The sequence below is a fragment of the Pleurodeles waltl genome, chromosome 1_1 (assembly GCF_031143425.1).
Source record: "Pleurodeles waltl isolate 20211129_DDA chromosome 1_1, aPleWal1.hap1.20221129, whole genome shotgun sequence".
NCBI classification, from domain to species: Eukaryota; Metazoa; Chordata; class Amphibia; order Caudata; family Salamandridae; genus Pleurodeles; species Pleurodeles waltl.
Window position 1 is genome coordinate 5,907,807 of NC_090436.1, and position 121,660 is coordinate 6,029,466.

General features: G+C 49.0%; 1 long non-coding RNA gene across 1 annotated transcript; it reads left to right on the plus strand.

Moving 5' to 3' along the window:
• The first annotated feature begins 51,222 nt into the window (after window positions 1-51,222).
• LOC138296320 (uncharacterized) lies at window positions 51,223-121,366 on the plus strand. Its single transcript, XR_011204769.1, has 2 exons — window positions 51,223-51,277; window positions 121,128-121,366. It is a non-coding gene; the product is annotated as an uncharacterized lncRNA (long non-coding RNA).
• Window positions 121,367-121,660: the final 294 nt, after the last annotated feature.

A 121,660-nucleotide genomic window follows, 5' to 3' on the forward strand; every position in this document is an offset into this window, starting at 1 on the left:
GGTGAGGGGGAACGTGAGGGGGTGGAGGAGGGAGGTGAGGGGGAACGTGAGGGGGTGGAGGAGGGAGGTGAGGGGGTACATGAGGGGGTGGAGGAGGGAGATGAGGGGGAACGTGAGGGGGTGGAGGAGGGAGGTGAGGGGGTGGAGGAGGGAGGTGAGGGGGTACGTGAGGGGGTGGAGGAGGGAGGTGAGGGGGAACGTGAGGGGGTGGAGGAGGGAGGTGAGGGGGTACGTGAGGGGGTGGAGGAGGGAGGTGAGGGGTAGGTAAGGGGGTGAGGGGTAGGTAAGGGGGGTGGAGGAGGGAGGTGAGGGGTAGGTAAGGGGGTGAGGGGTAGGTAAGGGGGGTGGAGGAGGGAGGTAAGGGGGGGACGTGAGGGGTGGAGGAGGGAGGTGAGGGGCAGGTAAGGGGGGTGGAGGAGGGAGGTAAGGGGGGGACGTGAGGGGTGGAGGAGGGAGGTGAGGGGCAGGTAAGGGGGGTGGAGGAGGGAGGCAAGAGGGTACGTGAGGGGTGGAGGAGGGAGGTGAGGGGTAGGTAAGGGGGTGGAGGAGGGAGGCAAGGGGGTACGTGAGGGGGTGGAGGAGGGAAGTGAGGGGTAGGTAAGGGGGGTGGAGGAGTGTAGTGTCGCGACCAGTGATGTAAATTGACAATCCGACTGCAAACATGCCAGAGAGGGGTTTTTGCCCCCCTGGCTCAGTCTCCCCTCGTCCCGTTGCGGGTAATGGTTTTGCCCCGATGTGACGCAATACAAAACTCCACAGCGTGTCTGAGTATTCTTGCCGCACCACACGCATATTCAGGCGTCTCACCTCTGACTCCACACTGGCGGCGAGGGCTCTTGGACGCGCTGCCGGGCACATCGTCTGCCCACTCCCCAGCAAGAGTGCTGCCTGCCGCTTTCTACCCGGCAACAGCTGACGTGGCCTCCCCTCCACTGCCCTGAGGGCACTTACTGCTGGTAAGCGGCCAAACGCACGCTCCCTCTGCCCACAATTTCTACATGGATCCCTTGAGGATGACTTGAGCCCTGTCAGGCCCCTGCTGCCAGTGAGGGGACCCACAGTTTTGCTGCGTGCTACCTACTTGTCCATAGCATCACCACAGGCTGGCCAACAGACTGCGTTGACACCATTAGTACAGCGCCTGTATACCGAGGTCCAATCCACACCCCTGGACCAGTAATCTCAGAGGACCCTACAAATTAAGCCCTCCAGGAAATGCTGTGTGGACCCACATATCGACCCACCGGTTTTTGATCTTTCACGTCAGCACTGCGCCTCTTGCATGGCCTCCCAGCCACCCCTCCTAGAACTCGCCTCACGCACCCACACTCTACAACATGGCCACCATATCTGCCATCAAGCTATTCATCATAGAAGGCGCACCTTCTGCCCAGGCTTCCAGGTGGAAAGATTGGGTAGAGAGAGTCCTCCTCTTCTTTGAAGCAACCAAAGTAGACAATGCCCAGAAAAAGAGCAATGCTACTCCATCTCAGTGGGAAAGCCATTCACAGAATTTAAAAAACCATCGAAGAAGCCACCCCGAAGACCCACCTCACGCTAATAAATGCACTAAACGCCCATTTTGAGCCGATGCTCAACACAGACTATGAGCGTTTCATATTTCAACAGGCCCATCAACTAGCGGATGAATCAATAGACTCATTCCACATGGGTCTGAAGGAATTAGCCAGCACCTTCCAATTCGCGAATGAGAGAGAGGAAATCAGAGGGCAAATAATACAAGGGTGCGTGTCCACAAAGCTAAGAGAACAAATTCTTGAGGAGTCAGGACGATCGCTAGCAAACATACTCACATTGGGGAGAACAAAAGACCTCTCCAAGTCTAGAGCATCGCATATGGAAGCAGCGCTACAGGGCCATGTGAAAGAAGAACCAGTGAATGCCATCACGACAACGCCCAACAAGCCTAAACCCAAACAGCGCTACGCACCAAACAAGACATGCGGCTACTGCGGAGGACCCTCTCACTGCCCCTCAGACTGCCTGGCCAGAGGGAAGACATGCGCAGGATGCGGGAAACTCCGTCACTTCCTGAAGGTGTGCAGGTCACGGAAAGGAAAGACCTCAAACCCCACGACCAACGCCATCTTTCATCTGCAAAGTCAAACTAGTGACATGGACGATTATGACAATGAGGAACATGCAGTTCATTCCATTTTCACAATAGGCTCAGCGTCTGGCATGACACGACAACTACCCAGGTGCAGCATACAAGTTGGAGGACACACGACCCAAGCAGTGGTGGACACAGCGCCTCAATTAATATCATGTCGTCTGAGACATACGAGGAGATGAATCCGCTCCCGAGTCTGACCCCAACAACCATCAAAGTATTTACCTACGGACAGTCCTCCCCACTTGTCATAAGGGGAAAATTAAAAACAACACTGGCTTATGGACCCCACTCAATTGAACGACAAGTGTATGTTGCAAAAGACGGCCACGGCATTCTGCTAGGATGTGGCACCGCTGAAGCTCTAGGCATAGTGCCTTTCACTTTCGGGGTGTACAAAGAATCTATTGATGACATGCTGAAAAACTTCCCCATCATTTTCGAGGGCATTGGATGTTTAAAGAGAAAGGAGATCAAGCTCCTTTATTCAAAACCAAACAACCAGTAGCCCTTCGCCATTGCTGCATCGCTTTTCACCTACGACCACTAGTTGAAAAAGAACTAGACAAACCTGAGGCAGCCGGCATAATTGAAAGAGTCACCGGTCCATCGCCATGGGTATCCCCGATCGTGGTGGCCAGGAAGCCCAAGCAGCCAGGGGAGGTGAAGATCTGTGTTGACATGACCCAATGTAGCCATCAAGAGAGAACAACACTTCACCCCGAACATAGATGAATTGATTGGCGAAATCAGCGGAGCCTGTTGGTTCTCCAAGCTAGACTTGAGATCTGGATACCACCAACTAATTCTCGCAGAGGTATCCCGCTACATAACAATGTTTTCGACACGTGGGGCTCCGTCACTATCACCGGCTCAATTTTGGAATCTCTAGCACTGCTGAGATATTCCAAAACGCCATCCACGAATTGCTGGCTGACCTCCCTGGATTTCTCAATGTCAACGACGACATACTCGTGCACGCTGGCACCTTGCCCGAACACCAGAGTCGCCTGAAGAATGTGCCCAAGAGAATCCAGGACTCAGGTTTGACACTCCATCGCAACAAATGCGAGTTCCTGAAGAGAAAGCTGCAATTTTTTGGTTATGTTTTCTCATCCGAAGGCGTTGCTTCAGATCTGGCCAAGGTCCAAGATGTCAAAGATGCATCTCCCCCTACAACAGTAACAGAAATTCGCAGTTTCCTAGGCATGGTAAATAACTGTGGCCGGTTCATAAAAGGTCTCACCCTCCTAACACACCCGGTTCGAGACCTCACCAAATCAGCAACACCATGGAAGTGGGGACCCGTCCAAGATGCAGCATTTCAAAACACCAATGACGCACTGTCTGCAGACACCATATTAAGGTACTGCAACCCGTCCAAAGACACCTCTATAGTCGTAGATGCAGGTCCAAAGGGACTAGGTGCGGTGCTGCTACAAAAGGAAAATCAAGAGGACTGGTCTCCAGTGGCCTACGCCAGTCAGTCCCTCACCCCGATTGAGCAGAGGTACTCACAAATAGAAAAGGAAGCCATCGCAATACACTGGGGGTGTAGGCACTTCCACCTGTATGTGTATGGGCATCCATTTACGGTGTTGACAGATCATAAACCCTTTGTGACAGGCCAACACTTCGGTCGGACCCTTGGGGCACTGGCGACGTAGGGATTCCCGACCCGGATGTCCTCCGGGCGGGAACCAATCAGCAACAGCTTCCGGGGAACGGACGGCAGCAACAGCAACTTTGCGCCTTCCCCAGGATTAAAAGGGGTGACGGAGATGACGGGAGGAAGGCGTCGGCGGACGGCGAAAGCGACAAAGAAGAACAGGACGGCAAGGAACAACCACCAGAGGACGACGTTTGCAGAGGAGGAGACGGCGGCAACCGGATCGACTGGAGCAGTCCGGGATAGGTTCTAACCAGCGGGACGCCAGGTACCTCCCCAGACCACCAGCACCGAGAAGCCGGCAGGGACGCAGGAGGCAGTGTGCCCATACGCTGGCCACGCTCTGGGGAGAGCGTGGCCTTTTCAGGTGTGTGCCAGGGCTCCCTGGATGAAGGGAGGTGGAGAGGAATACAGAATTGAGGATAACTTCATTTAGAAATGCGGAAGTACTCTGTTGTTATTATTATTATTATTATTTTTTTTTTTGTTCTACCTGTGTTTTCTTTTTTTTTATGTGTTCCTTTCTTGAAACGTTTATTTTGACTGCTAGAAAAAAACAACAGTGGTAAAAAGTGCTTTTCTAGTTTTAGTATTCCATGGTGCAGTCAGAGATAAAAGAGTTAAGAAAAGAGGCAGGTAAAAATGGAACACCATGAAGGAGACTAAAGAAGTCTATTGCAAAGCTTCACCCAGTAGGAAGGGTCTTTTTTTTTTCCCCTCTTATGGTCAGAAAAGGGAAAGTAAAGGAAGGTAAAGAAGAAGAGTAAGCCAAAGGAAACAACCAGGAGGAACAAGCCAGAGACGATAGGGGACAACGAGAAAGACAACAGATGAGAGAGAGAGAGAGTGAAAAGAAAAGGAGATAATAAAAGAAAGAAAATAGAGAGGGAACCCTTACTTCCCCTTTTTCATGGGACAGTCTCTAACCCACCTCCTTGAATTGAGAAGTGGTTGCTCCAACTCCAGGAGTATAACTGTTGAATAGAATATCGGCCAGGATCCAACAATCCAGCAGACTACCTCTCGCGCCACCCCGATCAGCCACTGAAGAAGAAGAGAGAGACGCAGGAAACAGACAAGTACGTTAGGTATGTGGCTGAACGATCTCGCCCTCGACCTATATCGAATGAGGAGCTCTGTCAAGCCACAGAACAAGACGAGTGTCTCCAGAAAGTGCTTGCAGCAGTCCATGGTGGACAGTGGCACGTTCTAAAATGACAGTGGCCCCAATTCACAATGCAATCCAGGCGCATCCTGGAGAGCCTACACCATGTTCGAGAAGAACTTGCCGCGGGCCCGGATGGATGCCTACTCCGTGGACACCACCTTGTTGTCCCTTCCAGCCTAGCAGATCAGACTGTTCAGTTAGCCCATGCAGGTCACCAAGGCATGGTGAAGACAAAAAACAGAGCTAAAGTGTGGTTTGCTATGAAGGATGAGAGGGTGGAAACCATGATCCGGTCATGTGAGTTGTGTCAAGCAGCAGGGAGTCCCAATCCTCCGGCCCCCCATCACCACAGAACGAGGGCCAAGTCAACCGTGGGAGGTTGAGGTTATTGACTTTGGAAGTTTGCCAGATGGCCGGCACAATAGATGACTAGAAATATCCAGAGGTGGAGATCCTCCAGTCCTTGACAGCCACCGAGGTACTCCCCAAAATAGAAAAGATTCTAGCCACCCATGGCCTCATCAAGGAAGTGCGAACTGACAATGGGCCACCGTTGCAAGGTCGAGAGGTGGCAGCATATCTAATGTCCATGGGAATTGTCCACAATAAGATAACACCTTGCTGGCTACAATCCAACGGTGAAGTGGAAAGGTTCATGAGAACCCTCATCAAGGTTGTCAGGATTGCCAGCGCGTCTCATCATTCACCTGAACTAGCTATCTACTCGTTCATACGAAACTATCGCCTGACACCCCATGCCACAACAAAATGCGCTCCCGCTCATTTGTCTATGGGGCGAGTAGTGCAAGACTCGATTCCACACCACCACCGGACTGGGCACCCAAGTGCATAAATGATGAGCAGACCTATGAAAGACAAAAAACTACAAATGATCGAGCGAGCAGTCACAGAGTTGCCAAAGTATCAGATCTCCCAGTAGGGGACAAGGTGCTCCTGAAGGACAGGAATCCAGGCAGCAAGTTCAGGCTGCCATTTGACCCTCATTCTTGGACGATCGTAAGATGCTAAAGCACCCTAGTGGTCGCTCGCCGAGGATCGGAGGAACTCACCCGGAATGTGTCAGTGTTCAAACGATTTAATTCCTCAGCTCTGTCGTCTGGGCCAACGCAAACAATCATCTCGCCAGAGGACAGAGTCCCTGATCCCTCCACTGATGACAGTGTCCCCCAACGTGACTGAGGGTGTCAGGGACCAAGTACTTACTCCTCCGTCACCCCACTGTAGGAAGGTAGCCTGTTTCTAGCCTCATTACCCCCACTTTTGGCCTGTTTGTGAGTATATGTCAGGGTGTTTTTACTGTCTCACTGGGATCCTGCTAGCCAGGGCCCAGTGCTCATTGTGAAAACCCTATGTTGTCAGCGTGTTTGATATGTGTCACTGGGATCCTGCTAGTCATGACCCCAGTGCTCATAAAGTGTGCCCTGTATGTGTTTCCTGTGTGGTGCCTAACTGTATCACTGAGGCTCTGCTAACCAGAATCTCAGTGTTTATGCTCTCTCTGCTTTTAAAATTGTCACTGCAGGCTAGTGACTAATTTTACCAATTCTCATTGGCACACTGGAACACCCTTATAATTCCGTAGTGTATGGTACCTAGGTACCCAGGGTATTGGGGTTCCAGGAGATCCCTATGGGCTTCAGCATTTCTTTAGCCACCCACAGGGAGATCAGACAATTCTTACACAGGACTGCCACTGCAGCCTGAGTGAAATAACGTCCACGTTATTTCACAGCCATTTTACACTGCACTTAAGTAACTTATAAGTCACCTATATGTCTAACCCTCACTTAGTGAAGGTTAGGTGCAAAGTTACTAAGTGTGAGGGCACCCTTGCACTAGCCAAGGTGCCCCCACATTGTTCAGGATAATTTCCCCGGACTTTGTGAGTGCGGGGACACCATTAAACACGTGAACTACATATAGGTCAATACCTATGTGTAGCGTCACAATGGTAACTCCGAACATGGCCATGTAACATGTCTAGGATCATGGAATTGTGACCTCCGAGTCGCCAGTGCCAGCAGGTGACGTCAGAGACCCCTTCTGATAGGCTCTTACCTGGTTAGGTAGCCAATCCTCCTCTGAGGGCTATTTAGGGTCTCTCTTTTGGGTAGCATGCACAGAGTCCAAGGGTTCCCCTTAGAGGTAAGATAGTGGCAAAAAGAGATAATTCTAATGCTCTATTTTGTGGTAGTGTGGTCGAGCAGTAGGCTTATCAGAGGGTAGTTTTAAGCATTTGTTGTACACACACAGGCAATAAACGGGAAACACACACTCAAAGACAATTCCAGGCCAATAGGTTTTTATATACAAAAATATATTTTCTTAGTTTATTTTAAGAACCACAGGTTCAACATTTACAAACAATACTTTAAATGAAAGGTATTTCACTTAGGAACTTTAGGAACTTTGAATTAGCAAAATAGCATATACAGTTTTCACACACATGGCAATAAGCTATTTTAAAACTGGACACTGCAATTTTCAACAGTTCCTGGGGGAGGTAAGTGTTTGTTAGTTTTGCAGGGTTCAAAGTTGGGTCCAAGGTAGCCCACCATTGGGGGTTCAGAGCAACCCTAAAGTTACTACACCAGCAGCTCAGGGCCGGTCAGGTGCAGAGGTCAAAGTGGTGCCCAAAACTCATAGGCTTCAATGGAGAAGGGGGTGCCCCGGTTCCAGCCTCCGAGCAGGTAAGTACCCGCGTCTTCGGAGGGCAGACCAGGGGGGTTTCGAGTGAGGGGTCTCCAGGGTGGCATAAGACATGCTGCAGTCCTTAGAGACCTTCCCTGGCATCAGGGCCCTTGGTATCAGGGGTACCAGTTACAAGGGACTTACCTGGATGCCAGGGTGTGCCAATTGTGGAAACAAAGGTACAGGTTAGGGAAAGAACACTGGTGCTGGGGCCTGGTTAGCAGGACTCAGCACACTTTCAAATCATAACTTGGCATCAGCAAAGGCAAAAAGTCAGGGGGTAACCATGCCAAGGAGGCATTTCCTTACACAACCCCCCACCAAACGAAAGAGGATGAGACTAACCTTTCCCAAGAGAGTCTTCATTTTCTAAGTGGAAGAACCTGGAAAGGCCATCTTCATTGGCATGGGCAGTCCCAGGTCTGTGTTCCACTATAAAGTCCATTCCCTGTAGGGAGATGGACCACCTCAACAGTTTTGGATTTTCACCTTTCATTTGCATTAGCCATCTGAGAGGTCTGTGGTCAGTCTGAACTACAAAGTGAGTACCAAAGAGGTATGGTCTCAGCTTCTTCAGGGACCAAACCACAGCAAAGGCCTCCCTCTCAATGGCACTCCATCGCTGCTCCCTCCTGCTAATGAAAGCAACAGGCTGGTCAAGGCCATCATCATTTGTGTGGGACAAAACCGCCCCTATCCCATGTTCAGAGGCATCAGTCTGCACAATGAACTGCTTGGAGTAATCTGGAGCTTTGAGAACTGGTGCTGTGCACATTGCTTGTTTCAGGGTGTCAAAGGCCTGTTGGCATTCTACACTCCAGTTTACCTTCTTGGGCATTTTCTTGGAGGTAAGTTCTGTGAGGGGTGTCACTATGGATCCATATCCCTTCACAAACCTCCTGTAGTACCCAGTCAAGCCAAGGAATGCCCTGACTTGAGTCTGGGTTTTTGGAGCTGCCCAGTCCAGAATAGTCTGGATCTTGGGCTGAAGTGGCTGAACCTGGCCTCCACCTACAAAGTGTCCCAAGTAAACCACAGTTCCCTGCCCTATCTGGCATTTGGATGCCTTGATAGAGAGGCCTGCTGCTTGCAGGACCTTCAAAACCTTCTTCAGGTGGACCAGGTGATCCTGCCAGCTGGAGCTAAAGACAGCAATATCGTCAAGATAAGCTGCACTAAAGGACTCCAAGCCAGCAAGGACTTGATTCACCAACCTTTGGTAGGTGGCAGGGGCATTCTTTAAACCAAAGGGCATCACAGTGAACTGATAGTGCCCATCAGGTACGGAGAATGCGTTCTTTTCTTTTGCTCCTGGTGCCATTTTGATTTGCCAGTACCCTGCTGTCAAGTCAAAGGTACTTAAGTATCTGGCAGCACCTAGCTTATCAATCAATTCATCTGCTCTTGGAATGGGATGGGCATCTGTCTTGGTGACAGAATTAAGCCCTTTGTAGTCCAAACAAAACCTCATCCCTCTCTTTCCGTCTTTGGTGTGAGGTTTGGGGACTAAGACCACTGGGCTAGCCCAGGGGCTGTCAGAGAGTGCTCAATGACTCCCAATTCCAGCATCTTGTGGACTTCCACCTTGATGCTTTCCTTAACTTGGTCAGACTGTCTGAAAATTTTGTTTTTGACAGGCATGCTGTCTCCTGTGTCCACATCATGCATACACAGGTGTGTCTGACCAGGGGTTAGGGAAAAGAGCTCAGCAAACTGTTGCAGGACCTTCCTACAGTTAGATTGCTGTTGGCCAGAGAGGGTGTCTGAGTAGATCACCCCATCAACTGAGCCATCTTTTGGGTCTGTGGAGAGGAGATCAGGGAGAGGTTCACTCTCAGCTTCCTGGTCCTCATCTGTTACCATCAACAGATTCACATCTACCCTGTCATGAAAGAGTTTGAGGCGGTTCACATGGATCACCCTTTTGGGGGTCCTGCTAGTGCTTAGGTCTACCAGGTAGGTGACCTGACTCTTCCTCTCTAGCACTGGGCAAGGGCCACTCCATCTGTCCTGAAGTGCACTGGGAGCCACAGGCTCCAGAACCCAGACTTTCTGCCCTGGCTGAAACTCAACCATAGCAGCCTTTTGGTCATACCACTTCTTCTGGACTTGTTGGCTGGCCTCAAGGTTTTTACTTGCCTTTTCCATGTACTCTGCCATCCTTGAACGTAGGCCTAGTACATAGTCCACTATATCTTGTTTAGGCTCATGAAGAGGTCTCTCCCAGCCTTCTTTTACAAGAGCTAGTGGTCCCCTTACAGGATGGCCAAACAGAAGTTCAAAGGGGGAAAACCCTACTCCCTTCTGAGGCACCTCTCTGTAGGCGAAAAGCAGACATGGCAAGAGGACATCCCATCTCCTTTTGAGTTTTTCAGGGAGCCCCATGATCATGCCTTTCAATGTCTTGTTAAATCTTTCTACAAGACCATTGGTTTGTGGATGGTATGGTGTGGTGAATTTGTAAGTCACCCCACACTCATTCCACATATGCTTCAGGTATGCTGACATGAAGATGGTACCTCTGTCAGACACCACCTCCTTAGGAAATCCCACTCTGGTAAAAATACCAATGAGTGCTTTGGCTACTGCATGGGGAGTAGTCGACTTCTTCCTGGGAAAAGAGGTTCTCTTTCTCTTGTTGTGTTGATGCTGGTTCCCCAGTCTTCATTCATTTTCTCTTGTAGGGTTGGGCCCCTTTTCCAGGCTCCAACACCACTTTTTCACCCTGAGCCTTGCACTGTGCCCTTGTCTTGACACACACCAGTTGAGGGATACCCAGCATGGCTGCATGGGTATTGAGTTCTACCTCAGCCCATGCTGAGGACTCCAGGTCATTTCCAAGCAAACAGTCTACAAGGATATTTGAGGAGACCACCACCTGTTTCAGGCCATTGACTGTAGGAGGCTGGACTGGCTTGTAGTGAGTACCAAGGGGTACTTGCACCTTGCACCAGGCCCAGTTATCCCTTATTAGTGTATAGGGTGTCTAGCAGCATAGGCTGATAGATAATGGTAGCTTAGCAGAGCAGCTTAGGCTGAACTAGGAGACGAGTGAAGCTCCTACAGTACCACTTAGTCTCATATGCACAATATCATAAGAAAACACAATACACAGATATACTAAAAATAAAGGTACTTTATTTTTATGAAAATATGCCAAAAGTATCTCAGTGAGTACCCTCAGTATGAGGATAGCAAATATACACAAGATATATGTACACAATACCAAAATATGCAGTAATAGTATTAGAAAACAGTGCAAACAATGTATAGTTACAATAGGATGCAATGGAGACACATAGGGATAGGGGCAACACAAACCATATACTCCAAAAGTGGAATGCGAACCACGAATGGACCCCAAACCTATGTGACCTTGTAGAGGGTCGCTGGGACTATTAGAAAATAGTAAGGGTTCGAAAAATAGCCCACCCCAAGACCCTGAAAAGTGAGTGCAAAGTGCACTAAAGTTCCCCAAAGGACATAGAAGTCGTGATAGGGGAATTCTGCAGGAAAGACACAAACCAACAATGCAACAACAATGGATTTCCAGTCGAGGGTACCTATGGAACAAGGGGACCAAGTCCAAAAGTCACAAGCAAGTCGGAGATGGGCAGATGCCCAGGAAATGCCAGCTGTGGGTGCAAAGATGCTGCTACTGGACAGTAGAAGCGTAGGTTTCTGCAAGAACGACAAGGGCTAGAGACTTCCCCTTTGGAGGACGGATCCCTCACGCCGTGGAGAGTCGTGCAGAAGTGTTTTCCCGCCGAAAGACCGCCAACAAGCCTTGCTAGCTGCAAATCGTGCGGTAAGGGTTTTTGGATGCTGCTGTGGCCCAGGAGGGACCAGGATGTCGCAAATTGTGTCAGGGGACAGAGGGGACGTCGAGCAAGACAAGGAGCCCTCTCAGCAGCAGGCAGCACCCGGAGAAGTGCCAGAAACAGGCACTACGAGGATACGTGAAACGGTGCTCACCCGAAGTCGCACAAAGGAGTCCCACGTCGCCGGAGAACAACTTAGGAGGTCGTGCAATGCAGGTTAAAGTGCCGTGGACCCAGACTAGACTGTGCACAAGGATTTCCGCCGGAAGTGCACGGAGGCCGGAGTAGCTGCAAAAGTTGCGGTTTCCAACAATGCAGTCTGGCGTGGGGAGGCAAGGACTTACCTCCACCAAACTTGGACTGAAGAGTCACTGGACTGTGGGAGTCACTTGGACAGAGTTGCTGGATTCAAGGGACCTCGCTCGTCGTGCTGAGAGGAGACCCAAGGTACCGGTGATGCAGTTCTTTGGTGCCTGCGGTTGCAGGGGGACGATTCCGTCGACCCACGGGAGATTTCTTCGGAGCTTCTAGTGCAGAGAGGAGGCAGACTACCCCCACAGCATGCACCACCAGGAAAACAGTCGAGAAGGCGGCAGGATCAGCGTTACAGAGTTGCAGTAGTCGTCTTAGCTACTATGTTGCAGTTTTGCAGGCTTCCAGCGCGGTCAGCAGTCGATTCCTTGGCAGAAGGTGAAGAGAGAGATGCATAGGAACTCGGATGAGCTCTTGCATTCGTTATCTAAGGAATCCCAAGAGACAGAGACCCTAAATAGCCAGAAAAGAGGGTTTGGCTACCTAGGAGAGAGGATAGGCTAGCAACACCTGAAGGAGCCTATCACAAGGAGTCTCTGACGTCACCTGGTGGCACTGGCCACTCAGAGCAGTTCAGTGTGCCAGCAGCACCTCTGTTTCCAAGATGGCAGAGGTCTGGAGCACACTGGAGGAGCTCTGGGCACCTCCCAGGGGAGGTACAGGTCAGGGGAGTGGTCACTCCCCTTTCCTTTGTCCAGTTTCGCGCCAGAGCAGGGCTAAGGGGTCCCTGAACCGGTGTAGACTGGCTTATGCAGAAATGGGCACCAAATGTGCCCATGAAAGCATTTCCAGAGGCTGGGGGAGGCTACTCCTCCCCTGCCTTCACACCATTTTCCAAAGGGAGAGGGTGTAACACCCTCTTTCAGAGGAAGTCCTTTGTTCTGCCATCCTGGGCCAGGCCTGGCTGGACCCCAGGAGGGCAGAAGCCTATCTGAGGGGTTGGCAGCAGCAGCAGCTGCAGTGAAACCCTGGGAAAGGCAGTTTGGCAGTACCAGGGTCTGTGCTACAGACCACTGGGATCATGGGATTGTGCCAACCATGCCAGGATGGTATAGAGGGGGCAATTCCATGATCATCGACATGTTACATGGCCATATTCGGAGTTACCATTGTGAAGCTACATATAGGTAGTGACCTATATGTAGTGCATGCGTGTAATGGTGTCCCGCACTCACAAAGTCCGGGGAATTGGCCCTGAACAATGTGGGGGCACCTTGGCTAGTGCCAGGGTGCCCTCACACTAAGTAACTTAGCACCCAACCTTTACCAGGTAAAGGTTAGACATATAGGTGACTTATAAGTTACTTAAGTGCAGTGTAAAATGGCTGTGAAATAACGTGGACGTTATTTCACTCAGGCTGCAGTGGCAGGCCTGTGTAAGAATTGTCAGAGCTCCCTATGGGTGGCAAAAGAAATGCTGCAGCCCATAGGGATCTCCTGGAACCCCAATACCCTGGGTACCTCAGTACCATATACTAGGGAATTATAAGGGTGTTCCAGTAAGTCAATGTAAATTGGTAAAATTTGTCACTAGCCTGTTAGTGACAATTTGAAAGAAATGAGAGAGCATAACCACTGAGGTTCTGATTAGCAGAGCCTCAGTGAGACAGTTAGTCATAACACAGGTAACACATTCAGGCACACTTATGAGCACTGGGGCCCTGACTAGCAGGGTCCCAGTGACACATACAACTAAAACAACATATATACAGTGAAAAATGGGGGTAACATGCCAGGCAAGATGGTACTTTCCTACACAACCCCCCCCCCCAAACGAAGGACAATAAGACTAGCCATGACCTGATGAGTCTTCATTGTCTAAGTGGAAATATCTGGAGAGTCCATCTGCATTGGAGTGGCTACTCCCAGGTCTATGTTCCACTATATAGTCCATTCCCTGTAGGGATATGGACCACCTCAATAATTTAGGATTTTCACCTTTCATTTGTTTTAGCCAAAGTAGAGGTTTGTGGTCTGTCTGAACAATGAAGTGAGTGCCAAACAAGTATGGCCTCAACTTCTTCAGTGCCCAGACCACAGCAAAGGCCTCCCTCTCAATGGCAGACCAACGTTTTTCTCTAGGGGTCAACCTCCTACTAATAAAAGCAACAGATTGATCCTGGCCCTCAGAATTAAGTTGTGATAGGACTGCCCCTACTCCTAATTCAGATGCATCAGTTTGGACATAGAATTTTTTAGAGTAACAAGGGCTTTTCAGGACAGGTGCAGAGCACATGGCCTGCTTCAGCTCCTCAAAAGCTTTCTGACAGCTTGCTGTCCACAATACCTTTTTAGGCATCTTTTTGGATGTGAGGTCATTAAGAGGGGCTGCAATGGAGCCATAGTTCTTAATGAACCTCCTGTAATACCCAGTGAGGCCTAGGAAGGCTCTCACCTGAGTCTGAGTAGTAGGGGGAACCCAATCTACAATAGTTTGGATTTTCCCCTGAAGTGGTGCAATCTGTTCCCCACCAACAAGGTGTCCCAGATAAACCACCTTCCCCTGCCCTATCTGGCACTTTGAAGCCTTGATAGTGAGGCCTGCCTTTTGCAGGGCCTCTAAAACTTTCCATAGGTGGACCAGGTGATCATCCCAACTGGAGCTAAAGACAGCTATATCGTCCAAATATGCTGCACTAAAAGCTTCCAACCCTTGCAGGACTGTGTTCACCAACCTTTGAAAAGTGGCAGGTGCATTTTTCAATCCGAAAGGCATTACTGTGAATTGGTAATGGCCTCCAATGGTTGAAAATGCAGTTTTAGGTTTAGCTTCTTCTGATAATTTGATCTGCCAATACCCTGCAGTCAAATCAAAAGTGCTTAGATACTTGGCAGATGCCAGTGTATCTATGAGCTCATCTGCCCTGGGTATAGGGTGAGCATCAGTTTTGGTTACCTGGTTGAGACCTCTATAATCTACACAAAACTGCATTTCCTTCTTTCCATCCTTGGAATGAGGTTTTGGTACAAGTACCACAGGAGAGGCCCATGGACTTTCAGAGTGCTCAACCACTCCCAGTTCTAACATTTTCTGCACCTCTTGCTTTATGCAGTCTCTGACATGGTCAGGCTGCCTATAGATCTTACTTTTGACAGGCAAGCTGTCTCCAGTATCTATAGTGTGCTCACACCAAGAAGTGGTACCTGGCACAGTAGAGAAGAGTTCAGAAAACTGACCCAGGAGATTTATGCAATGGTCTTTCTGCTCAGCAGTAAAACAATCAGCCAAAACTACACCTTCCACAAGAGCATCTTGTTCTGTGGAAGAGAAGAGATCAGGTAGAGGATCACTGTCTTCTTCCTGTCCCTCATCAGTTGCCATGAGCAGGGTGAGATCAGCCCTGTCATAGTAGGGTTTCAGGCGATTGACATGGAGCACCCTAAGGGGACTCCTGGCAGTGCCTAAGTCAACTAAGTAGGTGACTTCACCCTTTTTTTCAACAATTATGTGGGGTCCACTCCATTTATCTTGGAGTGCTCTTGGGGCCACAGGCTCCAAGACCCACACTTTCTGCCCTGGTTGGTACTGAACCAAAACAGCCTTCTGATCATGCCATTGCTTCTGGAGCTCTTGGCTGGCCTGAAGGTTTTTACTGGCCTTTTTCATATACTCAGCCATCCTTGATCTGAGGCCAAGTACATAATCCACTATATCTTGCTTTGGAGCTTTTAAAGGTTGTTCCCAACCCTCCTTGACAAGTGTTAGTGGACCCCTAACAGGGTGTCCAAAGAGGAGTTCAAAGGGGCTGAAGCCCACTCCTTTCTGGGGTACCTCCCTGTAGGCAAAAAGGAGGCATGGTAAAAGGATATCCCATCTCCTGCGGAGTTTTTCAGGGAGTCCCATAATCATGCCTTTGAGAGTTTTGTTAAATCTCTCCACCAGTCCATTTGTTTGTGGATGATAGGGTGTAGTGAACTTGTAAGTTACACCACACTCCTTCCACATGGCCTTTAAGTAAGCAGACATGAAATTGCTTCCTCTGTCTGATACTACTTCCTTTGGGAAGCCCACCCTAGAAAATATTCCTAGGAGGGCCTTTGCCACTGCAGGTGCTGTAGTGGTCCTTAAAGGAATTGTTTCAGGATATCTTGTGGCATGGTCCACTACCACCAAGATAAACCTATTGCCTGAAGCAGTAGGAGGGTCAAGGGGGCCAACTATGTCAACCCCTACCCTTTCAAAGGGAACCCCAACCACAGGCAGTGGAATAAGGGGTGCCTTTGGGGTGCCACCTGTCTTGCCACTGGCTTGACAGGTTTCACAGGACTTACAAAACTCTTTTGTGTCCTCAGACATTCTAGGCCAATGAAACAAGGGAACAAGCCTGTCCCAAGTTTTCATTTGTCCCAGATGTCCAGCTAGGGGAATGTCGTGGGCTAGAGTTAGGAGGAACTTTCTGTACTCCTGAGGAATCACTAACCTCCTGGCAGTTCCAGGTTTAGGATCCCTTGCTTCAGTGTACAAGAGGTTGTCCTCCCAGTAAACTCTGTGAGAGTCACTGACATCCCCATTAGCCTGTTTGACAGCTTGCTGTCTTAGACCCTCTAGTGTGGGACAGGTATGCTGTGCCACACTCAGCTCCTCCCTGGCAGGCCCCCCTTCACCCAAAAGCTCAGCAGTGTCTTCTTCCAGCTCCTCTGGTGTAGGTTCTGCACAGGGAGGGAATTCTTCTTCCTCAGAAGTAGAATCCACTGTAGAGGGAGGGATAGTAGGAAGTGGTTTACTTCTACTAGCCCTAGCTTTAGGGAGCACTTGGTCCATTGTTCCAGGATCCAAGCTTCCCTGTCCTTTTTGCTTTTTGGCCTGAGCCCTGGTTAAAGAAAAAATATGCCCTGGGATGCCCAGCATTGCTGCATGGGCCTCCAACTCCACATCTGACCAAGCTGATGTCTCCAAATCATTCCCTAATAGACAGTCTACAGGTAAATCCGAAGCTACCACAACTTTCTTTGGACCAGTAACCCCCCCCCCCGCCAGTTGAGATTTACAACAGCCATGGGGTGGCTAAGTGTGTTGTTGTGAGCATCGGTTACTTGGTACTGGTGACCAAGTAGGTGTTGTTCAGGGTGGACCAGTTTCTCTATCACCATAGTTACACTGGCTCCAGTGTCCCTGTAGGCCTGAACCTCAACACCATTTATTAGGGGTAGTTGCTTGTACTTATCCATGTTAAGGGGACAAGCAACTAAGGTGGCTAAATCAATAGCCCCCTCAGAGACTAACACAGCCTCTGTGGTCTCCCTAATCAGACCAACCCCAACTAAGTTACCAATAGTGAGCCCAGCTACTCCCTTGGATTGGCTATTAGTAGGTTTGCTCCCACCACCACTGCTATTAGTAGGGACACTAGGTGTAGCAGTAGGGGTTGTAGTGGTAGGAGGCTTGGTGCTTTTCTTTGGACAACTGGGATCTGTTGTCCAATGGCCTTTTATTTTACATAAATAGCACCATGGTTTCTTTTCCTTGTTTTGATTAGAAGAGGATTTGGGCCCACCACCCCCACCAGAGTGTTTTTGTGGGCCTGATGAAGACTCATTTTTAGATTTGTCCCCACCCTTGTCAGAAGACTTACCATCCTTCTTCTTGTTGCCATCTTTGTCACCCCCTTTATGAACTTTTCTGTTCACCCTTGTTCTGACCCATTTGTCTGCCTTCTTTCCCAATTCTTGGGGAGAGGTCAGATCAGAGTCCACCAAGTACTGCAACAAATCAGACACACAATTATTAAGAATATGCTCTCTCAGGATCAAGTTATACAGGCTATCATAATCAGTAACTTTACTGCCATGTAACCACCCCTCCAAGGCCTTCACTGAATGGTCAATGAAATCAACCCAGTCTTGTGAAGACTCCTTTTTGGTCTCTCTGAACTTTATCCTGTATTGTTCAGTGGTTAAGCCATAACCATCCAGGAGTGCATTCTTAAGAACTTTGTAATCATTAGCTTCATTTTCTTTCACAGTAAGGAGCCTATCCCTACCTTTTCCACTAAATGATAGCCATAGGATAGCAGCCCACTGCCTTTGAGGGACATCCTGTACAACACAGGCCCTCTCAAGTGCAGCAAACCACTTGTTAATGTCATCCCCCTCCTTATAAGGGGGAACTATCTTGTGCAGATTCCTAGAATCATGCTCTTTTGCAGGATGACTATTGGGAATACTGATGCTGCCACCATGGGTTTCTAAACCCAGTTTCTGTCTCTCCTTCTCTACTTCTAAGGACTGTCTATCCAAATCCAGCTGTTGCTTCTTGAGCTTCAGTCTGGTTTGTTCCACTCTCAGTCTATTGAGCTCCCTTTCTAACAATCTGTCATCAGGGTGGGTGGGAGGGACATTCCTAGACACAGAAGTATGATGAGAATGAACAGAAGGAGACCTGTCCCTTACAGAGGGCACCCTAACAGCTTGGTTAACAGAAACATCAGTTCTACTGTGGTGAGAATGAATGCTCTTGCTATGATGTGAGACAACACTATCTGTATGGTGTGACTCAACATCAGTACCAACTATGCTAGACTGTCTAGTAATGGGCAGGCTAGGAAGTTTCTTTCCTGAATCTTTTTCTAGGGGAGTCCCTGGATCAGATTGGGAACCATTAGCTGCTTTTTCAACAGATGGGGCCCTTGTGGCCTTATCTTGTTCTCTAAGCATGTTAAGTAACAATTCCAAGGAAGGATTCTTCCCTACACTCAAACCTCTCTCTATGCAGAGACTCCTTGCTCCTTTCCAGCTAAGGTGATCATATGCAAGTTTGGACAGATCAACATTTTGGCCTGTGCCAGACATTTTTAGAGAGAGTTAAAGTGATAGAAAAAGAGAAAAAAGTTTGTCAGAGCTTTTTAGAAAGACAGAGAAAAAAACTTTTAAAACTTTTTAGAACTTTTTGAAAGTTTAGAAGTACTTTTCAGCACTTTAGAATAGAGTGAAAAGAGGAAATGCAAAACTTTTTAGTTATGTGTACACACACTGAACTTGTTTTGTATATTTTTCTCTTATGAAAAGTACAATGACAAGAGTGGTAAGTAGTCTCAAAGCACTTATCCCACCGCTGCACAACCAATGTAGGAGGCTGGACTGGCACCTTGCACCAGGCCCAGTTATCCCTTATTAGTGTATAGGGTGTCTAGCAGCATAGGCTGATAGATAATGGTAGCTTAGCAGAGCAGCTTAGGCTGAACTAGGAGACGAGTGAAGCTCCTACAGTACCAGTTAGGGCCAAATTCTGAGGCCGGCGGGCGGCGGTCGCCGCCCGCCTGGCGGGAACCGCCATCGACCGCGGAGGCCATTCTGGCTTTCCCGCTGGGCTGGCGGGCGACCGCCAGAAGGCCGCCCGCCAGCCCAGCGGGAAACCCCTTCCCACGAGGAAGCCGGCTCCGAATGGAGCCGGCGTAGTGGGAAGGTGCGACGGGTGCAGTTGCACTCGTCGCTAATTTCAGTGTCTGCTAAGCAGACACTGAAATTCTTTGAGGGGCCCTCTTACGGGGGCCCCTGCAGTGCCCATGCCATTGGCATGGGCACTGCAGGGGCCCCCAGGGGCCCCACGACACCACATACCGCCATCCTGTTCCTGGCGGGTGAACCACCTGGAACAGGATGGCGGTATGGGGTGTCGGAATCCCCATGAGGATTCCTGAGGGCAGCGGAAAACCGGCGGGAGACCGCCAGTTTTCCCTTTCTGACCGCTGCCAAACCGCCGCGGTCAGAATGCCCTTGAGAGCACCGCCAGCCTGTTGGCGGTGCTCTCGTGGTCGTTGACCCTGGCGGTCAATGACCGCCAGGGTCAGAATGACCCCCTTAGTGTCATATGCACAATATCATAAGAAAACACAATACACAGATATACTAAAAATAAAGGTACTTTATTTTTATGACAATATGCCAAAAGTATCTCAGTGAGTACCCTCAGTATGAGGATAGCAAATATACACAAGATATATGTACACAATACCAAAATATGCAGTAATAGTATTAGAAAACAGTGCAAACAATGTATAGTTACAATAGGATGCAATGGCGACACATAGGGATAGGGGCAACACAAACCATATACTCCAAAAGTGGAATGCGAACCACGAATGGACCCCAAACCTATGTGACCTTGTAGAGGGTCGCTGGGACTATTAGAAAATAGTAAGGGTTAGAAAAATAGCCCACCCCAAGACCCTGAAAAGTGAGTGCAAAGTGCACTAAAGTTCCCCAAAGGACATAGAAGTCGTGATAGGGGAATTCTGCAGGAAAGACACAAACCAACAATGCAACAACGATGGATTTCCAGTCGAGGGTACCTTTGGAACAAGGGGACCAAGTCCAAAAGTCACAAGCAAGTCGGAGATGGGCAGATGCCCAGGAAATGCCAGCTGTGGGTGCAAAGATGCTGCTACTGGACAGTAGAAGCGTAGGTTTCTGCAAGAACGACAAGGGCTAGAGACTTCCCCTTTGGAGGACGGATCCCTCACGCCGTGGAGAGTCGTGCAGAAGTGTTTTCCCGCCGAAAGACCGCCAACAAGCCTTGCTAGCTGCAAATCGTGCGGTAAGGGTTTTTGGATGCTGCTGTGGCCCAGGAGGGACCAGGATGTCGCAAATTGCGTCAGGGGACAGAGGGGACGTCGAGCAAGACAAGGAGCCCTCTCAACAGCAGGCAGCACCCGGAGAAGTGCCAGAAACAGGCACTTCGAGGATGCGTGAAACGGTGCTCACCCGAAGTCGCACAAAGGAGTCCCACGTCGCCGGAGAACAACTTAGGAGGTCGTGCAATGCAGGTTAGAGTGCCGTGGACCCAGACTAGACTGTGCACAAAGGATTTCCGCCGGAAGTGCACGGAGGCCGGAGTAGCTGCAAAAGTTGCGGTTTCCAACAATGCAGTCTGGCGTGGGAAGGCAAGGACTTACCTCCACCAAACTTGGACTGAAGAGTCACTGGACTGTGGGAGTCACTTGGACAGAGTTACTGGATTCAAGGGACCTCGCTCGTCGTGCTGAGAGGAGACCCAAGGTACCGGTGATGCAGTTCTTTGGTGCCTGCGGTTGCAGGGGGACGATTCCGTCGACCCACGGGAGATTTCTTCGGAGCTTCTAGTGCAGAGAGGAGGCAGACTACCCCCACAGCATGCACCACCAGGAAAACAGTCGAGAAGGCGGCAGGATCAGCGTTACAGAGTTGCAGTAGTCGTCTTAGCTACTATGTTGCAGTTTTGCAGGCTTCCAGCGCGGTCAGCAGTCGATTCCTCGGCAGAAGGTGAAGAGAGAGATGCAGAGGAACTCGGATGAGCTCTTGCATTCGTTATCTAAGGAATCCCAAGAGACAGAGACCCTAAATAGCCAGAAAAGAGGGTTTGGCTACCTAGGAGAGAGGATAGGCTAGCAACACCTGAAGGAGCCTATCACAAGGAGTCTCTGACGTCACCTGGTGGCACTGGCCACTCAGAGCAGTCCAGTGTGCCAGCAGCACCTCTGTTTCCAAGAAGGCAGAGGTCTGGAGCACACTGGAGGAGCTCTGGGCACCTCCCAGGGGAGGTACAGGTCAGGGGAGTGGTCACTCCCCTTTCCTTTGTCCAGTTTCGCGCCAGAGCAGGGCTAAGGGGTCCCTGAACCGGTGTAGACTGGCTTATGCAGAAATGGGCACCAAATGTTCCCATGAAAGCATTTCCAGAGGCTGGGGGAGGCTACTCCTCCCCTGCCTTCACACCATTTTCCAAAGGGAGAGGGTGTAACACCCTCTCTCAGAGGATGTCCTTTGTTCTGCCATCCTGGGCCAGGCCTGGCTGGACCCCAGGAGGGCAGATGCCTGTCTGAGGGGTTGGCAGCAGCTGCAGTGAAACCCCGGGAAAGGCAGTTTGGCAGTACCAGGGTCTGTGCTATAGACCACTGGGATCATGGGATTGTGCCAACTATGCCAGGATGGTATAGAGGGGGCAATTCCATGATCATAGACATATTACATGGCCATATTCAGAGTTACCATTGTGAAGCTACATATAGGTAGTGACCTATATGTAGTGCACGCGTGTAATGGTGTCCCCGCACTCACAAAGTCCGGGGAATTGGCCCTGAATAATGTGGGGGCACCTTGGCTAGTGCCAGGGTGCCCTCACACTAAGTAACTTAGCACCCAACCTTTACCAGGTAAAGGTTAGACATATAGGTGATTTATAAGTTACTTAAGTGCAGTGTAAAATGGCTGTGAAATAACGTGGACGTTATTTCCCTCAGGCTGCAGTGGCAGGCCTGTGTAAGAATTGTCAGAGCTCCCTATGGGTGGCAAAAGAAATGCTGCAGCCCATAGGGATCTCCTGGAACCCCAATACCCTGGATACCTCAGTACCATATACTAGGGAATTATAAGGGTGTTCCAGTAAGCCAATGTAAATTGGTAAAATTGGTCACTAGCCTGTTAGTGACAATTTGAAAGAAATGAGAGAGCATAACCACTGAGGTTCTGATTAGCAGAGCCTCAGTGAGACAGTTAGTCATAACACAGGTAACACATTCAGGCACACTTATGAGCACTGGGGCCCTGACTAGCAGGGTCCCAGTGACACATACAACTAAAACAACATATATACAGTGAAAAATGGGGGTAACATGCCAGGCAAGATGGTACTTTCCTACATTGACCCCTCCCCACTCTAAAGTTACCATAGCCATGGGATGTACTTTAGTCTGATTGTCAGCGTTGGTGACTGGATAAGTTTGTCCAGCCAGGTATTGACCAGGGGAAACCAGTTTCTCTGTCACCATGGTGACACTGGCACCTGTATCCCTCAGGCCTTCTACACTTGTCCCATTAATTAAGAGTGCTGCCTGTATTTTTGCATATTAGGGGGGCAGGCAGCCAGTGTGGCTAAATCCACCCACCCTCAGAGACTAATGTAGCTTCAGTGTGAACCCTGATTTGCTCTGGGCACACTGTTGATCCCACTTGTAGACTGGCCATTCCAGTGTTAGCTGGAGTAGAGTTAGAAGTGGAACCTTTCTTGGGACAGGCCTTGTCTCCAGTTTGGTGTCCTTGCTGATTACAGCTATGACACCAGGCCTTTTTGGGATCAAAGTTTTTACCCTTGTACCCAAAATTGGATTGTGAAGAGGCTCCGGACCCTCCCTCCTGAGCAGGTTTTTGGGGCCCTATAGAAGACTCTTTACCTTTTCCCTTGGATGTCTCAACACTCTTCCCCTGGGGGGTCTTTGTGACCCCTTTCTTTTGGTCACTCCCTGTGGAAGTCTTGGTCACCCTAGTCTTGACCCAATGGTCCGCCTTCTTTCCCAATTCTTGGGGAGAAATTGGTCCTAGGTCTACCAGATGCTGATGCAGTTTATCATTGAAACAATTAACAGGTTTTCTTTCACAAATAAATTGTACAGCCCATCATAATCATTTACACCACTGCCATGAATCCAACCATCCAGTGTTTTCACTGAGTAGTCTACAAAATCAACCCAGGTCTGGCTCGAGGATTTTTGAGCCCCCCTGAACCTAATTCTATACTCCTCAGTGGAGGATCCAAAGCCCTCAATCAGGGTAGCCTTCATGAGGTCATAGGATTCTGCATCTTTTCCAGAGAGTGTGAGGAGTCCATCCCTACACTTTCCAGTGAACATTTCCCAAAGGAGAGCACCCCAGTGAGATCTGTTTACTTTTCTGGTTGCACAAGCCCTCTCAAAAGCTGTGAACCATTTGGTGATGTCATCACCATCTTCATATTTAGTTACAATCCCTTTTGGGATTTTCAACATGTCAGGAGAATCTCTGACCCTATTTATGTTGCTGCCACCATTGATGGGACCTAGGCCCATCTCTTGTCTTTCCCTTTCTATGGCTAGGATCTGTCTTTCCAAAGCCAATCTTTTGACCATCGTGGCTAACTGGAGGTCATCTTCATTGAGGCTGCCCTCAATGCTTCTAGAGTTGCTGGACTCTTCTGTGAGAGAAGCAGCATCTCTGACTATCACTTGTGGAGACAGGGTTTGAGGGACCCTGTTCTCCCTAACTAGGAGTGGGGGTGGGAAATCCTCCACATCACTAGCTTCCCGCTCTGGGAAGGTATCCTCAGAGGGGTTGTTCTTAGCAAACTCTGCCAAAAGCTCCCAGAGCTGTATTTTGGTAGGGTTTGAACCAGTTTTAATCTTTTTGATTTTGCAGAGAGACCTTAACTCTGACATCCTAAGATGCAGGTAAGGGGTCAGGTTGAGCTCCATCACAATCTCTTCTGCAGCAGACATTATGGGCCTCATTATGACCCTGGCGGGCGGCGGAGGCCGCCCGCCAGGATGCCGCCCTCCAAAATACCGCGCCGCGGTCAAAAAACCGCAGCGGGTATTACAAGTTTTCCCCTGGGCTGGCGGGCGGTTGCTGAAAAACCGCCCGCCAGCCCAGGGGAAAACGACCTTCCCACGAGGATGCCGGCTCGTAATCGAGCCGGCGGGGTGGGAAGGTGCGACGGGTGCAGTGGCACCCGTCGCGTATTTCAGTGTCTGCAAGGCAGACACTGAAATACTTTGCGGGGCCCTCTTACGGGGGCCCCTGCCGTGCCCATGCCATTGGCATGGGCACGGCAGGGGCCCCCAGGGGCCCCGCGACCCCCCCTACCGCCATCCTGTTCATGGCGGCTTTCCCGCAGCCATGGAGGATTCACACGAGCAGCGGAAAGTCAGCGGGAGACCGCCGCGGTCAGAATGCTCGTTGGAGCACCGCCAGCCTGTTGGCGGTGCTCCCGTGGTCGGTGACCCTGGCGGCCACCGGCCGCCAGGGTCAGAATGACCCTCTATGTTTCTAAAAGTTGGAGTACTTTTTAAGAATCTAAAACTATCTCTAGAACTTAATTCAAACTTTTACAAAACTTTTAAACTCCAAAAGAAATAATAACAGGGACTAACACAAGGCCCTAGCAGGACTTTTAAAAATTTAGAAAAATAGCTCAAGTTTCAAAAATCAGTTTCTAATGACAATTTTTGGAATTTAGTTGTGTGATCAGGTATTGGCTGAGTAGTCCAGCAAATGCAAAGTCTTGTACCCCACCGCTGATCCACCAATGTAGGAAGTTGGCTCTGTATGCACTATTTCAAAGTAAGAAATAGCATGCACAGAGTCAAAGGGTTCCCCTTAGAGGTAAGATAGTGGCAAAAAGAGATCATTCTAATGCTCTATTTTGTGGTAGTGTGGTCGAGCAGTAGGCTTATCAGAGAGTAGTGTTAAGCATTTGTTGTACACACACAGGCAATAAATGGGGAACACACACTCAAAGACAATTCCAGGCCAATAGGTTTTTATATAGAAAAATATATTTTCTTAGTTTATTTTAAGAACCACAGGTTCAAGATTTACAAACAATACTTTAAATGAAAGGTATTTCACGTAGGAACTTTAGGAACTTTGAATTAGCAAAATAGCATATACAGTTTTCACACAAATGTCAATAAGCTATTTTAAAAACTGGATACACTGCAATTTTCAACAGTTCCTGGGGGAGGTAAGTGTTTGTTAGTTTTGCAGGTAAGTAAACCACCTACAGGGTTCAAAGTTGGTTCCAAGGTAGCACACCAGCATCTCAGGGCCGGTCAGGTGCAGAGGTCAAAGTGGTGCCCAAAACGCATAGGCTTCAATGGAGAAGGGGGTGACCTGGTTCCAGCCTGCCAGCAGGTAAGTACCCGCGTCTTCGTAGGGCAGACCAGGGGGGTTTTGTAGGGCACCGGGGGGGACACAAGTCAGCACAAAAAGTACAGCGGCACGGGGGCGGCCGGGTGCAGAGTGCAAACAGGCGTCGGGTTTGCAATGTAGTTCAATGGGAGACCCAGGGGTCTCTTCAGCGATGCAGGCCGGCAAGGGGGGGGGGCTCCTCGGGGTAGCCACCACCTGGGCAAGGGAAAGGGCCACCTGGGGGTCGCTCCTGCACTGGAGGTCGGATCCTTCAAGTCCTGGGGGCTGCGGGTGCAGTGTCCTTACCAGGCGTCGGGTTCTTTGAAGCAGGCAGTCGCGGTCAGGGGGAACCTCTGGATTCCCTCTGCAGGTGTCGCTGTGGGGGCTCAGGGGGGTCAACTCTGGCTACTCACGGGCTCGCAGTCGCCGCGGAGTCCTCCCTGTAGTGTTGGTTCTCCACAAGTCGAGCCGGGGGCGTCGGGTGCAGAGTGCAAAGTCTCACGCTTCCGGCGGGAAACGTGTGTTCTTTCAAAGTTGCTTCTTTGTTGCAGAGATGTTCTTCTTTGGAGCAGAGCCGCTGTCCTCGGGAGTTCTTGGTCCTTTTAGATGCAGGGTAGTCCTCTGAGGCTTTAGAGGTCGCTGGACCCTGTGGAACGCGTCGCTGTAGCAGTTCGCTTGAAGTGGGGAGACAGGCCAGTAGAGCTTGGGCCAAAGCAGTTGGTGTCTCCGTCTTCTCTACAGGTTTTTCAGCTCAGCAGTCCTTCTTCGTATTAGGTTGCAGGAATCTAGTTACCTAGGTTCTGGAAGCCCCCAAATACTCGATTTAGGGGTGTGTTTAGGTGTGGGGGGGTTAGTAGCCAATGGCTACTAGCCCTAAGGGTGGCTACACCCTCTTTGTGCCTCCTCCCTGAGGGGAGGGGGGCACATCCCTAATCCTATTGGGGGAATCCTCCATCTGGAAGATGGAGGATTTCTAAAAGTCAGAGTCACCTCAGCTCAGGACACCTTAGGGGCTGTCCTGACTGGCCATTGACTCCTCCTTGTTTTTCTCATTATCTCCTCTGGCCTTGCCGCCAAAAGTGGGGCCGTGGCTGGAGGGGGGCGGGCAACTCCACTAGCTGGAGTGCCCTGGGGTGTTGTAACAAAGGGGGTGAGCCTTTGAGGCTCACCGCAAGGTGTTTCAGTTCCTGCAGGGGGAGGTGAGAAGCACCTCCACCCAGTACAGACTTTGTTACTAGCGACAGAGTGACAAAGGCACTCTCCCCATGTGGCCAGCAACATGTCTGGTGTGTGGCAGGCTGCTAAAACTAGTCAGCCCACACTGGTAGCCGGGTATGGTTTCAGGGCGCATCTCTAAGATGCCCTCTGGGGTGTATTTTACAATACAATGTACACTGGCATCAGTGTGCATTTATTGTGCTGAGAAGTTTGATACCAAACTTCCCAGTTTTCAGTGTAGCCATTATGGTGCTGTGGAGTTCGTGTTTGACAGACTCCCAGACCATATACTCTTATGGCTACCCTGCACTTACAATGTCTAAGGTTTTGCTTAGACACTGTAGGGACATAGTGCTCATGCATGTATGCCCTCACCTATGGTATAGTGCACCCTGCCTTAGAGCTGTAAGGCCTGCTAGAGGGGTGACCTATCTATGCCTATAGGCAGTGTGAGGTTGACATGGCACCCTGAGGGGAGTGCCATGTCGACTTAGTTATTTTATCCCCTCCAGCACACACAAGCTGGCAAGCAGTGTGTATGTGCTGAGTGAGGGGTCTCCAGGGTGGCATAAGACATGCTGTAGCCCTTAGACACCTTCCCTGGCATCAGGGCCCTTGGTACCAGGGGTACTAGTTACAAGGGACTTACCTGGATGCCAGGGTGTGCCAATTGTGAAAACAAAGGTACAGGTTAGGGAAAGAACGCTGGTGCCTGGGCCTGGTTAGGAGGCCTCAGCACTCTTTCAAATCATAACTTGGCATCAGCAAAGGCAAAAAGTCAGGGGGTAACCATGCCAAGGAGGCATTTCCTTACACAAGAGCTCACCAGAGGTCCTCTGCACTTCCCTCTTCGACTTCTGCCAAGGATCGACCGCTGACTGCTCCAGGACGCCTGCAAAACCGCAACAAAGTAGCAAGAAGACTACCAGCAACATTGTAGTGCCTCATCCTGTCGGCTTTCTCAACTGTTGGTGCATGCTTTGAGGGCTGTCTGCCTTCATCCTGCACTGGAACCCAAGAAGAAATCTCCCGTGGGTTGACGGAATCTTCCCCCTGCCAACGCAGGCACCAAACGTCTGCATCATCGGTCCTCTGGGTCCCCTCTCATCTTGACGAGCTTGGTCCCTGGAACACAGGAGCTGGATCCAAGTGTCACCGACAGTCCAGTGGCCCTTCTGTCCAAATTTGGTGGAGGTAAGTCCTTGCCTCCCTACGCCAGACAGTAATCCTGTGTATTGCGTGAACTGCAGCTGCTCGTGCTTCTGTGCACTTTTGCAAGACTTCCTTCGTGCACAGCCTAGCCCAGGTCCCCAGCACTGTCCTGCATTGCCCAACTCGCTGAGTTGGACTCTGACTTCATGGGACCCCCTTTTGTTGTGCTGAGTCGACCGTCGTGCTCAGATCTTCTGAACGCCTGTTCAGGTGCTTCTGCGGGTGCTGCCTGCTTCTGCATGGGCTCTCCGTGTTGCTGAGCGCCCCCTCTGTCTCGACCTCCAAGGGGCGACCTCCTTGTCCTTCCTGGGCCCTGGCAGCACCCAAAACCTTCAACCGCGACTCTTGCAGCTAGCAAGGCTTGTTTGTGGTCTTTCTGCATCAAAACAACTCTGCATCCTCCAGCACGCCATGGGAAATCTTCTGACCAGAGGAGAAGTTCCTGGCCCCTTCCGTTGTTGCAGAATCTTCGGCTTCTTCCACCTGGAGGCAGCCCTTTTGCACCTCTATCTGGGGTTTAGTGGGCTCCTGCCCCCCCGGACACTTGCGTGATTCTTGGACTTGGTGCCCTTCCTTTTCAGGTCCTCAGGTCCAGGAATCCGTCTTCAGTGCTTTGCAGTCAGTTGTTGTCTTTGCGGAATCCGCTATCTCAACTTTACTGTCTTTCTGGGGTAGGAGGGTAACTTTACTCCTACTTTTCAGGGTTTTGGGGTGGGGTATCTTGGACACCCTTAGTGTTTTCTTACACTCCCAGCAACCCTCTACACACTACACTAGGCCTGGGGTCCATTTGTGGTTCGCATTCCACTTTTGGAGTATATGGTTTGTGTTGCCCCTAGGCCTATTTTCTCCTATTGCATTCTATTGTGTTCGCATTACTTTTCTATCTGTTTACTTACCTGATTTTGGTTTGTGTGTATATTTTGTGTATTTTACTTACATCCTAAGGGAGTATATCCTCTATGATACTTTTGGCATATTGTCTCTAAAATAAAGTACCTTTATTTTTAGTAACTGAGTATTGTGTTTTCTTATGATATAGTGCTAAGTGATATAAATGGTACAGTAGGAGCTTTGCATGTCTCCTAGTTCAGCCTAAGCTGCTCTGCTATAGCTGCCTCTATCAGCCTGAGCTGCTAGAAACACCTCTTCTACACTAATAAGGGATAACTGGACCTGGCACAAGGTGTAAGTATCACAAGGTACACACTATAAGCCAGCCCAGCCTCCTACAACAACCAGGTCAATAATTTGCCGGTCAGTGAATATCCTTGGGTGAGTAAACTACTCAAAGGAGTTAGATTGTCGAGACCTCCAGAACCCAGATACTCAGGCTTATGGGACGTCAATAAGGTACTCAACCTCATCTCTTCATGGCAGGATAATCAGTTTCTGTCCAGAAGACAAATCTCGACTAAATTGGCGATGCTGTTGTGCCTGATTTCCTGCAAATGGGCTTCAGATGTATGGTAATTGTAATAGTATTTATATAGCGCTTACTACCACTGACGAGATCGTATGCTTTTTGGCGAGTAGCACCCTACTCCGGAACCCAAGAGGAATTAGTGGTGGATTACTATTGGGAAATATAAGTTCCGTTTTAGTATTTTTATGATTTAATTTGAGCAGAGGCTATGTGAGTTTATTAGTTGGATTGACTAGAGTAATGGAGGGAAGAATCCAGAAGTGTTAATTGGGAGTTTATAGTAATAATAGGATGGGCTTGGGATGAGTAAAGGAGAGATGGATGAGGGAAGAGTCTGTGGAAAGGGTTAGGGAGATCATAGTAGCAGGAGGGGTTTTGGGTGAGTCAAGGTGAGATAAATGAGGGAGAATATATTAGGGTTGTTTAGGAGATCATGGTAGCAAAGTGAGATTTGGGGTGAGCTAAATGTGGAAGAGGAGGAAAGAGCTTACGCAGGGTTATTTTGGAGACGAAAGTAGTAGAATGGGCTTGGGATGAGTCAGAGTGGGGATGGAGGATAGATTGATAGAGACATGACATATGGTGATGGGTAGACAGAGTAAAGCTTACAAGAGAATGCATTTATATTATGTTTATTTATAATTGTATTTATATACATATGTCTATAATTGTTTAATCATTTTATTTTTATTTTATTCATAATTTTTTTTAATGTTTTTAACTTTAATTTACTTATGTATAATTTGAGTTTTATTTATAGATTTTATTTTATTTTTATTTATACACACACACACATATATATATATATATATATATATATATATTCACATACATATACATATTTGATTGTGAGTAAATATACATTTGTTAAATAGGTTTAAATAGTATGTGTGTAATTTATTGTTATGACATAGTAGCAATTCATATTTCCTAAAGAACTATACATATCTAGAATATACACATAAGCAGTCCATTGCTTTTTGAATATGGTGGTTATGAAGGAAAGAGCCAACTCTTGAGTAGTCTTCTGGAGACAAGATAGTTATCCGTGGATCTCATATTTGTGGGTAATGAATTCCATAGTTTGGCTGCTTGAATGTAGGAGGATGTACCACCTTTAGTCTTTTTCTTGTATGATGGTGTTCTAAGGCGGGGTGCCAATCTTGAGCGGAGGTTTCTTTGTTGGGTGTATTTGGTTATTTTGTTTCTGATAAAAAGCGGTCCTGTTCCATGTATAGCTTTGTGGGTGATACAAAGCAGGTTGAAGGTGCATCTTCTGGCAACGGGTAACCAGTGTAGTGCACTCAAGGCAGGGGAGAAGTGGGCTTGTGGCTTTACATGCAGCAGCGGAGTTTTGAATACGTTGTACTTTTTTAATAATAGATAGCAATAATCCATGGTAGAGGCCGTTGGCATAATCAAGTTTGGATAGTACAAGAGAGATAGTAGCCTGCACCTTGTGTGGAAATCTGAGGTGGGGGAAGATGCATCACAGAGTCTTTTCAAGGTGATGAAGCTTGTTCATGCTAATTTGTCCACTTGGGCATTCACAGTTAACTTGGAGTTTATGGTAATTCCAAGGTTTTTAACTTCCTTGGATAATTGAGGAGGTGGTCTGAGATCATCAGGCCAGGCGCACAGTGGGTTATAATTTTTCCAGTCACCACATATGAGTATATCCGTTTTGGAGGCATTTAGTTTGAGATGGCTCCATGTCATCCACTGATCGATAGCTCTAAGCAACTGAAGATTTGTGAGTTTTCAGTGTCTTTGGGGCATTCCAATGTAAGTAGTATTTGTGTGTCATCTGCATACTTGTAGCATGTGAGTTGAAAATCATTGATCAGTTCTTGTAATGATATCATGTAGCTGTTGAAAAGCAAAGGTGAGATGATTGATCCTTGGGGGACCCCTGCTTTAGTGAGATAGGGTTTGGGTGAGAAGAGGGGAGAATACATAATATTTGTTTGAAGGACTGTCGAGGCTGGATTGGTTTATTCTTAGGGCGGGGTTTAGGAGAGCGGTTTAAATAGGAGTCCAATGTGTCTGCCTTGGTTGTGTAGTGAGTTGCCAGTTTGTTTGTGAAATCTTGAGTAGTGGGATGACCTTCCATGCATTTAGTTTTTTGAAATTCATTGAGAATTTTATAACATTCCTTGGTTGCATATTTAGCATTTTGTATCCTGTCTGAGTAGTAGCTTTTTAATTTAGCTTTTTTGATTGGCGATTTGTATATTCTGTTAAGTTTGTGTAGCTGCAGTTTGTCTTGAAATTTGTTTGTTTTGAGCCGGTTCTGCTGCAATCTTCTGATTAGTTGCTTTATCTTTTTAGGTCAACCAAGGTGTTGGTTTTCTTTTGTCTTGTTTAGTTTTTCTGAGTGGTATCAGGATATCAAAATCTTCCTGTAGCCACTGATAAAGTTTTGGAACAGAAGTAGTTGTACCTAGATTCGGGGTGGCTGTTAGTTATGTTTCTAGCTCATCAAAATTGAGTCTGCTCATTTGAGTAGCCTCCCCACACAGCTCCGAACCATCACCTTACGTCCTGAATTCTGAAGGGCCCTCAAGACCTGGCTGTTTGAATAAGCCTCCAGGACCTGCAAGCGCCTGGATACCCTATTAGGTGATTAGCCGCACTTTATAAATCCTGATTGATGGATATGTGTTTTTGCAACATCAGTATTTTTGGTTTAGTTTTGTTCGGCTTGTTAATTGAAAAGTGCTGTGACACCTCATAGGTAAATGTTAGTGCTACATAAAGAGAAACGTGGTGGCCCTTATCAAGTCACGAAGGAAGAGGTACAGATAATGACAACATCTGGGTCCATCGCCTTCAGACAACGAGAATGGTGATTTCAAAAGAAGGGGGAGACAAGGAGTATGCCAGAGGGGCCCGTCCTCAAATATCTCAAGAAAAAAGAGCCTGTCTTGGTAGTGCGTGCTAAACGTCTTGCGAGGCCCTAGTGTAGTCCTCAGAGGTTAATTGGCCAAGGGGATACCTTGACGCAAGTGTGACTACAGGCTCGCCTTGCCATCGGAGGAGCAATGGAGCTAAACCTTTGTGGTCCTATTATCACCATCTAGAGCATACCACCTACTATCACCATCTAGAGCATACCACTCCGTGCTCCTACTATCACCATCTAGAGCATACCACCTACTATCACCATCTACAGCATACCACTCCGTGCTCCTACTATCAGCATCTAGAGCATACCACCTACTATCACCATCTACAGCATACCACTCCGTGCTCCTATCAGCATCTAGAGCATACCACTCCGTGCTCCTACTATCACCATCTACAGCATACCACTCCGTGTTCCTACTATCACCATCTAGAGCATACCACCTACTATCACCATCTACAGCATACCACTCCGTGCTCCTACTATCACCATCTAGAGCATACCACCTACTATCACCATCTACAGCATACCACTCCGTGCTCCTACTATCACCATCTACAGCATACCACTCCGTGTTCCTACTATCACCATCTAGAGCATACCACTCCGTGCTCCTACTATCACCATCTAGAGCATACCACCTACTATCACCATCTACAGCATACCACTCCGTGCTCCTACTATCAGCATCTAGAGCATACCACTCCGTGCTCCTACTATCACCATCTACAGCATACCACTCCGTGTTCCTACTATCACCATCTAGAGCATACCACCTACTATCACCATCTACAGCATACCACTCCGTGCTCCTACTATCACCATCTAGAGCATACCACCTACTATCAGCATCTAGAGCATACCACTCCGTGCTCCTACTATCAGCATCTAGAGCATACCACTCCGTGCTCCTACTATCACCATCTACAGCATACCACTCCGTATTCCTACTATCACCATCTATAGCATACCACTCCGTGCTCCTATCACCATCTAGAGCATACCACTCGGTGCTCCTATCACCATCTAGAGCATACCACTCCGTGCTCCTACTATCACCATCTACAGCATACCAATCCGTGCTCCTACTATCACCATCTAGAGCATACCACTCTGTGCTCCTACTATCACCATCTAGAGCATACCACCTACTATCACCATCTAGAGCATACCACTCCGTGCTCCTACTATCAGCATCTAGGGCATACCACTCTGTGCTCCTACTATAACCATCTAGAGCATACCACTCCGTGCTCCTACTGTGAGCATCTAGAGCATACCACTTCGTGCTCCTACTATCACATCTAGAGCATACCACTCCGTGTTCCTACTATCACCATCTAGAGCATACCACTCCGTGCTCCTGTCACCATCTAGAGCATACCACTCGGTGCTCCTATCACCATCTAGAGCATACCACTCCGTGCTCCTACTATCAGCATCTAGAGCATACCACTCCGTGCTCCTACTATCACCATCTACAGCATACCACTCCGTGTTCCTACTATCACCATCTAGAGCATACCACCTACTATCACCATCTACAGCATACCACTCCGTGCTCCTACTATCACCATCTAGAGCATACCACCTACTATCACCATCTACAGCATACCACTCCGTGCTCCTACTATCAGCATCTAGAGCATACCACTCCGTGTGCCTACTATCACCATCTACAGCATACCACTCTGTGTTCCTACTATCACCATCTATAGCATACCACTCCGTGCTCCTATCACCATCTAGAGCATACCACTCAGTGCTCCTATCACCATCTAGAGCATACCACTCCGTGCTCCTACTATCACCATCTACAGCATACCAATCCGTGCTCCTACTATCACCATCTAGAGCATACCACTCCGTGCTCCTATCACCATCTAGAGCACACCACTCCGTGCTCCTACTATCACCATCTAGAGCATACCACCTGCTATCACCATCTACAGCATACCACTCCGTGCTCCTACTATCAGCATCTAGAGCATACCACCTACTATCACCATCTACAGCATACCACTCCGTGCTCCTACTATCAGCATCTAGAGCATACCACTCCGTGCTCCTACTATCACCATCTACAGCATACCACTCTGTGTTCCTACTATCACCATCTAGAGCATACCACCTACTATCACCATCTACAGCATACCACTCCGTGCTCCTACTATCACCATCTAGAGCATACCACCTACTATCACCATCTACAGCATACCACTCCGTGCTCCTACTATCAGCATCTAGAGCATATCACTCCGTGCGCCTACTATCACCATCTACAGCATACCACTCTGTGTTCCTACTATCACCATCTATAGCATACCACTCCGTGCTCCTATCACCATCTAGAGCATACCACTCGGTGCTCCTATCACCATCTAGAGCATACCACTCCGTGCTCCTACTATCACCATCTACAGCATACCAATCCGTGCTCCTACTATCACCATCTAGAGCATACCCCTCCGTGCTCCTACTATCACCATCTAGAGCATACCACTCTGTGCTCCTACTATCACCATCTAGAGCATACCACCTACTATCACCATCTAGAGCATACCACTCTGTGCTCCTACTATCAGCATCTAGGGCATACCACTCTGTGCTCCTACTATAACCATCTAGAGCATACCACTGCGTGCTCCTACTATGAGCATCTAGAGCATACCACTCCGTGCTCCTACTATCACATCTAGAGCATACCACTCCGTGTTCCTACTATCACCATCTAGAGCATACCACTCCGTGCTCCCTACACCATCTAGAGCATACCACTCGGTGCTCCTATCACCATCTAGAGCATACCACTCCGTGCTCCTACTATCACCATCTACAGCATACCAATCCGTGCTCCTACTATCACCATCTAGATCATACCCCTCCGTGCTCCTACTATCACCATCTAGAGCATATCACCATCTAGAGCATACCAGCTACTATCACCATCTAGAGCATACCACTCTGTGCTCCTACTATCAGCATCTAGAGCATACCACTCTGTGCTCCTACTATAACCATCTAGAGCATACCACTCCGTGCTCCTACTATCAACATCTAGAGCATACCACTCCGTGCTCCTACTATCACCATCTAGAGCATACCACTCCGTGCTCCTACTATCACCATCTAGAGCATACCACTCGCTACTCCTACTATCACCATCTACAGCATACCACTCCGTGCTCCTATCACCATCTAGAGCATACCACTCCATGCTCCCATCACCATCTAGAGCATACCACCCGTGCTCCTACTATCACCATCTAGAGCATACCCCTCCGTGCTCCTACTACCACCATCTAGAGCATACCACTCCATGCTCCTATCACCATCTAGAGCATACCACTCCGTGGTCCTATCACCATCTAGAGCATTATACTCCGTGGTCCTATCACCATCTACAGCATACCACTCTGTGCTCCTACTATCACCATCTAAAGCATACCCCTCCGTGCTCCTACTATCACCATCTAGAGCATACCACTCCGTGCTCCTATCACCATCTACAGCATACCACTCTGTGCTCCTATCACCATCTAGAGCATACCACTCCGTGCTCCTATCACCATCTACTGCATACCACTCCGTGCTCCTATCACCATCTACAGCATACCACTCCGTGCTCCTATCACCATCTACAGCATACCACTCCGTGGTCCTATCACCATCTACAGCATACCACTCCGTGGTCCTATCACCATCTACAGCATACCACTCCGTGCTCCTATCACCATCTAGAGCGTACCACTCTGTGCTCCTACTATCACCATCTAGATCATACCGCTCCGTGCTCCTACTAACACCATCTAGAGCATACCGCTCCGTGCTCCTACTAACACCATCTAGAGCATACCGCTCCGTGTTCCTCCTATCACCATCTAGAGCATACCACTCCGTGGTCCTATCACCATCTAGAGCATACCACTCCGTGGTCCTATCACCATCTACAGCATACCACTCTGTGCTCCTACTATCACCATCTAGAGCATACCACTCCGTGCTCCTATCACCATCTAGAGCATACCACTCCCTGCTCCTACTATCACCATCTAGAGCATACCACTCCGTGCTCCTACTAACACCATCTACAGCATACCACTCCGTGCTCCTACCACCATCTAGAGCATACCACTCTGTGCTCCTACTATCACCATCTACAGCATACCACTCCGTGCTCCTACTATCACCATCTAGAGCATACCCCTGTGCTCCTACTATCACCATCTAGAGCATACCAGTCCGTGCTCCTACTATCACCATCTACAGCATACCACTCCGTGCTCCTATCACCATCTAGAGCATACCACTCTGTGCTACTATCACCATCTAGAGCATACCACTCAGTGCTCCTATTATCACCATCTAGAACATACCACTCTGTGCTCCTATCACCATCTAGAGCATACCACTCCGTGCTCCTACTATCACCATCTAGAGCATACCACTCTGTGCTCCTAATATCACCATCTAGAACATACCGCTCCGTGCTCCTATCACCATCTAGAGCATACCGCTCCGTGCTACTACCAACACCATCTAGAGCATACCGCTCTGTGCTCCTAATATCACCATCTATAGCATACCGCTCCGTGTTCCTACTATCACCATCTAGAGCATACCACTCCGAGCTCCTATCACCATCTAGAGCGTACCACTCTGTGCTCCTATCACCATCAAGAGCGTACCACTCCGTGCTCCTACTATCACCATCTACAGCGTACCACTCTGTGCTCCTACTATCACCATCTACAGCATACCCCTCCGTGCTCCTACTATCACCATCTAGAGCATACCACACTGTGCTCCTACTATCACCATCTAGAGCATACCACCTACAATCACCATCTAGAGCATACCACTCCGTGCTCCTACTATCATCATCTAGAGCATACCACCTGCTATCACCATCTAGAGCATACCACTCCGTGCTCCTACTATCAGCATCTAGAGCATACCACTCCGTGTTCCTACTATCAACATCTAGAGCATACCACTCCGTGCTCCTACTATCACCATCTAGAACATAACACTCTGTGCTCCTATCACCATCTAGAGCATACCACTCTGTGCTCCTACTATCACCATCTAGAGCATACCAGTCCGTGCTCCTACTATCACCATCTACAGCATACCACTTTGTGCTCCTATCCCCATCTAGAGCATACCACTCTGTGCTCCTATCACCATCTAGAGCATACCACTCCGAGCTCCTATCACCATCTAGAGCGTACCACTCTGTGCTCCTATCACCATCAAGAGCGTACCACTCCGTGCTCCTACTATCACCATCTACAGCGTACCACTCTGTGCTCCTACTATCACCATCTACAGCATACCCCTCCGTGCTCCTACTATCACCATCTAGAGCATACCACACTGTGCTCCTACTATCACCATCTAGAGCATACCACCTACTATCACCATCTAGAGCATACCACTCCGTGCTCCTACTATCATCATCTAGAGCATACCACCTGCTATCACCATCTAGAGCATACCACTCCGTGCTCCTACTATCAGCATCTAGAGCATACCACTCCGTGTTCCTACTATCAACATCTAGAGCATACCACTCCGTGCTCCTACTATCACCATCTAGAACATAACACTCTGTGCTCCTATCACCATCTAGAGCATACCACTCTGTGCTCCTACTATCACCATCTAGAGCATACCAGTCCGTGCTCCTACTATCACCATCTACAGCATACCACTTCGTGCTCCTATCCCCATCTAGAGCATACCACTCTGTGCTCCTATCACCATCTAGAGCATACCACTCCGTGCTCCTACTATCACCATCTACAGCTTACCACTCCGTGCTCCTATCACCATCTAGAGCATACCACTCCATGCTCCTATCACCATCTAGAGCATACCATTCCGTGCTCCTACTATCACCATCTAGAGCATCCCTCTCCGCGCTCCTACTATCACCATCTAGAACATACCACTCCGTGCTCCCATCACCATCTAGAGCATACCACCCGTGCTCCTACTATCACCATCTAGAGCAAACCCCTTCGTGCTCCTACTATCACCATCTAGAGCATACCACTCCATGCTCCTATCACCATCTAGAGCATACCACTCGGTGCTCCTATCATCATCTAGAGCATACCACTCCATGCTCCTACTATCACCATCTACAGCATACCAATCCGTGCTCCTACTATCACCATCTAGAGCATACCCCTCCGTGCTCCTACTATCACCATCTAGAGCATACCACTCTGTGCTCCTACTATCACCATCTAGAGCATACCAGCTACTATCACCATCTAGAGCATACCACTCTGTGCTCCTACTATCACCATCTAGAGCATACCACTCTGTGCTCCTATTACCATCTAGAGCATACCACTCTGTGCTCCTACTATCACCATCTAGAGCATACCACTCTGTGCATACCACTCCGTGCTCCTACTATCACCATCTAGAGCATACCACTATGTGCTCCTACTATCACCATCTAGAGCATACCACTCCGTACTCCTACTATCACCATCTAGAACATACCACTCCGTGCTCCTACTAACACCATCTAGAGCATACCACTCCGTGCTCCTACTAACACCATCAAGAGCATAGCACTCCGTGTTCCTACTATCACCATCTAGAGCATACCACTCCGTGCTCCTATCACCATCTAAAGCATACCACTCTTGCTCCTACCACCATCTAGAGCATACCACTCTGTGCTCCTACTATCACCATCTACAGCATACCACTCCGTGCTCCTACTATCACCAACCAGAGCATACCAGTCCGTGCTCCTACTATCACCATCTAGAGCATACCACACCGTGCTCCTATCACCATCTAGAGCATACCACTCTGTGCTACTATCACCATCTATAGCATACCACTCAGTGCTCCTACTATCACCATCTAGAGCATACCACTCCGTGCTCCTATTATCACCATCTAGAACATACCACTCAGTGCTCCTATCACCATCTAGAGCATACCACTCCGTGCTCCTACTATCACCATCTAGAGCATACCACTCCGTGCTCCTAATATCACCATCTAGAACATACCGCTCCGTGCTCCTATCACCATCTAGAGCATACCGCTCCGTGCTCCTACTAACACCATCTAGAGCATACCGCTCTGTGCTCCTAATATCACCATCTACAGCATACCGCTCCGTGTTCCTACTATCACCATCTAGAGCATACCACTCCGAGCTCCTATCACCATCTAGAGCGTACCACTCTGTGCTCCTATCACCATCAAGAGCGTACCACTCCGTGCTCCTACTATCACCATCTACAGCGTACCACTCTGTGCTCCTACTATCACCATCTACAGCATACCCCTCCGTGCTCCTACTATCACCATCTAGAGCATACCACACTGTGCTCCTACTATCACCATCTAGAGCATACCACCGACTATCCCCATCTAGAGCATACCACTCCGTGCTCCTACTATCATCATCTAGAGCATACCACCTGCTATCACCATCTAGAGCATACCACTCCGTGCTCCTACTATCAGCATCTAGAGCATACCACTCCGTGTTCCTACTATCAACATCTAGAGCATACCACTCCGTGCTCCTACTATCCCCATCTAGAACATAACACTCTGTGCTCCTATCACCATCTAGAGCATACCACTCTGTGCTCCTACTATCACCATCTAGAGCATACCAGTCCGTGCTCCTACTATCACCATCTACAGCATACCACTTCGTGCTCCTATCCCCATCTAGAGCATACCACTCTGTGCTCCTATCACCATCTAGAGCATACCACTCCGTGCTCCTACTATCACCATCTACAGCATACCACTCCGTGCTCCTATCACCATCTAGAGCATACCACTCCGTGCTCCTATCACCATCTAGAGCATGGGTACTCGCAAACATTTTCCCAGGGGCCAAAAAGTTTGGTCTGTGATGTGCCTGGGGGCCGCATTGATGCCAGGGCTGTGGCGGTCAAGTGGGGAGGCTGGGGGAATTGGGGGCAAGGTAGGTGTAGGAGAAGCAAATGATATACATCTAGTGGCTGAAATAAACAATGGAAAACCAGAAAACCTGGAATGAATTCTGGCTTACCCACTTTTCCAAACTGTGTGATCCTAGGCAATTGTTTAGTCTCACTTCACTCCTTTTTCTGCATTATCACATTTAAGATGACCTCGAAATACATGATTCATGGTGTGCGCTGCACAAAACCTGCTTCTGTGTTTGATTTAATAAACTATAATGTTGTTAATGTATGATAGGAACCCATAAAGTGCACATACCAAGTGACTGGCCTCTTCAGTTTACTATTGGTTGTGTTCTCAGGATAAGGGAAATAATTAATGTTTCAAAATAAATTGTACCAAGGCAAAAAGGTTCTTCATGTGAACTTAATACACTTTAATTTTGAAGAGACTGTCTTAGTTTTACACTTGTGCTGCAAGATGTCTTTAAAAATGAAGACGTTTCTAAAGTTAAGCGCAGGAGTCCCTAGTTACTTCCTTTCTTTAACACTAATTAAGTTTGAAATAAATGATTGTGTGTGTATTTATTATTTTTGTTGTTAGTGCAGAATCGAGCAAACAGCTGCCCAGTGCTCTTGTTGCCAAATGGGCCCCATGTAAAGGTCAGAGGGGCCACATGAGGCCCGCGGGCCGTACTTTGAGTATCCATGATCTAGAGCATACCATTCCGTGCTCCTACTATCACCATCTAGAGCATCCCTCTCCGCGCTCCTACTATCACCATCTAGAACATACCACTCCGTGCTCCCATCACCATCTAGAGCATACCACCCGTGCTCCTACTATCACCATCTAGAGCATACCCCTTCGTGCTCCTACTATCACCATCTAGAGCATACCACTCCGTGCTCCTATCACCATCTAGAGCATACCACTCGGTGCTCCTATCACCATCTAGAGCATACCACTCCATGCTCCTACTATCACCATCTACAGCATACCAATCCGTGCTCCTACTATCACCATCTAGAGCATACCCCTCCGTGCTCCTACTATCACTATCTAGAGCATACCACTCTGTGCTCCTACTATCACCATCTAGAGCATACCAGCTACTATCACCATCTAGAGCATACCACTCTGTGCTCCTACTATAACCATCTAGAGCCTAACACTCCGTGCTCCTACTATCACCATCTAGAGCATACCGCTCCGTGCTCCTATCACCATCTAGAGCATACCGCTCCGTGCTCCTACTAACACCATCTAGAGCATACCGCTCCGTGCTCCTACTAACACCATCTAGAGCATACCGCTCCGTGTTCCTACTATCACCATCTAGAGCATACCGCTCCGTGCTCCTATCACCATCTAGAGCATACCGCTCCGTGCTCCTACCACCATCTAGAGCATACCACTCTGTGCTCCTACTATCACCATCTACAGCATACCACTCCGTGCTCCTACTATCACCATCTAGAACATACCCCCGTGCTCCTACTATCTCCATCTAGAGCATACCAGTCCGTGCTCCTACTATCACCATCTAGAGCATACCACTCCGTGCTCCTATCACCATCTAGAGCATACCACTCTGTGCTACTATCACCATCTAGAGCATACCACTCAGTGTTCCTACTATCACCATCTAGAGCATACGACTCCGTGCTCCTACTATCACCATCTAGAACATACCACTCAGTGCTCCTATCACCATCTAGAGAATACCACTCTGTGCTCCTACTATCACCATCTAGAGCATACCACTCCGTGCTCCTAATATCACCATCTAGAACATACTGCTCCGTGCTCCTATAACCATCTAGAGCATACCGCTCCGTGCTCCTACTAACACCATCTAGAGCATACCGCTCTGTGCTCCTAATATCACCATCTACAGCATACCACTCCGTGTTCCTACTATCACCATCTAGAGCATACCACTCCGTGCTCCTATCACCATCTAGAGCGTACGACTCCGTGGTCCTATCACCATCTAGAGCGTACCACTCTGTGCTCCTACTATCACCATCTACAGCATACCCCTCCGTGCTCCTACTATCACCATCTAGAGCATACCACACTGTGCTCCTACTATCACCATCTAGAGCATACCACCGACTATCCCCATCTAGAGCATACCACTCCGTGCTCCTACTATCATCATCTAGAGCATACCACCTGCTATCACCATCTAGAGCATACCACTCCGTGCTCCTACTATCAGCATCTAGAGCATACCACTCCGTGTTCCTACTATCAACATCTAGAGCATACCACTCCGTGCTCCTACTATCCCCATCTAGAACATAACACTCTGTGCTCCTATCACCATCTAGAGCATACCACTCTGTGCTCCTACTATCACCATCTAGAGCATACCAGTCCGTGCTCCTACTATCACCATCTACAGCATACCACTTCGTGCTCCTATCCCCATCTAGAGCATACCACTCTGTGCTCCTATCACCATCTAGAGCATACCACTCCGTGCTCCTACTATCACCATCTACAGCATACCACTCCGTGCTCCTATCACCATCTAGAGCATACCACTCCGTGCTCCTATCACCATCTAGAGCATACCATTCCGTGCTCCTACTATCACCATCTAGAGCATCCCTCTCCGCGCTCCTACTATCACCATCTAGAACATACCACTCCGTGCTCCCATCACCATCTAGAGCATACCACCCGTGCTCCTACTATCACCATCTAGAGCATACCCCTTCGTGCTCCTACTATCACCATCTAGAGCATACCACTCCGTGCTCCTATCACCATCTAGAGCATACCACTCGGTGCTCCTATCACCATCTAGAGCATACCACTCCATGCTCCTACTATCACCATCTACAGCATACCAATCCGTGCTCCTACTATCACCATCTAGAGCATACCCCTCCGTGCTCCTACTATCACTATCTAGAGCATACCACTCTGTGCTCCTACTATCACCATCTAGAGCATACCAGCTACTATCACCATCTAGAGCATACCACTCTGTGCTCCTACTATCAGCAACTAGAGCATACCACTCTGTGCTCCTACTATAACCATCTAGAGCCTAACACTCCGTGCTCCTACTATCACCATCTAGAGCATACCGCTCCGTGCTCCTATCACCATCTAGAGCATACCGCTCCGTGCTCCTACTAACACCATCTAGAGCATACCGCTCCGTGCTCCTACTAACACCATCTAGAGTATACCGCTCCGTGTTCCTACTATCACCATCTAGAGCATACCGCTCCGTGCTCCTATCACCATCTAGAGCATACCGCTCCGTGCTCCTACCACCATCTAGAGCATACCACTCTGTGCTCCTACTATCACCATCTACAGCATACCACTCCGTGCTCCTACTATCACCATCTAGAACATACCCCCGTGCTCCTACTATCTCCATCTAGAGCATACCAGTCCGTGCTCCTACTATCACCATCTAGAGCATACCACTCCGTGCTCCTATCACCATCTAGAGCATACCACTCTGTGCTACTATCACCATCTAGAGCATACCACTCAGTGTTCCTACTATCACCATCTAGAGCATACGACTCCGTGCTCCTACTATCACCATCTAGAACATACCACTCAGTGCTCCTATCACCATCTAGAGAATACCACTCTGTGCTCCTACTATCACCATCTAGAGCATACCACTCCGTGCTCCTAATATCACCATCTAGAACATACTGCTCCGTGCTCCTATAACCATCTAGAGCATACCGCTCCGTGCTCCTACTAACACCATCTAGAGCATACCGCTCTGTGCTCCTAATATCACCATCTACAGCATACCACTCCGTGTTCCTACTATCACCATCTAGAGCATACCACTCCGTGCTCCTATCACCATCTAGAGCGTACGACTCCGTGGTCCTATCACCATCTAGAGCGTACCACTCCGTGCTCCTACTATCACCATCTACAGCATACCACTCTGTGCTTCTACTATCACCATCTACAGCATACCCCTCCGTGCTCCTACTATCACCATCTAGAGCATACCACTCTCTGCTCCTGCTATCACCATCCAGAGCATACCACCTACTATCACCATCTAGAGCATACCACTCTGTGCTCCTACTATCATCATCTAGAGCATACCACCTACCATCACCATCTAGAGCATACCACTCCGTGCTCCTATCAGAATCTAGAGCATACCACTCCATGCTCCTACTATCAACATCTAGAGCATACCACTCCGTGCTCCTACTATCACCATCTAGAACATACCACTCCATGCTCCTATCACCATCTAGAGCATACCAGTCCGTGCTCCTACTATCACCATCTACAGCATACCACTCCGTGCTCCTATCACCATCTAGAGCATACCAATCTGTGCTACTATCATCATCTAGAGCATACCACTCAGTGTTCCTACTATCACCATCTAGAGCATACCACTCCGTGCTCCTACTATCACCATCTAGAGCATACCGCTCCGTGCTCCTACTAACACCATCTAGAGCATACCGCTCTGTGCTCCTAATATCACCATCTACAGCATACCACTCCGTGTTCCTACTATCACCATCTAGAGCATACCACTCCGTGCTCCTATCACCATCTAGAGCGTACGACTCTGTGCTCCTATCACCATCTAGAGCGTACCACTCCGTGCTCCTACTATCACCATCTACAGCATACCACTCTGTGCTCCTGCTATCACCATCTACAGCATACCCCTCCGTGCTCCTACTATCACCATCTAGAGCATACCACTCTGTGCTCCTGCTATCACCATCTAGAGCATATCACCTACTATCACCATCTAGAGCATACCACTCTGTGCTCCTACTATCATCATCTAGAGCATACCGCCTACTATCACCATCTAGAGCATACCACTCCGTGCTCCTACTATCAGAATCTAGAGCATACCACTCCGTGCTCCTACTATCAACATCTAGAGCATACCACTCCGTGCTCCTACTATCACCATCTAGAACATACCACTCCGTGCTCCTATCACCATCTAGAGCATACCACTCTGTGCTCCTACTATCACCATCTAGAGCATACCAGTCCGTGCTCCTACTATCACCATCTACAGCATACCACTTCGTGCTCCTAACCCCATCTAGAGCATACCACTCTGTGCTCCTATCACCATCTAGAGCATACCACTCTGTGCTCCTACTATCACCATCTACAGCATACCACTCCGTGCTCCTATCACCATCTAGAGCATACCACTCCGTGCTCCTGTCACCAGCTAGAGCATGCCACTCTGTGCTCCTACTATCACCATCTAGAGTATACCGCTCCGTGCTCCTACTATCACCATCTAGAGCATACCACTCCGTGCTCCTATCACCATCGAGAGCATACCGCTCCATGCTCCTACTATCACCATCTATCGCATACCACTCTGTGCTCCTACAATCACCATCTAGAGCATACCACTCCGTGCTCCTACTATCACCATCTAGAGCATACCCCTGTGCTCCTACTATCACCATCTAGAGCATACCACTCCATGCTCCTACTATCACCATATACAGCATACCACTCCGTGCTCCTATCACCATCTAGATCATACCACTCTGTGCTCCTATCACCATCTAGAGCATACCACTCCGTGCTCATACTTTCACCATCTACAGCATTCCACTCCGTGCTCCTATCACCATTTAAGCATACCACTCCGTGCTCCTATCACCATCTAGAGCGTACCACTCCGTGCACCTACTATCACCATCTAAAACATACAGCTCTGTGCTCCTTCTACCACCATCTAGAGCATACCGCTCTGTGCTTCTACTACCACCATCTAGAGCATGCCACTCCGTGCTCCTACTATCAGCATCTAGAGCATACCACTCCGTGCTCCTACTATCACCATTGAGGAACCAGGAAAGATAGAATCCCCTCCCGGGGTCGCCTTCCCAGCGGTGGAGGGACACCCTAGTCCTCAGGGTCCGTTCAGCAGAGAGTACACAAATCAAGCGGAGTCACCAACTGGAGGAATAAAGAGAAGTTTATTACATGGATTAAAGCTCGAGCTAATACAGAGTCCCAGGACAGTCAAGTGACTATCCTACGGAGGCTGCCCCTTCACTCTGGGGCACCCAACCTTATATACACACAAAACTGCTTAGTCAGAGGACAACTCCACCCCTAGCGTATTCAAGGTCCTATGCGGCCTTCAGAATATTTCAGGGATACACGTGTGGTGGGAGAAGGTACAGATGCAGCTGGCAGGAGGTGGCAACAACCTGTACGAACTTGTTCTGGCAGTTACTGATTAAGCACAAACATTCTCGGAACTACGGTTAGAACAAGAAAATTACAGCGATAAGCAGATTGCAGCCCAAGGCTGTGAACACAAGGTCAGTCATCAAAGTTCAGGAGGTTTGTCGAGCACATGGCAACATAATAAAGATAAACAGATGCCTAGCAGCTATGGTGTATGATTAAGTTTTTGTACATTTTCTCAATCCCTCCTTTTGCCATTGTGAGGCAAGTTTGAACGTCATTCAGTGTCTATGTTAATGGACATAAGGTCTTTTATCTCCTGCTCAAGGGACAGCATAGCCGTGTGTTGAGGAGGGCAAACAGGCCAGGGGGCAAGGGATGCCATACAGCAACCGCACAAAGCAGGTAGGCACTGTACACAAAGACAACAGGTAAGGAATACAGCAGCGAGCACAAAAAGGAATATTAGTATCTTCCAGCCCCATTGGGAAATCAAGCCCCAAAACCAGTCGGTCAAGGACCATGTTCCTTCGTCTTGGTGTATTGTGGAAGCTATCATATGCAACCTTTGAATAGCTTTATACACTGAAGGGGCATTGTCTGGTATATGAACGCAGCAGCTCGATCCGATCAAAGTACAAACTCCACCACGGTCTGCCAAGATGATGTCAAGGACCATTCTGTTTTGAAGAGTAACAAGGCGGTCAGCAGCGAGCTCTGCAGTGATGTTACTCAGAGCTCCTGCTGTTTCATTTATTGTTGCTTCCACGACTCGTGTGAGATGTCTGATATCCCTACTGTTCATCATAGGGCCCCAAAATGGAAGGACTCCTTTAAAGTAGTCCAATGCTTCTTGTGCTGAGGTATCCTATGCAGATATTACCCCTCTCCGAGTCCTGTGGTGTTGAGGGCCAGCTGTGTAAGTTGGTGGTAGTAACCAAGCAACGTAACACGTGCCGGTCCAGGTGGGTACCAAGGAGGTGTAGGCATTATTACCACAAAGAAAATGCGAGTTTCGTGATGGTATCATGGTAGGCCAATTAGTTCCATTCAATATTACTGTAGCATTACAGTTACTGGCACCTACACTTCTATTACCACTTTTCTGAAAACAAAGTGGAGCCTTGACCTGTGTTACAAAAAATCTTCGGCCAATCCGGGGTGTGGTATTAAAGGATAAAAAATATATGTCAGTAGACCTATTTCGTCGGTCAGCATATTCTGACTTTTCTTCCTTTGTTCCATAAACTCTCGTTCCAGTGGGCCAGCATAACCGGTATAGGTGGGTGACCAATAGTCCGGAATTAGTAGCATCCATTGAGGTAGCCCAAATGGCTGATAGTTCATACCAGGCACTGCAGGAGCCATCAAAAGAAAAAGGGAATGAAATATATGGCAGCCTTCTTTGCACGGAACTCGGTAGCAAGCCACATATCCAACAATTTTGTGCTATTTACAGCCAGCTGATGTTGATGTAACATAGATATGAAGGTATTGTTTTCATATTCCTTACGTCGCCCTTCCTCATGGGGTGGTAAGGAAACATGGCTGTGTTCTGAAGGCAGTGGCGTTGTTGGTGAGACCTCTGAATCAGAATCATGTATTACCCACCCAATGCAGGACAGAAGTACCAAAAATAGTATTGTTATGGTGAGACAAGCGATACGTGGGCCTAATAATCTTTTTAAATTACTTATTTTCTTCTTTTTCCTCTTGTCTTCTTGTATAACACCCATTTCTCTTTATTGCTTGTCCCACTAGCAGTTCAGTCCGACCTAAGTGCTGCCCGTGACAGGTGGTTGCTTCACTGTGAGGTGATACCAGCAGTCCTATTGACACACTCTGGTCCGCCCCGACAGACAAAATCACGGCCCTGCAGCTATCGTCAGACTTAGTACAGGGGACAAGCAATCAGTTCATTGTTCATTTTCTTATTTTCGTGGGCGGAAATCGTATCCTGTGGTATGGTATGGTCAGGAAACAATTGTTCAGTGTGACCTAAATCTGAGGGAACCTTCTGCAGCACACTGTCGTTCTGTTTTTTATCACTCCGCGTAGTGTTGCTGAAATGGTCCTCAGTTGTCGGGTGGTCACCACTTTTTATTTCATCAGAGGGTACGAGTAGGGGTACTTTCTTACAGTGGGATGCATGTATCCAATTCTTAGCTCCCTTGACTTTAACTGCTTTTCGAGTAGCAAGAAGGACCTGTTGCGGACCTTTCCATCGAGGTTCGAGACTCTTTTTCTGCTGGAAATTCTTTGTGAGAACCCAGTCGCCAGGTAGTATCTTGTGACCTGGATCAGTGGATACAGATGGGAGTGTTTCACGCACCTGTTGGTGAATAGAACGCAAAGAATTAGTGAGTTCATTTAAATAGTCCATCAAAACAGGATGTTCTAGTTCTGAGTACTTGTGAGGTCGAGGGACCCCCCAGACATTTGCTGGCCTTCCCATCACTATCTCATGGGGTGACAACCCTGATCTATAGTGAGGCGTCATCCTGACAGACATTAAAGCCAGGGGCAACGCGTCCGGCCACCGTATACCGCGTTCTGCGCATATCTTTGACATCTTCAATTTAAGTGTGCCATTATATTTTTCAACTAGTCCTGCTGACTGGGGGTGGTTAGCTGCATGAAACTTCTGGCGGAGGCCCAACCCTTCACACACCCTTTTCATCACGTGCCCTACAAAATGACTCCCATTATCTGACCAGACACACCTTGGGACCCCAAACCGTGGGAAGAACTCCTTCAGAAGTACCTTTGCGGTAGTAAGGGCAGTATTATCTTTAGTAGGGTAAGCTTCTACCCACTTACTAAACATACAGACCACAACTAGGACATATTTCAAGTTGTTACACCTTTCCATCTCAATAGAATCCATTTGTAGTACTTCAAAGGGATACGTTGGTGGTGAAAAATGCCCAGCGGGGACTGAGGCACCCTTCCCTATGTTATGTTGTAAACAAGTCATGCAGGATTGAACCAGTTGGTCAGCTACTCTTCTGATATTTTTATTAGACCAAACCTGATCAAGCAAATTACAGATGCTTTTCGCACTAACGTGTGCAGGACCATGGGCCATAGTCACTAATGGCAGAACGAATGCATCGGGTAACATCCATTTTTCCCTCTGTGACAGATCTGTCCAGCACAGCGTATTTTCATCTAACTTGGCCTTCCCTTCTTCCCATTCCTTTCTCTCCTGTTCAGTTGCCTCATCCTGTATCATCCTGTATCTTCCTGACACTCTCTACCGTGTTCCCAAATATTTCATGGGGACAAACCTTCTCTGTACTATCTACCACATACATGTGTCCTGTCTTTGCATACGCTGTATCTTTTACTGTCTGATCGGCTAGGGCGTTGCCCCGTCCAGTTTCATCTGTCACCTTTTTGTGTGCACTACACTTCATGATAGCCATTGTTTTGGGCAATGCCAGGGCAGAAAGTAAGTTAGTTATAAGGGTCCCATGTTGAATACGTGTCCCATGTGAGGTGAGGAATCCTCGTTCTGCCCACAAGCGACCAAAGTTGTGTGCTACGCCAAATGCATACTGGCTGTCCGTGTAAATATTCACATTAAGTCCTTTACTTAACTCACAGGCTCGTGTTAGAGCTATTAATTCTGCGGCCTGAGCAGAGTTATGTGGTATTCTAGCTGTTTCAACTACAGTGGTAGCTGTTGTAACTGCATAGGCTGCAGAGGTAGTGCCATCGGGTAGCTTGATGCATGAGCCATCTACGTATAGTATGCCATCAGGGTCTTTCAGTGGAGTGTCCTGTAAGTCCACTCTCCCTTTTGTTTCATCCTCCGTCCGGAGAATGCAGTCATGTATGTCATCATAAGAATCTTCAGTTTTTTCAGTAATTGGCAATAAAGTGGCAGGATTGAGCGTGTTGCACCTTTTTAATGTTATATGACTAGCTAAAAGTGTCAGTTCATAAGTAGTTAATCGTGCATTAGTAAGATGCTGTGTTTTTGTTTTGTTTAATAGTGCGTCAACAGTGTGTGGGACCAACAGGGTGAGGGGTGAATCCATGACTATCCCGGCCGACTGGCGCACTGCGACCGCTGCAGCGGCTACTGCCCGTAGACAGCTCGGGAGTGCACGGGCCACTGGATCCAGTAGGGCCAAAAAATAAGCACAGGGGCGTTGTTTGCCGCCATGCTCTTGGGTTAACACTGATAGTGAACATCCATTTCTCTCGCTCACATATAACTGAAAATCTTTACGATAATCAGGCGTACCCAGTACAGGTGCTGTGCAGAGTGTATTTTTCAATTCATCAAAACCAAACTGAAAATCATCATTCCATTCAATTGTTTCAGGACAATCTTTGTGGGTGGGATGCAAAAACGGTTTTATCAAAAGAGAATAATTAGGAATCCATTGACGACAGAAGGAGGTAATACCTATTAAGGCCCTAACCTCTCTCTGTGTCCTTGGAACCGGTATGTCTCGTATAGCTTGTATTCTCTCAGCCGTCAACGTACGTCCCTCTTTAGACAGGAGGTGTCCTAGGTATATAACCTCCTGTCTACAATATTGCAATTTGGAGAGGGAGACCTTATGGTGATGGTGTGCAAGATGTTTCAATAAGGCTACAGTATCTGTTTTACAATTTTGTTCTGAAGTGGATGCTATTAAAAGGTCATTGTGACAGGCTGGACGGTATAAATCAGACGGAGATTAGATAATATGGTAAATAAGGGTTTTTTTTATTTTTATTCTTTCTTTGCCCAGGTGTATCAAAAGAATTCAGTTTGTGATGGCTTAACCCGATTAATTTCTCGTCTTCTAACTCAGCCGTTCTTCTTCCTCTTGTCTCCTAGGTCGGTGGATTCTGGGAACTCGGGGTGGCTCCGTGGAGGTACCGGCAAGAAAACAGAAGAACGCCACGGTAAGTATAGAGATTTTTCTGGGGTTTTCTCTTTAGATAGGAAGTAGGGAAAAGGTAAGAAGGGGGATAGAAAAAAGAGTGCATTCACCCGTGTGCTGTCTCCCAACAAAAAGGCCTGTGATTCAGGTGGGTGACCCACGGTGCTCCCAGGTAAGTTAGGATAGTCAGTCTCTCTTCTCTTTAAAGAGACTGTGCCCTTCCTTTACCCCCTTTACCCTCTCACCCCTCCCCAGTTCCCTTCCCCGGTAGAGTTTTAGTGTTTCTTTCCCTCGTCCCTAGGAGGGACCGTACCTTTGTGAGCCACGACCCTCCGGGGTTGTGGCTGGGCTCTTTGGTCCTTGCCTCCGGTGTTCTTTCTTCTTTAGCCTCGCTCTCCACGTCTCCGCTGCTGTCGGGCCCTTGCTCCGTCGTCCCCTGCTGCCCTGCTCCTGCTCCTTGGTTCGTCTTCGTTTCGCCGTGTACTCCTCCTTCTCCTTCCTCGACGCGTCCGGCGTCTTTTTGACCTCCCGCGGTCCGGAAAGGCTCGAGCGTTTCCCTGGAAACAGGGAAACGCGGAAGTGACACCGCGAGCGTTTCCGCGTTCCCATGGGAACGCGGATCTGACGTCTCGGTGAAACCCGCCATGGAGCCGATTGCCGCTGCCAGTGACGTGATCGGGGTTGCCCGATCACAGTCATCCACATATTGAACCAGCGTCGAGGAGCAAGGAAAAACAAGGGCATCTAATTGACCCTTGAGGGTCTGGCTAAAAATGCTAGGTGATTCAGTATAGCCTTGTGGAGCGCGACAGAACCGGAAACTGCGACCACCCAGTGAAAACCCAAAGATGTGTCTGCTATCTGGATGAATGGGAATGCTAAAGAATGCATTCTCAAGATCGATAACAGAGAACCAAGTAGCGGAGGCAGGTATCATTGTTAATAATGTCGTAATGTCAGGAACAACAGGGAACTGGGGTATTACAATCTTACTGACCGCCCGTAAATCAATAACAAATCGGAGTCCTGGAGGCGCGGTGCCATCAGATAATTTTTTATGAACAGGAAGGACAGGACTGTTACAATCATTACCACACGTTTCTTCAATGACACCCAAATCAATCAACTGGGTCACAATATTTTGGAGTTGTTGTTCAATGTGTTGGGATAATTTGTATTGGGGAAGACGAGGCAATTTGGCATTGGTTTTCAAGCGTATGACATACGGTGGTATGTCCAGACATCCAACATCGTCCTTATGTGTGGCCCATAAAATGTCTGGCAAATCTCGAAGTTCGGGTGGAAGTGGTTTTGACAAAAATTGTGACGGGGAAATATTTGGACCTAAAGTGACATGAACTCCATCCGGAGAGCAATAAATGGTGGCGTACAATTTCTTTAATAGGTCCAAACCCAATAAATTCTCACTACAGGCCGAAGTAAGAATGAGAGGGGAGCTAATGGTGTAAGGACCTATAGCAACATGCAGCGGCTGGGAGACGGGGTTAGCCACCGGAACACCAGAAAAACCCATTGAGACGTTAATATTGCCAGACAGAGGGACCCCTTGGACCTCTTCCTGTTTAACAGAACTTTTGGTGGCCCCAGTATTTACCAAAAAATCATATGAAGTACCGTCTAATTGTACCTTAACGTGAGGGCCATTCTGCCTAACAGGAATAGAAACTGGTCCCACCCCCCTCTGTCGAAGGCTGTCCTAGTCAAAGGAGGACCCCTGACCTTCATATGCATCATAGTCGTCATTAAAATATTGACGCTGGGATGAAGCATCAAAATAATTCGGGCGGGGGGTACTGTGGGACCGTGAAGGGGCCTGCTGGCGGGGTCTGTCTGCAGGACCAGACCTACCGCGTGGTCTGTTGTCCTGTTGCGGTGGGGGCATGGGGCGGCCTGTGGAGTTGTCCTTATTGGGGCAGTCATTCTTCCAGTGGCCCTCCTGCTTGCAATAGGCGCACTGACTGTAGGAGAGGGAAGAACGGGGAGGGCGTTGGGACTGCCTTCTGTCATTGGGAGGTCCTTGTGACCTTGATCTGGACTGCTGTTGACGGGGCTGAGGGTAGGCCTGCTGAAATAACACCTTCGTTTTCAACACCTTCGTTTTTTTCTCGTTCTTTTTTTGTTCTTCTATCTCCCTGTTCCCATAATATTGGGCCATTGTCAGTATTCCAGTGGCAGTAGAGACTGGCCACGTACTTTCACACAATTTCAATTTTCCCTTTATGTCTGGTAATAAATTGTCCACGAATTTGTCAACAAAGAGTCTTATCCCCCCTTCAGTAGTCATGTCTTGGCCGCTGTAATCAGAAAAAACACCCTCAAACCTTGTATAAAAGTCTGAAACACCCTCGTCCTTTTTTTTGTTTACAGGCGGCCAATTTATCCCAATTTATCCTGTGTGGTGCAAGTATGGTCTTCATTAAATCCAAAATACGCAGTGGGAGAGCCAATATAAGTGGGTCTGGTTTCGCTCCCCCAACCCTGTCCCTTTCTGCTGCTTGCAATTAGTCCCACGTGCCCCTTAGTTCAGCATGGTCGTGCCTCCGTACTTTTTACCATACTTCTTGCGGGACTACTGCTGCCATTAACATGTCAATATCGGACGTCATAGTACAGGATTCAAGAATTTGTTGCAGTTCTTTATAATATCCTGCAGGATTCTTACGGGGGTCAGGTAAGGCGGCTTTTAGGGTATATGTTTCAGATCTTTTCCATGGGGTGTGTACCCACATTTGTTGAAAATGCCCTGCGGTAATAACTTGGGCAGCGTTATCCATCACCGTCTCTCGCCAAACCGGCGGAACCTCTCTCATGGGAAACATGGATGCCCTTATAGAAGGGCTACATGTCCACAGGCGGTCCCTATATACGAGAAGAGTAACAACATAATCATGTAGACCAGAACCAAACGGCAGTCCAGTAGAGTCGCGTTTTCGGAGGTCCACCAGCCCGCGGGAGCTGAGGAACCACCATCCTCATATTCTTGTATTATAATGTTGCACATAAGGGTAGCTGCATGTAACTGAACTAAACGATCCCATTGTTTCATAGTGTGGACAATGTCCCTGACCCCATAGTCATTCCAATTAGTCATCCACCTCCGTGTCATTTCTTCAATGACATCTTCCTCTTGTGAATTAGAGAACATGTGTCCGCGGAGGGTGCGCTTTTGCGGGGTCATGGGACGGGGGTATGTGTGGTGTCTAAACAGGAGTCAGGGGTGGGCCAAACGGGGGCCAGTCGAGGGGTGCGTACAGTCGGGCGGGGTGTATCCTCTATAGGTCTGGTGACAGGAGGGGTGGTGGTGGGTGGCGGAGCACTAGCCTGAGATCCAACTGGAGGTGGCACAATAGGGTCACCTGGTGCAGGTTGAGAATGTAGTGTAGGATATATTGGTGGAGTATATAACGGGGGTTTATCTAACATATCGTTTAAAAGGGGGTCTTCCTCTTGTGACTTATCCACTACTGTCCTGGAAGGGTAACACTTATCAGTTTGTAAGTGAAGCCTTCGGTCATGTTCTAAACTTTTCTGTTGATGTTCAGCTACGTCAGAGTCATATACCTTTTCAGTCACCGTCCTGGTCTTATGTCTCTGTAATTCTTTCTCTGCCTTCCTATGTCTTTGGTCTGCTTCTTTCTGCCAAGTCCGTAGTGAATCAAATATCCCTGGTCTACTTTTTGTCACAAACAAACGTTCCTGTAAATAGTCTAATTTATCTTTATCAAATGTCCCGTGAATAGGCCATAGTAAATCAGAACTACCTTTGGTTCTTTTTCTCCATATATCAGACCAGATAATTCGACCTATGCCATATTTAACATATATATCATGATTTGGAGTCCCGACCGGAGGAGCGGGCATGTTTCCTCCAGAAGGGAGTCCGTACTGCGAAGACAACAACACAATTTCCTAAAACAACTGAACGCTGGCATTCTTCCAGTATTTAAAAAAAATAAAAATTCTTACACCAGTGGTTTGAATACACCAAATGAGTGGCAAATATGCCCTTTGCTTCCTATATACTTAAATGACAACTGAGGTCAGTCTTACCACTGACGTCGATCTTTGCAAAGAGCGATAGAAACGGTACAATACTCACAGACCTATTTTTAGACAGGAATCTTTCAACTCCCGTCCTTACCTGACACTTCTGTTATAGTCCGACAGTTGGGGACTCCAGTAGTTCAGGGAAAACAGAGACCCAAATTCAGACAGCGCCAGGAGAAGTTGAGCCGGCTGGAAGACACACAGTGGAGATCCGCAGGTCCACGTCAGAGAACGAAGCTCAGAATCCGGTGTGGGGCACCTCCCTTGGAAATCCAATCGTAAGTCCTCCGTCACCTGGTCGGTCCCCTGGATGCCTGACTCGGGTCCCTGTTCGGGCGCCAACTGAGGAACCAGGAAAGATAGAATCCCCACCCGGGGTCTCCTTCCCAACAGTGGAGGGACACCCTAGTCCTCAGGTTTAGCAGAGAGTACACAAATCAAGCGGAGTCACCAACTGGAGGAATAAAGAGAATTTTATTACATGGATTATAGCTCAAGCTAATACAGAGTCCCAGGACAGTCAAGTGACTATCCTACGGAGGCTGCCCCTTCACTCTGGTGCACCCAACCTTATATACACACAAAACTGCTTTGTCAGAGGACAACTCCACCCCTAGCGTATTCAAGGTCCTCTGCGGCCTTCAGAATATTTCAGGGATACACGTGTGGTGGGAGAAGGTACAGATGCAGCTGGCAGGAGGTGGCAACGACCTGTACGAACCTGTTCTGGCAGTTACTGATTAAGCACAAACATTCTCGGAACTATGGTTAGAACAAGTAAATTACAGCGATAAGAAGATTGCAGCCCAAGGCTGTGAACACAAGGTCAATCATAAAAGTTCAGGAGGTTTGTCGAGCACATGGCAACATAATAAAGATAAACAGAAGCCTAGCAGCTATGGTGTATGATTAAGTTTATGTACATTTTCTCACCATCTAGAGCGTAACACTCCGTGCTCCTACTAACACCATCTAGAGCATACCACTCCGTCCTCCTATCACCATCTAGAGCATACCACTCTGTGCTCCTACTAACACCATATAGAGCATACCACTCCGTGCTCCTATCACCATCTAGAGCATACCACTCCATGCTCCTACTAACACCATCTAGAGCATACCACTCAGTACTCCTACTAACACCATCTAGAGCATACCACTCCGTGCTCCTACTATCACCATCTAGAGCATACCACTCCGTGCTCCTATCACCATCTAGAGCACACCACTCCGTGCTCCTACTATCACCATCTAGAGCATACCACTCTGTGCTCCTATCACCATCTAGAGCATACCACTCCGTGATCCTACTATCACCATTTAAAGCATACCACTCCGTGCTCCTACTATCACCATCTAGAGCATACCCCTCCGTGCTCCTATCGCCATCTAGAGCATACCACTCCGTGCTCCTACTATCACCATCTAGAGCATACCACTCCGTGCTCCTACTATCACCATCTAGAACATACCCCTCTGTGCTCCTATCACCATCTAGAGCATACCACTCCGTGCTCCTATCACCATCTAGAGCATACCCCTCTGTGCTCCTATCACCATCTAGAGCATACCACTCCGTGCTCCTACTATCACCATCTAGAGCATACCACTCATGTTCCTGGCACCATCTAGAGCATACCACTCCGTGCTCCTACTATCACCATCTAGAGCATACCACTCCGTGCTCCTACTATCACCATCTAGAGCATACCGCTCCGTGCTCCTACTATCACCATCTAGAGCACACCACTCCGTGCTCCTATCAGCATTTAGAGCATACCAATCCGTGCTCCTACTATCACCATCTAGAGCATACCACTCCGTGCTTCTACTATCACCATCTAGAGCATACCACTCCGTGCTACTATCACCATCTAGAGCATACCACTCCGTGCTCCTACTAACACCATATAGAGCATACCACTCCGTGCTCCTATCACCATCTAGAGCATACCACTCCATGCTCGTACTAACACCATCTAGAGCATACCACTCAGTACTCCTACTAACACCATCTAGAGCATACCACTCCGTGCTCCTACTATCACCATCTAGAGCATACCACTCCGTGCTCCTATCACCATCTAGAGCACACCACTCCGTGCTCCTACTATCACCATCTAGAGCATACCACTCTGTGCTCCTATCACCATCTAGAGCATACCACTCTGTGATCCTACTATCACCATCTAAAGCATACCACTCCGTGCTCCTACTATCACCATCTAGAGCATACCACTCCGTGCTCCTATCACCATCTAGAGCACACCACTCCGTGCTCCTACTATCACCATCTAGAGCATACCACTCTGTGCTCCTATCACCATCTAGAGCATACCACTCCATGCTCCTACTAACACCATCTAGAGCATATCACTCAGTACTCCTACTAACACCATCTAGAGCATACCACTCCGTGCTCCTACTATCACCATCTAGAGCATACCACTCCGTGCTCCTATCACCATCTAGAGCACACCACTCCGTGCTCCTACTATCACCATCTAGAGCATACCACTCTGTGCTCCTATCACCATCTAGAGCATACCACTCCGTGATCCTACTATCACCATCTAAAGCATACCACTCCGTGCTCCTACTATCACCATCTAGAGCATACCCCTCCGTGCTCCTATCGCCATCTAGAGCATACCACTCCGTGCTCCTACTATCACCATCTAGAGCATACCACTCCGTGCTCCTACTATCACCATCTAGAACATACCCCTCTGTGCTCCTATCACCATCTAGAGCATACCACTCCGTGCTCCTATCACCATCTAGAGCATACCCCTCCGTGCTCCTATCACCATCTAGAGCATACCACTCCGTGCTCCTACTATCACCATCTAGAGCATACCACTCATGTTCCTGGCACCATCTAGAGCATACCACTCCGTGCTCCTACTATCACCATCTAGAGCATACCACTCCGTGCTCCTACTATCACCATCTAGAGCATACCGCTCCGTGCTCCTACTATCACCATCTAGAGCACACCACTCCGTGCTCCAATCAGCATTTAGAGCATACCAATCCGTGCTCCTACTATCACCATCTAGAGCATACCACTCCGTGCTTCTACTATCACCATCTAGAGCATACCACTCCGTGCTACTATCACCATCTAGAGCATACCACTCCGTGCTCCTACTAACACCATATAGAGCATACCACTCCGTGCTCCTATCACCATCTAGAGCATACCACTCCATGCTCGTACTAACACCATCTAGAGCATACCACTCAGTACTCCTACTAACACCATCTAGAGCATACCACTCCGTGCTCCTACTATCACCATCTAGAGCATACCACTCCGTGCTCCTATCACCATCTAGAGCACACCACTCCGTGCTCCTACTATCACCATCTAGAGCATACCACTCTGTGCTCCTATCACCATCTAGAGCATACCACTCTGTGATCCTACTATCACCATCTAAAGCATACCACTCCGTGCTCCTACTATCACCATCTAGAGCATACCACTCCGTGCTCCTATCACCATCTAGAGCACACCACTCCGTGCTCCTACTATCACCATCTAGAGCATACCACTCTGTGCTCCTATCACCATCTAGAGCATACCACTCCATGCTCCTACTAACACCATCTAGAGCATATCACTCAGTACTCCTACTAACACCATCTAGAGCATACCACTCTGTGCTCCTACTATCACCATCTAGAGCATACCACTCCGTGATCCTACTATCACCATCTAAAGCATACCACTCCGTGCTCCTACTATCACCATCTAGAGCATACCCCTCCGTGCTCCTATCGCCATCTAGAGCATACCACTCCGTGCTCCTACTATCACCATCTAGAGCATACCACTCCGTGCTCCTACTATCACCATCTAGAACATACCCCTCTGTGCTCCTATCACCATCTAGAGCATACCACTCCGTGCTCCTATCACCATCTAGAGCATACCCCTCCGTGCTCCTATCACCATCTAGAGCATACCACTCCGTGCTCCTACTATCACCATCTAGAGCATACCACTCATGTTCCTGGCACCATCTAGAGCATACCACTCCGTGCTCCTACTATCACCATCTAGAGCATACCACTCCGTGCTCCTACTATCACCATCTAGAGCATACCGCTCCGTGCTCCTACTATCACCATCTAGAGCACACCACTCCGTGCTCCTATCAGCATCTAGAGAATACCACTCCGTGCTCCTACTATCACCATCTAGAGCATACCACTCCGTGCTTCTACTATCACCATCTAGAGCATACCACTCCGTGCTCCTATCACCATCTAGAGCATACCACTCCGTGCTCCTACTAACACCATATAGAGCATACCACTCCGTGCTCCTATCACCATCTAGAGCATACCACTCCTGCTCGTACTAACACCATCTAGAGCATACCACTCAGTACTCCTACTAACACCATCTAGAGCATACAACTCCGTGCTCCTACTATCACCATCTAGAGCATACCACTCCGTGCTCCTATCACCATCTAGAGCACACCACTCCGTGCTCCTACTATCACCATCTAGAGCATACCACTCTGTGCTCCTATCACCATCTAGAGCATACCACTCCGTGATCCTACTATCACCATCTAAAGCATACCACTCCGTGCTCCTACTATCACCATCTAGAGCATACCCCTCCGTGCTCCTATCGCCATCTAGAGCATACCACTCCGTGCTCCTACTATCACCATCTAGAGCATACCACTCCGTACTCCTACTATCACCATCTAGAACATACCCCTCTGTGCTCCTATCACCATCTAGAGCATACCACTCCGTGCTCCTATCACCATCTAGAGCATACCCCTCCGTGCTCCTATCACCATCTCGAGCATACCACTCAGTGCTCCTACTATCACCATCTAGAGCATACCACTCATGTTCCTGGCACCATCTAGAGCATATCACTCCGTGCTCCTACTATCACCATTAGAGCATACCACTCCGTGCTCCTACTATCACCATCTAGAGCATACCGCTCCGTGCTCCTACTATCACCATCTAGAGCACACCACTCCGTGCTCCTATCAGCATCTAGAGCATACCACTCCGTGCTCCTACTATCACCATCTAGAGCATACCACTCCGTGCTTCTACTATCACCATCTAGAGCATACCACTCCGTGCTCCTATCACCATCTAGAGCATACCACTCCCTGCTCCTACTATCACCATCTAGGGCATACCACTCTGTGCTCCTGTCACCATCTAGAGCATACCACTCCGTGCTCCTATCACCATCTAGAGCATACTGCTCCGTGCTCCTACTATCACCATCTACAGCATACCGCTCCGTGCTCCTACTATCACCATCTAGCGCATACCCCTCCGTGCTCCTAGTATCACCATCTACAGCATACCCCCGTGCTCCTATCACCATTCAGACCATACCACTCCGTGCTCCTACTATCACCATCTAGAGCATACCACTCCGTGCTCCTATCACCATCTACAGCATACCACTCCGTGATCCTATCATCATTCAGAGCATACCACTCCGTGCTCCTATTATCACCATCTAGAGCATACCACTCCGTGCTCCTATCACCATCTACAGCATACCACTCCGTGATCCTACTATCAGCATCTAGAGCATACCACTCCGTGCTCCTATCACCATCTACAGCATTCCACTCCGTGCTCCTACTATCAGCATCTAGAGCATACCACTCTGTGTTCCTACTATCACCATCTAGAGCATACCACTCTGTGCTCCTATCACCATCTACAGCATACCACTCCGTGCTACTACTATCAGCATCTACAGCATAGCACTCCGTGCTCCTATCACCATCTAGAGCATATCACTCCGTGCTCCTACTATCACCATCTAGAGCATACCACTCCGTGCTCCTATCACCTTCTAGAGCACACCACTCCGTGCTCCTACTATCACCATCTGGAGCAAACCCCTCCGTGCTCCTATCACCAGCTAGAGCATACCACTCCATGCTCCGACTATCACCATCTAGAGCATACCACTCCGTGCTCCTACTATCACCATCTAGAGCATACCCCTCTGTGCTCCTATCACCATCTAGAGCATACCACTCCATGCTCCTACTATCACCATCTAGAGCATACCACTCTGTGCTCCTACTATCACCATCTACAGCATACCACTCCGTGCTCCTATCACCAGCTACAGTATACCACTCTGTGCTCCTATCACCATCTAGAGCATACCACTCTGTGCTCCTATTACCATCTAGAGCATACCACTCTGTGCTCCTACTATCACCATCTAGAGCATACCACTCTGTGCATACCACTCCGTGCTCCTACTATCACCATCTAGAGCATACCACTCTGTGCTCCTACTATCACCATCTAGAGCATACCACTCCATACTCCTACTATCACCATCTAGAACATACCACTCTGTGCTCCTACTATCACCATCTAGAGCATACCACTTCGTGCTCCTACTATCACCATCTAGAGCATACCACTCCGTGCTCCTACTATCACCATCTACAGCATACCACTCCGTGCTCCTACTACCACCATCTACAGCATACCACTCCGTGCTCCTACTATCACCATCTACAGCATACCACTCCGTGCTCCTACTATCACCATCTAGAGCATACCACTCTGTGCTCCTCCTATCAGCATCTAGGACATACCACTCCATGCTCCTACTATCACCATCTAGAGCATACCACTACGTGCTCCTACTATCACCATCTAGAGCATACCACTCAGTGCTCCTACTATCACAATCTAGTGCATACCACTCCGTGCTCCTACTATCACCATCTAAAGCATAGCACTCTGTGCTCCTACTATCACCATCTAGAGTAATTCCACTCTGTGCTCCTACTATCACCATCTAGAGCATGCCACTCCGTGATCCTACTATCACCATCTAGAGCATACCAATCTGTGCTCCTACTATCACCATCTAGAGCATACCACTCCGTGTTCCTACTATCACAGTCTAGAGCATACCACTCTGTGCTCCTACTATCACCATCTAGAGCTTACCACTCCGTGCTCCTATCACCATCTAGAGCATACCACTCCCTGCTCCTACTATCACCATCTAGGGCATACCACTCCGTGCTCCTGTCACCATCTAGAGCATACCACTCCGTGCTCCTATCACCATCTAGAGCATACCGCTCCATGCTCCTACTATCACCATCTACAGCATACCGCTCCGTGCTCCTACTATCACCATCTAGCGCATACCCCTCAGTGCTCCTAGTATCACCATCTACAGCATACCCCGTGCTCCTATCACCATTCAGAGCATACCACTCCGTGCTCCTACTATCACCATTTAGAGCATACCACTCCGTGCTTCTATCACCATCTACAGCATACCACTCCGTGATCCTATCACCATTCAGAGCATACCACTCCGTGCTCCTATTATCACCATCTAGAGCATACCACTCCGTGCTCCTATCACCATCTACAGCATACCACTCCGTGATCCTACTATCAGCATCTAGAGCATACCACTCCGTGCTCCTATCACCATCTACAGCATTCCACTCCGTGCTCCTGCTATCAGCATCTAGAGCATACCACTCCGTGTTCCTACTATCACCATCTAGAGCATACCACTCCGTGCTCCTATCACCATTTATAGCATACCACTCTGTGCTCCTACTATCACCATCTAGAGCTTACCACTCCGTGCTCCTATCACCATCTAGAGCATACCACTCCGTGCTCCTATCACCATCGAGAGCATACCACTCCCTGCTCCTACTATCACCATCTAGAGCTTACCACTCCGTGCTCCTATCACCATCTAGAGCATACCACTCCGTGCTCCTATCACCATCTAGAGCATACCACTCCCTGCTCCTACTATCACCATCTAGGGCATACCACTCTGTGTTCCTATCACCATCTAGAGCATACCCCTCCGTGCTCCTACTATCAGCATCTAGAGCATACCCCTCCGTGCTCCTACTATCACCATCTAGAGTATGCCACTCTGTGCTCCTACTATCACCATCTAGAGTATACCACTCCGTGCTCCTACTATCACCATCTAGAGCATACCCCTCCGTACTCCTATCACCATCTAGAGCACATACCACTCCGTGCTCGAATCACCATCTAGAGCATACCACTCTGTGCTCCTACTATCACCATTTAGAGGATACCACTCCGTGCTCCTATCAACATCTACAGCATACCACTCCATGCTCCTATCACCATCTACAGCATACCACACCGTGCTCCTACTATCACCATCTAGAGCATACCACTCTGTGCTCCTATCACCATCTACAGCATACCACTCCGTGCTCCTACTATCACCATCTACAGCATACCACTCCGTTCTCCTATCACCATCTAGAACATACCACTCTGTGCTCCTACTATCACCATCTAGAGCATACCATTCCGTGCTCCTACTATCACCATCTACAGCATACCACTCCGTGCTCCTACAACAACCATCTACAGCATACCACTCCGTGCTCCTAATATCACGATCTACAGCATACCACTCTGTGCTCCTACTATCACCATCTAGAGCATACCACTCCGTGCTCCTACTATCAGCATCTAGGACATACCACTCCATGCTCCTACTATCACCATCTAGAGCATACCACTCCGTACTCCTAGTATCACCATCTAGAGCATACCACTCCGTGCTCCTACTATCACTATCTAGTGCATACCACTCCGTGCTCCTACTATCACCATCTAGCGCATACCCCTCCGTGCTCCTAGTATCACCATCTACAGCATACCCCCGTGCTCCTATCACCATTCAGACCATACCACTCCGTGCTCCTACTATCACCATCTAGAGCATACCACTCCGTGCTCCTATCACCATCTACAGCATACCACTCCGTGATCCTATCATCATTCAGAGCATACCACTCCGTGCTCCTATTATCACCATCTAGAGCATACCACTCCGTGCTCCTATCACCATCTACAGCATACCACTCCGTGATCCTACTATCAGCATCTAGAGCATACCACTCCGTGCTCCTATCACCATCTACAGCATTCCACTCCGTGCTCCTACTATCAGCATCTAGAGCATACCACTCTGTGTTCCTACTATCACCATCTAGAGCATACCACTCTGTGCTCCTATCACCATCTACAGCATACCACTCCGTGCTACTACTATCAGCATCTACAGCATAGCACTCCGTGCTCCTATCACCATCTAGAGCATATCACTCCGTGCTCCTACTATCACCATCTAGAGCATACCACTCCGTGCTCCTATCACCTTCTAGAGCACACCACTCCGTGCTCCTACTATCACCATCTGGAGCAAACCCCTCCGTGCTCCTATCACCAGCTAGAGCATACCACTCCATGCTCCGACTATCACCATCTAGAGCATACCACTCCGTGCTCCTACTATCACCATCTAGAGCATACCCCTCTGTGCTCCTATCACCATCTAGAGCATACCACTCCATGCTCCTACTATCACCATCTAGAGCATACCACTCTGTGCTCCTACTATCACCATCTACAGCATACCACTCCGTGCTCCTATCACCAGCTACAGTATACCACTCTGTGCTCCTATCACCATCTAGAGCATACCACTCTGTGCTCCTATTACCATCTAGAGCATACCACTCTGTGCTCCTACTATCACCATCTAGAGCATACCACTCTGTGCATACCACTCCGTGCTCCTACTATCACCATCTAGAGCATACCACTCTGTGCTCCTACTATCACCATCTAGAGCATACCACTCCATACTCCTACTATCACCATCTAGAACATACCACTCTGTGCTCCTACTATCACCATCTAGAGCATACCACTTCGTGCTCCTACTATCACCATCTAGAGCATACCACTCCGTGCTCCTACTATCACCATCTACAGCATACCACTCTGTGCTCCTACTACCACCATCTACAGCATACCACTCCGTGCTCCTACTATCACCATCTACAGCATACCACTCCGTGCTCCTACTATCACCATCTAGAGCATACCACTCTGTGCTCCTCCTATCAGCATCTAGGACATACCACTCCATGCTCCTACTATCACCATCTAGAGCATACCACTACGTGCTCCTACTATCACCATCTAGAGCATACCACTCAGTGCTCCTACTATCACAATCTAGTGCATACCACTCCGTGCTCCTACTATCACCATCTAAAGCATAGCACTCTGTGCTCCTACTATCACCATCTAGAGTAATTCCACTCTGTGCTCCTACTATCACCATCTAGAGCATGCCACTCCGTGATCCTACTATCACCATCTAGAGCATACCAATCTGTGCTCCTACTATCACCATCTAGAGCATACCACTCCGTGTTCCTACTATCACAGTCTAGAGCATACCACTCTGTGCTCCTACTATCACCATCTAGAGCTTACCACTCCGTGCTCCTATCACCATCTAGAGCATACCACTCCCTGCTCCTACTATCACCATCTAGGGCATACCACTCCGTGCTCCTGTCACCATCTAGAGCATACCACTCCGTGCTCCTATCACCATCTAGAGCATACCGCTCCATGCTCCTACTATCACCATCTACAGCATACCGCTCCGTGCTCCTACTATCACCATCTAGCGCATACCCCTCAGTGCTCCTAGTATCACCATCTACAGCATACCCCCGTGCTCCTATCACCATTCAGAGCATACCACTCCGTGCTCCTACTATCACCATTTAGAGCATACCACTCCGTGCTTCTATCACCATCTACAGCATACCACTCCGTGATCCTATCACCATTCAGAGCATACCACTCCGTGCTCCTATTATCACCATCTAGAGCATACCACTCCGTGCTCCTATCACCATCTACAGCATACCACTCCGTGATCCTACTATCAGCATCTAGAGCATACCACTCCGTGCTCCTATCACCATCTACAGCATTCCACTCCGTGCTCCTGCTATCAGCATCTAGAGCATACCACTCCGTGTTCCTACTATCACCATCTAGAGCATACCACTCCGTGCTCCTATCACCATTTATAGCATACCACTCTGTGCTCCTACTATCACCATCTAGAGCTTACCACTCCGTGCTCCTATCACCATCTAGAGCATACCACTCCGTGCTCCTATCACCATCGAGAGCATACCACTCCCTGCTCCTACTATCACCATCTAGAGCTTACCACTCCGTGCTCCTATCACCATCTAGAGCATACCACTCCGTGCTCCTATCACCATCTAGAGCATACCACTCCCTGCTCCTACTATCACCATCTAGGGCATACCACTCTGTGTTCCTATCACCATCTAGAGCATACCCCTCCGTGCTCCTACTATCAGCATCTAGAGCATACCCCTCCGTGCTCCTACTATCACCATCTAGAGTATGCCACTCTGTGCTCCTACTATCACCATCTAGAGTATACCACTCCGTGCTCCTACTATCACCATCTAGAGCATACCCCTCCGTACTCCTATCACCATCTAGAGCACATACCACTCCGTGCTCGAATCACCATCTAGAGCATACCACTCTGTGCTCCTACTATCACCATTTAGAGGATACCACTCCGTGCTCCTATCAACATCTACAGCATACCACTCCATGCTCCTATCACCATCTACAGCATACCACACCGTGCTCCTACTATCACCATCTAGAGCATACCACTCTGTGCTCCTATCACCATCTACAGCATACCACTCCGTGCTCCTACTATCACCATCTACAGCATACCACTCCGTTCTCCTATCACCATCTAGAACATACCACTCTGTGCTCCTACTATCACCATCTAGAGCATACCATTCCGTGCTCCTACTATCACCATCTACAGCATACCACTCCGTGCTCCTACAACAACCATCTACAGCATACCACTCCGTGCTCCTAATATCACGATCTACAGCATACCACTCTGTGCTCCTACTATCACCATCTAGAGCATACCACTCCGTGCTCCTACTATCAGCATCTAGGACATACCACTCCATGCTCCTACTATCACCATCTAGAGCATACCACTCCGTACTCCTAGTATCACCATCTAGAGCATACCACTCCGTGCTCCTACTATCACAATCTAGTGCATACCACTCCGTGCTCCTACTATCACCATCTAGAGCATAGCACTCTGTGCTCCTACTATCACCATCCAGAGCAATACCACTCTGTGCTCCTACTATCACCATCTAGAGCATGCCACTCCGTGATCCTACTATCACCATCTAGAGCATACCAATCTTTGCTCCTACTATCACCATCTAGAGCATACCACTCTGTGCTCCTACTATCACCATCTAGAGCTTACCACTCCGTGCTCCTATCACCATCTAGAGCATACCACTCCGTGCTCCTATCACCATCGAGAGCATACCACTCCCTGCTCCTACTATCACCATCTAGAGCTTACCACTCCGTGCTCCTATCACCATCTAGAGCATACCACTCCCTGCTCCTACTATCACCATCTAGGGCATACCACTCTGTGCTCCTATCACCATCTAGAGCATACCCCTCCGTGCTCCTACTATCAGCATCTAGAGCATACCACTCTGTGCTCCTACTATCACCATCTAGAGCATGCCACTCCGTGCTCCTACTATCACCATCTAGAGTATACCACTCCGTGCTCCTACTATCACCATCTAGAGCATACCCCTCCGTGCTCCTATCACCATCTAGAGCATACCACTCTGTGCTCCTACTATCACCATTTAGAGGATACCACTCCGTGCTCCTATCACCATCTAGAGCATACCACACCGTGCTCCTACTATCACCATCTAGAGCATACCACTCCGTGCTCCTATCACCATCTACAGCATACCACTCCGTGCTCCTACTATCACCATCTACAGCATTCCACTCCGTTCTCCTATCACCATCTAGAACATACCACTCCGTGCTCCTACTATCACCATCTAGAGCATACCACTCCGTGCTCCTATCACCATCTACAGCATGCCCCTCCGTGCTCCTACTATCACCATCTAGAGCATACCACTCCGTGCTCCTATCATCACCATCCAGAGCCTAGCACTCTGTGCTCCTACTATCACCATCTAGAGCATACCACTCGCTGCTCCTACTATCACCATCTACAGCATACCACTCCGTGCTCCTATCACCATCTAGAGCATTCCACTCCGTGCTCCTACTATCACCATCTAGAGCATACCACTCCGTGCTCCTACTATCACCATCTAGTGCATACCACTCCGTGCTCCTACTATCACCATCTAGAGTATACCACTCCGTGCTCCTACTATCACAATCTAGTGCATACCACTCCGTGCTCCTACTATCACCATCTAGAGCATACCACTCTGTGCTCCTACTATCACCATCTAGAGCATACCCCTCTGTGCTCCTACTATCACCATCTAGAGCATACCACTCCGTGCTCCTACTATCACAATCTAGTGCATACCACTCTGTGCTCATACTATCACCATCTAGAGTATACCTCTCCGTGCTCCTACTATCACAATGTAGAGTATACCACTCTGTGCTCCTACTATCAGCATCTAGAGCATACCCCTCGGTGCTCCTATCACCATCTAGAGTATACCACTCCGTGCTCCTATTATCACCATCTAGAGCATACCACTCCGTGCTCCTACTATCACCATCTAGAACATACCCCTCTGTGCTCCTATCACCATCTAGAGCATACCACTCCGTGCTCCTATCACCATCTAGAGCATACCCCTCCGTGCTCCTATCACCATCTAGAGCATACCACTCCGTGCTCCTACTATCACCATCTAGAGCATACCACTCATGTTCCTGGCACCATCTAGAGCATACCACTCTGTGCTCCTACTATCACCATCTAGAGCATACCACTCCGTGCTCCTACTATCACCATCTAGAGCATACCGCTCCGTGCTCCTACTATCACCATCTAGAGCACACCACTCCGTGCTCCTATCAGCATCTAGAGAATACCACTCCGTGCTCCTACTATCACCATCTAGAGCATACCACTCCGTGCTTCTACTATCACCATCTAGAGCATACCACTCAGTGCTCCTATCACCATCTAGAGCATACCACTCCGTGCTCCTACTAACACCATATAGAGCATACCACTCCGTGCTCCTATCACCATCTAGAGCATACCACTCCTGCTCGTACTAACACCATCTAGAGCATACCACTCAGTACTCCTACTAACACCATCTAGAGCATACAACTCCGTGCTCCTACTATCACCATCTAGAGCATACCACTCCGTGCTCCTATCACCATCTAGAGCACACCACTCCGTGCTCCTACTATCACCATCTAGAGCATACCACTCTGTGCTCCTATCACCATCTAGAGCATACCACTCCGTGATCCTACTATCACCATCTAAAGCATACCACTCCGTGCTCCTACTATCACCATCTAGAGCATACCCCTCCGTGCTCCTATCGCCATCTAGAGCATACCACTCCGTGCTCCTACTATCACCATCTAGAGCATACCACTCCGTACTCCTACTATCACCATCTAGAACATACCCCTCTGTGCTCCTATCACCATCTAGAGCATACCACTCCGTGCTCCTATCACCATCTAGAGCATACCCCTCCGTGCTCCTATCACCATCTCGAGCATACCACTCAGTGCTCCTACTATCACCATCTAGAGCATACCACTCATGTTCCTGGCACCATCTAGAGCATATCACTCCGTGCTCCTACTATCACCATTAGAGCATACCACTCCGTGCTCCTACTATCACCATCTAGAGCATACCGCTCCGTGCTCCTACTATCACCATCTAGAGCACACCACTCCGTGCTCCTATCAGCATCTAGAGCATACCACTCCGTGCTCCTACTATCACCATCTAGAGCATACCACTCCGTGCTTCTACTATCACCATCTAGAGCATACCACTCCGTGCTCCTATCACCATCTAGAGCATACCACTCCCTGCTCCTACTATCACCATCTAGGGCATACCACTCTGTGCTCCTGTCACCATCTAGAGCATACCACTCCGTGCTCCTATCACCATCTAGAGCATACTGCTCCGTGCTCCTACTATCACCATCTACAGCATACCGCTCCGTGCTCCTACTATCACCATCTAGCGCATACCCCTCCGTGCTCCTAGTATCACCATCTACAGCATACCCCCGTGCTCCTATCACCATTCAGACCATACCACTCCGTGCTCCTACTATCACCATCTAGAGCATACCACTCCGTGCTCCTATCACCATCTACAGCATACCACTCCGTGATCCTATCATCATTCAGAGCATACCACTCCGTGCTCCTATTATCACCATCTAGAGCATACCACTCCGTGCTCCTATCACCATCTACAGCATACCACTCCGTGATCCTACTATCAGCATCTAGAGCATACCACTCCGTGCTCCTATCACCATCTACAGCATTCCACTCCGTGCTCCTACTATCAGCATCTAGAGCATACCACTCTGTGTTCCTACTATCACCATCTAGAGCATACCACTCTGTGCTCCTATCACCATCTACAGCATACCACTCCGTGCTACTACTATCAGCATCTACAGCATAGCACTCCGTGCTCCTATCACCATCTAGAGCATATCACTCCGTGCTCCTACTATCACCATCTAGAGCATACCACTCCGTGCTCCTATCACCTTCTAGAGCACACCACTCCGTGCTCCTACTATCACCATCTGGAGCAAACCCCTCCGTGCTCCTATCACCAGCTAGAGCATACCACTCCATGCTCCGACTATCACCATCTAGAGCATACCACTCCGTGCTCCTACTATCACCATCTAGAGCATACCCCTCTGTGCTCCTATCACCATCTAGAGCATACCACTCCATGCTCCTACTATCACCATCTAGAGCATACCCCTCCGTGCTCCTATCGCCATCTAGAGCATACCACTCCGTGCTCCTACTATCACCATCTAGAGCATACCACTCCGTACTCCTACTCTCACCATCTAGAACATACCCCTCTGTGCTCCTATCACCATCTAGAGCATACCACTCCGTGCTCCTATCACCATCTAGAGCATACCCCTCCGTGCTCCTATCACCATCTCGAGCATACCACTCAGTGCTCCTACTATCACCATCTAGAGCATACCACTCATGTTCCTGGCACCATCTAGAGCATATCACTCCGTGCTCCTACTATCACCATTAGAGCATACCACTCCGTGCTCCTACTATCACCATCTAGAGCATACCGCTCCGTGCTCCTACTATCACCATCTAGAGCACACCACTCCGTGCTCCTATCAGCATCTAGAGCATACCACTCCGTGCTCCTACTATCACCATCTAGAGCATACCACTCCGTGCTTCTACTATCACCATCTAGAGCATACCACTCCGTGCTCCTATCACCATCTAGAGCATACCACTCCCTGCTCCTACTATCACCATCTAGGGCATACCACTCTGTGCTCCTGTCACCATCTAGAGCATACCACTCCGTGCTCCTATCACCATCTAGAGCATACTGCTCCGTGCTCCTACTATCACCATCTACAGCATACCGCTCCGTGCTCCTACTATCACCATCTAGCGCATACCCCTCCATGCTCCTAGTATCACCATCTACAGCATACCCCCGTGCTCCTATCACCATTCAGACCATACCACTCCGTGCTCCTACTATCACCATCTAGAGCATACCACTCCGTGCTCCTATCACCATCTACAGCATACCACTCCGTGATCCTATCATCATTCAGAGCATACCACTCCGTGCTCCTATTATCACCATCTAGAGCATACCACTCCGTGCTCCTATCACCATCTACAGCATACCACTCCGTGATCCTACTATCAGCATCTAGAGCATACCACTCCGTGCTCCTATCACCATCTACAGCATTCCACTCCGTGCTCCTACTATCAGCATCTAGAGCATACAACTCTGTGTTCCTACTATCACCATCTAGAGCATACCACTCTGTGCTCCTATCACCATCTACAGCATACCACTCCGTGCTACTACTATCAGCATCTACAGCATAGCACTCCGTGCTCCTATCACCATCTAGAGCATATCACTCCGTGCTCCTACTATCACCATCTAGAGCATACCACTCCGTGCTCCTATCACCTTCTAGAGCACACCACTCCGTGCTCCTACTATCACCATCTGGAGCAAACCCCTCCGTGCTCCTATCACCAGCTAGAGCATACCACTCCATGCTCCGACTATCACCATCTAGAGCATACCACTCCGTGCTCCTACTATCACCATCTAGAGCATACCCCTCTGTGCTCCTATCACCATCTAGAGCATACCACTCCATGCTCCTACTATCACCATCTAGAGCATACCACTCTGTGCTCCTACTATCACCATCTACAGCATACCACTCCGTGCTCCTATCACCAGCTACAGTATACCACTCTGTGCTCCTATCACCATCTAGAGCATACCACTCTGTGCTCCTATTACCATCTAGAGCATACCACTCTGTGCTCCTACTATCACCATCTAGAGCATACCACTCTGTGCATACCACTCCGTGCTCCTACTATCACCATCTAGAGCATACCACTCTGTGCTCCTACTATCACCATCTAGAGCATACCACTCCATACTCCTACTATCACCATCTAGAACATACCACTCTGTGCTCCTACTATCACCATCTAGAGCATACCACTTCGTGCTCCTACTATCACCATCTAGAGCATACCACTCCGTGCTCCTACTATCACCATCTACAGCATACCACTCCGTGCTCCTACTACCACCATCTACAGCATACCACTCCGTGCTCCTACTATCACCATCTACAGCATACCACTCCGTGCTCCTACTATCACCATCTAGAGCATACCACTCTGTGCTCCTCCTATCAGCATCTAGGACATACCACTCCATGCTCCTACTATCACCATCTAGAGCATACCACTACGTGCTCCTACTATCACCATCTAGAGCATACCACTCAGTGCTCCTACTATCACAATCTAGTGCATACCACTCCGTGCTCCTACTATCACCATCTAAAGCATAGCACTCTGTGCTCCTACTATCACCATCTAGAGTAATTCCACTCTGTGCTCCTACTATCACCATCTAGAGCATGCCACTCCGTGATCCTACTATCACCATCTAGAGCATACCAATCTGTGCTCCTACTATCACCATCTAGAGCATACCACTCCGTGTTCCTACTATCACAGTCTAGAGCATACCACTCTGTGCTCCTACTATCACCATCTAGAGCTTACCACTCCGTGCTCCTATCACCATCTAGAGCATACCACTCCCTGCTCCTACTATCACCATCTAGGGCATACCACTCCGTGCTCCTGTCACCATCTAGAGCATACCACTCCGTGCTCCTATCACCATCTAGAGCATACCGCTCCATGCTCCTACTATCACCATCTACAGCATACCGCTCCGTGCTCCTACTATCACCATCTAGCGCATACCCCTCAGTGCTCCTAGTATCACCATCTACAGCATACCCCCGTGCTCCTATCACCATTCAGAGCATACCACTCCGTGCTCCTACTATCACCATTTAGAGCATACCACTCCGTGCTTCTATCACCATCTACAGCATACCACTCCGTGATCCTATCACCATTCAGAGCATACCACTCCGTGCTCCTATTATCACCATCTAGAGCATACCACTCCGTGCTCCTATCACCATCTACAGCATACCACTCCGTGATCCTACTATCAGCATCTAGAGCATACCACTCCGTGCTCCTATCACCATCTACAGCATTCCACTCCGTGCTCCTGCTATCAGCATCTAGAGCATACCACTCTGTGTTCCTACTATCACCATCTAGAGCATACCACTCCGTGCTCCTATCACCATTTATAGCATACTACTCTGTGCTCCTACTATCACCATCTAGAGCTTACCACTCCGTGCTCCTATCACCATCTAGAGCATACCACTCCGTGCTCCTATCACCATCGAGAGCATACCACTCCCTGCTCCTACTATCACCATCTAGAGCTTACCACTCCGTGCTCCTATCACCATCTAGAGCATACCACTCCGTGCTCCTATCACCATCTAGAGCATACCACTCCCTGCTCCTACTATCACCATCTAGGGCATACCACTCTGTGTTCCTATCACCATCTAGAGCATACCCCTCCGTGCTCCTACTATCAGCATCTAGAGCATACCCCTCCGTGCTCCTACTATCACCATCTAGAGTATGCCACTCTGTGCTCCTACTATCACCATCTAGAGTATACCACTCCGTGCTCCTACTATCACCATCTAGAGCATACCCCTCCGTACTCCTATCACCATCTAGAGCACATACCACTCCGTGCTCGAATCACCATCTAGAGCATACCACTCTGTGCTCCTACTATCACCATTTAGAGGATACCACTCCGTGCTCCTATCAACATCTACAGCATACCACTCCATGCTCCTATCACCATCTACAGCATACCACACCGTGCTCCTACTATCACCATCTAGAGCATACCACTCTGTGCTCCTATCACCATCTACAGCATACCACTCCGTGCTCGTACTATCACCATCTACAGCATACCACTCCGTTCTCCTATCACCATCTAGAACATACCACTCTGTGCTCCTACTATCACCATCTAGAGCATACCATTCCGTGCTCCTACTATCACCATCTACAGCATACCACTCCGTGCTCCTACAACAACCATCTACAGCATACCACTCCGTGCTCCTAATATCACGATCTACAGCATACCACTCTGTGCTCCTACTATCACCATCTAGAGCATACCACTCCGTGCTCCTACTATCAGCATCTAGGACATACCACTCCATGCTCCTACTATCACCATCTAGAGCATACCACTCCGTACTCCTAGTATCACCATCTAGAGCATACCACTCCGTGCTCCTACTATCACAATCTAGTGCATACCACTCCGTGCTCCTACTATCACCATCTAGAGCATAGCACTCTGTGCTCCTACTATCACCATCTAGAGCAATACCACTCTGTGCTCCTACTATCACCATCTAGAGCATGCCACTCCGTGATCCTACTATCACCATCTAGAGCATACCAATCTTTGCTCCTACTATCACCATCTAGAGCATACCACTCTGTGCTCCTACTATCACCATCTAGAGCTTACCACTCCGTGCTCCTATCACCATCGAGAGCATACCACTCCCTGCTCCTACTATCACCATCTAGAGCTTACCACTCCGTGCTCCTATCACCATCTAGAGCATACCACTCCCTGCTCCTACTATCACCATCTAGGGCATACCACTCTGTGCTCCTATCACCATCTAGAGCATACCCCTCCGTGCTCCTACTATCAGCATCTAGAGCATACCACTCTGTGCTCCTACTATCACCATCTAGAGCATGCCACTCCGTGCTCCTACTATCACCATCTAGAGTATACCACTCCGTGCTCCTACTATCACCATCTAGAGCATACCCCTCCGTGCTCCTATCACCATCTAGAGCATACCACTCTGTGCTCCTACTATCACCATTTAGAGGATACCACTCCGTGCTCCTATCACCATCTAGAGCATACCACACCGTGCTCCTACTATCACCATCTAGAGCATACCACTCCGTGCTCCTATCACCATCTACAGCATACCACTCCGTGCTCCTACTATCACCATCTACAGCATTCCACTCCGTTCTCCTATCACCATCTAGAACATACCACTCCGTGCTCCTACTATCACCATCTAGAGCATACCACTCCGTGCTCCTATCACCATCTACAGCATGCCCCTCCGTGCTCCTACTATCACCATCTAGAGCATACCACTCCGTGCTCCTATCATCACCATCCAGAGCCTAGCACTCTGTGCTCCTACTATCACCATCTAGAGCATACCACTCGCTGCTCCTACTATCACCATCTACAGCATACCACTCCGTGCTCCTATCACCATCTAGAGCATTCCACTCCGTGCTCCTACTATCACCATCTAGAGCATACCACTCCGTGCTCCTACTATCACCATCTAGTGCATACCACTCCGTGCTCCTACTATCACCATCTAGAGTATACCACTCCGTGCTCCTACTATCACAATCTAGTGCATACCACTCCGTGCTCCTACTATCACCATCTAGAGCATACCACTCTGTGCTCCTACTATCACCATCTAGAGCATACCCCTCTGTGCTCCTACTATCACCATCTAGAGCATACCACTCCGTGCTCCTACTATCACAATCTAGTGCATACCACTCTGTGCTCATACTATCACCATCTAGAGTATACCTCTCCGTGCTCCTACTATCACAATGTAGAGTATACCACTCTGTGCTCCTACTATCAGCATCTAGAGCATACCCCTCCGTGCTCCTATCACCATCTAGAGTATACCACTCCGTGCTCCTATTATCACCATCTAGAGCATACCGCTCCGTGCTCCTATCACCATCTAGAGCATACCACTCTGTGCTCCTATCACCATCTAGAGCATGCCACTCCGTCCTCTTCCTATCACCATCTAGAGCATACCCCTCCGTGCTCTTACTATCACCATCTAGAGCATACCCCTCCGTGCTCCTACTATCACCATCTAGAGCATACCACTCAGTGCTCCTACTATCACCATCTAGAGCATACCACTCCGTGCTCCTACTATCACAATCTAGTGCATACCACTCCATGCTCCTATCACCATCTAGAGCATACCACTCCGTGCTCCTACTATCACCATCTAGAGCATACCACTCCGTGCTCCTACTATCACCATCTAGAGCATACCACTCCGTGCTCCCACTATCACCATCTACAGCATACCACTCCGTGCTCCTACTATCACCATCTAGAACATACCACTCTGTGCTCCTATCACCATCTAGAGCATACCACTCCGTGCTCCTACTATCACCATCTAGAGCATACCACTCCGTGCTCCTACTATCACCATCTAGAGCATACCCCTCCGTGCTCCTACTATCACCATCTAGAGCATACCACTCCGTGCTCCTACTATCACCATCTAAAGCATAGCACTCTGTGCTCCTACTATCACCATCTAGAGTAATACCACTCTGTGCTCCTACTATCACCATCTAGAGCATGCCACTCCGTGATCCTACTATCACCATCTAGAGCATACCAATCTGTGCTCCTACTATCACCATCTAGAGCATACCACTCCGTGTTCCTACTATCACAGTCTAGAGCATACCACTCTGTGCTCCTACTATCACCATCTAGAGCTTACCACTCCGTGCTCCTATCACCATCTAGAGCATACCACTCCCTGCTCCTACTATCACCATCTAGGGCATACCACTCCGTGCTCCTGTCACCATCTAGAGCATACCACTCCGTGCTCCTATCACCATCTAGAGCATACCGCTCCATGCTCCTACTATCACCATCTACAGCATACCGCTCCGTGCTCCTACTATCACCATCTAGCGCATACCCCTCAGTGCTCCTAGTATCACCATCTACAGCATACCCCCGTGCTCCTATCACCATTCAGAGCATACCACTCCGTGCTCCTACTATCACCATTTAGAGCATACCACTCTGTGCTTCTATCACCATCTACAGCATACCACTCCGTGATCCTATCATCATTCAGAGCATACCACTCCGTGCTCCTATTATCACCATCTAGAGCATACCACTCCGTGCTCCTATCACCATCTACAGCATACCACTCCGTGCTCCTACTATCACCATCTAGAGCATACCACTCCGTGATCCTACTATCACCATCTACAGCATTCCACTCCGTGCTCCTGCTATCAGCATCTAGAGCATACCACTCCGTGTTCCTACTATCACCATCTAGAGCATACCACTCTGTGCTCCTATCACCATTTATAGCATACCACTCTGTGCTCCTACTATCACCATCTAGAGCTTACCACTCCGTGCTCCTATCACCATCTAGAGCATACCACTCCGTGCTCCTATCACCATCGAGAGCATACCACTCCCTGCTCCTACTATCACCATCTAGAGCTTACCACTCCGTGCTCCTATCACCATCTAGAGCATACCACTCCGTGCTCCTATCACCATCTAGAGCATACCACTCCCTGCTCCTACTATCACCATCTAGGGCATACCACTCTGTGTTCCTATCACCATCTAGAGCATACCCCTCCGTGCTCCTACTATCAGCATCTAGAGCATACCCCTCCGTGCTCCTACTATCACCATCTAGAGTATGCCACTCTGTGCTCCTACTATCACCATCTAGAGTATACCACTCCGTGCTCCTACTATCACCATCTAGAGCATACCCCTCCGTACTCCTATCACCATCTAGAGCACATACCACTCCGTGCTCGAATCACCATCTAGAGCATACCACTCTGTGCTCCTACTATCACCATTTAGAGGATACCACTCCGTGCTCCTATCAACATCTACAGCATACCACTCCATGCTCCTATCACCATCTACAGCATACCACACCGTGCTCCTACTATCACCATCTAGAGCATACCACTCTGTGCTCCTATCACCATCTACAGCATACCACTCCGTGCTCCTACTATCACCATCTACAGCATACCACTCCGTTCTCCTATCACCATCTAGAACATACCACTCTGTGCTCCTACTATCACCATCTAGAGCATACCATTCTGTGCTCCTACTATCACCATCTACAGCATACCACTCCGTGCTCCTACTATCACCATCTACAGCATACCACTCTGTGCTCCTACTATCACCATCTAGAGCATACCACTCCGTGCTCCTACTATCAGCATCTAGGACATACCACTCCATGCTCCTACTATCACCATCTAGAGCATACCACTCCGTACACCTAGGGCCATATTTATACTCCGTTTGCGCCGAAATTGCGTCGTTTTTTTTTACGCAATTTCGACGCAAAACTAACGCCAACTAACGCCATATTTATACTATGGCGTTAGAGGCGAATAGCGCCAAAGTTCCCGGAATGTGCGTCATTTTTTAGCGTGAACCCCTTCCTTGCGTTAATGATATGCAAGGAAGGCGTTCCCGTCTAAAAAATGACTCCCAGGCCTTTACGTGGTATTTATACTCCCGGGCAAAAGAGACGCCCGGGAGTTGGCGTGGCAAAAAACGGCGCATTTGCGCCACTTTTTAACGCCTGCTCAGGGCAGGCGTTAAGGGGCCTGTGGGCTCAAAATGAGCCCACAGGTGCCCTCCCATGCCCCCAGGGACCCCCCCTGCCACCCTTGCCCACCCCAGGAGGACACCCAAGGCTGGAGGGACCCACCCCAGGGACATTCAGGTAAGTTCAGGTAAGTTTTTTTTTTTTTTTTTTAAATAATATTTTGTGGCATAGGGGGGCCTGATTTGTGCCCCCCTACATGCCACTATGCCCAATGACCATGCCCAGGGGACAGAAGTCCCCTGGGCATGGCCATTGGGCAAGGGGGCATGACTCCTATCTTTACAATGATAGGAGTCATGTTGATGGGGGATGGGCGTCGTTAAAAAATGGCGCAAGTCGGGTTAAGACGATTTTTTCGACGTAACCTGACTTGCCCCATTTTAAGACGCCCATGCGCCATTTTCCCCCTACGCCGGCGCTGTCTGGTCTACGTGGTTTTTTCCCACGCGAACCATGCAGCGCCAGTCTGATTGCGCCGTCTAACGCCATTCCATAAATACGGCGCCCGCATGGCGCTTCAGAATGGCGTTAGACGGCGCAAAACTTTTTGACGCTAAACTGCGTTAGCGCAGTTTAGCGTCAAAAAGTATAAATATGGGCCCTAGTATCACCATCTAGAGCATACCACTCCGTGCTCCTACTATCACAATCTAGTGCATACCACTCCGTGCTCCTACTATCACCATCTAGAGCATAGCACTCTGTGCTCCTACTATCACCATCTAGAGCAATACCACTCTGTGCTCCTACTATCACCATCTAGAGCATGCCACTCCGTGATCCTACTATCACCATCTAGAGCATACCAATCTGTGCTCCTACTATCACCATCTAGAGCATACCACTCTGTGCTCCTACTATCACCATCTAGAGCTTACCACTCCGTGCTCCTATCACCATCTAGAGCATACCACTCCGTGCTCCTATCACCATCGAGAGCATACCACTCCCTGCTCCTACTATCACCATCTAGAGCTTACCACTCCGTGCTCCTATCACCATCTAGAGCATACCACTCCCTGCTCCTACTATCACCATCTAGGGCATACCACTCTGTGCTCCTATCACCATCTAGAGCATACCCCTCCGTGCTCCTACTATCAGCATCTAGAGCATACCCCTCCATGCTCCTACTATCACCATCTAGAGCATGCCACTCCGTGCTCCTACTATCACCATCTAGAGTATACCACTCCGTGCTCCTACTATCACCATCTAGAGCATACCCCTCTGTGCTCCTATCACCATCTAGAGCATACCACTCTGTGCTCCTACTATCACCATTTAGAGGATACCACTCCGTGCTCCTATCACCATCTACAGCATACCACACCGTGCTCCTACTATCACCATCTAAAGCATACCACTCCGTGCTCCTATCACCATCTACAGCATACCACTCCGTGCTCCTACTATCACCATCTACAGCATTCCACTCCGTTCTCCTATCACCATCTAGAACATACCACTCCGTGCTCCTACTATCACCATCTAGAGCATACCACTCCGTGCTCCTATCACCATCTACAGCATGCCCCTCCGTGCTCCTACTATCACCATCTAGAGCATACCACTCCGTGCTCCTATCATCACCATCCAGAGCCTAGCACTCCGTGCTCCTACTATCACCATCTAGAGCATACCACTCGCTGCTCCTACTATCACCATCTACAGCATACCACTCCGTGCTCCTATCACCATCTAGAGCATTCCACTCCGTGCTCCTACTATCACCATCTAGAGCATACCACTCCGTGCTCCTACTATCACAATCTAGTGCATACCACTCCGTGCTCCTACTATCACCATCTAGAGTGTACCACTCCGTGCTCCTACTATCACAATCTAGTGCATACCACTCCGTGCTCCTACTATCACCATCTAGAGCATACCACTCTGTGCTCCTACTATCACCATCTAGAGCATACCCCTCTGTGCTCCTACTATCACCATCTAGAGCATACCACTCCGTGCTCCTACTATCACAATCTAGTGCATACCACTCCGTGCTCCTACTATCACCATCTAGAGCATACCACTCTGTGCTCCTACTATCAGCATCTAGAGCATACCCCTCCGTGCTCCTATCACCATCTAGAGTATACCACTCCGTGCTCCTACTATCACCATCTAGAGCATACCGCTCCGTGCTCCTATCACCATCTAGAGCATACCACTCTGTGCTCCTATCACCATCTAGAGCATGCCACTCCGTCCTCTTCCTATCACCATCTAGAGCATACCCCTCCGTGCTCTTACTATCACCATCTAGAGCATACCCCTCCGTGCTCCTACTATCACCATCTAGAGCATACCCTTCCGTGCTCCTACTATCACAATCTAGTGCATACCACTCCATGCTCCTATCACCATCTAGAGCATACCACTCCGTGCTCCTACTATCACCATCTAGAGCATACCACTCCGTGCTCCTACTATCACCATCTAGAGCATACCACTCCGTGCTAATACTATCACCATCTAGAACATACCACTCCGTGCTCCTATCACCATCTAGAGCATACCACTCCGTGCTCCTACTATCACCATCTAGAGCATACCACTCCGTGCTCCTACTATCACCATCTAGAGCATACCCCTCCGTGCTCCTACTATCACCATCTAGAGCATACCACTCCGTGCTCCTATCACCATCTAGAGCATACCACTCGCTGCTCCTACTATCACCATCTACAGCATACCACTCCGTGCTCCTATCACCATCTAGAGCATTCCACTCCGTGCTCCTACTATCACCATCTAGAGCATACCACTCCGTGCTCCTACTATCACAATCTAGTGCATACCACTCCGTGCTCCTACTATCACCATCTAGAGTATACCACTCCGTGCTCCTACTATCACAATCTAGTGCATACCACTCCGTGCTCCTACTATCACCATCTAGAGCATACCACTCTGTGCTCCTACTATCACCATCTAGAGCATACCCCTCTGTGCTCCTACTATCACCATCTAGAGCATACCACTCCGTGCTCCTACTATCACAATCTAGTGCATACCACTCTGTGCTCATACTATCACCATCTAGAGTATACCTCTCCGTGCTCCTACTATCACAATGTAGAGTATACCACTCTGTGCTCCTACTATCAGCATCTAGAGCATACCCCTTCGTGCTCCTATCACCATCTAGAGTATACCACTCCGTGCTCCTACTATCACCATCTAGAGCATACCGCTCCGTGCTCCTATCACCATCTAGAGCATACCACTCTGTGCTCCTATCACCATCTAGAGCATGCCACTCCGTCCTCTTCCTATCACCATCAAGAGCATACCCCTCCGTGCTCTTACTATCACCATCTAGAGCATACCCCTCCGTGCTCCTACTATCACCATCTAGAGCATACCCCTCCGTGCTCCTACTATCACAATCTAGTGCATACCACTCCATGCTCCTATCACCATCTAGAGCATACCCCTCCGTGCTCCTATCACAATCTAGTGCATACCACTCCATGCTCCTATCACCATCTAGAGCATACCACTCCGTGCTCCTACTATCACCATCTAGAGCATACCACTCCGTGCTCCTACTATCACCATCTAGAGCATACCACTCCGTGCTCCTATCACCATCTAGAGCATACCACTCCGTGCTCCTACTATCACCATCTACAGCATACCACTCCGTGCTCCTACTAACACCATGTACAGCATACCACTCCGTGCTCCTACTATCACCATCTAGAGCATACCCCTCCGTGCTCTTATCACCATCTACAGCATACCACTCCGTGCTACTACTACCACCATCTAGAGTATACCACTCCCTGCTCCTACTATCACCATCTACAGCATACCACTCCGTGCTCCTACTATCACCATCTAGAGCATACCACTCCGTGCTTCTACTATCACCATCTAGAGCATACCCCTCCATGCTCCTACTATCACCATCTAGAGCATACCACTCCGTGCTCCTATCATCACCATCCAGAGCCTAGCACTCCGTGCTCCTACTATCACCATCTAGAGCATACCACTCCGTGCTCCTACTATCACCATCTAGAGTATACCACTCCGTGCTCCTACTATCACCATCTAGAGCATACCGCTCCGTGCTCCTATCACCATCTAGAGCATACCACTCTGTGCTCCTATCACCATCTAGAGCATGCCACTCCGTCCTCTTCCTATCACCATCTAGAGCATACCCCTCCGTGCTCTTACTATCACCATCTAGAGCATACCCCTCCGTGCTCCTACTATCACCATCTAGAGCATACCCTTCCGTGCTCCTACTATCACAATCTAGTGCATACCACTCCATGCTCCTATCACCATCTAGAGCATACCACTCCGTGCTCCTACTATCACCATCTAGAGCATACCACTCCGTGCTCCTACTATCACCATCTAGAGCATACCACTCCGTGCTCCCACTATCACCATCTACAGCATACCACTCCGTGCTCCTACTATCACCATCTAGAACATACCACTCCGTGCTCCTATCACCATCTAGAGCATACCACTCCGTGCTCCTACTATCACCATCTAGAGCATACCACTCCGTGCTCCTATCACCATCTAGAGCATACCACTCCCTGCTCCTACTATCACCATCTAGAGCATACCCCTCCGTGCTCCTACTATCACCATCTAGAGCAAACCACTCCGTGCTCCTATCACCATCTAGAGCATACCACTCCCTGCTCCTATTATCACCATCTAGAGCATACCCCTCCGTGCTCCTGGCACCATCTAGAGCATACCCTTCTGTGCTCCTACTATCACCATCTAGAGCATACCGTTCCGTGCTCCTACTATCACCATCTAGAGCATACCCCTCCGTGCTCCTATTATCACCATCTAGAGCATACCACTCAGTGCTCCTACTGTCACCATCTAGAGCATACCACTCCGTGCTCCTACTATCACCATCTAGAGCATACCACTCCGTGCTCCTACTATCACCATCTAGAGCATACCACTCCGTGCTCCTATCACCATCTAGAGCATACCACTCCCTGCTCCTACTATCACCATCTAGAGCATACCCCTCCGTGCTCCTACTATCACCATCTAGAGCAAACCACTCCGTGCTCCTATCACCATCTAGAGCATACCACTCCCTGCTCCTACTATCACCATCTAGAGCATACCCCTCCGTGCTCCTGGCACCATCTAGAGCATACCCTTCTGTGCTCCTACTATCACCATCTAGAGCATACCGTTCCGTGCTCCTACTATCACCATCTAGAGCATACCCCTCCGTGCTCCTATTATCACCATCTAGAGCATACCACTCAGTGCTCCTACTGTCACCATCTAGAGCATACCACTCCGTGCTCCTACTATCACCATCTAGAGCATACCACTCCGTGCTCCTACTATCACCATCTAGAGCTTACCACTCCGTGCTCCTATCACCATCTAGAGCATACCACTCCGTGCTCCTATCACCATCTAGAGCATACCCCTCTGTGCTCCTACTATCACCATCTAGAGCATACCCATCTGTGCTCCTACTATCACCATCTAGAGCACACCACTCCGTGCTCCTATCACCATCTAGAGCATACCACTCCGTGCTCCTACCACCATCTAGAGCATACCACTCCCTGCTCCCATCACCATCTGGAGCATACTACTACGTGCTGCTATCACCATCTGGAGCATACCACTCCGTGCTCCTATCACCATCTAGAGCATACCACTCCGTGCTCCTATTATCACCATGTAGAGCATACCACTCAGTGCTCCTACTATCACCATCTAGAGCATACCCCTCTGTGCTCCTACTATCACCATCTAGAGTATACCCCTCCGTGCTCCTATCACCATCTAGAGTATACCACTCCGTGCTCCTACTATCACCATCTAGAGCATACCGCTCCGTGCTCCTATCACCATCTAGAGCATACCACTCTGTGCTCCTATCACCATCTAGAGCATGCCACTCCGTCCTCTTCCTATCACCATCTAGAGCATACCCCTCCGTGCTCTTACTATCACCATCTAGAGCATACCCCTCCGTGCTCCTACTATCACCATCTAGAGCATACCCTTCCGTGCTCCTACTATCACAATCTAGTGCATACCACTCCATGCTCCTATCACCATCTAGAGCACACCACTCCGTGCTCCTACTATCACCATCTAGAGCATACCACTCCGTGCTCCTACTATCACCATCTAGAGCATACCACTCCGTGCTCCTACTATCACCATCTAGAACATACCACTCCGTGCTCCTATCACCATCTAGAGCATACCACTCCGTGCTCCTACTATCACCATCTAGAGCATACCACTCCGTGCTCCTACTATCACCATCTAGAGCATACCCCTCCGTGCTCCTACTATCACCATCTAGAGCATACCACTCCGTGCTCCTATCACCATCTAGAGCATACCACTCGCTGCTCCTACTATCACCATCTACAGCATACCCCTCCGTGCTCCTACTATCACCATCTAGAGCATACCACTCCGTGCTCCTATCACCATCTAGAGCATACCACTCGCTGCTCCTACTATCACCATCTAGAGCATACCCCTCCGTGCTCCTACTATCACCATCTAGAGCAAACCACTCCGTGCTCCTATCACCATCTAGAGCATACCACTCCCTGCTCCTACTATCATCATCTAGAGCATACCCCTCCGTGCTCCTGGCACCATCTAGAGCATACCCTTCTGTGCTCCTACTATCACCATCTAGAGCATACCGTTCCGTGCTCCTACTATCACCATCTAGAGCATACCACTCAGTGCTCCTACTGTCACCATCTAGAGCATACCCCTCTGTGCTCCTACTATCACCATCTAGAGCATACCCATCTGTGCTCCTACTATCACCATCTAGAGCACACCACTCCGTGCTCCTATCACCATCTAGAGCATACCACTCCGTGCTCCTACCACCATCTAGAGCATACCACTCCCTGCTCCCATCACCATCTGGAGCATACTACTACGTGCTGCTATCACCATCTGGAGCATACCACTCCGTGCTCCTATCACCATCTAGAGCATACCCCTCCGTGCTCCTATTATCACCATGTAGTGCATACCACTCAGTGCTCCTACTGTCACCATCTAGAGCATACCACTCTGTGCTCCTACTATCACCATCTAGAGCATACCCCTCTGTGCTCCTACTATCACCATCTAGAGCATACCCCTCTGTGCTCCTACTATCACCATCTAGAGCATACCCATCTGTGCTCCTACTATCACCATCTAGAGCACACCACCCCGTGCTCCTATCACCATCTAGAGCATACCACTCCGTGCTCCTACCACCATCTAGAGCATACCAACTGTGCTCCAATCACCATCTGGAGCATACCACTCCGTGCTCCTATCACCATCTAGAGCATACCCCTCTGTGCTCCTACTATCACCATCTAGAGCATACCCCTCCGTGCTCCTACTATCACCATCTAGAGCATACCACTCTGTGCATACCACTCCGTGCTCCTACTATCACCATCTAGAGCATACCACTCTGTGCTCCTACTATCACCATCTAGAGCATACCACTCCGTGCTCCTATCACCATCTACAGCATACCACTCTGTGCTCCTACTATCACCATCTAGAGCATACCACTCTGTGCTCCTACTATCACCATCTAGAGCACACCACTCCGTGCTCCTATCACCATCTAGAGCATACCACTCCGTGCTCCTACCACCATCTAGAGCATACCACTCCCTGCTCCCATCACCATCTGGAGCATACTACTACGTGCTGCTATCACCATCTGGAGCATACCACTCCGTGCTCCTATCACCATCTAGAGCATACCCCTCCGTGCTCCTATTATCACCATGTAGTGCATACCACTCAGTGCTCCTACTGTCACCATCTAGAGCATACCACTCTGTGCTCCTACTATCACCATCTAGAGCATACCCCTCTGTGCTCCTACTATCACCATCTAGAGCATACCCCTCTGTGCTCCTACTATCACCATCTAGAGCATACCCATCTGTGCTCCTACTATCACCATCTAGAGCACACCACTCCGTGCTCCTATCACCATCTAGAGCATACCACTCCGTGCTCCTACCACCATCTAGAGCATACCAACTGTGCTCCAATCACCATCTGGAGCATACCACTCCGTGCTCCTATCACCATCTAGAGCATACCCCTCTGTGCTCCTACTATCACCATCTAGAGCATACCCCTCCGTGCTCCTACTATCACCATCTAGAGCATACCACTCTGTGCATACCACTCCGTGCTCCTACTATCACCATCTAGAGCATACCACTCTGTGCTCCTACTATCACCATCTAGAGCATACCACTCTGTGCTCCTACTATCACCATCTAGAGCATACCACTCCGTGCTCCTATCACCATCTACAGCATACCACTCTGTGCTCCTACTATCACCATCTAGAGCATACCCCTCCGTGCTCCTATCACCATCTACAGCATACCACTCTGTGCTCCTACTATCACCATCTAGAGCATACCACTCCGTGCTCCTATTATCACCATCTAGAACATACCACTCCGTGCTCCTATCACCATCTAGAGCATACCACTCCGTGCTCCTATCACCATCTAGAGCATACCCCTCCGTGCTCCTATCACCATCTAGAGCATACCCCTGCGTGCTGCTATCACCATCTAGAGCATACCCCCCCGTGCTCCTACCACCATCTGGAGCATACCACTCCGTGCTCCTATCACCATCTGGAGAATACCACTCCCTGCACAAACAGAGTAACAATATGCCCCTGAAATGGGACATACAGTTTGTCAGGAAACATTACTGAGGCTTGAGTAGAAACCTTTTTGCCCTGTCGGCTCAGAGCGTTTCACGTCTTTTTAAGTTGTTTACCAGGTGGTATTCCAAAGCCATCCTGACATCAACGCTTCTGTCAACAATAGGATCATCTCACGAGAGACTCCTCATCAGAAAATGGAGGAGACAAGTAATTCTCGTTACTTCCTCATTAGCATTAGGGTATTCCTAGGGGTAGACTCATGTACATATACATTACTGGTCAGTGGGAAAGAGCTGATGGGGAAGTACAACTTTTATTTATAAATTGAAATCATTTAGACAGACTGTATGACAACTGAGCACATCCTTGTCATGGTAGAGGAGTGACCCGATGGAAGTCATTAAAGGTTTGAAAGGAGACAACATGAAGTTTGATCACCGTGAAGGATTATCTGCATTAGCAGGTGGAATTAATACTTTGGGCCCTGTTTGATTTCTCCGTTCCACTGCTGTGTAAGGAAAAGTGCCTTTTCTCTGCCGCCTCTACTAGATTGAAGAACATGAGGAGACGTCGTCCAGTGATGGACAGTTTTGCATGGAGCAAATGGAAGTTAAAGTTGCGGTGACCACCTCCAGTGATTGGTGGTGCTGCAGGAAAAATGTGGTGATTGAAGAATATGAGAAGACGTCTTCCAGCGACTGCCAGACCAGTGAGAGCCACGTGGCCTTTGAAAATGCCTCCGAGACATCTTCCAGTGAGTGGGGGTACAACATGCAACATGCGGTGATTGAAGAATCTAGCAAGACTATTGCCGAGGAGCGCCCGGCCTGTGAGATCCACTCGAAGATGCTGGGGAGGCGTCATTCATTGACTGGCGGTACTACATGGGGTGATCAAGAACCTGGGGAGGCGGCTGATGGTGGTCATCCATCTTGTCTGAACCCCGTGAACATTGAGGAATGTTAAGCGGCGGCGTCTTATGACGAGCAGCATTATTTGGAGACTGAAGGATTCAAAGAAACTTCCATGAATGGTCACCACACTTTTATGAGCCACATCAAGTTAGAAGATGAGAAGGCTTATTCCATCGGTGGCCAGTACCACATGGAACGAGCAGAGATTGAGGAAGGTCACAAAGTATGAGCCAGTGTTCAACGGGTCTGCCCAGCTCTGGTGTCGACTGCTGAGGAGTCCGGAAATGGCTGGCAAAGGTGAATAGCCAAGCACCAGCGGTTGCCCGGCCTTCATGCCCCAAGTAAAGGCTGAAGGCGGTGTAGAAGCGTCTCCAGTTTTTGGCATGTTTATCACACAATAACTGAAGCAAAGAAAGAATTATCTGCCAGTGATGATAAAGAGAACCCTGTCTGCCAAGGAGTGATGGAAGAAGGGAAGAGACTCCCGCTCTCGATCAGCCACCGTGTATGTGGCATATCAAGGTTGAAGATGAGGAGGGTTTGCTTTGGATCTGCAGGCATCTGAAGAAGGGCAGCAGACCCCGCTGAAGACGCCAAGGGTTTGGCAGAGAGCGCGCAGATGGAGGTGGACGAGGACACATGTTCTGTCTGCTCTCAGGAGGCCATTGTCCAATTGATATCTGAGGGAGAGACGACTGTCAGGAATGGCTCCTACCTACTTGTTACATTGGAGATTACAGGGGGGAGTAGGTCCTCTGCTTGCAAACAACTGAATTTAATGACACAGGTGGAAATACAAAGGGAAGAGGGCTTTGTTGAGGATTCCAAGACTTGTGGGGAACTTGAACGTTGAAACAAGACGGATACTTTAACCAAAGGTCTCCCAGATCCCAGAGAGTTTGAATAACCGGAGGGACCCCTTGGCAGGTCTGCGAAGGACTCTGCGGGCCAAATCATATCTGAACAAGGAAGGGAGGTGTCTTCTGAGGGTTGCCATGATCCCTCAAACCCCTGCAAGAGTCCAGCAGAGGAAGATCCTCCCTACATGGATGTCCACCACCCCTTGAACCAAGACGTGGCAGATGAGGCGCAGCGCACGCCGTGGCGCCTCGAAGAGTACACGGTCTACGTGGAGACTGAAGAAGGGAAAGAGCACCCGGTTTTCAGTGACCCCTCAGTCGAGGAAGGTAATGCGCCGTCTGTCTCACAGCAACGACTCCATGGTCCAGGAAGACGAGCCTCCCTTGCCAGACGCGCACGGTTCCAGAAGCCAAGAAGATGGCGATCTATCCAGCTCAGAGGCACGTGACTCACACTTCCAAGATGGCGAGGAGCTCTCTGAGCGGGAGTACCATGACTGGGGAAATTATGGGGGTCATTCCGACCTCGGCGGTCTTTTCAATAGACCGCCGAGGGACCGCCGTACGGAAGACCACCAGTGCTGGCGGTCTTCCGCATGGGCCATTCTGACTGGTGGCAGCGCTCCGCCCGTTTCCGGACGAAGAGCCGCCAACAGCCATACTGGCGGCAGGCGGGGAAGTGGAGGTAGCTCCACCTCCACCGCCACGCCAACAGAACACCGCCCAGCGAATCACGACCTGTGATTCGCTGTGGCGGTGTTCTGTTGGCGTCGCGGTGTCGGCGAAGCTGCCCGTTCCCAGGAACAGGTAAGGTGATCGTCCGCTAGGGAAGGGGGGTGTTGTGAGTTGTGTGCGTGCATGGGGGTGTGCGTGTGTGTATATTGAGGGGGCGTGTGAATGCGTGCATGAATGCAGGGGTGTGTGTGTATGTGCATGATGAATGCATGCATGAATGCGGGGGGTGTGTGTATGTGCATGATGAATGCGTGCATGAATGCAGGGGGGTGTGTGTATGTGCATGAATGCGTGCCTGTATGTGTGATATGTGTGAGTATATGTTGGGGATCAAGTTGGGGGACGGGGGTCCTGCAACCTTTTGGGGGTGGCAGGGGTGGTGGGGGGGGGTAGGGGAGGGAGTCGGGGTGGGGGTTGGGGGTGGGGGAGACCCCTATCAGTGCCAGGGAAGGGATTCCCTGGCACTGATAGTGCTTACCGCCATGGATTGAATGGCAGTCCCCAACCGCATGAAATCCATGGCGGTAAGCCGGGGTCAGGCGGGTTGGAATACCGCCGGCGGTATGTGACGACCGCCGGGCTGGAGACGCCGTGGCGGTCGGAACGGTGAAGCGGCGGCTGACCATGGCGGTAACCGCCATGGTCAGAATACATGAAAAAAGACCGCCAGCCTGTTGGCGGTCTTACCGCCGCTTCACCGCCGACCGCCAGGGTCAGAATGACCCCCTATGTGTCGAATGCTAACAAAGGTGTTTTATTTCTAAACTTTCTGTATTGGTTATTTTGTAATGTACTCATTAAAATGAAAACCAAAGCACTGCAGTCAAATACATTATACATTTACGCATATATTTATATATGTATTTTTAACGATGCGAACAGTTACAATGCATTTCAATTGAATGTAATATAAACAACGTTTACAACGCATACTATTAAATTGTGGCAGTGTTATATAATTTAACTTTCTATAAATAATTTAATACATACGTTTTTTAAAAATATAGCCTACTTCAAAATGCCATTCATACTTCATCATTCTAACATTAATTGTAATTAATACAAATTGTTTAAAAAAAATACTTTAATAGAATTCGATTTCTAATTTGTAGGCGAATATTGTCTATTCAAATAGGAATTTATATTTTAAATACTATTATGGGGGTTATTCTAACTTTGGAGGAGGTGTTAATCCGTCCCAAAAGTGACGGAAAAGTGACGGATTTACCACCAGCCGTATTACGAGTCCATTATATCCTATGGAACTCGTAATACGGCTGGTGGTATATCCGTCACTTTACCGTCACTTTTGGGACGGATTAACACTCCTCCAAAGTTAGAATAACCCCCTATGGCCCTCATTCTGACCTTGGCGGGCGGCGGAGGCCGCCCGCCAAAGTCCCGCCGTCAGGTTACCGTTCCGCGGTCGAAAGACCGCGGCGGTAATTCTGACTTTCCCGCTGGGCTGGCGGGCGGTCGCCTTCAGACCGCCAGCCAGCCCAGCGGGAAAGAGGCTTCCACGATGAAGCCGGCTCGTAATCGAGCCGGCGGAGTGGAAGCTGTGCGACGGGTGCAGTTGCACCCGTCGCGTATTTCACTGTCTGCGCAGCAGACAGTGAAATACATGTAGGGGCCCTCTTACGGGGGCCCCTGCAATGCCCATGCCAGTGGCATGGGCACTGCAGGGGCCCCCAGGGGCCCCGCGACCCCCCCTACCGCCATCCGGATCTCGGCGGTCCGACCGCCGGGATCTGGATGGCGGTAGGGGGGGTCGGAATCCCCGCGGCGGTGCAGCAAGCTGCGCCGCCGCGGAGGATTCAATGGGGCCGCGGTACACTGGCGGGACCCCGCCAGTGGTGCCGGTCCGACCGCGGCTTTACCGCCGCGGTCGGAATCCCCATTGGAGCACCGCCGGCCTGTCGGCGGTGCTCCCGCGGTCCTCCGCCCTGGCGGTCAAAGACCGCCAGGGTCAGAATGACCACCTATGTGTTTTACAATCATTCGTAAATGTAATCCAAAAATGCATGTCCACATATATCAGTTGTTTTAGTCTTAGCCAGTCGTGGACTCAGAGAGACTCACCTTGCCATCGTGTGGGCAGTATTTTAGTACTACAGCGCCATCTAATGGCCATCGAGGTTAATAGCGTCTAAGCCATCATTTATTCTGCTAACTTTATTTGGCATTATTATAGTTACAAAAATTTATAAGAAGTCCATAAAAAAGGAATTCTGTTTTCAAACTCAAGTAGTAATAAAGCATTTATAAAAAAAAAACAGGTAAACAATGTTATCTCAATACGGATCGTGTAAATGTTGGATGATGCAATGACATGCTACATAAACGTGTTGTAAATGTTACTCGAGGTAAATGATCTGTAGTACAGGTAGGAACTCTAGTATCGCTACAATAGTGCTACTCACATACTACAAAATGCTACTCACTAACCTTCACGCGTCTGCCGCACTCGGACGCCTACAGAACAGGAGAGTGGCTGGAAAATGGGGGATACTTCCTACTAACTGGCAGAGGCTAAGGGAGGAGTGAGGAAGGGCTAAGGAGGGGCACGTGCCCACCCCTAACGAGTAACCCATCCCTAATCATGCAGTGCACGTCTGAAGACACCTCGGCCAAAAGGACGCAAAACAGTTATAGGTGCACTCGAGATCAGACCTGGAGTAAGTCTGAATGTTTAATCAGTCTCCAAAATTCATACGTTTAAGGCAAATGTTTTAGATATTTAAATACTGAGCTTTAACGCATCTTTTTTAACAATGATGATGATTTTGTAGCACTTTGTCATGTCTACGGGCTGTACTGTGAATGTACTTTTAGGTGAGAAGCCATTCGCAAGCCTGTCCACCTTATGAAATATTCGGATAGTCTAGTTTTATGGATCAATATGTATAATGTCTGTTTCTAATGTTTTATGTTTTTAGTATTCTCTTCTTAAATGTTTATGAATACAATGTTTTTTTTTTTCACTTTTATGGCCCAATTGGGGCCAAATAGTTCTCCTGATCGATTGATTGATACTGCTCTAGCACAAAGAAAAATAATTCCAAAAGAATGAGAGCACGCTTCATTTCTGACTTAGAATCTGAAAATGCATGGAGCGCGGCAGGGGACTAAAAACTACTGAAAAAACGGGGTAATGCTGCACGGCATGGAAGTATGTGCCAGGAGTATATGGCATGACTGGCATTTTGTGTCAGCCAGCTTAAATCAGCCGTCTAGTTATGTTTGTCTGGTCTAGATGTGGTCCCTTTAAAAAGGAAGTCCTTGATGTATAGAAATACTGAACAGAATATATTTAGGCCCATATTTATACTTTTTGACGCAAATCAGCGCCAGGGCATATTTTCGTCAAAAAGTTTACCGCCGGCTCACGCCATTCCAACGTGCCAGCCGGGCGCCTTATTTATGGAATGACGTTAGCTGGCGCTGCGGCCTCGTTAGCGTCAAAATAAATGACTCTAACCGGGCAGCGGAGGCGAAGGGAAGACTGGCGGTTGTGCGCCAAAGAAAGTTGCAAGTCAGGCTAGAGTCAAAAATATTGTCTCTAACCTGACTAGTGCCATTTGTTACGCACAACCCCCATGGAAATGACTCCTGTCTTAGCAAAGACAGGAGTCATGCCCCCCTGCCCAATGGCCATTGGGCACAGTGGCATGTAGGGGAGCCCAAGTTAGGCCCCCAATGCCACTTTCTTTTTAAAAAAAAATGTACTTACCTGCACTCACGATGGATGGGTCTCCCCATCCATGGGTGTCCTCTAGGGGTGGGTGACGGTGGCAAGGGGTGTCTCTGGGTGCAGGGAAGTGCACCTGTGGACTGCTTCCATGGTCGGAGACCATGGAAATGAGCCCACAGGTCCCTTAACACCTGCCCTGACCCAGGCGTTAAAAAACGGCGCAAATCCGTCTGGGAGCCTTGCTTTAAGGCCCGCCTCCGCCTGTGCGTCATTTTGACACCGGAGGATAAATAAGGCGCACATGCCTTAGAGTCATTTTTTGCACAGGAACGCCTACCTTGCATGTCATTAGTGCTAGGTAGGTTTTCAGGTCCAAAAAAATGACTTGCACTCCATAACTTTGGCGCTGGATGGGTCTAGCACCAAAGTATAAGTATGGAGTTAAGTTTGCGCCGAATTTGTGTAAAAAAAAAATGACGCAAATCCGGCGCAAGCTGAGTATAAATATGGGCCCTAGTGTGGTAAGAGTGATATGAGAAGGTGTTGAACCATGACACTGTTGGTGCGACTAAAGAAGGTAATGCAATTTACACACTACAAATATTACATACCCACCCTCACCGTGTGATTTTATCATACAGCAGATGCTTTTCTGTTTTTATAATATGTAATATCTCAAAAGAACACTAAAGGGACCCCTGTATATAACATGATCACACCCAGACATACTCACCGGATTCTTTAATTTGTTTGGTTCATTTCCAACAAGGTTTACCATACCATAGGAAACCTCTATCCACGTGTATAAATACATCTCTGTCCTGAACGTTCCACATCTTTCTTCTAACAAGGTTCAGCGGTGGCTAGAAAGATAGACAATTCCAGGTTTGAAAGCAAAATTGATGCCAAAGAGATCTGTAAATTGGTTCAATCAACTGATTTGCCTGCCACCCTTCGCCACTCGTGCACAAAAATGAAAAATGTTATTCAAATGTTAACGTTTGGGAAAATCTCAGAATGATACTGTACTAAAACACAAAGTTAACTTGTATTCCATTTAGTTAATGAAAACCATAATGTGCGCACCAGACACGATAAGACAGCAATAAATCTAAATACCAGTCAAAGAAACCTCAATTCATCGCCTCTTCGTGGATTCGATGGGTTCATTTTAGAACAGTCGACATTAACGAGGCATCATTCGATTAAAATAATGAACCGTAACTTTAAAAATCCAGTTTTAGCTCAGTCCTGTTATCTAGTTAACCCTCTTCTATTTGTTTTCTGCCCGTTCGCCTAAAACAACCAGTAATTTAACAATATTCCTCTGCTTTGGGTTCCTCTTGGAATCAACAGTTTCAGGTGCAGGTTTCAATTACACCACTCGGTTTTTATAACAACTTATATTTCTCAGCACTCTGTGTATCAACAAGAGACCCGCTGACAGCTGTGTATCAACAAGAGACCTCCTGACAGCTGTGTCTCAACAAGAGACCCACTGACATCTGTGTATCAACAAGAGACCCGCTGACATCTGTGTATCAACAAGAGACCCGCTGACAGCTGTGTATCAACAAGAGACCCGCTGACAGCTGTTTATCAACAAGAGACCCGCTGACATCTGTGTATCAACAAGAGACCCGCTGACATCTGTGTATCACCAAGAGACTCGCTGACATCTGTGTATCAACAAGAGACTCGCTGACATCTGTGTATCAACAAGAGACCCGCTGACAGCTGTGTATCAACAAGAGACCCGCTGACAGCTGTGTATCAACAAGAGACCCGCTGACATCTGTGTATCAACAAGAGACCCGCTGACAGTTATGTATCAACAACAGACCCGCTGACATCTGTGTATCAACAAGAGACCCGCTGACATCTGTGTATCAACAGGACGTCTGCTTACATCTGTTTATCAACAAGAGACCCGCTGACATCTGTGTATCAACAAGAGACCCGCTGACAGTTATGTATCAACAACAGACCCGCTGACATCTGTGTGTCAAGAGACCTGCTGACATCTGTGTATCAACAAGAGACCTCCTGACATCTGTGCATCAACAAGAGACCCGCTGACATCTGTGTATCAACAAGAGACCCGCTGACATCTGTGTATCAACAAGAGACCCGCTGACATCTGTGTATCAACAAGAGACCTCCTGACATCTGTGTATCAACAAGAGACCTGTTGACAGCTGTGTATCAACAAGAGACCCACTGACGTCTGTGTATCAACAACAGACCCGCTGACATCTGAATATCAACAAGAGACCCGCTGACATCTGTGTATCAACAAGAGACCCGCTGACATCTGTGTATCAACAAGACGTCTGCTGACATCTGTGTATCAACAAGAGACCCGCTGACATCTCTGTATCAACAAGAGACCTGCTGACATCAGTGTATCAACAAGAGACCCACTGACATCTGTGTATCAACAAGAGACCCGCTGACAGTTATGTATCAACAAGCGACCCACTGACATCTGTGTATCAACAAGAGACCTCCTGACAGCTGTGTCTCAACAAGAGACCCACTGACATCTGTGTATCAACAAGAGACCCGCTGACAGCTGTGTATCAACAAGAGACCCGCTGACATCTGTGTATCAACAAGAGACCTCCTGACAGCTGTGTCTCAACAAGAGACCCACTGACATCTGTGTATCAACAAGAGACCCGCTGACATCTGTGTATCAACAAGAGACCCGCTGACAGCTGTGTATCAACAAGAGACCCGCTAACAGCTGTGTATCAAGAGACCCGCTGACATCTGTGTATCAACAAGAGACCCGCTGACATCTGTGTATCAACAGGACGTCTGCTTACATCTGTTTATCAACAAGAGACCCGCTGACATCTGTGTATCAACAAGAGACCCGCTGACAGTTATGTATCAACAACAGACCCGCTGACATCTGTGTGTCAAGAGACCTGCTGACATCTGTGTATCAACAAGAGACCTCCTGACATCTGTGCATCAACAAGAGACCCGCTGACATCTGTGTATCAACAAGAGACCCGCTGACATCTGTGTATCAACAAGAGACCCGCTGACATCTGTGTATCAACCAATCAATCAATCAATCACTGCATTTGTAAAGCGCGCTACATACCCGCAAGGGTCTCAAGGCGCTGGGGAGGGGGGGTGCTACTGGTCGAAGAGCCAGGTCTTGAGGAGTCTTCTGAAGGCCAGCAGGTCCTGGGTCTGTCGTAGGATGGTGGGGAGAGTGTTCCAGGTCTTGGCGGCGAGGTAGGAGAAGGATCTGCCGCCGGCTGTGGTTTTTCGGATGCGGGGAACTGTGGCGAGGGCGAGGTTGGCTGAGCGGAGGCTTCGGGTGGGGGTGTGGAAGCTGAGTCGGTTGTTGAGGTAGGTGGGTCCGGTGTTGTGCAGTGCTTTGTGTGCGTGGATCAGGAGCTTGAAGGTGATCCTTTTGTTGATGGGGAGCCAGTGCAGGCCTCTTAGGTGGAGTGTGATGTGGCTGCGGCGGGGGACATCGAGGATGAGTCGGGCCGAGGCGTTCTGGATGCGTTGGAGTCGTCTCAGGAGCTTGTTTGTAGTTCCTGAGTAGAGGGCGTTCCCGTAGTCGAGTCTGTTGGTGATGAGGGCCTGGGTAACGTTTTTTCTCGTGTTAAGGGGGATCCATTTGAAGATCCTGCGGAGCATACGGAGGGTGTTGAAGCAGGACGCGGAGATGGCGTTGACTTGCCTGGTCATGGAGAGAGTGGAGTCGAGGATGACCCCCAGGTTGCGTGCGTGGTCCGTGGGTTCCGGGGCTGTGCCTAGTGACGTGGGCCACCAAGAGTCGTCCCAGGCTGATGGGGTGGGTCCGAGAATGAGGACCTCCGTCTTGTCTGAGTTCAGCTTCAGTCTGCTGTCCTTCATCCAGTCGGCTATGGCCTTCATTCCTCGGTGGAGGTTAGCTTTGGCGGTGTCGGGATCTTCGGTGAGGGATATGATCAGCTGGGTGTCGTCGGCGTAGGAGATGATGTTGAGGTTGTGTTGTCGTGCGACATGGGCGAGGGGGGCCATGTAGATATTGAACAGTGTCGGGCTGAGGGAGGATCCCTGTGGGACGCCGCAGATGATCTCAGTGGTTTTGGAGCGGAAGGGTGGGAGGCGGACGCTCTGGGTTCTGCCGGAGAGGAAGGATGTGGTCCAGGCCAGGGCCTTCTCTTGGATACCGGCGTCATGGAGGCGTGCTGATAGGGTGCGGTGGCAGACCGTGTCAAAGGCTGCTGATAGGTCCAGGAGGATGAGGGCAGCTGTTTCTCCTTTGTCCATCAGGGTCCGGATGTCGTCAGTGGCGGCGATGAGGGCGGTCTCGGTGCTGTGGTTACTGCGAAAACCAGATTGGGACGGGTCCAGGATGTTGTTGACTTCGAGGTAGCGGGTCAGCTGTTTGTTGACAATCTTCTCGGTCACTTTTGCCGGGAAAGGGAGCAGGGAGATGGGACGGAAGTTCTTGAGGTCCTTGGGGTCCGCCTTGGGCTTCTTCAGAAGGGCGTTGATCTCGGCGTGCTTCCAGCTTTCTGGGAAGGTTGCTGTCTCGAAGGAACAGTTGATTGTTTTCCGGAGGTGGGGCGCGATGGCTGCGCTGGCTTTGTTGAAGACGTGGTGAGGGCAGGGGTCCGATGGGGATCCGGAGTGGATGGAGTTCATGGTTTTGATGGTGTCTTCGTCGCTGACGCTGGACCAGGCGGTCAGGCGACTGGTGCGAGTGGTAGTCGCAGGGGTGGTGGACTCGGTGGTGGGTGAGGTGGGGTCGGGGTTGAAGCGGTCGTGGATGTTGGTGATCTTGCGGTGGAAGAAGGTGGCCAGGGAGTCGCACAGGTCTTGAGATGGCGGGATGTCGTTGGTGATGGAGCTGGGGTTGGAGAGTTCTTTCACGATGCTGAAGAGCTCTTTGGTGTTGTGTGCGTTGTTGTCTAGGCGGTCCTTGAAGGCGGTCTTCTTGGCGGTCCTGATGAGTTGGTGATGTCTGCGGGTGGCACTCTTGAGGGCTGTGTGGTTGTCTGGTGTTCGGTCGTGGAGCCATTTCTTCTCCAGCTTCCGACAGGTGTGCTTGGAGATACGGAGGTCCTCGGTGAACCAGGCGGCTTTCTTGTTGGTGTGGTTGGTTGTAAAGGTCTTGAGAGGGGCGAGGGTGTTGGCGCAGTCGTTGATCCACTGTGTGAGGTTGGTCGCGGCAGTGTCTGGGTCGGTGGGGTTGGTGGGTGGTCTCAGGGCGAGGGCGGTAGTCAGTTGGTCCCCGGTGACTTTGCCCCAGCAGCGGCGTGGTAGCTGTTGGGTGCGGTGGTGTGTGGTGGGTTTTCTGAAGGTGAAGTGGACGCATCTGTGGTCGGTCCAGTGTGCTTCGGTGGTGTGGTTGAAGGAGACGTGGGGGCTTGCGGAGAAGATGGGGTCAAGCGTGTGTCCAGCGGCGTGAGTGGGTGTCGTTACTAGCTGTTTGAGTCCGAGGTTGGCGAGGTTGTCGATCAGGGCGGTGGAGTTGGCGTCGTTGTTGTTCTCGAGGTGGAAGTTCAGGTCCCCGAGGAGGATGTAGTCCGTGGAAGCGAGGGCGTGGGTGCTGATGAGGTCAGCGATGGTGTCACTGAACTGTGGGCGGGGTCCGGGAGGTCTGTAGATGAGAGTTCCTCTGAGGGTGGTGTTGGGGTCGGTGTGGATCTGGAAGTGCATGTGCTCGGCGGTGGTGAGGGTGTCATCGGTGTTCGTTGAGATTTTGATGGAGTCTTTGTGGATGATGGCGATTCCTCCTCCCACTCCGTTGGTGCGGTCTCTGTGGGAGATCTTGTAGCCCTGTGGGATGGCTATGGCAATGTCTGGTGCTGAGGTGGCGTTCAGCCAGGTCTCCGTCAGGAAGGCAACGTCAGGGGCAGTGGAGTCTAGGAGGTCCCAAAGTTCGATGGCGTGCTTGCGAGCAGAGCGGGTGTTGAGGAGGATGCAGCGGAGGTGGTTGGGTTCTCTGGCTGGTGGTGTGGAGGGTTGGATGCTGGAGAATCTGCAGTTCCGGCAGGTGAAAGGCCCCTGGGTGCGTTTCGGGGTGGCCCGGTAGCAGGGGTGGTCTTGTCTGGTGTTGAGTGCGTGGAGGGTGCTTGCGTCGTAGTGCAGTCTGGCGTTGCGGGGGGTGCGGGTTCCAGGGGTTCTGGTGCTGGTGCTGGGTGCGGTCCAGGCGCGGACGGGCGCAGACGGGCTTGCCTTAGGCGCGCCTTCGGCGCGCCTGCTGCGCGCCCGCTTCGCGGCCTCCATATGAGGGCAGAGGGAGGGAGGAGCAGCTGGGAGGTGGGAGCGGGGCGGCCAATGGGAGTGAAGGGGGCGGGGCAGCAGGGGCTCAGCAGCAAGGGCAAAACCCGGGGAAAAACCCAGGGGAAAAACCCGGGGAAAAAACGGCGGGAGAGGGACAACAGAGCACAGGGGTACAGAAGCAAAACACAGGGGCACAGAATGGAAAAAACAAGTGGCACAGAAGCACAAGCTCAGGGGAATAGAAAAAAGGGAGCGAGTAGTCAGGCGGCAAAAGTGGCAACGGAGGTTCAACCCACAGGGGGCTGCGTGGCAGATGGGGGGAGCGACCTGCCTGGTATCATCTGTGTATCAACAAGAGACCTCCTGACATCTGTGTATCAACAAGAGACCTGTTGACAGCTGTGTATCAACAAGAGACCCACTGACGTCTGTGTATCAACAACAGACCCGCTGACATCTGTGTATCAACAAGAGACCCGCTGACATCTGTGTATCAACAAGAGACCCGCTGACATCTGTGTATCAACAAGACGTCTGCTGACATCTGTGTATCAACAAGAGACCCGCTGACATCTCTGTATCAACAAGAGACCTGCTGACATCAGTGTATCAACAAGAGACCCACTGACATCTGTGTATCTACAAGAGACCTGCTGACAGTTATGTATCAACAAGCGACCCACTGACATCTGTGTATCAACAAGAGACCTCCTGACAGCTGTGTCTCAACAAGAGACCCACTGACATCTGTGTATCAACAAGAGACCCGCTGACATCTGTGTATCAACAAGAGACCCGCTGACATCTGTGTATCAACAAGAGACCTCCTGACAGCTGTGTCTGAACAAGAGACCCACTGACATCTGTGTATCAACAAGAGACCCGCTGACATCTGTGTATCAACAAGAGACCCGCTGACAGCTGTGTATCAACAAGAGACCCGCTGACAGCTGTGTATCAACAAGAGACCCGCTGACATCTGTGTATCAACAAGAGACCCGCTGACATCTGTGTATCAACAGGACGTCTGCTGACATCTGTTTATCAACAAGAGACCCGCTGACATCTGTGTATCAACAAGAGACCCGCTGACAGTTATGTATCAACAACAGACCCGCTGACATCTGTGTATCAACAAGAGACCCGCTGACATCTGTGTATCAACAGGACGTCTGCTGACATCTGTGTATCAACAAGAGACCGGCTGACATCTGTGTATCAACAAGACGTCTGCTGACATCTGTGTATCAACAAGAGACCCGCCGACATCTGTGTATCAACAAGAGACCCGCCGACATCTGTGTATCAACAAGAGACCTGCTGACAGTTATGTATCAACAAGAGACCTCCTGACATCTGTGTATCAACAAGAGACCCGCTGACAGCTGTGTATCAACAAGAGACCTCCTGACATCTGTGTATCAACAAGAGACCCGCTGACATCCGTGTATCAACAAGAGACCCGCTGACATCTGTGTATCAACAAGAGACCTCCTGACAGCTGTGTCTCAACAAGAGACCCACTGACATCTGTGTATCAACAAGAGACCCGCTGACATCTGTGTATCAACAAGAGACACACTGACAGCTGTGTATCAACAAGAGACCCGCTGACAGCTGTGTATCAACAAGAGACCCGCTGACATCTGTGTATCAACAAGAGACCCGCTGACAGTTATGTATCAACAACAGACCCGCTGACATCTGTGTATCAACAAGAGACCCGCTGACATCTGTGTATCAACAGGACGTCTGCTGACATCTGTGTATCAACAAGACGTCTGCTGACATCTGTGTATCAACAAGATACCCGCCGACATCTGAGTATCAACAAGAGACCTGCTGACAGCTGTGTATCAACAAGAGACCCGCTGACATCTGTGTATCAACAAGAGACCCGCTGACATCTGTGTATCAACAAGAGACCCGCTGACAGCTGTGTATCAACAAGAGACCCGCTGACAGCTGTGTATCAACAAGAGACCTCCTGACATCTGTGTATCAACAAGAGACCCGCTGACATCTGTGTATCAACAAGAGACCCGCTGACATCTGTGTATCAACAACAGACCCGCTGACATCTGTGTATCAACAAGAGACCCGCTGACATCTGTGTATCAACAAGAGACCCGCTGACATCTCTGTATCAACAAGAGACCCACTGACATCTGTGTATCAACAAGAGACCCGCTGACATCTGTGTATCAACAAGAGACCCGCTGACATCTGTGTATCAACAAGAGACCCACTGACAGCTGTGTATCAAGAGACCCGCTGACATATGTGTATCAACAAGAGACCCGCTGACATCTGTGTATCAAGAGACCCGCTGACATCTCTGTATCAACAAGAGACCTGCTGACATCAGTGTATCAACAGGACGTCTGCTGACATCTGTTTATCAACAAGAGACCCGCTGACATCTGTGTATCAACAAGAGACCTCCTGACATCTGTGTATCAACAAAAGACCCGCTGACATCTGTGTATCAACAGGACGTCTGCTGACATCTGTGTATCAACAAAAGACCCGCTGACATCTCTGTATCAACAAGAGACTCGCTGACATCTGTGTATCAACAAGAGACCCGCTGACATCTGTGTATCAACAAGAGACCCGCTGACATCTCTGTATCAACAAGAGACCCGCTGACATCAGTGTATCAACAAGAGACCCACTGACATCTGTGTATCAACAAGAGACCCGCTGACATCTGTGTATCAACAAGAGACCCGCTGACATCTGTGTATCAACAAGAGACCCGCTGACATCTCTGTATCAACAAGAGACCCGCTGACATCAGTGTATCAACAAGAGACCCACTGACATCTGTGTATCAACAAGAGACCCGCTGACATCTGTGTATCAAGAGACCCGCTGACAGCTGTGTATCAACAAGAGACCCCCTGACCACTGTGTACCAAAAAGAGATCCGCTGACATCTGTGTATCAACAAGAGACCTGCTGACATCTGTGTATCAACAAGACGTCTGCTGACATCTGTGTATCAACAAGAGACCCGCCGACATCTGTGTATCAACAAGAGACCTCCTGACAGCTGTGTATCAACAAGAGACCCACTGACATCTGTGTATCAACAAGAGACCTCCTGACAGCTGTGTCTCAACAAGAGACCCACTGACATCTGAGTATCAACAAGAGACCCCCTGACATCTGTGTATCAACAAGAGACCTCCTGACAGCTGTGTCTCAACAAGAGACCCACTGACATCTGAGTATCAACAAGAGACCCCCTGACATCTGTGTATCAACAAGAGACCCGCTGACAGTTATGTATCAACAACAGACCCGCTGACATCTGTGTATCAACAAGAGACCCGCTGACAGTTATGTATCAAAAACAGACCCGCTGACATCTCTGTATCAACAAGAGACCCGCTGACATCTGTGTATCAACAAGAGACCTCCTGACAGCTGTGTCTCAACAAGAGACCCGCTGACATATGTGTATCAACAAGAGACCCGCTGATATCTGTGTATCAACAAGAGACCCGCTGACATCTGTGCATCAACAAGAGACCTGCTGACAGTTATGTATCAACAAGAGACCTGCTGACATCTGTGTATCAACAAGAGACCCGCTGACATCTGTGTATCAAGAGACCCGCTGACAGCTGTGTATCAACAAGAGACCCGCTGACATCTGTGTATCAACAAGAGACCCGCTGACAGCTGTGTATCAACAAGAGACCCGCTGACAGCTGTGTATCAACAAGAGACCCGCTGACAGCTGTGTATCAACAAGAGACCTCCTGACAGCTGTGTATCAACAAGAGACCCACTGACATCTGTGTATCAACAAGAGACCTCCTGACAGCTGTGTCTCAACAAGAGACCCACTGACATCTGAGTATCAACAAGAGACCCCCTGACATCTGTGTATCAACAAGAGACCTCCTGACAGCTGTGTCTCAACAAGAGACCCACTGACATCTGAGTATCAACAAGAGACCCCCTGACATCTGTGTATCAACAAGAGACCCGCTGACAGTTATGTATCAACAACAGACCCGCTGACATCTGTGTATCAACAAGAGACCCGCTGACAGTTATGTATCAAACACAGACCCGCTGACATCTCTGTATCAACAAGAGACCCGCTGATATCTGTGTATCAACAAGAGACCCGCTGACAGTTATGTATCAACAAGAGACCTGCTGACATCTGTGTATCAACAAGAGACCCGCTGACAGTTATGTATCAACAAGAGACCTGCTGACATCTGTGTATCAACAAGAGACCCACTGACATCTGTGTATCAACAAGAGACCGGCTGACAGCTGTGTATCAGGGGACCCGCTGACATCTGTGTATCAACAAGAGACCCGCTGACATCTGTGTATCAAGAGACCCGCTGACAGCTGTGTATCAACAAGAGACCCGCTGACAGCTGTGTATCAACAAGAGACCCGCTGACATCTGTGTATCAACAAGAGACCCGCTGACAGCTCTGTATCAACAAGAGACCCACTGACAGCTCTGTATCAACAAGAGACCCGCCGACATCTGTGTATCAACAAGAGACCCGCCGACATCTGTGTATCAACAAGAGACCAGCCGACATCTCTGTATCAACAAGAGACCTCCTGACATCTGTGTATCAACAAGAGACCCGCTGACATCTGTGTATCAACAAGAGACCCGCTGACATCTGTGTATCAACAAGAGACCAGCTGACATCTGTGTATCAACAAAAGACCCGCTGACATCTGTGTATCAACAAGAGACCCGCTGACATCTGTGTATCAACAAGAGACCCGCTGACATCTGTGCATCAACAAGAGACCCGCTGACATCTGTGTATCAACAAGAGACCAGCTGACATCTGTGTATCAAGAGACCCGCTGACATATGTGTATCAACAAGAGACCTCCTGACATCTGTGTATCAACAAGAGACCTGCTGACATCTGTGTATCAAGAGACCCGCTGACATATGTGTATCAACAAGAGACCCGCTGACAGCTGTGTATCAACAAGAGACCCGCCGACATCTGTGTATCAACAAGAGACCTCCTGACAGCTGTGTATCAACAAGAGACCCACTGACATCTGTGTATCAACAAGAGACCTCCTGACAGCTGTGTCTCAACAAGAGACCCACTGACATCTGAGTATCAACAAGAGACCCCCTGACATCTGTGTATCAACAAGAGACCTCCTGACAGCTGTGTCTCAACAAGAGACCCACTGACATCTGAGTATCAACAAGAGACCCCCTGACATCTGTGTATCAACAAGAGACCCGCTGACAGTTATGTATCAACAACAGACCCGCTGACATCTGTGTATCAACAAGAGACCCGCTGACAGTTATGTATCAAAAACAGACCCGCTGACATCTCTGTATCAACAAGAGACCCGCTGACATCTGTGTATCAACAAGAGACCTCCTGACAGCTGTGTCTCAACAAGAGACCCGCTGACAGCTGTGTATCAACAAGAGACCCGCTGACATATGTGTATCAACAAGAGACCCGCTGATATCTGTGTATCAACAAGAGACCTCCTGACAGCTGTGTCTCAACAAGAGACCCACTGACATCTGAGTATCAACAAGAGACCCCCTGACATCTGTGTATCAACAAGAGACCTCCTGACAGCTGTGTCTCAACAAGAGACCCACTGACATCTGAGTATCAACAAGAGACCCCCTGACATCTGTGTATCAACAAGAGACCCGCTGACAGTTATGTATCAACAACAGACCCGCTGACATCTGTGTATCAACAAGAGACCCGCTGACAGTTATGTATCAAAAACAGACCCGCTGACATCTCTGTATCAACAAGAGACCCGCTGACATCTGTGTATCAACAAGAGACCTCCTGACAGCTGTGTCTCAACAAGAGACCCGCTGACAGCTGTGTATCAACAAGAGACCCGCTGACATATGTGTATCAACAAGAGACCCGCTGATATCTGTGTATCAACAAGAGACCCGCTGACATCTGTGCATCAACAAGAGACCTGCTGACAGTTATGTATCAACAAGAGACCTGCTGACATCTGTGTATCAACAAGAGACCCGCTGACATCTGTGTATCAAGAGACCCGCTGACAGCTGTGTATCAACAAGAGACCCGCTGACATCTGTGTATCAACAAGAGACCCGCTGACATCTGTGTATCAAGAGACCCGCTGACAGCTGTGTATCAACAAGAGACCCGCTGACAGCTGTGTATCAACAAGAGACCCGCTGACAGCTGTGTATCAACAAGAGACCTCCTGACAGCTGTGTATCAACAAGAGACCCACTGACATCTGTGTATCAACAAGAGACCTCCTGACAGCTGTGTCTCAACAAGAGACCCACTGACATCTGAGTATCAACAAGAGACCCCCTGACATCTGTGTATCAACAAGAGACCTCCTGACAGCTGTGTCTCAACAAGAGACCCACTGACATCTGAGTATCAACAAGAGACCCCCTGACATCTGTGTATCAACAAGAGACCCGCTGACAGTTATGTATCAACAACAGACCCGCTGACATCTGTGTATCAACAAGAGACCCGCTGACAGTTATGTATCAAACACAGACCCGCTGACATCTCTGTATCAACAAGAGACCCGCTGATATCTGTGTATCAACAAGAGACCCGCTGACAGTTATGTATCAACAAGAGACCTGCTGACATCTGTGTATCAACAAGAGACCCGCTGACAGTTATGTATCAACAAGAGACCTGCTGACATCTGTGTATCAACAAGAGACCCACTGACATCTGTGTATCAACAAGAGACCCGCTGACAGCTGTGTATCAGGGGACCCGCTGACATCTGTGTATCAACAAGAGACCCGCTGACATCTGTGTATCAAGAGACCCGCTGACAGCTGTGTATCAACAAGAGACCCGCTGACAGCTGTGTATCAACAAGAGACCCGCTGACATCTGTGTATCAACAAGAGACCCGCTGACAGCTCTGTATCAACAAGAGACCCACTGACAGCTCTGTATCAACAAGAGACCCGCCGACATCTGTGTATCAACAAGAGACCCGCCGACATCTGTGTATCAACAAGAGACCAGCCGACATCTCTGTATCAACAAGAGACCTCCTGACATCTGTGTATCAACAAGAGACCCGCTGACATCTGTGTATCAACAAGAGACCCGCTGACATCTGTGTATCAACAAGAGACCCGCTGACATCTGTGTATCAACAAGAGACCAGCTGACATCTGTGTATCAACAAAAGACCCGCTGACATCTGTGTATCAACAAGAGACCCGCTGACATCTGTGTATCAACAAGAGACCCGCTGACATCTGTGCATCAACAAGAGACCCGCTGACATCTGTGTATCAACAAGAGACCAGCTGACATCTGTGTATCAAGAGACCCGCTGACATATGTGTATCAACAAGAGACCTCCTGACATCTGTGTATCAACAAGAGACCTGCTGACATCTGTGTATCAAGAGACCCGCTGACATATGTGTATCAACAAGAGACCCGCTGACAGCTGTGTATCAACAAGAGACCCGCCGACATCTGTGTATCAACAAGAGACCTACTGACAGCTGTGTATCAACAAGAGACCCACTGACATCTGTGTATCAACAAGAGACCTCCTGACAGCTGTGTCTCAACAAGAGACCCACTGACATCTGAGTATCAACAAGAGACCCCCTGACATCTGTGTATCAACAAGAGACCTCCTGACAGCTGTGTCTCAACAAGAGACCCACTGACATCTGAGTATCAACAAGAGACCCCCTGACATCTGTGTATCAACAAGAGACCCGCTGACAGTTATGTATCAACAACAGACCCGCTGACATCTGTGTATCAACAAGAGACCCGCTGACAGTTATGTATCAAAAACAGACCCGCTGACATCTCTGTATCAACAAGAGACCCGCTGACATCTGTGTATCAACAAGAGACCTCCTGACAGCTGTGTCTCAACAAGAGACCCGCTGACAGCTGTGTATCAACAAGAGACCCGCTGACATATGTGTATCAACAAGAGACCCGCTGATATCTGTGTATCAACAAGAGACCCGCTGACATCTGTGCATCAACAAGAGACCCGCTGACAGTTATGTATCAACAAGAGACCTGCTGACATCTGTGTATCAACAAGAGACCCGCTGACATCTGTGTATCAAGAGACCCGCTGACAGCTGTGTATCTACAAGAGACCCGCTGACATCTGTGTATCAACAAGAGACCCGCTGACATCTGTGTATCAAGAGACCCGCTGACAGCTGTGTATCAACAAGAGACCTGCTGACAGCTGTGTATCAACAAGAGACCCGCTGACAGCTGTGTATCAACAAGAGACCTCCTGACAGCTGTGTATCAACAAGAGACCCACTGACATCTGTGTATCAACAAGAGACCTCCTGACAGCTGTGTCTCAACAAGAGACCCACTGACATCTGAGTATCAACAAGAGACCCCCTGACATCTGTGTATCAACAAGAGACCTCCTGACAGCTGTGTCTCAACAAGAGACCCACTGACATCTGAGTATCAACAAGAGACCCCCTGACATCTGTGTATCAACAAGAGACCCACTGACATCTGAGTATCAACAAGAGACCCCCTGACAGTTATGTATCAACAACAGACCCGCTGACATCTGTGTATCAACAAGAGACCCGCTGACAGTTATGTATCAAAAACAGACCCGCTGACATCTCTGTATCAACAAGAGACCCGCTGATATCTGTGTATCAACAAGAGACCCGCTGACAGTTATGTATCAACAAGAGACCCGCTGACAGTTATGTATCAACAAGAGACCTGTGACATCTGTGTATCAACAAGAGACCCGCTGACAGTTATGTATCAACAAGAGACCTGCTGACATCTGTGTATCAACAAGAGACCCACTGACATCTGTGTATCAACAAGAGACCCGCTGACAGCTGTGTATCAGGGGACCCGCTGACATCTGTGTATCAACAAGAGACCCGCTGACATCTGTGTATCAAGAGACCCGCTGACAGCTGTGTATCAACAAGAGACCCGCTGACAGCTGTGTATCAACAAGAGACCCGCTGACATCTGTGTATCAACAAGAGACCCGCTGACAGCTCTGTATCAACAAGAGACCCGCTGACAGCTCTGTATCAACAAGAGACCCGCCGACATCTGTGTATCAACAAGAGACCCGCCGACATCTGTGTATCAACAAGAGACCAGCCGACATCTCTGTATCAACAAGAGACCTCCTGACATCTGTGTATCAACAAGAGACCCGCTGACATCTGTGTATCAACAAGAGACCCGCTGACATCTGTGTATCAACAAGAGACCAGCTGACATCTGTGTGTCAACAAAAGACCCGCTGACATCTGTGTATCAACAAGAGACCCGCTGACATCTGTGTATCAACAAGAGACCCGCTGACATCTGTGCATCAACAAGAGACCCGCTGACATCTGTGTATCAACAAGAGACCAGCTGACATCTGTGTATCAAGAGACCCGCTGACATATGTGTATCAACAAGAGACCTCCTGACATCTGTGTATCAACAAGAGACCTGCTGACATCTGTGTATCAAGAGACCCGCTGACATATGTGTATCAACAAGAGACCCGCTGACAGCTGTGTATCAACAAGAGACCCGCTGACATCTGTGTATCATCAAGAGACCTCCTGACAGCTGTGTATCAACAAGAGACCCACTGACATCTGTGTATCAACAAGAGACCCGCTGACATCTGTGTATCAACAAGAGACCCGCTGACAGCTGTGTTTCAACAAGAGACCCGCTGACATCTGTGTATCAACAAGAGACCCGCTGACAGCTTTGTATCAACAAGAGACCCGCTGACATCTGTGCATCAACAAGAGACCCGCTGACATCTGTGTATCAAAAAGAGACCCGCTGTCATCTCTGTATCAACAAGAGACCCGCTGACAGCTGTGTATCAACAAGAGACCTGCTGACTGCTTTGTATCAACAAGAGACCCGCTGACATCTGTGTATCAATAAGAGACCCGCTGACATCTGTGTATCAACAAGAGACCCGCTGACATCTGTGTATCAACAAGAGACCCGCTGACATCTCTGTATCAACAAGAGACCCGCTGACATCTGTGTATCAACAAGAGGCCCAATGACATCTGTTCATCAACAAGAGACCCGATGACATCTCTGTATCAACAAGAGACCCGCTCACATCTGTGTATCAACAAGAGACCCGCTGACATCTCTGTATCAACAAGAGACCCGCTGACAGCTGTGTATCAAGAGACCCGCGGACATCTGTTTATGAACAAGAGACCGGCGGACATCTGTGTATGAACAAGATACCCGCTGACAGCTGTGTATCAAGAGACCCGCTGACAGCTGTGTATCAACAAGAGACCTCCTGACAGCTGTGTATTAAGAGACCCGCTGACAGCTGTGTATCAACAAGAGACCTCCTGACATCTGTGTATCAACAAGAGACCTCCTGACAGCTGTGTATCAACAAGAGACCCGCTGACATCTGTGTATCAACAAGAGACCCGCTGACAGTTATGTATCAACAACAGACCCGCTGACATCTGTGTATCAACAAGAGACCCGCTGACAGCTGTATATCAACAAGAGACCCGCTGACATCTGTGTATCAACAAGAGACCCGCTGACATCTCTGTATCAACAAGAGACCCACTGACAGCTGTGTATCAACAAGAGACCCGCTGACATCTGTGTATGAACAAGATACCCGCTGACAGCTGTGTATCAAGAGACACGCTGACATATGTGTATCAACAAGATACCCGCTGACCGCTGTGTATCAAGAGACACGCTGACATATGTGTATCAACAAGAGACCCGCTGACAGCTGAGTATCAACAAGAGACCCGCTGACATCTGTGTATCAACAAGAGACCCGCTGACAGCTGTGTATCAACAAGAGACCCGCTGTCATCTGTGTATCAACAAGAGACCCGCGGACATCTGTGTATCAACAAGAGACCCGCTGACATCTGTGTATCAACAAGAGACCTGCTGCCAAAGTCTGCACATACTTGTTCTCCTTATTTTCCAAACATAAGTAGAAAGGACAGAAGCAGCCGCCGTTCCTAACTTTCCAGACTGCCCCACCCACAACATGTGCATTCACCAGACAAGGAACCCTAGGGGAGAGGATACAGGTTAAGGGCCAGAGCTGCCAACTTTGGAGCTGGGGAGGTTTGAGTCTCGGTGTCGGCTCAACATCCTGTGATTCTGGGCAAATCACTTAATCTCCCCGTGCCTACCAAAAATGAATGTGTCCTTGTTTAATTTAACCGGTGCTCGTGTAAAGCGCTGCAATACCTTTGTCTCGAGTTCACGCTACATAAAACTGCAAAAAAAAAAAAAAAAAACCCTCTCCAGCTTGCAGCCTTTGTCGGGCTCAGACACCACAAATAAACAGCGGCACGCCCGAAAACGAGGGAGAAACAACAAACCACCCGGAGTGCGAAGCGGAGAGGAAACAGAAGAAAGTAGTCCGCCACACTAAGGTACTGAGCCGATCGTGCAATAATCCATGTAACAGGGTCAGTCTCCGAGGCGGTAACAAAGCAGTTTCAAGGCGGGGCGAACGTAAAGCATTTACATAAGTAACCAAAGGAATTTGTGAAGGCGGGCCAAGGAACGAATGAGAGTGATGGGCGTGGTGAAAGACCACAGAAGTAGATTACAACATGTCGAGAGACGGCACATGCACGCTGTGTAGGCTCGACCTAACGAGTATTAAAGGGATTTAAGACAAGCACCTGACAAGCACATTTCTACAGTATGTTTGAAGCACATGAAATACAAGAACCATAGGAATAAAATTTGCAAAAAGTATTTTATCCATCAAAATGGTAATTTCTTCAATGCATGACATTGATACAAAACTTAACATATAAATGTGTCCATCAAGAATGGATATAATTTTCCCACTGTGAGGCGCCTTCCTGGATTCAGTGGAGACTACAGTATCACATTCAATGCTTGGGGTGCCTTTTGGGCCCTAGACTGGCCAGATGCCTGATACCCATCATGTGTTACGGCGCAAGCCCATAGTGGCCCCCGAAGGTATTCCTTACATGAGGCAACCAGCCGCCTCATGCCCGCCTTTCCCTGACTACTGCTGACTCCTCACATTATGGAACTGGCATCCCATAGCAACCCCTTCCTCCGCCCCAAGCGACTCGCTTCCTCCAGTGTGCATCATATCGGGCATGAGACTTGACCTTCACCAACCTTACCACCCACCCTTATCGGCTCCCTTAAATACAGCACTGTCTGCTGTTCCCTCACATACATCACTATCTGCTGTCCCCTCACATACAGCACTATCTTGTCCGCTCACATATGTCACTATCTGCTGTCCCCTTACATTCATCACTATCTGTTGTCCCCTCACATACAGCATTGTCTGCTGTCCCCTCACATACATCACTATCTGTTGTCCCCTCACATACATCACTATCTGTTGTTCCCTCACATACAGCATTGTCTGCTGTCCCCTCACATACAGCACTATCTGTTGTCCCCTCACATAAATCACTATCTGTTGTCCCCTCACATACAGCAGTATTTGTGGCCCCTCACCTACAGCACTATCTGCTGCTCCCCTCACATACAGCAACATCTGCTGTCCCCTCACATACAGCACTATCTGATGTCCCCTCACATACAGCATTGTCTGCTGTCCCCACACATACGTCACTATCTGCTGCCCCCTCACATACAGCACTGTCTGCTGTCCCCTCACATACGGCACTATCTGCTGTCCCCTCACATATGACACTGTCTGGTGTCCCCTCGCATACAGCACTCTCTGCTGTCCCCTCACATACAGCACTATCTGCTGCCCCCTTACCTAGGTCACTATCTGCTGCCCCCTCACATACCTCTCGATCGGCTGTACCTTCACATATATCCCCATCTGCTGCCCCTTACATACAGCACTATCTGCTTGTTCCCCTCACATACGACACTGTCTGGTGTCCCCTCACATACAGCACTATCTGATGTCCTCTCACATACGTCACTATCTGGTGTCCCCTCACATACAGCACTGTCTGCTGTCCCCGCACATACATCACTGTCTGCTGCCCCTCACATACACCACTATCTGCTGTCCCCTCACATACAGCATTGTCTGCTGTCCACTAACATACAGCAACATCTGCTGTCCCCTTACATACTATACAGCACTATCTGATGTCCTCTCACATACATCACTATCTGCTGTCCCCTCACATACAGCAGTATCTGTGGCCTCTCACATACATCTCCATCTGCTGCCCCTCACATACAGCATTGTCTGCTGACCCCTCACATACGGCACTGTCTGCTGTTCCCCTCACATACAACACTGTCTGGTGTCCCCTCACATACAGCACTGACTGCTGTCCCCTCACATACGTCACTGTCTGCTGTCCCCTCACATACAGCACTATCTGCTGTTTCCCTCACATACAACACTGTCTGGTGTCCCCTCACATACAGCACTATCTGACGTCCTCTCAAATACATCACTATCTGCTGTCCCCTCACATACAACATTGTCTGGTCTCCCCTCACATACATCACTATCTGGTGTCTTCTCAAATACGTCACTATCTGCTGTCCACTTGCATACAGCACTGTCTGCTGTCCCCTCACATACATCACCATCTGTTCCCTCACACAAAGCGCTATGTGCTGTCCCCTCACATACAAAAACAACAGATGATGTATGGAATGTGGAACAAATCAAACATCCATGCCCAGTCACAGATCTGGGTTTAATTCATCAGTTTTTTTGCTCACCATGCCATTCCAGTTTGGACCCAGCCATATGCAAATTAGTCTTGACCCCGCTCCTCATGAGAACAGTTAATCTCGAACTTCCATGCCCCAGACCAGAAACGAGCATCCTGGGACCCTTCAGTAGCCAGGGTAGCTTGAATCTGGTGGCATAGCAAGCATGAGACAAACGTCTGGGCGTACCCTTCCCACTTGGGGCGACAAATACAAAAACAACAGATGATGGACGGAATGCAGGACAAATCAAACATTCCTCACAGTCTCAGATCTGGGTTTAATCCATCAGTTTTGTCCCCTCACATAGAGCAACATCTACTGTTCCCTCACATACCATACAGCACTATCTGCTGTCCCCTCACATACAGCAACATAAATGTTAAGATTTCATTTAGAATGACCGAAGCGGTTTGATGTTCATATCTTATGAGAAAGTCAATTCCACATCATGGCACAACGTACACTCAAGGTTTCCCACCTTCATGGACCCAAGATTAAAAAGAAGTTGTCCGACCGTGCTCTGTCCATGTGATAGGTGTATTCTTGAGTGTAGACCAGTCTGTGCTTTGCATCTGAATATGCTATACATGAAACCTTAAAACAAATTCTTAGGTTTGCTGGAAAACAATGCATTAGCCGCCTGGCCCCAGAAATATATTTGGTATAGTTTGTTTAAATCTAATATCAGGCAGAGATGCCCTTATTGACAGTGGGTTGTAGACACGATTTATCTGTAATCCAATGAAGCTTCCACTGTGTCGTACCTGATAATGTCACTCGCTTTCTGTGCAGGCGTATGGATCATCGCTCCTATAGGGGTAGGTGTAGGAAGCTGGCCTGGCTTGTAGTGGGTACCAGAGGTACTTACACCTTGTGCCAGGTCCAGTTATCCCTTATTAGTGTAGAAGAGGTGTTTCTAGCAGCTTAGACTGATAAAAGGTAACTATAGCAGAGCAGCTTAGGCTGAACTAGGAGACATGCAAAGCTCCTACTATACCACTGTTGTCATATGCCCAATATCATAAGAAAACACAATACACAGAGGTACTTAAAATAAAGGTACTTTATTTTTATGACAATATGCCAAAAGTATCTCAGTGAGTACCCTCAGTGTGAGGATAAGTTATATACACAAGAAAAATGTACACAGACCAAAATTAGGCAGGTAATAGCAAGAAAAGTAATGCAAGCAGTGTACAGTCACAATAGATTGCAATAGGAGCACATAGGTATAGGGGCAACACAAACCATATACTCCAAAAGTGGAATGCGAACCACAAATGGACCCCAAACCTATGTGAGCTTGTAGAGGGTCGCTGGGACTGTAAGAAAACAGTGAGGGTTAGAAACAAAGCCCACCCCAAGACCCTGAAAGGTAGGTGTAAAGTGCACCTACTACCCCCAGAGAGCACAGAAGTCGTGATAGGGGGATCCTGCAGGAAGAACAAACACCAGCAATGCAACAACAGTGGATTTCCGGACCTGAGTACCTGTAAGACAAAGGAACCAAGTCCAATAGTCGCGACAGTGTCGAGAGTGGGCAGGAGCCCAGGAAATGCCAGCTGAGGGTGCAAGGAAGCTGCCACTGGATGGAAGAAGCTTGGTGTTTTGGAAGAACGAAGAGGACTAGGAACTTCCCCTTTGGAGGATGGATGTCCCACGTAGTGAAGAAGCCTGCAGAGGTGTTCCCACGCAGAAAGGCCACAAACAAGCCTTGCTAGCTGCAAGGGTTGCAGTAGAGGTTTTTGGGTGCTGCTGTGGCCCAGGAGGGACCAGGATGTCGCCACTTGGAGAAGGAGACAGAGGGGGCACCCAGCAAGTCAGGGAGCCCTCACAGAAGCAGGCAGCACCTGCAGAAGTACCTGAACAGGCACTTGGAAGAAGAGTGAACTGGAGTCCACCCGAAGTCACAAAAGGGAGTCCCACGACGCCGGAGGACAACTCAGAAGGTTGTGCACTGCAGGTTAGAGTGTCGGGGACCCAGGCTTGGCAGTACACAAAGGAAATCCTGGAAGAGTGCACAGGAGCCGGAGAAGCTGCAAATCACGCGGTACCCAGCAATGCAGTCTAGCGTGGGGAGGCAAGGACTTACCTCCACCAAACTTGGACTGAAGAGACACTGGACTGTGGGAGTCACTTGGACAGAGTTGCTGAGTTCCAGGTACCACGCTCGTCATGCTGCGAGGGGACCCAGAGGACCAGTGATGCAGTCTTTTGGTGCCTGCGGTTGCAGGGGGAAGATTCCGTCGACCCACAGGAGATTTCTTCAGAGCTCCTGGTGCAGAGAGGAGGCAGGCTACCCCCAGAGCATGCACCACCTGGAAACAGTTGAGAAAGCCGGCAGGATGAAGCAATACAAGGTTGCTAGTAGTCGTCCTGCTACTTTGTTGCGGTTTTGCAGGTGTCCTGCGCAGTCAGCGGTCGATCCTTTGGTAGAAGGTGAAGAGGGAGATGCAGAGGAACTATGATGAGCTCTTGCATTCGTTATCTGGTGAGATCCCCAAAGCAGAGACCCTAAATAGCCAGAAAAGGAGGTTTGGCTACCTAGGAAGGAGGATTGGCTACCAAGAGAGGTAAGAGCCTATCAGAAGGAGCCTCTGACGTCACCTGCTGGCACTGGCCACTCAGAGCAGTCCAGTGTGCCACAAACACCTCTGTTTCCAAGATGGCAGAGGTCTGGGACACTGGAGGAGCTCTGGGCACCTCCCCTGGGAGATGCAGGTCAGGGGAGTGGTCACTCCCCTTTCCTTTGTCCAGTTTCGTGCCAGAGCAGGGCTGGGGGATCCCTAAACCGGTGTAGACTGGCTTATGCAGAGATGAGCACCCTCTGTGCCCATCAAAGCATTTCCAGAGGCTGGGGAGGCTTCTCCTCCCCAGCCTTCACACCTATTTCCAAAGGGAGAGGGTGTTACACCCTCTCTCAGAGGAAATCCTTTGTTCTGCCTTCCTGGGCCAGGGCTGCCTGGACCCCAGGAGGGCAGAAACCTGTCTGAGGGGTTGGCAGCAGCTGCAGTGGAGACCCCGGAAAGGCAGTTTGGCAGTACCAGGGTTCTGTGCTAGAGACCCAGGGGATCCAATGCCAGAATGTCATTGGGGTGACAATCCCATGATCTTAGACATGTTACATGGCCATGTTCGGAGTTACCATTGTGATGCTGTACATAGGTAGTGACCTATGTACAGTGCACGCGTGTAATGGTGACCCCGCACTCACAAAGTCCGGGGAATTTACCCTGAATGATGTGGGGGCACCTTGGCTAGTGCCAGGGTGACCACACACTAAGTAACTTTGCACCCAACCTTCACCAGGTGAAGGTTAGACATAAAGGTGACTTATAAGTTACTTAAGTGCAGTGGTAAATGGCTGTGAAATAACGTAGACGTTATTTCACTCAGGCTGCAGTGGCAGGCCTGTGTAAGAATTGTCAGAGCTCCCTATGGGTGACAAAAGAAATGCTGCAGCCCATAGGGATCTCCTGGAACCCCAATACCCTGGGTACCTCAGTACCATGTACTAGGGAAATATATGGGTGTTCCAGTATGCCAATGTGAATTGGTAAATTTAGTCACTAGCCTGTTAGTGACAAATTTGGAAAGCAGAGAGAGCATAACCAGAGAGGTTCTGGTTAGCAGAGCCTCAGTGAGACTGTTAGTCATCACACAGGGAACACATACAGGGCACACTTATGAGCACTGGGGCCCTGCCTGGCAGGGTCCCAGTGACACATACACTAAAACAACATATATGCAGTGAAATATAGGGGTAACATGCCAGGCAAGATGGTACTTTCCTACAGTAGGACAGAACCTGCAGGTCTTTGGAACACTGCTGGGTGCTCTACCGGTGAGAGCGAGTCATCCTTTGTGTTGTCCAGATATTCTGTTCAGGGTCTGGTTCCCCAGTCACAGTTCCCGACTCATACCCACAAGGCCCTGCACAATCAAGGACCAGCACACATCAACCACACCCTGAGCTTCCACCAACCCTACCGACACCTGTGCCCTGCTTCGCTCTACCTCTCTCACACCCCGCGTCTGTCGAAGCACCAGCGGTCAACGCTCCTTCTCGTATCTCGCTGCGAAGTCCTGGAACAGCCTCCCCCTCCATCCCTCTCTTCCCCCTCTCTTCAGGAGTTCACAAGGGGACTCAAGACCTGGTTTTCAACTGATGCCTACGGAGCCGCACAGACCTCAGCGCCTGGATACCGTCGCAGGTGATTAGTGCGCTCTACAAATCCTGATTGTTTGACACAGTTGGGTAGTGTTGAGGTGTTGACGTTTCGTCAGCGGATGCTGTGATGAATTTTTACCTCCTTATTTGCTTTACATAATATTATCATACTATATATATTTGCTGTGTACTTTGCAGTTGAGAACATTTTTGGTATATTTTCCTTTCATTGCTGTGACTATTTTTAAACGTGTGCTTTTAACTAGCTAACCTCCTTTTTTAGGAACCTCGTGGTGAAATAATAATAAATGTCTTCTTTGAACTGAGAAGTGCATTCCAGAGATTTTTGTCAGCTCGGTCATTAGTGAAAGCAAAACAGACACCCATCCAGAGAACACTTACACGCCCATTCGTTTTTTCACACAAGGAGTCCTTGATCATAGATTCCGAGGTAAGACAACTTCTTGAAAAAGGTGCAATTTGCAAAACAACCTGAGGGGTTTATAAGCAATATTATCTTAGTACAAAAGAAGGACAAAGAGTTCAAGCCCATCATAAATCTGAGAGAGTTACTTCAAGATGGAGGGTCTTCATTTACTGAGGGACATCTTAAGGACAGGCAACTGGATGGTCAGATTGGACCTCAAGGACGCCTTTCTCATGGTTCCCATTTTACCTCCGCACAGGAGGTTCCTTCAATACCTCTACAGGGGGCAGACATTTGAATTCTGAGCCCTTCTGTTCGGGTACTCGTCGGCTCCGTGGTGCTTTACCAAGCTGCTCCGTCCAGTAGGGGACGCCCTTCGCACCAAAGGGGTGAGACTAATCACATACCTGGACGACAGCCTGATCATAGACCAGTCCCCAAAATGAATCATATGCAATTTAAACATGACTATTGCACTAATGACAGATCTGGGTTTTGTCATCAACGAGGACAAGTCGGAATTTACTCTGACCCAGAAGATCACGTTCTTGGGGTTATTGATCGACTCGGAGGAAGCCTCCCCGAGTCTCCCAATGATCAAGATCACCAGGATGAGGAAAGAAATCTGCAAGGTCCTCAGGAGGGACCGAATATCACTGAGCCAACTGGCCAGGATAGTAGGACTACTCTCATCTTTTATACAGGTCATCCCTCCAGGTCCTCTCCATTACAGAGCTCTACAGAGACTGAAGGCAGACCACCTAAGGGGGGGTCTAGCGTACTTGGAACTTGTAGTGTTGTCGAGGAAGCCAGGGTAGAACTCCAATGGTGGTGACAAATGGAGGCCTGGAATGGTCAAGCAATTTTTGGGACAACACCAGAGCTAGTAATTGACTAGGATGCCAGCCGCCAGGGCTGGGGAGCCAGATGCGGAGACATCACCATGCTGGGCAGATGGCCGGAGGGGGAACTATCCCTCCACACCAACTGCCTGCAATTCCTGGCAGGATCCTTCACGATCAAAGTCCTCACCAAAGACAAAGTGTCTTGTTGCATCCTCCTGAAGATGGACAACATCTCGGCAGTACGGTACATCAATTGTCTATGGTGGACTCGGTTGAGAGCTCTGTCCGACCTAGCAAAGGACTTTTGGCACTATTGTCTGGAGAAACAGATTTCAGTGGCGGTGGAATACCACTCGGGCATCAGCAACACGATGGCGGATTGGAACTCCGAGCATTTTACAGACGGCAGCAACTGGCAGCTGGATTGAAACATTTTTCTAGCTCTCATGGACATGTGAGGCCTGTGCGCTCTAGACATCTTTGCATCCAGATTAAACTGGTAGCTCCCAAGATAACTGGAGATCCGGAAGCCGAGGCAGTGGATGCTTTCCTGCAGGATTGGTCAAAACACAAACCATATGCATTCCCTCCGTTTGCAATGATTCCCCGAATTGCAGTGCAAACTCGGATACCGAAAGCTTCATTGGTTCTAATATCTCCGATCTGGAGGTCTCAAGCTTGGTTTCTCATACTGATGGAGCTTTCTTGGGACCTCCCAATTGTGCTGCCCTCGTTCCCATCCATACTGAAAGATCCCCTGGGGAACCTTCACCCTGTGGTGTTACAGGGCCATCTAACTCTCATGGCTTGGAGGATTTCAGGAGACGATGGGAAGACGAATGCTTTTCACAGGATGGCCTGATCGCCTTTCCATCAAGAATGGGCCTATGGCACATCTAAAAGGTATTGTTTGGTCTGGAGAAGGTGGCATCGTTGGTGCCTGGAGAGGCAACTGGTTCCCATGGAGACAGAAATTATCTATATTCTAAATTTCCTGGCTGAACTGGCTCAGATAGGATTGGCGTACTAACTAACTAACTAACAAAAAGGAAAGTTTCAATTCTATTAAGGACCCGGAGGCGAGGATTATCCCTCCCAGGAGCTGAGTTCCATCTCCTCCCTCCCTGGATCTACGCTGGAGTAAGTTACTGTTTCAATAAAGTTAATGCTGAAAATGTGAAGATATGTAAAGATATTGCACATATCGATGACTGAATCACAAATGTTTTTGCACAGGCGATGTACAGAGTTGTCGAAAGACGGTTGAAGTTATACATCTTTATATGCGATTGCTTCATTAATTGAACTAAACTCCTGTTAGGGATGATTGTAACCCTCTAAGGGGTTCACAATTCATAGCCCTAAGGTCTCTATCCTATATTTCAGATAACGAGCAATAAGGGCCAGACGGTGGACGCCGGTGCCTAACTTCCTCCAGCGAAGAAGGAAGAAGAAGAGACGTCACAACATTATATACAGCGGATGATTATGTGATTGGACTGTGGGTACTGTGGTGACCTTTGGACTCATGGGACATGTAATATTAATGTTGTTTTATTCTGTTTTATGTGTACGTATGTTCTTTCAAACAGCTGTGACATTAAAGTGGAGAAGAGAATACATAATCCTCGCCTCCGTGTCCTTAATAGAACTGAAACTTTCCTTCTCGTTAGCTAGGACATTTTTCAATCCTGGTGGGAGGGCTGGATTCTTCTGGGATAACTGCAGTGAGACACCTGAGCAGGTTTCTCTCAGACCACTCCCCTACACTATGGACTTTGGCTTGGAGGGATAGCCCAGCTGGGTTCAGGACCTGGCGTTTGCCCTTTGACCTTTTTGCGGATGCTGCTTGCAGGGCGGGCCTAGTGACGGGACTGGAGGCTTACCTCTCCACTAACTGGGGGACGATGGACACCAGA